Source organism: Zonotrichia leucophrys, chromosome 6, assembly GCF_028769735.1.
Source record: "Zonotrichia leucophrys gambelii isolate GWCS_2022_RI chromosome 6, RI_Zleu_2.0, whole genome shotgun sequence".
Taxonomy (NCBI): Eukaryota; Metazoa; Chordata; class Aves; order Passeriformes; family Passerellidae; genus Zonotrichia; species Zonotrichia leucophrys.
In genome coordinates this window covers 5,317,735-5,440,470 of record NC_088176.1, presented here as the reverse complement: position 1 = coordinate 5,440,470, position 122,736 = coordinate 5,317,735, and the positions used below count along the sequence as shown (strand labels likewise).

At 42.9% G+C, this 122,736-nt stretch overlaps 4 protein-coding genes across 6 annotated transcripts; 3 read left to right on the top strand and 1 right to left on the bottom strand.

The window, feature by feature from the left end:
* The first annotated feature begins 5,765 nt into the window (after positions 1–5,765).
* On the top strand, positions 5,766–22,284 carry BAG3 (BAG cochaperone 3). The gene is made up of 4 exons (XM_064716759.1): positions 5,766–6,195; positions 17,026–17,343; positions 19,004–19,384; positions 20,956–22,284. Exons 1-4 carry the CDS (start codon positions 6,025–6,027, stop codon positions 21,727–21,729), a joined length of 1,644 nt encoding a protein of 547 aa, XP_064572829.1. The 5' UTR covers positions 5,766–6,024; the 3' UTR covers positions 21,730–22,284.
* A 19,941-nt stretch (positions 22,285–42,225) lies between these two features.
* INPP5F (inositol polyphosphate-5-phosphatase F) lies at positions 42,226–80,288 on the top strand. Its single transcript, XM_064717167.1, has 20 exons — positions 42,226–42,569; positions 54,967–55,047; positions 62,101–62,237; positions 62,922–63,050; positions 63,626–63,793; positions 64,165–64,221; positions 65,483–65,681; positions 66,255–66,434; positions 66,804–66,871; positions 67,314–67,438; positions 68,725–68,802; positions 69,543–69,663; positions 71,931–72,059; positions 74,266–74,383; positions 74,879–75,077; positions 75,941–76,012; positions 76,104–76,177; positions 77,384–77,512; positions 78,243–78,330; positions 78,777–80,288. The coding sequence occupies exons 1-20, from the start codon at positions 42,473–42,475 to the stop codon at positions 79,879–79,881; spliced, it is 3,354 nt and encodes a 1,117-aa protein (XP_064573237.1). The 5' UTR covers positions 42,226–42,472; the 3' UTR covers positions 79,882–80,288.
* A 2,205-nt stretch (positions 80,289–82,493) lies between these two features.
* Positions 82,494–98,325, bottom strand: MCMBP (minichromosome maintenance complex binding protein). 3 transcript variants are annotated; one of them, XM_064717170.1, is made up of 16 exons: positions 98,139–98,325; positions 97,445–97,530; positions 95,792–95,932; positions 95,455–95,496; positions 94,897–94,998; positions 94,342–94,465; positions 93,602–93,753; positions 92,770–92,870; positions 90,900–91,069; positions 89,966–90,089; positions 88,775–88,892; positions 86,816–86,981; positions 84,918–85,066; positions 84,326–84,490; positions 83,871–83,959; positions 82,494–82,871 (listed from the first exon to the last, which is right to left on the bottom strand). In XM_064717170.1, exons 1-16 carry the CDS (start codon positions 98,194–98,196, stop codon positions 82,745–82,747), a joined length of 1,914 nt encoding a protein of 637 aa, XP_064573240.1. In that variant the 5' UTR covers positions 98,197–98,325; the 3' UTR covers positions 82,494–82,744. The 3 variants fall into 3 exon arrangements, with proteins under 3 accessions (XP_064573240.1, XP_064573239.1, XP_064573241.1); XM_064717169.1 differs by having other exon boundaries at positions 94,342–94,471; positions 98,139–98,324; XM_064717171.1 differs by having other exon boundaries at positions 84,933–85,066; positions 94,342–94,471; positions 98,139–98,320.
* Positions 98,326–98,386: 61 nt separating this feature from the next.
* SEC23IP (SEC23 interacting protein) lies at positions 98,387–120,450 on the top strand. Its single transcript, XM_064717168.1, has 19 exons — positions 98,387–98,617; positions 102,176–102,702; positions 104,111–104,306; positions 105,035–105,228; positions 105,547–105,636; positions 106,773–106,893; positions 107,195–107,284; positions 107,903–108,044; positions 109,243–109,451; positions 110,037–110,155; positions 110,715–110,885; positions 111,234–111,329; positions 111,508–111,708; positions 111,862–112,017; positions 112,590–112,692; positions 113,354–113,539; positions 113,956–114,118; positions 116,030–116,130; positions 118,256–120,450. Exons 1-18 carry the CDS (start codon positions 98,434–98,436, stop codon positions 116,109–116,111), a joined length of 3,030 nt encoding a protein of 1,009 aa, XP_064573238.1. The 5' UTR covers positions 98,387–98,433; the 3' UTR covers positions 116,112–116,130; positions 118,256–120,450.
* The last annotated feature ends 2,286 nt before the right edge of the window (positions 120,451–122,736 follow it).

Genomic DNA, 122,736 nt, shown 5'->3' with positions numbered 1-122,736 from the left:
ATACTTTAGAAAGATATGAGGAAATTTGCAATATGCCCTTAGAAACAAAAATCTAGTTTTCCAGTGCCCTGGACTATTTAGAAATATAAACAGTAGGAAAGGAGAACAGCTTTGTTCTGGGGAAAATCAGCCAAAGATTGAAAAAAATCCTTTTAGGTACTACAGACCAAAATTGCAGTTCTGTAAACACAGATAAGCATCACCTAATCTTCTGTTTCAGAAAATTGATTAAATTTGGAAAGTATTTCCCTGCAGCTGCTCTGAACTCCAGGTTTTATGCATTACCCAGGTTTGTCTTTCTGTGAATCTGTGGAGATGCAGTCACAACTCAGCCCCTGGAGCAGAAGTGGAGTCCCCAATTTCCTGCCCCTCTGCCCTATCAGGTGACCCTGCAGCAAGGATGGCAGAAAATAAAATGTGCTCAGGAGCTGCAGATTGCAGTTTTCAGTTCTAATTTAAGAAGGGAGCTAGTGGCAGCTCAGTTTGACCTGCAGGTTTTCCCTCTGTGGCCCTGCTGCAGGACCCCTGGGCCATCCAATCCAACATAAACCATGCCCTGAACACCAGACAGAGCCACTGCCAGAGATGGGGTTTTTACTCAACTCTGTTAGCAAGGAAATTAGTGGAAAATTATTATAATAAAGAGTCTTTTATAAATGCCTCCTCTGGCTGTTGTTTTGTTTTTATCAGGAGTTTGCAGACTAGGATTTTCCACTTGGATTTCTTTCCTGCTGAAGACTGTATTAAAATTCACCATGGCAAAAGTCACTTTTGCATGAGGATACCTGCAAGCATGGTTTTGTTTATAACTCCATCTCCTGAAGGTTGTTGTGCCAGGAGAAGATTTGTGCTGACTTCTTGGCTGGTTCAAATTTCAGCAGAGGCACAGTGATATTCCCCATTGAAGGAATGTGTGGGTTCTGTGCCACCAAAGGGTTTAAGTTTTCAGGTTTTACTTTTAGTTTTTAGTTTTTGTGACTGGTTTGCGGCATTGAGTGGATGGGTAAATGCCTCCATGGATCAGATAGCTGGAGATCAGGAGTAACACTGTCCAGAAATCCTCCCCTCACCTCTGCCCATCCTGCTGTCCTGTGTGATGGATTTCCTAGGTAGGCAAACAGCAATTATGGCACTGCAGCTGTGGGATATCTTTGGAGGGGGCCTGGGGTGAGAGCTCAGCAGGAAAGAGCTCCAGGAGAAAGGAGGGGAGGCACTAATGCTCCTTCCAGCCCCTGGCACTGCTCTTATCAGCCAGGCAGCCCTGAGCAGCCAAGCACACTCCTGAGAAGTGGAGGGGTTGCATTCCTGGCACAAATTGAGGAGCTCTTTGTATGGCTAGGAAATGCTAGCACTTCCAAAGCTGAATTCCCAGGCAGAGGCTGCTCCAAGGAGAGCCAGAAGGAGCAGAGACTAAAGGACATGCATTTGTTTCTTTCTTTTCAGTCTGTTGCCTCCTTTGAGACTCCACTGTGCCAGGGAGAGAGCCAGAGATGCTATCAGCTCTGCATCTGCTTCTTCAATTCAAGGGAATAAAAATATTTGGAAGGGATGATTGGGGACAGAGCACCAATATAATTAAATCAGCTGCAGTACCCACAGAAACTGGAGAAATACTTCTGCCTTTACATGTGCAACATTCTGCTCATAAAAGGATCGATTTGCTCATGAAAGAGGCTTTTTGAACTCCCTTTCCAGTTGTTTTTTCCAAACTCCGTACTGTGTCTGCTATTGGGCACCCTCAGGTCTGGAAATGATTCTGTTTTGGACCAGGATTTGCCAGTAAACTTTGGAGAAATGACTCAGACGTTCCCGAGCACATTGGGACCGCGGCAGCCCGGAGCAGAGCAGGGCAGATCCTCCACTAGGTGGGAGCCTCTCAATTCTAATGGGCGCTGGCCACCGTGGCAATGAAACCCCGGCTCAGACCGACGCTCCTTCATCCTCCTGATGTCTGACAGAGACAAAGTTCTGCTCCCTGTTAGACCCAGACTCTCCTAAACCAAAGAGCTGCCTCCTCAGGCTTCTCTCTGACTGACACTGGAAGAACAGGGAATGGGCAGCCAATAATGCCTATCCTGGAAACATTAACTCATTTTACATGTGCCATATCATGACATATTAAGAAAGTGTGTAGCTCTAAATTCAAGTTGTCTTCTGCTGCCTATGCTTGGAATTGAATTTTGCTTTTGCTGCATTCAGGTCATAGAAATTAAAGCTGGTTTTGCAGCATTCACAGCCAGATTTGCTCCCTGATTTATGACAAATAAAAATGGAAAAAGAAAGTAAAAATTGTGCTGGAATTAGCCACTCAATCTTTATCCAAAAATCTGAAAGTTTGAAATCGGAGTAGGTTCTTTGTGAATGCCCAGCTTTAGTGTAGTTGCAGTATGATTGCAACATAAACACTTTAAAAGCTTTTCTCCATTTAAACAGTACAATTAGCACTCTAACTTCTTATTAATATTTTGAATTTTTAATTAAAGTTCATAGGAAATATATTTATCTATCAAATGACTTGCCAATTACTGTGACTCCAACAAGCAGATGGCATGATCAAGCTCTAAGAGCCAAGCAATGTCTGCAGCATGCAGCAGTCAGAGTGAGATCAGACATTTGTGGATGGCTTCATCCACCTACCTCTGCTCTCCACTTCACCACCAGTTACACTAAATCATGTACCAAACACTGGAAATCAAGTCTGAAGTGGTCTGTAGCAGAAGTGGCAGGTTAGTACAAGATTAGCAATCACTTTGCATCTTTAATTTTCTTAAAGGCAGGCTCCAGTTGTATCAGTGGCCCAACAAACAGCTCCATGATTGTAAACAAACCATGAAGGCAAACATCTGTACAGCTGTGGTCACAGTAATTCATAAGTGGCACCTTTTTGTTTTTAGCTGAAATGGTTCACACACCTGGAGCAGGATATTCAAAGTACAATCAGTGAACACCTGGGCTATTCAGTGATACTCTGGATGAAACAACAAGTGATGGAGATCAAGCAGGTCAAATTCATCATGTCTTTTGAATCTGAGGATTGAGAAAGTCAGTGTTTGTTGCATTTATTAGGAGTATTTAAATGACTCAAATGCATCCAGCAGAGGATTTGGACTGGAGCCTGCTTCACCACACAGCACTCGACACGTGCCAGGCATGACACTCACCCAGGTTCAGCACTGACAGCTCTGCAATACTCATCCACAACAAACATCTGAGCTCCCAGTCCTGGTTAGCAGAGCCCTTCCTGCTCAGGTCACCTGGGAAAGTACTCAGGAGGTAGAAAACTGATTTAGATCTCACTGCAAGATGTGTTGTTTCCTGACACACCAGAGATACCTGCTTGATTAATACAGTACTGTATATTGAATAACAATAATAATTGAATTGTGAATAACAATTCTATGACAGCAGTGCTGTGCTGTACAGCCTGAGCTGGGGCTGCTGTGCAGCTGGGAGGGAGCTCTCTGCAGCCCATGTTCAAGTCAAACAGACATGGAAAACCCTGTAGAGTAAATCAGCTCTGGGTAACTACAATTACATGGTTTCAATTGTAGTGGAACACCCTGGAGCAAATGTTTAGTTTGGTACTCCTGGGTGTGTGAAGCACTGTGCAGAGAGGAACCTGGGCAAGTCAGGACTGCTGTGTTTGCACTTACGTGAAAAACACAAAAAGTAGAAAATGCTTCTTGAGTGTTTCCCCTTCAGAAATAGAGCACATAGACCTTGAGCCTGGAGTCTCATCTGAGATTAGCCAGACACTATAGAGACTCACTTATCTTAATAACAGATTTTCCTGAAGCCAAGAGTTTTGCTTGGCAGTATTCCCTACATGGACATTTTCATAAATCATTCTGATCTGAAGGATGGCTAATGACAACATGAACTAGAAGCCACATCGCCTCAGGGTCAGAGCTATGTGACACCCCAGTGACACCCCAGCACCAGAGAGCAAACAGTGAGTCCCTGTACAGATATCCTGTGTAACCTGCCTCACTGGCAGTGCTTTCACCTGCACAGGAAACCAGGCTAAATCCTACCTGTCAGGAAAGACAATTTCATTAACAGAAAAAGCATGATGTCTTGCCAACCAAATTCAATCACTAAAAGGCTTTTCCCTGTCAGCTCAGACTGTTCTCTTTCCAGCTGGATGCTTGTCGACCCTGCAGCAGCTCAAATGAATCTTGAATCACTAGCCCATGATAATTTCTGTGAAATGCAGCCCCCTCTGTTTCTTAGCAGGGTAAGCCCCCACAAAAATGTCTAACTTAAATTAGATATGCCTTTGAAATTTCCTTTCATTAATTTTTCACCTGCTTGTGACCTTATTCATTAGCTCTGCTGAGTATATGGTTGGCTGCCAGCTGCAGCAAAATAAAAGACCCCCCATTCCTCGTGCCTTTGTTTACATTCCCTCAGCTACAAACCCCATCTGTATCACTTCCTCAACTTACAAAAGTGATTTTCCTGCAGGACCTTTTTAACATCTGTGTCCCCTGTGTCTGAATCAGCTGCTTTTGTTGATTTGGAAGAGACTCTGGCATATGCTACAGGGAACATATGGTCTAAGTGTGCCTTTCTGTTGCAAAACTGAGTGAAATTCCTCTGCAGATTGGGAGCAGAATAAATCACTGATATTACTCCTTTTGAGGCTACTGCTGATATTGGTGAGGCTGAGCAGAGGTTTTATACCAGAGATAATGAGAGGCAGCAGAGGTAGGGCACATGGCCAGGGACAGGCACCATAGTCAAGGACTGTGAGATGAGAAAATTTTGGGATTTGTAGCTTAGAAAATAGGTGAGTCAGAAAAGGTGGTGGCGATACAGATATCTGGAAATAAATGCTCTGGGAAAAAATGATCCATTTATAATACTTAGGAGTCAAAGGCACACAACAGTGGGGACAGAAAATGGGTCTGCGATGGAACAGTGTGGTTCTGACAGCAAGGATGGAAGAGCTGCAGGAGTAAAGGAGCAAATGTCAGCAATTATGTGGTTTGTCAGTGTGATAAACAAAACCTCCTGTCAAAAGATGAATGACCGTCAGTGGGAAGCAGCATCAGGAGATCTTTGATCCTGCCTCGAGCAGGAGGAGATCCAGGCTGTGCTCAGGGCTGTGAAGAGGCAGGGGTCCTTTTGAAATAAGAGATACTTCAGTAATAAGAATTTATCTCCGAGGGATTCACACTTGGAATTCTAAGCAAATAGCTTTTAGAAGGCAACTTCTGTGTTTGAGGGACACCGTGCATTCACTCCTCTACTTAGAGTAACTATCGACAGGCATCTGCGGCTGCTCCTGTGACTGTCAGATGACTGCAAGTGGTGTGGTTGTGAAGCACAGTTACCTCAAACCAAACCCACCGAGTCCATGAGAAAGCCACTGCTTTAAACCTCACACACACACTCTTTGCCTTCAGGTGTATTTCTAAGTGAAACTCAGAATTGAGACACGCATTTGCAAAGCGCTGAGAAAGTTCAATCCAGTTGGATCCGACGAACAACGCCTGCCCACACCCTCACTTGAGAAGCATTATTTTTGTTGTTTATCTGCCACAACCTCGAATTATCAGTCACGGGGCAGGGCGTTTTGGGGAGGAGCTTTGATCTTTCGCTCAGGGCGCGGGGCAGTCGGTCGGAGCCGCCCTGCCGGAGGGCTGCGGGCTGCCCCGGGACGGGCTCGGGGCGCGGCAGGGACCGGCCGGGGCAGGAGGGCAGCCCGGGCTGGCGCACTCACTCCGCGGTGCCGGTGCCGAGCAGCCCTGCTGAGAGCCGGCTGTGTCACGCCGGGGCCGCGGCGGCTCCCGGGGCGTTCCCCGCCAGCCCTCCCCGGTACCCCGGGGGTCTGCCCAGCCGCGCTGGACACAGCCAGAAGTTTCCAGCCAGCGACTCCTCCGCCCTCCTCCTCCTCCGCGTCCCGCCCCTGGTCCCTCCCCCGCCGTCGCCGTTTCCAGACAGTTCCAGCCCCGCGCCCCCGCCCCCCGGCCCGCGGCGGATAAAGCGGCCGGCGCGGCCCCCGGGCTCTGCCCCGCCATGAGTGCCGCCGCTCAGAGCCCGCCGCCGCCGCAGATGGAGGGCAGCGCCGAGCCGCTGCCCCCCGGCTGGGAGATCAAGATCGACCCGCAGACTGGCTGGCCCTTCTTCGTGGATCACAACAGCCGCACCACGACCTGGAGCGACCCGCGCCTGCGGGCAGCGCCGCAGGTGGGGCGGGAGGGAGGACGGGGGTGGCCGGGCCGGGTGTCCCGGCGGGGCGAGGGGGGTCGGGGGCCGCGCTCCCCCCGCGCGTGGCGATGCCGTGAGGGCAGGAGCTGCCTTTTGTCTCTGACGCACTGCAGTCCCTTTTTTGTGCATTCAATCATTTGATACCTCGGCCCTGTAATGTTTATTTAAAGTTGGTTAAGTCCGCCCGGCCTGCCAGGGGAGAGGCGAACCTGATTTATTTTTCAGCTGTGAACGCTGGCTGCCTTTAAAAAAGGAGCGATCCGGCTCGGAGTCCAACTTCTTTTTTCTTTCCCCGTTTGCTTTTCCCTGGTCCCAAACTCTGCCGGCAGCTGCCGCTCCGGTTTTGTCGCGAAGCACGCTCGGGGAAAAGCCGCATCTCAGTCCAAATATGTCCATGGAAGGAGCGGCGCTGAGGGGAGAGCGGCCGGGGCCCTGCGGGGTGACCCTTTCGGGTCAGCTCCTGCGGCTTTTGGGGAATCCAGCCCGGCCCTTGGGGGATCGCAGCCCTCTGACCCAACAGCGCGGTGACTGTGCTGGGCAGAAAGTGCTGGAAACTTGAGCCGGGTTGGATTTGCCTGCTGGGAAAGCGATTCCCCGGGGTCTCGGCGCGGAGCATCGCGTAACCCCGAGCGCGCCGGGCTCCCGGGGCGTCCCTCCCGGCCGGGGGCTCGGGCACGGAGATCCGCGGGGCTGGATCGGAGCCCGGGGCTGGCGGCTGCCGGAGAGGGGCCGCGCCGGGGAGCGGCGGCTGCTGCGGGGCCAGCGGGGACAGGGCCGGGACACGGCGGGGCCGCGGGAGCCCCGGTGAGCCCCGTGAGGGACACGGCGGGGCCGGGGTCCGCGCAGCAGCAAGGAAGGGGATGCGGCTGCACCGGAGCTTTCTTGAAAGTTTTTTTTCCCCTTCCGTGCGACGCGCTGGAGAAGTGTTAATTATTTTATGAACTTACCGTTTCTTAAAATAGTAATTGCCCGGTTTCCGAGAGCAGACCGTGACTGAAAGCTCGGTGTGAGAGCAGCTGGCCTTGGAAAGGAAGGGACGTACTTCTCTATGGCAGATTAACCCCCTTTGCAGGTCTCTAAGTGCTGGTTCGTTTGGTCTATAAATAAATCCTAGTAATAATACACAGAGGTCTTAGAAAAATGTAATTTGATAATAAGAATATTAGAATAGCATAGGAAAAAGTGTTTTCTCTCCTTTTTGGAGGCACCTGCTAACACTTGCTGTTATGGTAGTAAAAATAAAAATAATGTGTTTTTTATAACCATAGAATGTACTTGAGAAGAAAAGTGTGCTGTTTACTGAAAGAGTTTTGTTCCAGGAATACCACTTGAGCCTACCCCATTTAACAGAATAGTCAGATTCAAGCTGCTTTCAATAATTGTGTGAAGAGAGTTGGAAGCTGTCTGATGGATCAGCCCTCTGCTTGAGTGGGTGCCTGAAACAAAACAAATTTTCATCCCTATCTAGTGTGAAATCTGTGGTGATGAGAATTGCCTCTGTGCCTCTTCTGCCAATTGCAAGGGCAGTCACAGGTACAAAAAGCTGTATCTGCTTTTCAACAGCTTTTGTGGGATACACTGTTTTCCTGTCAGGAAAATCTGTTACTCCTGGCTGTGAGCAGGAACGTGTGCTTTGGGTTTGTTCACTGGGAACAGAGAAATGCCTCTAGAGTTGAGCTGTTGATTTTTGGGAGTTCCTAGCTTTAAAAAGTCCTCCAGTTTGTGGCAGTAGAAGTTGTCTGTAGCTGCTCTCACAGAACCATTTATCAGCCTCGAATTAAATGTGTTTGCTGGAATTCATGGACAGCTGCTGAAATCATCAGTTTTTTGAATACCAGTGTATTTCACAGGGACAGGTACTAGTTAGCAAAAGAATCTTAGAGTCAGGCCCAAGGAAAATATATATTTTTCTAAATATTGTCTTAGCTGGACAATGCCAAGGAAGGCAAATTACCCACTGACATTGAATTTCAAATCCAGCCAGGATTTTTGAAGATGCCAGACTTCTGTTAATACCTAAACAGGGTAGGAAGGACATAAGAGATGAAAGCAAAAAATGAGATTTGATGGAGAGAGCTTTCTGATTTCCTTCATTCTCAGCCTAGCTCAGATGAGAACTTGGGGCTGTTGGAAGTGATCTGACAATCACAGAAGCTGACTGCATGTGTCAGACTTGATGCACCTTTTCAAGAACAATTATTCTGAGATCAAACTTGTGCTGACTCCATCACTGCATTGTTTTCACTGAAATCTGACAGCGAAATTAGCAAATTTTTGCCACCTTTGAGGTGGTCTTACACTGTATCCACCAATATTCTGTCTGTGAATGTTTGTTCCCTTTCTGAAGAGATTAGGCAATGAAATGAGGTATTGCGGTTTAAGTGGGCAATGACTGGAGCACAGATCTAGGGCTGGCTGAGCTTTTCTAGCTGGGTAAGAATATAGCTGAGGCAGTGTTGTAACAAAGTCCTGTTGTTCCCAAGTGCTTGATCTTGCTCTTCTCACTTACCCTGGGCTTAACATCAGTGTAGCCTTGCTGGCTGCAGGAATCTGTGCCAGACACATAATCGGGTAAAAGTTGAAGTGGCTCTTCTGAAATTTTAACCCATGACAAAAGCATTTTAAAGCAACAAAACCAGACCTTGGTTTTGCATTTAGCTCTGTATTTGAGGTGCATTTGTGAATTCAGGCTCTCATTCAGTCTGACCTTTTTTATTTTTTACTGACATGAAGGATGGGTGTTCTTCTGCATATTTGTTTCTGTTATGTGTAAGAAATCACTGCAGCATAGGGATGGATTGGGGAGCCCTTAATTAGAAAGAGGGAAAAATCTCATGTTGTTTCAGTGAGAAATAAGGAATGAGTTTGCAAATGACAGAAAAATATTTATTAATGAAGCTTCTTGGTAGACTGATTTTTTTTTTTTCAAGTATCTGATTAGCTAACAGCAAGACATTTAAGGAGTAAGGTGAAATTAATACTGTGAAGATGTATAAAAATCTAGTTAAAAATGTGTTTACTAGTGATGCCACTCTTCCTTTTTTTTGGTAGAATTACTCATTTCCTATGCTTACTTGTTGTAGTTATTTTCTGTGCTAACTTAGAGTATCACAGGTCTGCATACTTCCTGCAGGATTGTCTCATGGCTTTAAATTGTTCACTTGGTGTTCCCCAAAGTGTCAATAAAAATAGATTGCACTTAAAGAAGAAAACAAAGGTTTGTATAGGTATTTATCAATACCCCTTCTCTGTGTTGTTTCCACATGCAGTAAACCCCCTGGGAAATAATGCAGCTAAAAATAATCCAGAGGAATTGACTGTGCTGAGCTTCACTAACGGATATTGGAGTGATCAATAGCTCAGTGGTGCCTTGGGTCTGAGATAAAAGCTGCAGCAGCAGCCAGGCACGAGTCAGGGAGCAGCCATAAAAGTGATCTATGATAAGTTCTGGCTGCAGCAATCGCTGCACAGGAACAGAGCAAGGAGAAGCCATCTCGCCCTGCTGCTGATGCTTCGCTGGGGAACAACTGACTGCACCTCAGTTTCCATCCTCTCCCTTCATGGATGTTGCATCTCTGTTCTCTCTGCTTCCCCAAATAAGTCTGAAGTCACTCAATTCACATCTCTTTAGCAGTGGGCTTATTTTTGAGCACTGACTTCTCGTGGTCAAGTTGACTGAAAAATCCTTGGTAGACCGAATTAGAACTTGCATGGAGAGGTCAGAACAGCCTCTCTGGAGCTGTACCTCTCACAGTGGTTCTCCTCAGGGGAGGGGAGTGTGAGGTCAGCTTAGTAACATTTAAGGTCTCTTCCACCTGCAGTGTTTTTACTTTCCTAATGCTGGTGTGCATTCTGTCCGGCTAATAAATTAGTCACTGGATTAAAAAGGTGCTGCACAGAAAAGGCTCAGGAGGTAGGAGTGGTGAAATTATCAGAAGGGGATTTTTGGGAGGGTTGTGTCCTGGCTTTGCCAGATTCCCTGCAGCTGCTTGGTGTAGTTATTTAAAGCCCCTCCTGACAGAGCATGGTGAGCAGGGAGTTAACTTATGGACATATCAATTAACCTGAAAACAAGGGGTGGGGCTAATCGGAAATAAGAGACAGGAACACCAGGAAATGATGCTGGAGATAATGCAAGAGGAAAAGCAGAGAAGGTGGTGTGGGGTTCTGTGTAACTCCTGGCACTGTGTGCCCCTTATCTAAAGGACAAAGGAAGAGTGCTTGTGCCAGGTGGCAGCATTCTTACCTAGGAACTGTATTTTTAACACTTGTATGCACAGGCAGAACTTTTCCATGACTACGTGGCAAAAATAGAATTGTTCCCACTTGAGCCATGATAAGGCAGGTAACAATCCATTATACTTTGGGGAGTGCAGACAGTATCACTGTAGGTGAGCTGTGGTCTCCCTTCATGCCAAGGTGAAGGTAAATGTAAGTTAGAAGCAGTGGCTTGTTCACACAGATCACATTACTTAATTACAGGCAGAAAGAAAAATCCTGGATCTTAAATATGTTGCAGAAGCTGTTGGTTTGATTATTTTTATTTTTCCTTTTTGGTTTTATAGACAGGAAAATCAGGCATGGAATGGGGAAGAGACTGGTCTGACAATACCCAGTAGGCCGGGTAGCACAAAAGTGTGTTTTTTATGGTAATTAATAAAAGGGGTGCAATGTAGCAAGTGCTTTTATAGTGTTGGAAAATTGCCCTTTAAGGAAGAGAAGTCAGAAAGCTGCTGTGTACAAAATGAAATTTTAGATGGAAATTTGAAGCCTGACTATAAACTGAAGTTCATGGCCCACTCTTCAAGCATTATCTGCTTATTCTCCTGTTTGTTTTTGTTTTTTTTTAATGAGGCATTGTTTTGCTAATTTTTGAGGGTTCTGCTTTCTGATGTATTTCAGATTCCTGGGTCATAACTAATAGGAAAGCAACAGTTTGACCACCTGCTTGTTAGGTAATGAGGCAGTGAACAGAAATAACTGAATAGAGAGTCATTCTCATCCCCCTTGGCAAGGGTATTTGTTAGCACTCTGAGGGGCTTTTCTCTGACTCCATCCACCAAAGCTGCAGGGTGGGTGGTGATCCCAGCTCTCTAAGAGCACTCATTGTTTCTGTCTCAGACATGTTCAGTTTGGCCCATGGGCTGCTCTCAGTGCCAGCTTCCACATGGGCACCCTGGGCAGGTGTTGTCATGTCCTCAGCAAGGCATTTTAGCTGAAGAAAGAATCCTCCTAGTGATTAAAACAGGACAGGTTTTGTTCTTAGTACAAGATTGATCTGCAAGATAGCCAATATATTTGCTCCAGTAAGGCTCTGTGTTCTGAAAAGCTGAGGATCAGTTTTCTCCTTCAGTTTTCTCCTTCAGTTTTGAATGGTGTTTATTTATTTCTAATGGCATCGGTTAGAGCGAATGTTAATGTCATTCTTGTATAATACAACTTGATAATTACAAGAGAGAACAAAAGGCCTGTTTGCCTACACATGTGTATGTTGGGAAATAAAACTCAGCATTCAGCAAGTGGAACATCAAAAGCAGCTTAGCCTGTAATTGGGTTACATGATGCCACTGACACCAAGTCCTACTGAGACAGCTCATGCAGCTAAGCTTATTCATGGTTTCCTTCAGTCATTAGCTAATGATATCTTGCCCAAATGTCTATGTGCTCAGTCTATATATTTAAGCACAAATTGTGAGTAAAAGGGTGAGAATGCAAATGTGTGCAGCAGCTGAGGCAGGGCTGTACGAAGTTTGGAGTCAGCACTGAGAGTAAATCACTGGGTACCTTGGAACCCGTGTAGTTCTCTGGGAATGTTAGTAAAGCCCAGCTCATGCTGAGGGTGTGCTATTTATATGTTCAAACACACAGCAGACACGAGGAACTTCTCAGAAATACTTGGGATATGTTGATTTCTGTTGGTAGCAAAGGTAGTGTGGTACTTTTGTAGTTCATGCAACAGAGAAGGAAAGGAGGTCTGGCCAGAAGTAAAGTCTGAGTGGCTGTGGAATCTAATTCCAATCGTTAAAATTTTACATTTCTATGACAAAAATGGTATTTCCTTTAATAAATAGAATAGTTACTTCATTCTTAATTTGAATACTGGGTTCCACTGGCTTTTTTGTTATTCATGGCAATTTCTGATAAAATACAGGTTTGAGCAAGTGTATGAACAAAACTTGGTTGTTATGTCACTCATTTTGGTTATTGCTGTATTTGATTGTGAAAGAACAGAATCGTGCTGTTTCCTTCTTCCTAAATAAATAGGATTTGGGCTTCAAGTTGTAAAAGGTGAGTTGTCAAGTAAGATTTTGTCAAGTACTGGTGTTTTCTCATTTGAGCGAACAGAATAATTGTTTGTGTAGTACTCTATAGCAGCAGCTTACAAGTTCAGAACGACACTGGAGTCATGGTCCATCTGTTTGCATACAGAGAAGTTGTTTAATCTCTTGGCAGTGCTGGTAAATTTTGTTTTCCCCTTACTAGATAATATTTACAGAACAGGTACAATTTAAATACTTGCACTGCTGCTCTGCAGGAGTGCTACATGTGTGAATAACATCTGCTTTAGAGACTGAATTGACTGCTGCAAATAACATCAGTAAGGTTAAGAAAAATGCAGGAATGCAATGGCAGCAAAGGAGGTTTTTAGACTTTATTCTGTAGACCATTTCAGTATTGGAGGAATGACAAATGTATTATGTAATGAGTCTCAAAAGGGAGATTCTGAATTTGACACAACTATTCAAGTCATTTAGCATGAATAGAGAATATTTTGACAAATTTATTTCAAACAGTAGAGCTGTCTTGGAAAACTCCAGTGGCAATTTGCTGGCATCAGCAGTGGCTGAATTTGCAGGTTTGGGTCTGGAATATCACTTGAGCAGACTTGGGGCACACTGGGAGTTATCCATTATTCCGATGGTACAGCTGTGCTGGGAGCCCTGGTGCAAGGCTGTGCTTTTGCTCTTGCTGTCCCTCTTTTTATTCCAGTGCCTCTTGGCTTCAACTCTCTTGTAAATGGGAGCAAGTTGGAGGATTTTAGTGTCAGTCCTGACAGTGCCCTTCCCACGGGAAGGCAGCAGTAGGATGTGGGGGTATGAAGTGTTTTTTCCAGTTGCACAACTCGTGCTGGCTGCACCTTTATTTATCCTGGTGATGGCCTCACAACAGAAACGCTTGTCCCGAGAGCTGAGAGCCCTGTCCCTGCTCTGAGCAGCTCTCCAGGCACAGCTCCACTGTCCCTCCTGGGCCAAACCTCTCATTTGCCTGGATGTGATGGCTTACCTCAGCACCTCCTGAAGTGCTGCATCAGGTTGGAGTCCCTGTGGGTATTTCAGGCTACCTGAAATGTCATCTAAAACTGTTGGGAACATTTCTGAGCTGCTTAAGGCAGTTTTTGCATTTTTGTGCTCCCTCCTTTTGGGGGATTCTCTCTCTTCAAGGTAAATTAAGTGTATGAGCACAGCTGGGATTGCTGATAGTCAGTCCTGGTACTTACTGAAAATTAGTTGATACTCTGCTGTTTGTAGCTACTCAGCTTTAAGGAACTTCTTGTTTCCTTAGATGAGGGCAGGAGAAATTTGCTTCAATTAGTTTCAATGCAGGAACCTGAGTTGGGTTCCTGGTTTTTTGGTTTTTTTTTAATACTTAAACCAGAAGGATGGTGGACTAAGACTTGTCATTCATTTGTTGGTCATTCTCTTTGTGCAGATTTGAATTAAATGTGAGCTCTGGACTTTTTCTAGGTAACAGGTTTGTTAATGCAACAAGCAGGAACTGTATGAGATAGAAGGCAAAACAAAAAAATGGCTACTTTTTGTTGTGCTGGCTGTTCTGTGGAATTAAAGCATTAGGAGGGAATCTGTGAATTTCTTTAATGTAGTGTGAAGATGAGTGTTTTTCGTAGCTTGATTCCATTCCTCCCCATTGGCACAGTGTCCCCAGGCACAGCTGAGCTTTTCCTGAAGTCTTCCAGAACCTGTTTGCCCAGGCTGGAAACACAGGCTCTCCTGCACAGAACAGAACTGCTTTGGCCAGGATTTTGGCGACAGGGACATTGGGATGTGCACGCACTCCCTGCCGTGTCAGTCTCACTAAATACAGACCAGAACCCAGGGCCTGCTCAGTGGTGTCATTCCCCAGAGATGGGAATTTCAGAATACCTGGATTGTCCCTGTTTGTGATTGTACCACGGTGGGAGGCAAAGAAACAGGGAAGAAGGAATGTTAAAGATGTGGTGATACAAACTGGCTAATGTAGGCAGCTGTTTGTAGAGTTAAGTATTAATTAAGTGTCGAAGGGGACAGTGTAGAGCAGGAAGTGCTTTGTGATGAGAGCACCTTTCCTAAACCTGATCTGTGCCTCGGGGCCACTGATGGTGGGAAAAACAAGGACGCTGCCTTTGCTCTTTTACCAAGGGCTGCTCAGTGTGACTGCAACTGAGGCCTCTGTGGTTAGACCTGACTACAGGGGAAAAAAGCCTACAACAAAGGACCAGCTTGAAATACTAACTTTCCACAGGAGCAGCACAGGTTGTCTGAAGCTGTAAGAATACATGAGAAATTGTGGGAGTATGTCTATTAAAAAAAATAGAGAACAACAAAACAAAACCACCTTAAGTATTGACAGGAGCTTTACTTAATTTATAAACTGGATGCTTTGAAGAAGCAGTCCAACCTGCTTTTTGCTTTGGTTTTGGGCTGCCTCTTTTGTGTTTCCTAGCAGGGCTTAAGTTGCAGAGGCAGATTTCTCAGATTGCTGAGAAGGTTCAAAACAAGGGCAGCCCACGGGTCTGAGCATGAAAACAAGGGAGGGGAAGGCCATGGCTGGGCTCTTTGGGAGGGGCTCATGGAGGGGAGTGGGACACTGTCCATGTGGAATGATTTATCATTGTGGGGCACTCCAGAAAACTGGAAGTCTTGTCCCCAGATCAGAGACAATGCAGACCCCAAAGCAGCTTCTCTCTGGGCAGCTCGGTACCCCAGGTGGGGCAGAGCAGCTTTGGCTGACAAAACCTTCTCATGCCACATCACCTGTGGGTGCTGCAGGCCCACCCAGCTCCCAAGCCCTTCCCTTAGAGCCTCTGGAAGTGAGGGAATCTCCTTTTTATAGCGGTGGGAGCCGTGGTAGGTGGGGTGGCTGCTCGGGTTACGGGCAGGGACGCTGGGGCAGCTGGCGCTCGCAGAATGCCCTCAGTCAGCGCTGCTCCAAGGTGAGGTGCTGCTTCCCGCTGGGATCCGTGTGGGATCCATGGCCTCCCCTCCAGCCCAGCCTCTGACACACGCTTGGCTCCAGCACGGCCTCGCATTGTTGTCAGCTGAGCACACCTCAGGTTTATTTTTTATTTTCCAACAAATGCTGTTTGCTGACGTAAGGGCGCGCGTCCCTGCGGATCCCGGCAGAGCTGTGGGGTCAGGGCTGTGCTGGTGGAAGGTGAAAGAGCGAGTGGGTGTTGGTGTGAGGGGTTCTGGGAGCCCCTGAGAGCCTGTGTGGAGCACAGGAATGTGGTTTCCTGGTAGGGTGAATTTAAAATGACTCATCCGTGGATCCTGGTGCAGACGTTGGCATGAGATCATCCTCGTTGTGCAGCTGGGAAAGCCAACTTCAGATTGCTTCTCTCTGCGAACTTTCTAGGCCTGGCTCTCCTCTGTGTCTCTTCTAGAATCCTTCCTTTGTGGAGGATTTTTTTTTTTAATGAGTAAAAGGAAATGGAACAGTAGGGCTCAGACTTTCAGACTTTGAACTTGTTCCTTTCAGTGTTTTTTGTCTTCGTTAGTTTACAGCCTCTATTCTCTGTGGTTTTACTGCTAAGAAGAATTCTCAGAAATCACTTTTTAAGATGATACTATCATATAGTAAGAACACTGATAGTCTGGTTGGTAAAACAGTGAATTCCTGATGAATTAGTATGTCAGTGTGTACAGGAGCAACATGAAATATTTTTGCAGCTTAAACACCCCTTTAAAAATAGGGTTTCCAACACTTGCACCATATGTCCCCTTATTAAATTCTCCTCTTACTGAATAATGACATTACCCTCTGAATGACAGAGGTGCTTGTTACATGATCTGACTTAGAGATACATCTGGAACTTGGCCCTCACAGGGTCTCAAAATAGAATGACCGATGCAGGAAGAACTTACTAGAGGACTTGTGAGGGCTCTTAGCACAAACCACTTCCACCCTTGCCAGAGCTTTGACATTGTCCAGTGAGTGTGCTCAGACAACACAGGGATTTTCAAATCTTGCTTTTCAGTGTTTTCCTCTTTGTCAAGCTATCCTGTCTTCCCCTTCCCTCTCCCTCAATATTTACTGAACCAGATCCTCCTTAGCTGGAAGCGAATACATTTTCAGTGTGCTGTGTCAGTATCTCTTCAAATAGCCAGTGGGAAGAACGATACCAACAAAATCTGTGCTTCTGTTGGGATTATTCTTCTTTGCAAGTGTCTTTTCAGATGTAGCATTGAGAGGTGCTGAGGAGATGTCTTTGGTCCCATTGGTACTTGTTTGAATTGGATGAGGAGGCTGGGCTGGTGGCTAAGTGCATGATAAAGGAGAAATCCAGGTGGATTTGAAATACCAGGTGGCAGGTATTTCAAAGAACAAGGGAATGCTTATGAGAAGTGGGGGTGAAAGCCCCACACACAAGCAGATATTTTTATCTTCCCCCCCTTGCTGCAGTGTTGGCTGTGCTGTGCAGGCCTGACAGGCTCTGAGCTCCTCTCACCCATCTGATGCTGCTTTAGGGCAGCTTTCTCTCACCACATTTACTGAGCTACCAACACCTCTGTGTGCTGTTTTCCCTTGCAGGAAGGCCAGTCCTCAGCCAATGGCCCATCTCGAGAGAGCCCCAAGCAGCCGGCGGCCCGAGAAGGACACGTGGGCTACCCCAAGCTGCGCGCGGGCTACATCCCCATCCCCGTCATCCACGAGGGCCTCGACGGCCGGCAGCAGCACCCCTGCTTCTCCTCCCCGCAGCCTGGCCTGCAGAGGTACAAGACAGAGGCTGTGCCAGCACCAGGGCAGGCCCAGGCACCCCTCAGGGCGGGCTATGGTGGCCCCGAGTCGCCGGCGGCCGATAAACAATGTGGACAGACACCGGCAGCTGCGGCCACGCACGGAGCCGAGGTGAGCGGCAGCGCTGCTGGGCTCTGCTCGCAGTGGTCTTTGCAGCATTTGTGGCCTCAATGTCACACAGGGGGAGCTTAGGAAGCACAGCTCGCCACAGGATTGTGTTTTTTCCCAGTGCTTGCAGAGTACTGAAAGTGCACAGTCATGGCAGCATGAATATGGATGGGTTTTTTTTCTGGCGTCACCCACTTCTGTTCTGGAATGATTCTGCAGAGATAAATGCAGAGCTGAGCAGGCCCTGTGGCAGGGGAGGGTTTTTTAGGGTTTGTGCAGGTTCTCCTACAAGTGGAGAATGCAGACAAGCCTCTTGTGTTCTGCACCATGAGTCAAAGTGGGAGAGACAAGTGTCCAGTCAGCTAACAACCCAGGCCACTTCAGAAGAGCTTTGCTTCCTAATTGCAAATTTCAGTTGTATGAAATGGATTTACATATACACACATTTAGAAGTGAGTTGTAAAGTATTTTTGTCCTTCAGTGGCATGTGAAAAAAATTTCAGACTATGGACTTCTTTGAAAAAAATGTCACCCTGCTTGTTTTGTGTTTCAGAAGATGGGATTTTTGGCCTGCTCTCTGCAGAAAATTAGCAAATTGGTGTTCTTGTAATATATGGAAATATAAGCCTCATTTTTATTCAAAGTAAGATGAGCAGGAAATTCAGCCTTTACCAAGCTGAAAACATATCAGGTCTGTAATTCAGCAGTGGTGGCATCTTCTCTGAAAGCCATTTGGAGTTTGAAGAATGTAATTAAAATCCTGCTGGCAGGTTTCTCAGCTATTTTGACTAACCATGCCTGTCTAAGACAACAAGCTCAGCTTTTCCTTCTCCCAGCTGTGTACAGCTTTGCCCTGTATGCAGAGTGCCTTTAGGAATGTCTTCTGTGCCACTTAAAGGAGATAACCAGGGAGGGAGGGCCTCAGAACTTGCTGTTGCATGTTCAGGCAGTGCAGTGTGGGTGCCAAGTGACCAGAGCCTGTGCTGGGGACCCTGCCCTGCACATCAGCAGTGCCACTGCTGGTGCTGTAATGCAAGCCATCATTTATTTATCCAAGGTTCCTGCTGTTCCATGGGCAGCTGAGCAGCACCAGAAGAGGGGTTTTTTTCCCTTTCTCTCCTGCAATGCCTGTTCTCTCCTCTCACAGCTCAGTCTGGCCTTTCACAGGAGAGGGGGCAAAGGGCAATTAGCCATATCTGCATCACCAAATTAATGACATGCTCTTAAAATAAACCCAACAAAACACACAACATCTGTTTGTGTGGCGAGGATCAGAAGTCAGTGCTGTGTGCTCTTAGGGGTTTGGGTTTGTCTCCAGCTCATAATTTGTTTGCTTAGCTTTAGTTTACCTCAAATTTAACAGGTTTAGGCAGGAACAGCCGTGCAAAAGCAGCAAACATTCTGACTGAGCATCCACTCCCTGTTCATTTCAGGGCTGGGAATGCTGTAGCTCAGGTTCCTGCTTGTTATAATGATGCTCTCACAACTTATGTGGTTTCTCTAGTGAGGCTCTTGGCCAAAAAACCAGGGAAATGGAGTCCTTGCACGCTAGGAACACAAGTTCAGTTTCTATCATGATTGCCCCCTTTTCTCTTTAGAAATGAAAAGTATTGTGAACACACAGTGATTAACATTTAATAATGGATTTTTGTTTTCATGGCAGCCTCAACCTCCTGGAGCATCTGACCCTGCAGCAGCTTCCCCCCAGCCCTCTGGCAGAGCCAACGCGGGGAGCCACGCGCTCCCTCGCGGTTACATCCCGATCCCCGTGATCCATGAGAACATGCCCCGGCAGCCAGCCCAGGCCTACCACCAGGCTCAGAAGACCCACTACCCTGCCCAGCAGAGCGAGTTCCAGGCCCACCAGCCCGTGTTCCACAAGATCCAGCCCGAGGAGCGGGAGCCCAAGGCGGCGCGGGCGCAGTCTCCGTTCCGGGTGGCTCCGAGAGGCTCCTCCAGTCGGGAGAGCTCCCCGGCCAGGGTGGGCACCCAGGTGCAGCCCCCAGCTCCCATCCGAGTGCAGACAGTGGTAGACAGACCCCAGGTATGTGCAATGGGGAAGTGATTCACCTGCCAGGGGCCTGAGCGTGGCTAGAGCTGTAAAATGAGCTTGTACTAACACATACATGAAAGCACCTAAAGCAGTCTCCACTGCTAGGTTTAAACAGACTGGGAGATCCTGAGATAAGCTGCAAGTTGCCTTTCCACCTGTCAAGACTGTGGTAGATCACTGAAATATCATTTAATCTGCTCTTGTCAGAGTATAATTTGGTGTAATTACACTGAGGTCACTGATGTTGCATTATGTTTATGAGACAAAAACCAGGTCTGTGGGATTTGTGACATCTATGTAAATATACTTGACTGATGTCTCAGAACCATTTAGGGGATAGCATCAGATGCACAAAGGAGTTTTTGCTATGAAGAAAGGGGATAAGCAAAATCCAGAGCTTTTTATTCTTCTGACTTGAAGCGTGTTCTTGGTCATAGAACCTGCTGCTCATGGAACATTTTTTCCATGTTAGAATTCTTACTAAAACTACAATTCAAAGGCTACTGGGAATTAGACAGCTGTGAGTGTGTGGAAGGGGCTGTGTACAGAAACAACCCTTGATTTCCTCTCTGGAGATTTTTCACATTAAAAATGACAGAAGCAAACTTAGGTTAGTAGTTTGAAAACCCAGGCTAGGACAAAACAAGGAAGACTCAAGATTTAATGTCATATTCTAGATCAGGGCTAATTTATTTATCTTTGTGGGTGAGAATTTGCTCTCCCTAATAAAATTTTATGTTTATCAGGTAAAGCAGTAACAGATTTCTAGTGTAGGCCATTTACATACTTGGTTGGAATAAAGTACAGATATTTTACTATTTAAATTCATGAGAGCTGGATTTAGAATCTTTCAAAATCACTGTTTATGTGCCCAAGTAACTAAAGTGCGTGTCAGGGGGAGGAAAATGCAGATCTCCTACATTTCTGCTTTCTGCTAAGACTTCAGAACTAATCTCAATTTCAAGAGATTTCTGATTTGATGATTTAAAAGTGGAGTAATCCCAAGGATAGTCTCTAATCACTACAGTGTAATAAGATTGACACAGTAACCTCTGCATGTAAATAGGTTAAAGATTAAAAATAAGCACTAACCAGAAAAGCAATGTCCTGAAAACAGGAATAGGATGAGAATATCCCAAAGTGTGATTAAAACTCACCAAAGTAGTTGGCTTTTCAAGAAAGATGAGCCCTTAATTAGTGAAACAGGATGAAATCTTTCTTCAGCAAGAAGTCTCACTGACTTAAGCTAGGTGAAGGCTTTGCTCAAAGGTCCTGTCTTTTAAACCTGCTTCTGGGGCTGATTTTATTGAGCATGGGCAGGATTTGGTGGGTTAAATTTCATGTTTGAGAGAGTTGATTGGTGGCTATAATAACTGTTCAGCACAGTGCTATTGTTTTCAGTTTAAAACAGTGAAATTCAGCAACGCTCAGGGAAGATGAAACATCTCGTGTGTGTGAAATTGCACTGCTAGGAGTACAGAAAATTAGAAGTTAGATTACTTGTTCTTTAGAGGGAAATAAGGAGCTTTGTGTCTCAACACAAAACTTGCCTTGCTCACCAGGTTTCTCAGCAACAAGTCCCAGCTCAGGAGCCACCAAGACCAGCCCCTCCTCCTGAAGCCAAGCCTGACAACAAGGCAGCCCCGCCGCCCGAAACAGAGGCACCCTCCACATATATCCCAATCCAGGTCACCCACCAAGAGCCAGATGCTAAAGCACAGCCCCAGAAGCCTCCAGCCATGGCAGAGAAAGCTGATAAAAAGGCTCCTGCCCCTGCCAAGGCTGCTCCCCCCCAGGAAAGGCCTCCTCCCGAAGAAGCGGCGCCGCCGAAGACGATGGAAACAGGAGAACCTCAGAAGCATCCTGGTGTTTTGAAAGTGGAAGCAATTCTGGAGAAAGTACAAATGCTTGAGCAGGCAGTCGACTCCTTTGAAGGCAAGAAAACTGACAAAAAGTACTTGATGATTGAAGAGTATTTGACCAAAGAGTTGCTGGCCCTAGACTCAGTGGACCCTGAGGGTCGCGCGGATGTGCGCCAGGCCAGGAGAGATGGGGTAAGGAAGGTCCAGACCATTTTGGAAAAACTTGAACAGAAAGCAGAAGATGTCCCAGAACCTGTTCAAGTTGATGGACTTCAGCCAAATTTTCCAGAGCCTAAACCACCACAGGAAATCATGGAGATTGAACCTGTGGAAGTCAAGAGCAAGGGAGATACCAGTAATAAAAATGCTCAAGAGGAAACCAAAATGGAAAGACACCAGCCTGAAACCAAGGAAGAAGTGTTTACCAATCTTGCCACCACAACAAACACATCCAATAACCCAACTGAACCATAGCCACGTGCTGAAATCAAAATCTCTCAGACTTTATAACTTAAAGTGTGTTTAAGTGAATTTTAAGTTGCATGCATTTCCGGAGCTCTTTTCAACTGGTTTTAATCAACATAGCAGCTTGGGACACAGTAAACACTTTGTGGGGAAAGGAGGGAGCTAGAAAGAAAATGATGCATTTATCCTTTATTCTTACACTATGTAAAAGACATGTTTCAAAAAGAAACCCTGTACATTAATTGCTTTTAGATAAGCTGAATGGAAAAGAAAAATGACTTCAGGGTTAATATTGATGCGTGTTGTTTAAGGTGTATTCTTTTGCAGGTGATTTTTGTAAAATCAGTGGCCTGCATTGTCAGAATACCAGTCCTCCTACAAGTATAGCCACTCTTAACAGTAATGTTTTTACTTTTAATGTTCACAGTTGGGCACTTTAAGTAATGATGGATAGAAAGTGTGCAAGAAACTGTAGGGATATTTATATGTGTGCAGGACTTCAATGCTATATTTTAAGAGGGAAATAAAATAATATGGAAGCCTAATTTAGTCTTGTGATTTTATAAGCTGGAGCTGTAAAGGCAGTAATTGGTTTTAAATGCACTATTCTGAAAACAGACTTTTTATTGCAGCATTATAGTTGAAGTCTGACAGCTGTTTTCTCATCAAGGCAAAAACATTTCTCTATTCATGTCCTCCCTTCTGATGTTGTTGCTGTGTCACATCTATGGATTGAGAGGAATTTGGCTGAGCATTTCTTCTCCCTTACCCTGGAAGTCACCATTTAACTGAAATGTCTATAACATTAAGATCTGTGGTTGTCTTACAGAAATTTCCAGATCTTAACTTCCTCTGCAAAGTCACTATTGTTTTATTAACAGTTATGAAATTTTGTATGCAGAAGTACAATTTTTTTTTGTATTTAGAAATACATTTTGTATTCATAGAGTCAGTAAGATTCCTCTCACTTTGTGAACAGTTTTAAGCAATGCTTTGTTCAGAGAGATTAACAATTTGTACTTGAGCAAGAGAGAGAAACCATTTTTCTGCTACAGCCATGTGAAAAGAAAGCAGCAGAGTCAGTGCAGGGGAGGAAGGGGTCCTAACTGAAATCCAGAAGTTACACTTGACTTGTTAACTTTACAAATGCAAATTTTCTTTCAGCTGATAGCATGTTTGCAGCATAGAGCCCCAAATTCATGAATGCCAAAACAAATCTGCTCAAGGCAATTATCACTTACTGACCTACACTTAGAATCATGAGAGCCCATTTGAAATAAGGTTTAAGCCCATCTGAAAATCTCTTCTTTTTAAGAGGCAGGTTGAGAGTGGTCATTGAGAACTGTCACTCTTTATTTTCAAGTAACAATACAGCATGTGAATTATACTGCAGTATGTGTAGCATTTGGGCTGTGAACTCTCTGCTTGGTTGTAAGTGGAAGGTTGATGCTGCTTCTTGTTTCATTTTCATCATCAGCAGCACTGTGTGAGAATACACAATGTCTTGTAACCTTTTGGCTGCTCCAGCTTTGGGAGCAGCATTGAGGCGTTCTAGAAGAAGAGGTGTGAAAGTTCAGCTGCCTGCATAATTCCTGCATGAACTCACTTCGGTGGCTCATTGCTCACGCAGGGTTACATTTCAGCTGAGGACACAAACCTGACATCATGTAACAAAAATACCTAAATTGAGGAAAATCAACTGTGGGTTTTTAGAACTGAGCTCTCTAAGCCAAGTCTGTGGGAGGTATAAGGCCCTGTCTTTTAATGGTTTCTCTTAGTAGACCACTAAAATGATCCAAATCAAAACCAGCTCGTTAACTGAGGTGGCACAGTGGAAATTAGGGTTATTTACAGTATTTACAGGCAGCTAAACAGGTGCTAGATTTCTAATCCATGTCATCTGCTGCTAATGGGGCCTGATTCATGTTACATTAGTCAGTGTTGGTCAGAGTAGGTGGAGCCAAACTGAATCTCAGCTGATGGGCTTCTTTCAAGAGGCAGAGCTGGAGGTGGAGCTGCGCTCTGCCAAGTGCTGCTTTAGAAGCTGATTCTTGAAGTCGGTGCTACTACTGCAGAGTTAGGTACAACTCAAAACAGTGAGCTTTCATGCTGTGGCCTAATAAGGGAAAGCACATTTGGCTGCCCTGGAGCTGCCTAGCAGAGACTGGTGCTCTGAGTCATAGCTCTCTTTGTTTCCTCTCTTGCTCAAGCCTCAGCTGCGCCCAGGCCAGTTTATATGTCTGGACACATCAGCATAGCTACAAATCCTGCAGGAGGGCTGGGAGGAGGGAGTGGCCAAGGAGGAAGCAGCTGAAGATTCCCACCCATTCCCTGGGAGCTCCTGGCCAGCTCTGTGCAGAGCCTGCTTGCTGCCTTGGTCCCAAGGGTGTGTGGAGCTGGCAGGGGGCAGGAAGGGGATTCCTCCTCCTCTGCCTTTGCTGGATGGTGGTGCCTGCTCTGCTTTGAGCCTGGGTGGCAGCTGCAAACTTGGCTTTGAAACTCAGGTAAAAGCACTTAGGAGTTTAAAGCCATAAGAATTATGGTACATAAATTCTCAAATACAGCTGTGCACAACAAACAGCAGCTGTGCTGTTGAATGCAAGGTTTTGAAATACACAGTGCATTTGCAGTAGCCGTTTCAAAAAATTGAACAAACATTAAGAAATGCAATTTATTCAAAAGCAAACGATCCCCTGTCAGTAAAAGGCACTGATTCAGCTCATTTGAAAGTAGCAGGAAGGATTTGAAAAGCCTGTACATGGAACCACAGTAAAAGCTTAGGCTATTTTCTGATTGCACTATCTTGTCCAGCTAGTGCTATTTTAAATGCCAGTAGTGGCCTGTTCTCTATATTTAAACCCTCACAGCAGCAAGGCATTGTGTTTCCTGTAAATATAGCACTTTGACTATTTATTTACAGGCTGCCAAACCATGCCATGCCCCGAGGAAGGGGCAGCAGCTCCATTGCCCCCAGGAGCAGGGTGAGACAGGAATTGGTGTCTGATTCCTCTCCAGAGGGAGGGACAAGCCCTTTATCTGGGGTCTGTTGGCTCAGCTGTGTTTGCAGGCAAGGTGGGGAAGGAGAGGTGGACAAACCACACTCCACCCAGGAGGCAGGAAAGCAGCACAGCAGTTTGTAGAGGCAGATCCTGCACCTCAGGTCAAGGTAAGTCAAGGAAAGCCCTGATCCAGTGTCCTCAGGGAGGGTATCTCTTTAAAAAATAATTATAATAAAAAAATAGCTTCTGCTGGCTGGCACACAGCTGCTGAAGAGGACAAATCTCAGTCAAGGTATGTTGATGAGAAGGTTTTAATTTGCTATATTTTCAGTCTCCTTAAATGTGCACATCTTGATCTTTTTAAATATGCAAGGAATCAAATGGAAGGCACCATATCATGAACTCAAATAAAACATGCACAAACATGGGGGGAAATTGGCTTAGACTAAGGGCTTAGTAATGGGCAATAATTTCTGTGCTTTTGGTCCTGTTGTGTCCAAGAAGTAAAATGCAGATGTCCTAGGAACAAATCTTTGTGCTGTAAAAGTTGAGTATCATAAAATTTTGGGTTTGTTACAAAATCCAGCAGTAAAACAGCTTTTCTGACAGAAACAAATCCAGCTTTTCTGGGCCACTTGGGTAAAGGAGGCCTTCGGGAAAAACTAATCTGAGCTCAGCACTCACTGTGGAATACAGATTGAAGCCAGAAGTTAACCATACAAAATACCATTTCCTGAGCCTTACTGTAAATATTAAAGCTCCAAAGCCAAACTTCTCTGGGTAGATCTAGTACTGCCATTAATGAAATATGAACACAATCATTTTAGCATTTAGCAAGCAGTGGTTTTATTGGCACTGTCACCTATTTATGTGCAATGGTACAGGAGAGCCAAATACAAGTGTGTTTATTCTTTCTTGAGATAAATCTTTTGCTTAAAGATAAATGGGTGACACTGAGCTCCACTGGCCTTAAGAGTGGATAATTTGGGTTCCTGAGCTCTGCCCGAAGCACACATCCATGGGATTGTGCAGGGGATCAGTCCCTGTGCCTGTGAACCACGAAGGCACCGTGGATGGTCTGTAACACTAGAGACCAGTGTAACTGAACGCCAGCCCCTCTAATCCAGAGCAAGAGTTATTTTAAGATGGGCAAGAGGCTGCTTACAAAGCAGGGGAACACACCAATTCTCACTCAAACACCTTTCCAGGATCTATAAATATGCAGCTTGAAAAGAATAAAGAGGCTAGTTCAGTTGTTCCTGCTGGAATTTCCACTCCAGAAGCTGGAAACCTGCGTGAGAGGAAGGAACAGGCCCAGCCAGCCTCTACCTTCCACATGTCCCTGCACCAGCAAATTGCAGGGCAAGCAGAAGTGCAGGATCTTACATTAAATTTCAGACTGTAAGAAGAAAAGCACATTTGCCACACATATTTCAGAAAACAATTCCAAAGGGCATTAATCTGTGAGGACACACTTCATGTTTCAGAATTAAAAATGTAATCTGGAGTTCTTCATCCCTGGTTCTTTACATTTGACATCTATTCAAGGACTGTGCAATGTTCTCTGACGTGTGCCACAACAAACACAGAAATCCCTGATAGGGTTTGCACTAAAGATAACGTTGTTGGAAGTCTTGGGAAAAAGGCTGGAGATAGAACAGAGATGAAAATAATTAACTATTTCTAGTTAATGATTTCATTTCTAATATGGTGCCTATGTTAGGAATGAGGTGAGCAGGCAAGAAAATGTAACAAACTTTGAAATATTACTACTTACATCTATTCAGTGGATATATGATTAATCTGACTTCACAAATATAATTTTTAAAAATGGGGGATTAGCTGAGTTTTAAAACAGTAAAAGAAATACCCTGAATTTAGCAATAACAGGGTTATGGAATTTAGCCTGTTTTTTACTGCATTTATTCAGCCCCTGACAGTGAACAGATGAGTTTTGCAAAATCATCCACATGGGTTACTTGGAGCCCTGATTTATTGCTTTTCATCATTTTGTGAACTTTGAGTTCTCATCCATTTCTGTCTTGTCAGGAAAGCTCTGTTCCTTCCATTTGCAGAAATGAGCAGCGTCTGGAATAATTCCCTTGTGCGTTTCCCACAGGGCTGGCAGGCAGATAATGTGGTTTTTTTCTGCAGCCCATACTGATCTGTGGCACAGAATAGGAGTTGTCAGCACTCTGGCTTGCCACTCCAAGTGCACAGCTCAGACTGTAAAATCTGTTAGTGAGAGCCATAATGTTTAACCCAGTGTGAGCTTGCCTATTTTATTGAAATCAGGATGAGATGAAAGCAAGGAAAACATAAAGCAGTTTTGCCCAGCAGCCACACATGCAGCAATTTTTGCTTCCAAAGGACTGATGAAATGATAACACACATTCCCAGGTGGGCATTTCAGGTGTTGGTGAGTACTTGGTGCCCAGGACCTTCCCTCGTGTCACAATTGATGAGCTCCTGTCTCATCTCCATTCCTGCCTTTCCACAACCATGAAATGTTTCTTTCCCTTGACCTATTACCACTTAGAAAAAAGGGCAAGACAGAGCATGTGAAGATTTCTCTTAAAAATTTAGAGAGTTTGGTCAAAAAAAGTGCTGGGAGTTTAACTCCAACTTCTCTCATCAATTAAGAGTGATCTTGACCTTGAGGCAATAACCTCAAACATTTATCAAAGTTTCTGCATGACTGCATACCCAGTATAAAGCCAGCTCTTAAGATGGAACATGCCTGGAAGAATGAAAACAAGGATCAAGGTAACTATAAATCAATCCAAATTGGCCTTCTCTCCACCCAAGAGTGAAATCATCCAAATTGCTTTAAAACTTTGGAAATTTGCACTATGGCAGATGGAAGCATCTGCTAGTGCTGAAAGTGCACTGAAGCACTACCAAATTTAAAATGGCCTTATTTGTTTCATTTAGTTCCTAGGATTGTTAACTAGAAATCTTGTGCATCAGAGGTATCTTTTCATTCTAAAGAGTAGTTACTTCAATACTCTGTGACAAATAAAAGTATCAGGACTGAAGTTTAGCTGTATGGATGTATTAGATTACACTGAATAAAGGATATAAGGTAGGGTTGGATAACAATATCATAAACAAATAGTGCTGCCTAGAAACAGCAGGCATAGACACATTAAAATATTTAAGGTACCTTTAATATTAACTACCTAGCAACAAGTTCCTGATTACTTCCAGGAGAATAGGCACTACTGGAGAAGGCAGGAATTACAGCAATTATTATTGTTATACCTTCTTCCCCTCAGTAACAATTAGACACATAACTCCTGTTATATAATGTACAATTACCTGCGTAGGGAATCCCTGCCTTAAATAGTTTGTGCTTGACTATGCTAAGAAAGAGACTTGGTTGTGAAATTGGAGGATGGGATTTGATAGAGCTGCATGAGAAGCTGCGTGGCTGAGCTCTGGTTCCTCCCACAGATTTACAGTGTGAGCCCAGCAGCCCCTCTGTGTGCACATCCCTGGTTTGGGATTGCACTCAGAGTCTAATATATCCAGCTGAGAACTGGGGCAGGGCGTGGGTCTTGATGCTTCAGGTTTTAGCATTTCTATTTTTCACATTCTGTGCTGCTTTAATGTGTGGGTCTGGTCTTCATGTTAGGGCATGGTGAGCTCTGTGCACAGAGCAGGGAGACAAAACAATTCCTGCTCCAGCTGGGCACCAAGGACAAATGATCCAAATCCCAGCCCAGGAGCACAAACCCCGTGGGCTGGAGAGAGAAAAACAAGCAGGGTGGGACTGCCTGGGCTAAAGCTGGGATGGGACAATGAACTGCAAGGTGCAAATGGAGCAGAACTGATCCCAGGGACAGAGCCCGTGCCCGGCCGTGCATTTTGGGGCCATTTTGGTTCATCTTGGGTGCAGCCCTGGCTGGGCTCTGGTGCTGCCCAAGGTGTGTCCATTGAGGCTTTCTAATAAATCCCTGCTTTATTCTTTAGCTCTGTCCAGCCTCTGTTCTGGGTCAGCCCTCACAAGGCATCAGTGTTGCCTCCTGGGATGCTGCTGATGTCACCTCACCCGCCTGAGTGTCCCCATGAGGGTCCCAGGGTGGCACTGCCACCTCCCTGCAGCACCACTGCCCCTGCCAGGCACCAGCCTTTCCTCTGCTGGGCTGGAAAAGCAGCAGGACCACGATGGAAAATGATTTCCTGTAATAGTGAAGGGAACTGTCCCACCTTGCCTGTGCCCACCGTGCTGGCAGGGCGCTCCCAGCAGTGTGGGCAGGCTCTGGGGGATGCCTGCATTCACAGGGTTTCTTTCCAAAGCCTATAAAAGGTGTCAGGTTTGCATTGGAGGCCTTGGGGTCCTGCAGTTTTAACAAACAACATGGACATAGCCAGCATTTTAACAAACACTTTCAGATTTGACTTCCAAGCTGGGTTTTGTAGAACACTGATTGCACGTGACACTCTTGATCTTCACATAAAACCAATAAATATTTCCAGTCTGGATCTACATGAACATAATTACCCCAACACAGGCATTAGAGTTTGTATCAGTTTATAAACCCCCAAAAAAGACATTGGCTCATTTCTGCACCTCTTTATTCCATAACCACAACTCTAATCCTCATTCCAAACCTCAAAATCACCCACAATCCCAATCCATCAATCTCAAAAGAAATACAAGCCTGCAGATTCAGAAAGAACAAACCCAGAATTTTTCAGCAGCTCTTCTGGAGTGAACACAAGCAGCAGCTCTTAATTAAAAAAGCACAACCCAACTGAGGGAGAGGATGGTAAACTGAAGTGAAAAAGCACTGGGGGAAGGTGTGGTTTCCAAAACCTTGCTCTCAGTGACACCTGCTTTTGATTAGTGAGCAGGTCAGTGTTGCTGTGACAGGCCTGGCTTTTCCACAGGAGAGAATGAATCAGCCAGCTGCAAAACCAGGCCCTGTATCAGTGCTCACCCAGAAAAAGCTTGCAAATTTTACTCACTCACTTGAATTTGTGTTTTTTATCAAATGAGGAATGTAGAATTGACACATATCTGTATTATTTGTGAGTGTGTATTGTACTTTCCTCTGATAAATCTGATAAAAGTTATTTCTTTAGCATAAGTGATGCTTTTTTGGTTTAATTAAAATTAAACATGCGTTCTCAGATTTTTACAGAGAGGTTTAAAGCATTTATCTTTATAATTTATTCACATTTTGTACCATCCAAGCTACACTACCAAGAGGGTGAAATTCTCTCAGTGTCACATGGTGATATTTTTACTTTTTGTCCCTCAGTTTTCCATTGGGAGCTCTGCATGAGTCCCCAGTATTTGTTGATGAAGCCTGATCCATCGGAGTAATCCCCTCCTGCTGCTCCTTTTCCTGTAACTCTCCTCTCAGGGGCAGGAGATTTAAGGAGCTTTTTGTGCTTACAATTTCCCCTGTCCTCCCTGGTGGATTTTCTGTCTCAAGGACTGGACAGCCAAAGCTGTTCAGAAATTGGAACAGAGCCTGAGCACATTTATGTAAATGACAGAGCAAGAAAAGACTCAATTTTTGTATTAGCTCAAATGGACATTTCCAGTGTGAGTCAAGCAGGTTATCTGCAGAAGGCACAAAAAACCAAAACCCCAAGAGTCTGTCAAATTTAAAATCTTGGCAAAAGACTGGCAGAACAAAACCCCAATAGTCTCAAATTTAAAATCTCAACTCCTGAAGTTCCTTGGGCTTGATCTGAGACACTTGTTCCTAACTAAGGTGTTTTGTTACATGATGCTCTGCTAAAGGCAAAACCCACTCGGTGGAAGGACACAACAGTGCCAGTGAGTGATAATTAAACATTCATCATACAGATTTTGAGATGGGGACATTCAGGTTAGATATTACAAGAATTTTTTTTTTTCATTCTCTGGGTTCTCAGGCATTGGGAATTGGTTGCTCACAAAGATGGTGGAGTCACCATCCCTGGAGGTGTTCAAGAGGAGCTGGGTGATGTGCTTTGGGGTTTAGGGGTGGACAGCAGGGCTGGATGATCCTGCAGGTCTGTCCCAGCCTTGACAATTCAGAGATTCTGTGGCTGTGACAATTCAGAGATTCTGTGGCTGTAACAATTCAATGATACTGTGACAATTCAGAGATTCTGTGGCTGTGACAATTCAATGATTCTGCGGCTGTGACAATTCAGAGATTTTGTGACTCTGACAATTCCGAAATTGTGTGGCTGTGACAATTCCGAGATTCTGTGACTCTGACAATTCAGAGATTCTGTGACTATGACAATTCAATGATTCTGCGGCTGTGACAATTCAGTGATTTTGTGACTCTGACAATTCAGTGATTCTGTGACTGACAACTCAGAGATTCTGTGACTCTGACAATTCAGAGATTCTGTGGCTGTGACAATTCAGTGATTTTGTGGCTGTGACAATTCAGAGATTCTGTGGCTGTGACAATTCAGTGATTCTGTGACTGACAACTCAGTGATTTTGTGACTGTGACAATTCAGTGATTCTGTGACTGACAACTCAGAGATTCTGTGACTCTGCACCAATAGATGGTCCATGAGAGCTCCATGAGCATTAACCCGGAGGTGACAGAGCCACCTTGTCCCGGTGCCCCGAGGTTCGGCGCTGTGCGGGGACACTCCCAGCCCCCCGCTCATCGCAGCCCCTCGCTATGACGTCACAGCCCCGCAGTGACGTAGGCGGCGGCGGCCGGCAGGGGGCAGCAGCGCCCCGCGGATGGCGGCGCACCCGAACCCGGCGGGTTTACACCAAAACCGGGGCTGTGACGTCACCGCCGCACCGGGACAGGGACCCGCACCGGGGCACCGAGCTCCGCACGGCGGGACAGAGACGGGAGCGCTTGTGCCGCTCTTAGGGCACATCAACATCATTATGGCTCAGGTGTTGCTCTTAGAACCCTCCAAAACCTCAAAACTGCAAAATAAGAGCACGATTTAAGTACTCCCAGTGCTTTGTATCAGTTATTTTTACTTATACAGACTGGGAAGATGTACTGTGAGGAGCAGCAAATATAAAATTTCAGCCCTGCTTTTAAAAGTCTCTCCCAGATATGGATTCAGCTGAAGATTTGAAATTGACAGTACTGAAGAGTGCATGAATTTGGCTCTAAAGATGGTGTAGGAATTTATTTTAATTGAACATGCAAAAGATAACTGGAGTTTTTTCAAAGTAGAAGTAACAAAAAAATGAAAAAGTAAGTATCTTTGAACTCAAATGGATGAACAACTCTCTCCTAACAATACTTACTAACTAAAACATCTAAGGGGTAATCTGTTTAGGTGAAACCTGGCATCTGAGACAGGATAGAAGGGTAAAATATGTGCTATCCATTAAAAAACATTAGCTCATACTTGAAGTTATCCTAAGGAATGTTGATTTTTTTTTTGTTGTTTTTTTGAGTTTCAGGAAGTAACATGAAATTCAAGTGCTGCCTGAAGTGAAAGGTTAGGCTAACAATCTCCAGAGGTCCTGCTGACCAGCATTGGAACACTTTGATTTCTGAAAAACCCATTTTGAAAGGGCAAGATATTAAAATCCCAGTCAATCTATTCAGTAAATGTTTCTTTTGGTGAGGGTGTTCTTGGTCAAAGCCAGGCTGGGTCAGAATTCACACGAGCCACTGTTCCCTGAGAGGAATTGCACATCCCTTCAGAGGGACTTGTGTCCCCAAGAACAGCTGCCAAGGAGCCACAAACCTCTGACCCTAAGGATTGCTCCAGTTTTTATGTTTTGAGAGCTGAGACAGCCTTCCCTTGAACAAATTGGGCTGTAAGAAGAGGACATGTAAAGCACAGAGCAAAAATTGGTCTTTGCATGAAGGGATAGTGACCACATAAATTAATCCTATTATCACAATTGTTGGGGATTATTTTTCACCTGGTTTCCATCTCAGGGAACTTTGCATGCTCCTGTTTGTTCCTATGTAGTCTTTTAATTACCTGATTCCAAAGTGCTTTCCAGTCATGAAATGCTCCATGGCATAGGTCATGTGCCCATTATTCCAGTTTACAATAGCACAGGGAATTATTTGAGTGTCAGTTATATAACCCAGTGGTGTTGATTCCCAGTGCTCCCCAAATCCTTTCCCCACAGGCATCATGAAACTGTGGCAGGACAAAAATTTTTCATTTTATCTTTCTTAAACTGAATCAAAAATATGAAACAAAACTGATATTTAAAATTACACACTCTGACTGAGAATCTATCCTATTACCACGGTTGATTTTGTTAGTATTAAATTGTGTTTGGTTTTGGATGCTGTGTTTGATTAAGAGTAGGACAGGAGCTCCTATTTTTAGGATTGTTAGCAAATTTAACTGGAATTTATGTTTATTTTTTTCACTGTAATTAACATTGCAGCTTGAGGCAAATCAAATCAGCCAAACAGAACAATTGCTTGTGTGCTGCACCAGCTGGTCTCAGAAACCTCATTTCAAACTGATTTAGTTGAGCAGGAAAGTTATTTGGGGACTTGCTCATTTTGCTTTCTCATTTTTTGGGGTGGGTTTTTTGCCCATTCAGGGCTGTTTTTTCTGTAAAGAGGTAAATATGTCTGAGGGGGGAGAAATGGAATGTCAGCCTTTTTTCTCTTTTTTTCTCTTTTTCCTTCCACAGTTTACAACAGCTGCCTAGGAAAAAATTAAAAGAAAACATTGACAAATGCCACAGAAAGAAACAAAACTCTTATGGAGAAGGCTTTCTTTTCTTAATTAAAACAATAAATTGAGAAGCTGTGGCCCAAACCTTCTGGTGAAGTACCTGCAGCCTCAGGGAAGTGCTGGAATCCACTGAAATGTGACAATTCTACCATTTCTCAGGTGGCTCTGGATGCCCAAGCTCAATTTGCACAATATTTCTAACAAGGCAGTGACCTCCCAAGAGCTGCACACAGGACATGGCACGAAGCCCATTGTTCAGAAGGCTCAGAACCCAGCAGGAAGAGGCACAGAAAGCAAAGAGGGTTGAGTAGGATGGATGTTGCAATTTCTTGTAGCTGGCAAGTATTTGCAGTTCTGTGGGATTGCTACAGAAACTTCTACTGCTGCTGGACAGATCCATGCATGAGACAAGAAAGACAGGGAATGGGTGAAAAGAAGGTTAAAGAAATGTGGAAATGGGCAAAGAGACTGAGATTCATCAAAATTAAGGGTGCAGCAAATCCTTGTAGGTTGTGACTAGGAAGAGATCACATTACCTCGTTCCTGTCTTGCCTAACCTGTTCTTAAACAACAGCAGCAGGGGTCAGTGCCCAGATAATGTCACTGAGCTGTCTATTCCCAGGCCTGTTTAGCCAAATGCTTTGTTTCTAACTCATTCTTTGTTTGTCTAACTCATTCTTCCCGTGGTTATGCTCAGTACTTGCATTTTCTGGAATAAGACTTGGGATTGTTTAGCCTCAGAATGAAAAGACTCAGGGGAAACCTCTTCAATGTGTGTAAATGCCTGAAGGGGGGAGGAAAGAAGACAGAGCTAGACTCCTCTCATGGATTTCCTGTGAAGGGACAAGAGGAAGTGGCTGCAAACTGAAATACAGGAAATTTCACTTAGAGTTAAGAATTTTTATTTTTCTGTGAGGGTGGTCAAACAGTGGCACAGATTGCCCAGAGTGGGGTGGAGTCGCTGTCTTTGGAGATACCCAAACCCCTCTGAACATGAGCCTGGACAGCCTTCCCTGGCTGATCCTGCTGGGAGCACAGGGCTTGGACCACAGGTACCTTTCAGCCTCCACCGTTCTATGGTTCAGCAGCACTGGGCAAAGAAACCAGTTATTCTTGTCCTCTTTCCAGCAATTCTTGTGTGTTTCAAGACTGATTTTCTGTTTCCAATGAGAAACCAGTCCAAAAAATCCGTCTTCTTGAAATAATAAATCACAGCTTTGAAAGTTCAGATTACCCTTGATTTCCTTTGGCCTGTTTTCTATAGATAATTCTTAAAATGGTTGTATCAAAGTGAACATAGGATTCCCACTGAGGTCTGACTCAGAGCAGAGTAAAAGGATTACTGCATAGGTCTTCTGCATAGTGCTCCTGTGTATTCATTGTAGTATAAATGGATTTTTTTCACTTTTTTGTTACTGGTTCCTCCATCAATTTATGATCTAGGATTACCCCAGAACTCCTGATTAACCAACTGTTCCTGAGCTTGTATTTATATGGATGGTTATTACTCTTGAAAATTTTTCCTCTTGCCAGGCATTTCATTCATTTCAGCTTGCCACAATGACCTCCTGATGCAATCCTGACACACAGCAGGATTTCTGACCCTTCTAGCCTGATGAGTTTCCTAAGTACACTTGTTATTCCATTATCTGGGCCATGGGCAAAGGTCCAGGATAGCACCAAACTGGAGTGTGAACCATTAGTAACCACTGTCCAGGAGAAAATTCCCAAATGTTAGTACTGTGCAGGTGCCAGAAGTGGACCATATTTCCTTAAGTAGTTACAGGGAAATCACAAGGAACAGAATCAAAAGTTGAATAAAATGCAGGCACAACTATTGCCCAGGCCTGCCAAACTTTCATAAGAAGAAAGGATGTTGATTCAATCTCATGTTTATTATCTTAACTGTTCACACTTTGTTGTCTTGCAGGTATTTGAAAGTACATATTTTGGGTTTTTTCTGTTCTTTCTTTTCATTTAAGAAAAGATCTAAAGTTCTGTGACTCTTCCTACTTTCCCTTTGTTAGGATCAGGATGGTGGCACAGAATCCTCAATACATAGGAACTTATAATCACCCAGTGGTTTCACAGACATTGGGAAACAATAGGAAATTAGAAACCTGAATACTTTTCCTACTTTCTGGGGCCTCATCCTCTGTCAGGTTTCAAAGGTCAGCACTTACCTCTCCAAGCTGATCATTTCTCCAGCTGGCCCTACCGGGCTGATGACCTAGTGTAACAACAACACATGCTTGGCATTTTCCCTTCAGCAATCACTCAGGGATGGTTCTATTCCCTCCTACATCCTGTACGGTGCAATGGTGTATATGGCCTTCATAAATAAAAGGATGCCTTGCAATTCTTCATGTTCTCTTCCCCCAAAGAGGTAATGGATCATTTATTTGCAGTTTCTAGGTTATTTTAAAATTTTGTTTAGGAATGCCTTTGGCCTTATCTCAGGAACATCAGGTGAAGCTGAGTCATTTGTGTAGCTCCATACCTGTCAAAGTGTTACAGCCCTCTGATTTATCACACATAGCCATAGAGCCAGGGTAAAAACCTATTACAGAAATGCAGTATATAAATTGTTCAGATAGATAGATGTTGTAATATAATTAAAATATCCAAGTGAAAAGCACATTGCCAAGGGTTTCACATGGCTTTTATTCCACCTTGCTCCATACCAATCTTGCTTCTCATTGGTAGTCCCCTCTGTAAATGCAGAACCTGACTGACTCCAACAAAAATACAGAACATCCCTGATTTGTTTGAGGTGTGACCATACATAAATTCTATTTTATTATTATTACCATAAAAGACAGACCTTGCTTTCATTTATCTGCATATAAATACAAATGTAAACTGCTGCCATGGCAATTTAAAACATTTTACACATATCAATATAGTCAGGCTGTAAGACTTTTGCATAGTAGGGAACCAATGTTACCTTTAGTTATAAATGTAAAAGTGTGGTGCAAAGAACCTGCTGTGTGTTCAAGGACAAGGACTCACACTTTCTGATTTTCAATCCTCTTTTTCCCTCTCATGTCCGTCTTCTTTCCCTAGGTTTGACAATGACCTACATAGCATTGCACAAGGAAAGCAAAGCCAGCAATAAACACTTTTAGCCTGTATATAGCAATGATCATCTCTCCCAGTCACTCAAGTACAGAACATATAATCTCACAGGAAAATAAAGTTCTTTTAATCTTCTGGTTTTGTCCTTTGAGAGCCATAAGAATTCTAATTACCGGCACAGTACTTAACTGAGCATCAAGAGCTTGAGGATTGCCAGATCTACACAGGACTTTTTTTATCCACATGCCACAGATGAAGGAAAAGCTGATAAGTGTTTTTTGACCTAAATTGTTGCCTGGCAGCTAGAGTTTCTGCTCTTGGGAGGAGAGGGTTGAGTGTCCCTTTCTGAACTTCACACATCCCTACTCCTCTTAAACACTGAGGTGTATCTGCAGTGTAAATGCAGCATTATGTAGAGGCTGAGCTTCTGTAAATATGAGTTCTCTTGGAGACCCATGGATATGTGTGTCAGTGAGGTTTTTTATGGCTCCAAATTTCTTCCTGAGTAATTTCACTTACAGTGTTAAAAGCAATCACCTCATCTGTGTTGGTGAATCTGTCTGAGATACAGCAAGGCTTCCAGAAGAGCACTCTTACTGTTCCACCTCATGACATTTGGGAAAGGTGGTGGAGCTGAAAAAGCTCCTTTGGATGACACCTTCTGAGGCTCATCCCAGGGCTCTGCTGTTCCATATGTGAGTACTTGAATTTTGTTCCTTAAGAGCTGTAACAGAAAACAGGAGATGAATTTTGTTCCTTAAGAGATGTAACAGAAAACAGGAGATGAATTTTGTTCCTTAAGAGTTGTAACAGAAAACAGGAGATGAATTTTGTTCCTTAAGAGTTGTAACAGAAAACAGGAGATGTACTTCAGAACTGCCTCTGACAGGCTCCAGCTGCTGAGGGTCTGTAGGACAAAACCAGATCTAATGTTCAATGAAGCCTCTGGAGTGTGCATAGTTCAGAAGCTGGATCCTCAGCAGCAGCTGTCCAGCTCTCCAAACCCTCTCCAGTTCTATGGCACTGCCTGCTGACATAGGCATGGTTGGCATTGACACATCCATACCATGGGCATGATCTGATTCAGCTCAGTGGGACACTGGCACTGAGTGACACTAAGGTAAGTGACCCCACAAAATGAGGCTCCTTCTGCTCAATAAGGCCAGGTAAGTTTGTTCTAACCTCAGTCACTGTGATACCCAGTTTCATAAATAGTAATTAACAGGCTATTGTGCATCTGCAAACCCAGTTACAATGTGCTGCACAAATGCTTGTGGCTATCCAGCACAGGCAGGGGACAGGAATAGAAACACACAGCTGGGAAGGAGGCAAGGATTATTTAAGCTGGCTTTAGCAGCATCCAGTGTTGGTGCTGAATGTCACAGCGTGTCAGACCTTACCCTGCCAAGTTCCCTCTGGAACAACATCAGGGTGAGGAAAGGAGAGTTTGACCCCAAGTTAATTTGTGGCACAGGCTTTTGCTGCAGCTGTACAGGTGCTATTTTGAAAGCATGTTATTCTCAATATAGAGAATGGAGTGATATAAATATTTATGTTAAAACTTTATTAATTGAATGGAGTAATAAAGCAATTTTCCATCACAACTCAGTAATGCTTAAATCCTGGGATGCTGAGACCACTGCCTTCCAAGCTGATGAAAAATGCCTCATCATCTTATCCCTAAAACACCTCATTCTGTTATTGACCTTGCCTTTTGTAATGGCTTAAATCCCTGGAATGTGAGCAGGCATTGCTGGCTCTGCACAGCCCCTCGCCCAGTGGGGATCCTTATCACAACTGCAGCTCCTGGGCACGACATGAATGTAAACAGAGCATAATAATTCATAAATATTGTATAAATAATGAGTGCCAGGAGACCAGGGAGCAAGAGGAATGTGATTCAACCCCTCCCTCCCACTTTTCCTGCATTTATTTCCATCACAAATGACTGACAGATTTTTGCACTGAATAGCTAATACATATCCTTTTCCTGGGGCAGCCAAACCCGGGGAAAAGTGACAAAAAGACATCTCTAACACTTCAGCACTTGGCAACTACTGTGTTCTTCAGGTGGCATTTGCTGCTTGGCCTCCACAGTATTCACAGTCATGCAAAAATAAAAGTAATGCAAAAATATAAAGTTAGTGATGCACAAATTTGAATATATATTTATATTCAATTGAATATATATCTATATATCTATATCTCTATATATCTCTATATCTCTATATCGCTATATCTCTATATCTATATATCTATGTATCTATATCTATATCTCTATATCTCTATATTCCTATATCTCTATACCTCTATATCCCTATATCTCTATATATCTATATCTATATAGTTACTTTTGATGTTTTACTGTCTAATTTACTGATACATCCTGAGGAAGAAGCTAGATTCAGTAGACAGCAGTAACATTTCAAAGATGATGATTTTTTTTTGTTTCTATAATATTAAAATGGGAAAAAAAAACCCTAGGGAAATTAAAGCAACTTCCAAGAAAGCTAATTGCAAAATGAATTCAAATAGGCTAAATGGTATCAGAAAAAAACTTTTTAAAAATATTTTTTTTCTAAAAGACAAATTCCAGTGATCCTGAAATTTTACTTTTTACCCTTTCTAAAGGTAGAATTTTTCTTTTTGTAATGTGAGCTATTTTGCTCTTTAGAAAAAAAACCAGCACAAATTAAAAGTAAAGAAAGGGAGATAAATTCTTCCAAAGGGTAATAAAACCATTAACTTCTTCAGACTGAGGAAAAGCGAGTAGAATCTGTTTTAAATGAGATGCAAATTTGATTACAATGGCTGTGAAGAACAGCCTGCTGTTTACTTTGGAGAAATTATGAATGAAATGTGGCCTTGGTACAGTATAAACCATATTTTAACTGAGGAAGGCAGCCCAACAACACTGTAAGGAATCTTCTTGTGTGCACCAGCTTGGTAGTTGGCAAAGTGCAATTTGCAATTCCAGAATAAAAGAATCGTAGGCAATCAAAACATTCTCATTTATTTTTGAAAATGGTCCCATTGATTTGCTCTTAAGAGCCAGTGCAACAGAGGGAAATCAATGCACTGTCCATAAGCCACAGAGTGAATTGCAGATATTAACCACAGACACATTGCTTTGGAGGGAGAAGGTTGTTCTCTTCCTAGTGCTCACTGAAATAGAAATATTCCCATTGCAAGTAAGAGATTTTCATGGCGAAGGAGGAAATACCAGAGTTCCTCTTCCTTTAGATATAACTACAGCTGCCACAAAAAGCTTCTTCAGTGCAAAGAAAGCTAAAAATAAATTCAGGCAAAAATTCTTATGCAGAGCTGCTTTCCCTGGGTTTTGAGAGTTTTCATTTTCTTGCCAAAAAACTAATGTTCATGCCAGTAGTTTTGTATTTTTCTGTTATAAAACACAACACACAACTATTTCTCAGTAGTACATTTACAGGCACTTCAGAAAATGTTCTAGTCCCAATCAAATCTCTTTTATCCACTATATTGTCTGCCAGGAGACCCTCTTGTGTTACTCTTGTTTTGAGGAGGTTCCTTCTCAAAACAGACTCTTCAGTCTCTGTTTAATGCAGAGCAGACCCTCTCTGAAAAGCACACAAAAGCTTTCTCAAAAACATATTTCAGAAGAGGAAAGAAACCTCCCTAAGAGAACCTCCAAAGGAACACAGAAGCACATGGAAGTGGGTAGGGAATGCCAGGGAGGAATATAGAGGTGTTGCCTTGGACACACAGGGATGAAAATAGAAAGGACAAAGCACTGTTGGATTAAAAACTGGCAAGGAGCATGAAGGGTAACAAGAAAGGTTTCTGTAGTTACTTTGGCATCAAAAAAGATGACCCAGGATTTTACTAATGTTTGTCTGGAAGCTGCCAGGAGCATTGAGGCCAAACAAACAAAAAAAAATTGTTGCATGACTTTTTAATGGCCAACATTTAGAAATAAAGTTCCTCTCACTGTCTACAGTGCCATTTCTAAATCCGGTACCCTTCACCTCAGGAAGAGTGGTGTATTTGTCCAATCTATCCAGCCATTTGTACTTCCAAGTGTGGAGTTACTGAATCACATCCCTTTCTGTTAACCAACATTTAAACTTGAACTCAAGCTGCTGGCAATCAGGTAATACTGAGAGTGCATGACTAATTGCCAGCCTACGCATTTCCTTACCGTCATCCAGTGACAATGAATTGCAAAAATGCAAAATTAATCTTTCAGGTTTTTTTTCCCCTATGCTAACTCAAGTGGAAGGCTCATAAAAACAGCACCCAGCTGTGAATCTATGGAAAACACGCTGAATGCAAACAGAAAACTACCCACAGGGAGGAAAAACAAAAAAGCTCTGATCAAAGCGTGAAAAAGGGCAAAACAAAAGTCTGTCCTTGAAATCCCTGCAAGCATTTTAATGGTGACCCTATGCATTGTGCTACAGCACTGAACTGCCTGGGAAACACAAGTAGAATAGAGATGATATTGCAAGAGAGATATATTTAGTGAATGATAGTGCAGACTAAAGACATGGGAGCAAAAATGATGCTTGGACCCACTGAGAAGCTCAGCTCCTAGTCCCAAAGCAGAAAACTTCTGTAGTGCATGCTTCTCTTAAAAGATGTTAATGTTCAGTTAAAGCTATATAAATTATACATCTAAAGTCATGCCTGCACTTAAATGCATTTTTAGACTGGCTCTTCAGTACCTCCCAAAAATCAAGCTCTTCCCTGGCTCTTGAATGCTCACATTTAATAATGAGATTTCTCATTTCTTAATGTCCTTTAGTCACTTAGTGTTTTGTAGCATCACTAATATATATCAATGGAGAAATGTAGTATGAGAGAAACCCATCCTTTCAAAGTGTGGTTTGAAAGTAGTGTTTTTCTCCTACTGTAGGTGGTTTAATGATAATGGGTAAATGTTTTAATTTGTGCATTGAAGAACGCAGCTTCACTGGGACGCCAGGTGCCCACCAGAGCTGCTCCATCACTACCCTGGCTGTATGCAGGACAGGATGCTTTCTGTCTGTGTCCATCTCTTCCTCAATTTCACAAGCGGGACTTCAGCTTTTGTGATCAAACAAAAGCTTTGGAAGCTTGTGGACAAGCCCTCAGTAAGGCTGGGAAGGGTCTGTAGCAGTTTGCAGGCACATTTTCCACTGCTGCCTACAGAAGAGACAGAGGGAACGATTTGCCTTTTCATCAGATGCCGCCTTCTGGATAAATACTTAACATAACGCTGAGGCCTGTGCTGTGGTCCTGAGATTTCCTTTCACCACGAGTTATACCGTGTATCACCTTCTGAGGGCTGAGGGGAGCGGGACTGAGGGGAGAGGGGATGAGAAGATCCGGACTGAGGGGAGCGGGGATGAGGGGAGGGGGGCTGAGGGGAGAGTGAATAAAGGGAAAGGGGCTGAGGGGAGCGGGTATGAGGCGAGCGGGCTGAGGGGAGCTGATCTGAAGGGAGCCGGGCTGAGGGAAGGAGCTGAGGGGAGACGAGCTGAGGGGAGCTGATCTAAGGGGAGCGGGCTGACGAGAGCTGATCTAAGGGAGCCGAGGTGAGGGGACTCCAGCTGAGGGGAAGCGGCTGAGGGAAAAGGACTGAACGACCTCCGGGGGCCGCCGGGCGGGGTCGCGCAAACCCCGCCTCCACCCCAGGCCCCGCCCCCTCAGGCCCCGCCCCCTGCTCTGCCCCTTTAAGCGCGCGCGGGGCGGGGCCGGGCGCTGTCACGTGCGGCGGCGGGAGCGGAACCCCAGCTCGCGCCCGCTCCGCCCGCTCGCGTCCCGGCTCCGGGGCAGCGCCCGCGTGCGCGCGCGCGCGCGGCTGCTCGGGAGCGCGCGTCCCCGCGCCGGCCATTCCCCCTTCCGCCCCGGGGCCGCGCGCGGCGGCGGCGGGAGCGGCGGGAGCGCCCCTTCCTCCCGTGCCGCCCTCCGTCCCTCTCCGCCCGCGGCTCCCGGAGCGCCCCTTCCTCCCGTGCCGCCCTCCGTCCCTCTCCGCCCGCGGCTCCCGGCGCGCCAGCATGGAGCTGTTCCAAGCCAAGGACCACTACATCCTGCAGAGCGGGGAGCGGGCGCTCTGGTGCAGCCGGAGGGACGGCAGCCTGCAGCTGCGAGCCGGTGAGGAGACCCCCGCGGCCGCGCCCGCCGCCTGCGCGGGGAAGGGCGGGCTGGGAGCCGGCCGAGCGCCGGGGTCGGGCGGGGCCGGTCCCCGGAGGGTCGGTAGCGCTGCCCATCGCCCCGCAGGTCGCAGGAGCAGCCCCGGTTCCCCCGGGCCGCGGGAGGTCCCGGTGTCCCGGCTGCCGCGCCTCTCCGTGCGGTTCTTTCCCCGCTGATAAAGCAGCGCTGCCCCCGCGCTGTGACCGGAGCGGTGCCGGTGGCCGGAGGCAGCCGGGGATCCCCGGGGAGCAGCGCTGGGGCCGTGAGGGGCCGGTGTCCGCCTTACATAAGGGATGCTCCGGGCATTGCGTCTGTGGGCAGATGGGTCCCAGAACAGGTGGATCCAGCGGGGTCAGCTGTAAGGTCCATTCCAACCCTTTGACGTTCTGTGATTCTGTGCCTTCTAAAGTGCTTCTGAATTTTTCAGTGATTACAGGCTGTGTGACAATTGCACTGTGTGTTAGTACAAGACTGAAGGGAAGGCAGCGCGAACAAAAATTGAGCTGGAGTTGTGTAAAAGGGAATTTTGAAACCATGGTGATTATCCTGTCCTACCTAGGGGTAAAGGTGTCTCCAAAATAAAATGCCACCCTTGCTTTGTGCCATGTGTGCTCCCTGCCCGTGGCAGGAGGTTGGAACCAGATGGTCTTTAAGGTCCCTTCCAAGCCAAACCATTCTGTGAGTTTTTGTCATTCTCTGTGATTCTGATATGTACTTTGATGTAGAGGACCACGCTGACTCTGCTTGTATGAGAAAGAAATTCTAAATATCTGTGTGTTTCACCAAACGTGTGGCAGGCTGCAGGGATGTTACTTACAGCTTTCTAAAACTGGGATCTGTGTTGTGCCAGAAAAGGTGGCTAAATGTGTATATGACCAGGCTGGCTATCCAAGTAGAGTAGACTTTATGAGCTTCTGTGAAAGGCTGGACAAACTTTAAACATAACCATCAAATACCGTTGTTATCTGTGTTTTTTCAAAGAACTGTTTTTCATACTGCACTTTCTTGTGTTATGTTTTGATCCTTGAGTTGTGTCTTCTCAGAGCAGTTTGTTTATGTCTCTTAGATAAAATTGCAATCTGTGTCAAGTTAGCATGACTGATTCCTGTCCATCAGCGTCACTAATCTAGCAATACTTTGATTTGCAAGTGACCTTACAAAATAATTTGTTTTAAGCTAGCAGACAGTACTGCTGTTCAGTGAAATGTGTGCTTTCACAGGGGAGAAAACCCCTCGGGTTGAGGTTTGTGATGGTTACAGCCATCTGCACGGGCTGAAAGCTCTTCCTTGGCCCACAGTAATTAAAACAACTAATGGTCTGTAGTTCTGGAGATGAATGTTTGATACCCTCAACTTTTAAAAGCATCAGCGCCTTGCTTTCACGCAGCCATTGCTGGGTTTTATTTTTTCTTGGTGTGCTTTAACCTGCTGGAGGCTTTGCCAGTGCCCAGCAGTTTGTCAGCCAGTGTTTTGTCCTGTGCCTGCCTCTGCATTTTCAGGCAGTTTCCATGTGATCCCTATTGTGTGTGACCTGCAGATTAACTAAAGGTAATGTGATATTGAAGTCCCCTGGCCTGCTTGGAAACTCTCAATTGTTAGCAGTGCTTTCCCATTTCCATGTGTTTGCAGCTTGGTTTTTCCAGCCCTCTCTGTGGATCATCTTCTTGACAGTGGACTCCAGGTCTGTGAAATAAAATATCTTAGCAGGTTGAAAGTAAGCCCAAGAAAGAAACATTTCTCTCACAGGAAGTGTTTCTTGGATCAATAGCTCTTTCTTGTATTAAGACAAAACTTCATATCCTCAAGTTTGCAATTTTATTCCATTTGACCATTTATTATTGAGGCCAATTTCATGCCCGGAAATGAGTAAATGAATTTCTGTGTGATGAGTCACTGCTGTGTTAAAAAAAACAACAAAGTCATAACTTGTGTTCATTGACATGTTTAATAATCTGCCAAAAGGTGATCTAGCTCTGTGTCTCTGCTTGGTTTCAGAGGCCTTGGTTTTAAAAATTCTGTCTCACAGAGGCTGCTCTGAATTAATCTTTGCACATTCATGGGTTGAAATAGATAATACTGGTAAACCTTGGAAATCATTGCTTGAGAGAGTAGGTCTGAATCTAAAGCTAAGCTTGAAAGTACTCTCCTCCCTCAGCTATAAAGGCATGTTCAGAAATTTGCCAATATTGAAAGCTGTATTTCTGACCTCTTTGAATCATGGAGATAACAGTTTGAATTAAAAAAGAAAAAAGGCAAATAATCTTGGTAAATATTTGCCATAAGCAAAGTCTGAGGTTGGCCCTCCTTTGAAGGATGTCAGCCTGTGTTTACAAGATGTTTCTGGGTTTTTTTTATTCTCTAAAGTGAAAGCACTAATGAGTCACCTGCAGGAAATCCATGAATCACTTTGGCATCATAGACTTTTTTTTTTTTTTTCTTTTTAAATAATTTGGCTGCTGAGAGTGTGCATTTTTCAGTGTAGTGAAAAAACATGAGCTGTTCAACCATGCCTTAAATGCCTTACATGAGGTCTTGGTCAGGATTTCACTCTTGGATTACTCTGTTTATGCTCTGGGTGGCTGCTCCTGACTGGTTCTACACAGATGAGAAATATTTTTTATTGATGATGTTTATATTTGCATATATGTACACATATATGTGTGTGTAAAGGATAAAAAGTGTTGAAGACACTGAATTTTTCTCACTATTTTTTAAGTGCAGTAGAAGGAGTGAGACTGTTACGGTGTGAAGCTTCTATTATCATTGTGCTGGCCTTGATAATACTCCAGGCACTAATGTCAAATAAGTTCTACTAAAACTGTTTCTTCTAACTGTGCTGATTCCCATTGCAGAGAAAAAATCTACCAAGTATTTTGAGGGATACTCAGATTGGAATTTAACTCAGCTTTTGGGGATGTCATGCTCAAAGACTTGATTGCCTCTGCCTGAAAGAGAAAGATGGGTTAACCTGTGTTTTACCTCTGGAACTGTAAACTAGAGGCAGACGGGCATTTGTTTGTTTCAAACAAACACTTCAGGAATTTATTGTCGCAGAATTCATTTTCATCTGTTGAAAATGGTTGTGAGTCAGCAACTGAAGCAATGCACTTCAAATACTTGCAGTGAGGGGTGTGTTACCAAACAGAATTTTCAGAGCAGCAGGGGACACATTTCAGGTGAGGTGTCTCAGTCTGATCGTGTGAAGTCATCTCTGAATCACAGATCATAAGGCCATCTAATATTCCAGCTGTGTGCTTTCCTCCCCCTGCAGGGCATTGCAGGAGCCATGGAGAGGTGGCTGGTCAGGATTGCTGAGCTGCTCCTCGTGCTGCAGCCTGGAGGAGCAAGAGCAGCTCCTTTGTGGGAGCCTGGGAGTGCCCAGTGAAGGCCTTGAGCTCATGAATGGTGTAAGGAGTGATGGCTCTGCCACCAAAGCATTTATTGCTAAGTTTTATTCTGCAGAGCACTCCTAGACATGGCTCTGAGGGGTGACAGCCTGAGTGTGAAGTCATGCTGCTGAATTATTTCATACAAAAGTGCCTTCCTGAATTTCACTAGTATGTCTTGGAAGCTGCCTATCTATTCTGGGCAATGAATTCCACAGGAGGCTGGAGCTTTAGTATTTCAAGTCACTTCAGAAGGAACCTCAAGCTGTTTTTTGACACCTTTTTAGCTGCAGTGGTACTGCACTGTTTCTCACCCTTGCTTGCTCATTCTGTTCCTGTGTTCCCTCCCCTCTCTGGGTTGTCAGCACCACGTCCTTGTGGCGTCTGTGACAAACCAGATGTCAGAGCTGATCTGCTTTAGCTGCAGAATGTAGGCTGAAAAAATCTGCAGCACTTGGGTCCCTGGTGCTGCTTTTGCCTTCCTGTGATGGAACAGAGGGGAGCAGGGGAGTGGGCTGGGCTGCTGTCTCCTTCCTGATTAAATATTGCATACATTAGTCACTGGTGTAGTTTCTGACTCTGAGGCGAGATCCTCCTATGTATTTATAAGAGGGAAATGATTTTATACCTTTTATAAATAAAACCTACTTTGTAGTTCCACCTGCAGTTCTTTTTGTAGAACATAGTAAAACTAAAACTGAGGCTTAAAGTGGGTTGGTAGTGTGTTAAAGCCTAGCCTGGTGAGAATTGAATACACCTTGAGGTGAAGTGTTTCTTTACTTACCTGTAGTCTTAGTAGGGTGAATATGACAAGGTGTTCAGTATGAGTTGAATATGACAAGGGTGTTCCCCTCTCTTTTTGTTTTCTCCTTTTCCTTCTCTGAAGAGTTCTGAAAATGCCAAACTTGTCCTAACTCAGATGTGTAGATTTCTTGGAATTCTTGTCCATGCTGAAATGACCTGAGGTTTTAAATACAGGAAAAACTCCTAATGCTTCATATCTTGATATTCTGGTGTTGCTGGTTCTTTTTTTTTTTTTTTTTTTTTTTTGCCTTCCCCCAGAGTTAAAATTAATCAAATTCAAGTGGATTTCTTGTATTTTGCTGGCAGAAGTGACTCATCTTTGATCTCATCAGTTAGTATTAACTAAATATTGAGTAGGAAATTGCAGACTAACTGCAGCTAAAATATTTAGATAGAGGACACTGCTTTCAATTAAGAAAGGTCTGCATCTGTACCAAAGGCTTGTGGTTTTTTCATGAGAACACTGCTCTTCTTGTTAGGTTGTTTCACACTTTAATGGTGTGGGTGATATTTCATGTGTATGTGTAAGGAAACATGAAAACTTTTGTGATTTTAAGGTTTAAACTCTGAACTGCAGGATAAGGCAGCCACTTGTTTGATGTGCTGCTTGTGTTCTTTGAAAACAACTGTTGCAGATTGGAATGGGATAGAAAATAAAGTAATGGGAGTGGAGTATCAGAAGAGAAATTATTAGTTGTGTATCTAGAGGGAGAATTTGGAAATAGTGCAGAAACTGTTTTTTATTAAAGCTTGGCTTTAGTAAACAGGAATATTAATACTTAATCATAAGTTGTATTTTCTTGCTCCCAACATCTTCCCCAATAAAAACTGGGAGGGGACTTTTTTCCTGAAAAGCTGAACCCAAATGAATGAAATAGCACTTGAACACTGAGCTTCTCCTTTTAAGGCAGAAACCTTACTTGAATAGAGCCCTGGGGCAGTGTTTGCTGAGTCTCTGAATACTGAAAACACGGCCCTTGAACATGCTTTGAACTGGAAAACAAAATTCTGAGCCAAATTTAAAAGTAAATAACCTTGGTTGCAAGATGTAAATGGCAAATATGCTGGTCTGTCATTAATTGTTATCTTTCAGTTTTTTTCTTTGTCTGTTTCTCAGTTAAGGAAAAACAGCAATTTTTGCACATGGGGTGATGGTTAAGTTTTCCCCTTTATTTGCATGCCTTCCAGCAACACTTAAATAATATATTGCTGCTTGTTATCTGAGTAGTCAAATTTTCCCCAACAATTAAAAGAAAATAGAAATAAAGGCAGGAATATGGGGGGTGGTAGTGGCTTGAAATCCTCTCAGTTCCTGAAACACATGCCAAATTTTTGAGTACAGCTCCCATATTTAGTGTTAGAAATGGTTGTTTCCAATCCATAACTCTTCTTGTGCTTTGAGACTGAGGAGTTGGACAATCAGAGGAAATTTAATTATGGCATCAGAAGAACAGGTGACAGTGAGGGAAAACTTTACCTTGCTTCAACTTGGCTCACGCTGTAATTCTCCCATGGCTCTTAAGGAGCATTAGCATAAGTCAGCTCAGTGATTAGTAAAACAAACTAATTTCCATGATTGTGAAATCCTTCTGCTCAGTAAATGTTTATATTTTAATTTTTTGAGTATAGAATAGCTTTCTTGTGTTGTTCTTTCAGTATGGCTGCAGCTGAGCAAACTTTTAATAGACAGTCTTCAGAATGAGTGAACATGGTGTTTAAGCTGTCAGGCTTGTAAGTAGGTTTGAATAAAATCTTTCTCCTGCCTGATTGATAGTTTCCTTCTTGCAGAGTAAATAGGATTTTAGAAAATGCAGACAACCTACTGCTTTCTTAGCTTTAAGGGTATATCCTCAAACAACTTGAGCTTTGTTGAAATACCAGCTAAAAATGGGAGTGAATGTGTGTTGGTGTGGAATAATATTAATTAGTGCAGAGTTGTTGCTTTTGGAAGGATACAAGATATTTTTTCCATTTCTGTTTTACTTCTGAGAAAATGTGTTTGCTAACAGAGTTCAGCGATGTGAAGAATAAAAAGAAGCTCTAAAGTTAAAAAGAAAAACAAAAAAAAATAAATGCCAGACCAACCAAGCAAAAAACCAACCCTCTGAGCTCCAGTGGCTTGGCACTTATTTGCATTTGAAGAGTCCCTGCTGGGTGATTTTCTGAGTGGTATTTACAGGTTTGTGGAAGGGATGTGAGGAGCTGATTCTTATCTCAAAGGGTTGGGGTGCACATCAGAGCTTGTTGAATGTATTTACCCATCAGGGGTCTCTGAAGTGGGGTGCTCAAGGCAGTCCCCTGCGGGTGTGGGAAGAAAATACTTTGTACCATTAATAAAAATAAACACTGTTTGAAAATAATGCTCATTTCACCCATTAAAAACCTCTTATCTTTTGAATGTTTTATAACACATGCAATAAAAGTTATTTGCATGTTTTGCTGGACAAATAAACATACATATTTGGGATGTGTGCTAATTTTGTTTTCCTTGGTGTGGCATTTGATAAAAAAGTTGGAAGCCGGTGCTGCACAGGGTCAGGCTGTGTTGGGGGCCAGCAGTTTGTTTGCAATTCTGCACAGGGGCTCCTTGTGCAATTCCCTGTGGCCCTGGACACTCTCCACACAACTGAACATTTCCCATATGTTTTCCAGTTTCCCAAGCAATGCCTGGTGACTCAAGGGATTTTCTGGCTGCCCCAGAATACAAAGAAGTATTTCTTTATCAGGATGAGTAGTAGGATTCATTTTTGTTAGTTGCTTTTTGCTGCTTTGGCAGCAGCACTATGAATGTCTGTTATTGTGTGCTGCCATCCCCGCTGCTTTAAATCTGTCACTGAATTGTACTTGGCCTGTTTGTGTTCATCTTTTAAAGCTGAGATATTGAAGGGAAGTGTCCCAATAAAGCAGGTGATTTGCTGAAGGGATAACTTGTTTAAAGTTTGGAGGAGAACAAGCCAGTAAATAAATTTAACACTTCATAACAATGAAGAGCTTGTAATGCTCAATGTATTAATGCTTCATCTTTCTGCAAGTAGCTTAAAGACAGTTTTAAAACTCTGTGTTGAAAAGAAAACTCAATTAGCCTAAGTTTTATTTGCATAAGTAGTACTTTATTTCCTCCAAGAGAAAGAAGTTCAACTTTATATTCTTAAGTCTTCCCAGTTAGTTTGTAATCTCTTAATCCTGGCTAAAATGCCAGAACACCATTCAAAGATGAACTGGAATTGAAAGCAGACTTTCTTTTGAGAAGCCACAGGAGGTTATAAAGGTCAAATAATGCTAATAATAAAATTCTGCAGTTGTTTTTGATCTAAGGCAGACACAATTTAAAGGAAAAAAAAAAGCAACCCTGAAATCTATTTTAAAATATTGAAGCTTCTTCCTGAAAATTAACACTTCTGGTGTTAAAATTTACATTAGCAGAGCTGCATGATTTATTTTGGCTGTACATAGTGAGTCATTCTGCTTTTATTTTTATTTTTTTCTATATAAATATCTCTGGCTTGTGTTGAATGGTGAAAATGATGGAGAATCAGTGCTTTGTCAGACCCCAGGAAGACTTTTTGAGAACTGCCACATGAATGTCCATGCTCATTCACTTGGGTGTAACCTGAAGGAAATCCAGTGATGTTTAATATTGAACACAGTGTCAGGAAACACTTCCTAGCTGAGGTTCATTCCCAGTGCCAGCAAGGGAGATGAGAGGTGTGTGTGACCTCTGAACTACAGCAGGGTTGGAAAATACAATTACAGCTACTCCATGGATTGAACCAGGCAGTATGGGCTGGATTCAAATGATAACTAATTAAATCTTCTTTTCTTCTGCCTTCTCCAGAGGAAGCTGCCAGCCTTGCCTCCAGCCATTCTGTGTTGAGCAAGTGGTTTATCCCAAAGCAGTGGTTTGTTTTCTAATCAGAGTTTGTGCCTGACCTTGCATCAGCTCAGCTGGTGGTAGACTGCAGACAGAGCCAGAAAGCAGTTTTGGGTTTTGATGCTCTTCCAAGTTGCTTTTGTATCACCTTTATCAGGGTTATGTGTGTGTAAACACAAAGAATTAAGGAGACTTTATCTGGTGCTGCTGGTGAGCTCTGAGGGCGGTGGTGGTGGAAGACAATCACATCAAAGCTGGTTTTGTTCTGAATTTGTGACAGAACTTCTGTTGTGCTGCAACTGAATGCTGATACCATCACTGTGAATGGTAAATGCACTGCAGTGGTCATTTATCTCTGACAGGAATCAGCACAAATCCCCAACATTTGTTTCAGAAGCTTGAATTTATTTAATAGGATGAGGGAAAGAAAGAATGAGCAATTTTGTACTCCAGGATGGAAGTTTGGTGAGCAAGTGTATCCATCAGTGTTAAGACCTGTCAAACACTGGCAGTTCTCTCAAATTTAAACACATTGAGGGCAGCAGAGGATTCCTCAAGGCAGGGAAGATCTTCCCTGGGACTCATCTCGCTGCTCACAGTGATTCTTTCTGGACTTTGTGCTTTCATTGACAACGACTGTTTTGGCACTGCTCTTTTATCATCAGCACAATTCTGCAAGATGTCTGTTTCAGCATCCCTGTGTTGTGGTTTAAAGTTGATAAGTCTTTATTCCTGGCTCTGTGAGGTTTAAAGGAGGACTGGTATGACATTTATAGGAAGTGAAGTTTGTGTGGGGAAACAAGAGTGACTATTGATAAGTTGATTTCACATTATATCTCAAAACATTGTCTGTTTTGTCTGTAAGGAAAGTTCAGAGTTTCCTTTGACAGAGCCTTGTGGTGGTTACTTCATACTGACAGGCATTTCTTTAAAAAAGAAAAAAGAATCAAACTTGTCATGAGTTCTTCCAGCAGTCAAATGTGGCCAGGTCTCATGTATACTGTCTGAAAACTTTGAACATTTTCAGTTTTGTTTTGTATGGTTATTTATATGACTTTAAAAGGATGTGCATACCTTCTGTAGCCTGTACCACTGTCTGCCATCATAGGCTGCCTCTTAAACTCTGTAAAATATAATACAGTTCAATACTTATATCCTGCAGGCTTGCAGTTAACATTTTTGGATCTCTGAATCTTTGCTTATGTAATGATTTTAAATATAGAGTGGTTATAATTTCAAAGATAGAAGATAGTGACTGGAGATTGCTGCTGCCAGTTTTACCAAATGGCTGCAATGAAAGAGTTTGCTCAATTTTAGTGTTAGACAAAAGTTGAAGGCAACTTTTTCCTATACAGAGTGAACAGGAGTGCACTCAGCATGAAAGCCCATCTTTGGGGATGAGTGGGGAAATTATATTTAAACCTTTATTTTCTTTGGTTCATCCATCTCTTATTTCCAGAGTGCACTTATCAGGATCTAGAGGTTCATATTGGTATTTTCTGTAGTGATATTTATTCAGCATGGTTGGGTGTTGGCTCTGAGCTGAGATAGGGTTGTCCCACAGGAAACTGAATTCTAACCAATAACAAAGTTCTAATCAGGTTGGAACTAGATATGCTTTATTTAGTTAAAAAAAACCCAAAACAACTGCCTTGCCTCTGTGCTGTCACACATACTTTCCTATAAAATATTATCTAGAAACAGTGTAAGAAAACCAAATTTAGGGATGCTGTCACCAAAAGGAAGTCAATGTGATTCCACAATTGGTATTTTTTCGCAACCTACAAGCATTTCTCCTGTAAGGCTTCTTTGCATCTAGGTTTTCTTGGACCCTGAGAAAAACATGGTAATCCTCTTTTATACTGCTAAATATGTCTTGTTTTCCTCTATGCCCTGCCTTCCCCATGGAAAATTTTCTTCAGGCAGTCAGCCTTTACCATGAGTAGCTTGATAATCACGCTGACCTGAGAGCCAGTGCTGCTGGGTCTGTATTTGCTGCCTTTAAACTCTGAAAGTGGAATATTTCCATTCCAGATATTCCAAAGTGGAATATTTGATTCCAAAAGCATTCTCTTCTTTTCCAAAGCTTGTCTGTACCTAAAGTTTAGAGCTGTTTCTCATTGTGTCTCTGATGCTGGCGTAGGAGAATTCCTGTAGAAGGCTTGGATTTTTTGGTGCTGCCTCTGTCAGAGGAGCCCACAAGAGTAATAAAACATCTGTGTAAGATGTTCTATTTTCTTATGTCCTTTTACAGGCAGTTCTAAAACTTTGTTTCCTTATTCCTGTAATTAAAACAAAATCTTGTTTCCTCATTATTTTCTCTTTTGTAAACTCCTAGAGGAAGGCTGTGGATAGCAAGTGAGGATTTCTTGCTAATACTTTATCCCAGCAGGAAATCAGAGTACATAGAATGTGTTCTAGATTACCAAGCTTATGGTAACCATGGTAAACCTTCACTGATTTGGTTCTTTAAATTCCTCCTGTGTCTGGCTTTGTTTGCTGCTGATACCACTGGCAGGTGGAAGTATGAATTTAAAGCTAATTACAAAGAGAGCAGTAAGTAGATGAGGTGTGAGACAGTGCAGCTGTAGAAGAGTCCCAGGGTTCAGACAAAACTGGGAATGAAGGTGGAAGGTTTGGGAGTGAGGAAAGCTGCCTGCATTCCTCTCTGCTGCCAGTGCAGGTTTCCCACTCAGCACAGATTCTCCTGTGGGTTATTTGGAGTGGAGCTGAGCTCAGGCTGTTCTGGACTCGTTTTGTACGAGCACCAATGTGCCAGGAGGACACAAGATGTGTTCAGGTGCTCCAGCAGGGACTGAGGGCACATCAAACCTGTCACACCCACTGCCACTGATTTCCTGATGCTCAGCTGTGTCAGTCTCCCTGGGAAGCTCATTTTGTTCTGCCATGAGGTTCTGTGCTGCTCAAGTCTCCAGGGAAAGGAAGAAACAGGAATTTGCTCCAGTGTGGTTATTGCACACATTAATTGCAGCCCTGCATGCTGCTGCAAACATTGCTTTAAATTCTGCTGCTGTGGGCTTTTAGTTCTTGCTTGTCTGTGTCCAGGCACGTGTGATCCATCCCATTTAATGAGTTTATTCCATATCTACCCCTGGCTGCAACCATTTCTGCTGCAGCTCATGGAAATGCTTGTATTTAATGAGGAAATTAGCTGAATCTTGTACTATTAAATGTTATGCTGGAAGCTGGGAAAACAGTGTGTGTTAGTGGAATATCAAGGCCTCAATTACAAATGTTTTAAGGAGGATTCAGTGTTCTAAAATGACTATGTAAAAAAAATAATCATACTGTCAGTTGTCACCTGCAAATCTCAGATTTACAAGAAGAAATGAAGGTGTTGTAGATAAAGTATTTATGTAGATGATTTGCACTCTTTTGTGAGTTTGTTCTTTCAAATATTCATCTACTTACACCAATAGCTAAGATATTCAGTTTGTCTGGATGTTAAAACTGGAGAAGTTCTTTTACCTTGGAACAAGCGTGTTTTGGTAAATAATAACAAGCTTGTCCTTCATAGTATGGAAAAACTTCTTCTCCTTTGAGATTTTTCTCTCCTACACAGATATTTGCTTTGAAGTATTTGTTTTCACTTTAAATATTTGAATTAGGAATTTCCTTCTTTCCCCCACTCTCAAATCCTTGAACAGGTACTGCACCAGAGTTAGAAACTCATTTTCTTCCTGCTTTCTCTTCTACTTCCTATGTGGTTCTTTGGAATTTGTTAAGAGTTGGAGAACTAGAAACCTAAACCTTGACTTTGTGTGCTTTGATATTCCATGTGCTTGTGGAGAGTGTTTTCACAGAAGGGGAAGTGTCTGTGTGTGTGTGTTTATAGAAAGAGGATGTGAAAGTCGTAGTAATTGGATACAAATGGGAGTGAGCTGGGGGTGAAAGTCAACATCTGCTGGGTTTTGAGGCTGTGCTGGTAACTCAGTGACCTCTATTCAGTTTCACTACAGCCAGTAAAATTTTGCTTATGTTAAAAATTCTAGTGGATATGAGAAGAATTAAGCCTCCATTAAATTTAATCACTGCTGCCTAAAGCTACTTTCTCCCTTCAAAAATGTGGAAAATATCTGTGGTAGGGCTTTATGTTGAAAACTTTGTCATTTTTTCATAGCAAGCAAAAATGGACATGTACATCATCTCATTATTGCTGGAATTATTTTACATTTTCTACCCTCTAAGGTGGGGAAAGTGGAGAGGGGGACTGTTCAGTTAAATTGTCCTGTTTGGTTTACTGTTTAAAAACAGGAGCTTTGTTCTTTTTTTGTAGCCACTGATCTTCTTTTGGCTTGGAACCCCATTTGTCTGGGCCTGGTGGAGGGAGTCATTGGGAAAGTCCAGCTTCATACAGGTATGTTCTCTTCTGATGGGGTTTTTATTTGTTTACTGCTGAAGCTCTGGGATATTACAAGTGATACTGCATAGCTCCAGTGGAGCAGTGGAGTGTTTTTTGCTGTGGAGGAGTATTCTCAAATGGACTTGTCAAAATGATTCTGTTATAGCTGCACGTGCAAATTCACTCTGCTCTCCAGAGAAAGAATTGTGGTTTGGCACTGTCTTGTAAAAATGGAGACCTGCATTCACAAATAGTAGAAACTTGTATTTGAAATTCTGTCTGAATCTCCATGTGAGATTTATAAAATTCTTAAATCTTTTGGAATAATCCTTTCAAGGAGATTCCTGTTGTTCTCCTGTGGTACAGTGCAAAAACTAATGAAGGAAACTTTCACAAAAGTGTAAGGCTTGAATTCTCAATGCTGTATAAAAACCTGAAGAATAATTGCTGCCTTGGTAGAGGAATATTTGAAAGCAAGAGGAACACTTAAACTTGCTTGCAGTTAAATGACAGAGCTATAAAACTCAAGCAGGTGTAGAATTCATTGTTATTTTAATGATAAGCTTGTCTCTAACTGATAGTAGTAATGTTTTCCTGTAAAATAAACTCACTACTCCTTTTGCTTTATCAGCTGCAAATTCCAGTAGCCATAACAAGTATTAATTTTGATTTATACCAGCTTTGTCCAGCAAGGTAGCTGTGCCAGCAGAGCTCTGGCAGGTAGGAAAGGTGGTCACAAACCCTTGCTGTGTGCCATTGCTTTTGTGAGTGCCTACACCTGCATTTAAAGTAGTGCCTGGCAATATGATCAATACAGGTAAAGTTTCAAGAGTGTTCCAGGAGGGCAGGATGGATTAAGTGCTGAAATGGATCAGATGTTTGTGGTGCCTTGAATAGAAACAGATTGCTCAGGGTGGCAATGATGGGATGGAGAGCAGGGACTGGGACACCCTGGCATGGGTGTAGGGCACATAAATCCAAGGAGTTATTGGGGCTGGCTCCACAGATACTGTGAGCCCTGCTCCTGTTTCTGGGAGTAATAGCTCAGAGCCCACCTCTCCATGAAGTTGATGATCATGTCTTCTTTCTAGTCACATCACTTCATCTTCTTTGAGTTCACCTGATATTTCTGTCTGTGCTCATTCTCCAGATTTATTCCGCCACCCTTTTTCAGATCTGGTGCCATGAAGTGGTTCAGACTCTGCCATCTCACTTTCTCTTCTTCATCCAGGTTGTCTGTGCTGGTCAGCATGTGCTGTCCATGATGAATGATGGCTAAACTCCAGTAATGACCTTTTTCTGCTGTGGGAAAGTGCTCAGTGATTGCTTTTGACACATGTTTTTGTGTTTGTGTGGGGTGTGGTTTTTTAAAGCCAGGCCCTTGGGTACACAAAAGCCTTCCCCCCTTCTCTCCTGGGAGTCTAGTTATAAAAGCCTTTGAAAAGGGAGACTTCAAATGCTTTCTGGAAGGTTTTTTAGTGTGTTGTGGCAACTGAAGATCTTTGCATGTGTGTTTATTGTAAGCTGCTTCCTCTGCTTATGAAATCTGAGGTGAAACTTTCCCCAGAGTGTGATACTTCAACAGGTGTCATCTTGCTGTTGTCAGGTAAATTAAGATTATCAGGTAATAAGCCTGATATCTCTTCTTTCCATGTGTCCTATAGAGCTCCTGAATCAATTAAGCTCATCCAGGCATTCCACTCAGCTGCTGCTTAGGTCAGTGGAAGTGTTTCCTTTTGTCTCTGCCTTGTTCAGCTGCCACCATCACAAACTGTTCATCCTTTTTGTTGTAGATACTCTGGAATTTAGTGATGCAACTCTCCTATAAGTGGTGTCTTGTTTTCTACTATTAAATGGCTAAAGAAAGAAAGCCTCCAGCTATTTATCCTTTTATTTTGAGAGCTCCTGGAATTTGCTGCCATTTCCTGATGAGTGTCATCCATCAGGCTGCAGTGACAAGGAGAGGGCTGACTGAGGTGTCTCACACAGCTCTCCTCAAACCTGCTATTTTCAATGAACTTGGTCATATTCCAGCGTAGCTTGATGTTATCCTCAGGCTGAATCATCTAGCAGTCTGTAACAGAAACCTGTCTTCATTACTTATTCTTGTATCAATCTTTGTCACCTGGAAACTTTATCAGCAGAAGTTGTATAAATATTTAACATTGCTGGATGGTTCTGTCCAGGCTCAGCAGGAGAGCTCTGCTGCAGGAGCAGGGTGAAATGCCTGACCTGCAACAGGAGGACTTGCTGCTCTGATTTCTTCTCCTCTGCCCCCAGGTTATCAGGATCAGAAAAATTAATTTGAAGCTCATTTGGTGAATTTGGGCTTGTCCTGCTCAGAGCTTTGTTACCAGCTATTGTTGAAAAGAGGTTTTAAAAATCCTTGGAACACAAAAAAAGACTTAAGAACTTCAAATGCCTTTTAAAGTATTGGAGTTGCTACCAGTGCACTCTAGAGCTGTAGCAAAGCCTGTATGCACTTGAATGTCTTGGACATAGATCCTCGTGTGTTCTTGAAGGATTTGTTTATTGCAGGAATGCTGGAATTGTCTGAGGTGACCTTGAAATGTCCCTGTAATCAGTCATGGGCTGTCTGTAATTTAGCATTGGAATAGCCTTACCAATGAGCTGTAACTAGGGATGGGTTTTAATTTACTCTTAATCTTGCTGGCTTTATTGCTTGCCTCATACAGGAGAATTTGTAGGAAAGCTGCTGTGACAGGGAAGCTGTCTCATGGAAACCAGCTAGCCAATATTACATGGTTTATTTTTTAATTCTCCAAAGAATTTTTGACATGAGGGGCCAGTTGTACCTCTGAAGATAATGGTACACTTATATTTGAGATTCAAATCTATTTAAAGCAATATTTTGTTCTTCCCCAAAGTGAATTTTCTTAAACATTCAGATACTTTATTTTTTTGGGTGTGGAGGGAGCTCAAACCCAAACAATAAAACGTTGGTTGAATATCAGAATGTAAGAATAGAATTGCTTACCATTATCTGGCCCATCCCAAAAGAACTTATAAGAAAATGCAGAGTATCAATGGGAATAAAAGGAAAAGGGTTTTAGGATGTTTTGTGGAGATGTTACTGCAACAGATCATTGCTCATTTTCTTGGTAAGATGCACAGTTAAAATTGTCTTTGCATAATCTTCCCATATAGAGGCAAACACATCTCTTGCATAAAGGATCTCCTTTATAGAATTTAAGTTTGTTGTCCAGTATATCTGACTATAACCAAAGCTGGATTTCCTAACCAGTTCCAGCAATTACCAATTAACACATTCATTTCTGCCACAGGTTCTTGTGTTTCTTGGTCAAAGCACACCCCTGTCTTTACTTGGATTCATTTGGAGTGTTCCAGTGCTGGTTAATTAAGACCCAGGTTAAATGCTGCTGGCAAGAGTCCACAGGCTCTGTAAACAGGGAGTTCTTCCTTCCTTATCCCCAGCTTGTTTTTTGTTTGCATGCCTCTGAATCTTGATAGAAACTACAGGCTGTTCTGAAATCTCCTCCCTGAGATATAACTGAATTTCATACAGTCAACAACCCAAAGCATTCTTTTTGCATGCAGCCATTTTTGAAGTTGTTCGAGTAACAAAAAGTATGAAATTGGTGGCATAGAATTTCTTGGCTAAAATCAAAATCCTTGCAGAAAGCAGCATTTGTAATAAACTCATGTACAGTTTATGAAAAGTTACTGCAAAAGCATTTGGGGGAAAGTAAATGCTAGATTGTTAGGGAAGTGTTAGAGAAAAACAGCAGAGTTGTGCTGACAGTGTTGGAACAACAGAGGAGTAAATTTCCATTTTAGTGAGGAATGAGAGGTAATAGCTTCCTTTGGATGCAATACTTCAAACTAGTTGTCACCATCTGCTCTGCCTTAGTTCATAAAACACTGAAAATGAACATTATATCTCGAGAGATGACTTGAAAAGTGCACTTTTCTGGGGTGGCATGCAGCTGTCCTGTTGTGCAGGGCACACCACTCCTCACACATTGAGCAGGCAGTCACTAATCTGTGGAACTGCTTTTTTCCTCCTGACTGCCGAAGCACATTCTCTGTATTTAGGAATTCAGTTATTTAGGTGTTGCTGGCTATTATAATGTGCTGCTTTTATGGTTATTGTTGAAGCTTTTACTTCAGGGCATACTTTATCTACATAATTACTTCCTGACTGTTTACTTTTGATCTGCTGGGGAATTCCTGTTTTCTTTCAATGTTCTGTGGCTCTGGCTGTAATACAGAGAGTTTTACAGTGTACACCAAGATGACATTTCAGTGCCTTTTTAAAAATGACAAAAGGATACTCGACTCACTTGTCTGTATAAAGCTCTTAAGTTCTTGTTTACAGCTACCAGGTAGGGGGAAGACTGGGCAGAGATTTTTGCTTTTCCAGTGTTTTACTGTGGTATATCTGCTTAGAAATGCCTAATGTCCAGTAGAACCCTACTGATTAATTCACTGGAGCTCTAGATGGATGCCTTTGTTAGAAGAATATCTGTTTTGTTTGTTGGCATGCGCTGGTGAGCTCCAAGGAGTAAATAAATAGTGTGGCCAGCCTTCTGCAGGTGGGAATAGATGAGATTACAGGACTGCCCAGCAGGAATACCTGCCTGGATGCCTTGGGAAAGCTTGGATTGCCCTGGCTTTCAGACATTGCTGGGTTTTCCTACTGGAAATCAGCACAGAAAGGGTAGATCTTTTCAGATGAACTGATAGGCATCTTTATGTGCTGCTGGTGGGTTTGGCAGCATTTCAGTTTCTCCTTTGCAAAAGGATTTTTTTAATCTGTTCATTGGTCTTCTTGCTGTTAGATGAAATCTGTCATTTTCCTCAGCTTCCTTTTCCCCATGGCTGCTGGGGCAAGGGCAGGAGTTCTCCAAGGCATGTTCCCATAATTGCACAGAGGAGCTGCTCCAGCCCTGCTGGGCACTGGGGGTCACTGAGTGGCATTTGTGTCACTCTCCTCTCCTGGTCTGGTATTGGAATATGAACCCCAATATTACCAGTTAGATTGTGCCTGGGCCAGTCTGACCCTCGCTGCTGAGCCAGAGGCAGCTTCTGTGGCGCTTCACCCCAGAGACACCTTCAGCTTGCTGGTGGTTTCAGCTGGGCACCAAACCAGTCCAGGCTTGTCAGGAACTCTGTTTACCTCAGGAAGAGGCTTCAGGCGAAGGTGAAAAGAAAAAAGGAGGGATTCTGCCGGAGGGTTATATGCAGTGGTTTATTCCATGGTTACAGAGATCTGAATCTTGGGGAGACCTCCAACAGAATGGCGAGTACATGGCTGGACTCACCTTTTAAGCTCAGGGGGTGGGGAGGGGAGGGGACAGGCGAGCCACCAATCAGGTGGAGGGGGCGGGGTCTCAGGGGAGAATGACAGCTAGACAGGCCAATGACCTCTGGGCCTGAGGGGCATCCTTTGAACCTGACCAACCACACGACGCCTTTGCTGGAATGTTAAGCCTGATTGACAGGACTCACTCAGCAAGGGGCGAGGGGGAAGGGGAAGAGAGGGTTTTGGCACACCTGGGAAGGGACCTGAAAGTTTGAAACACACCACAACAGTCTGGTGTCCTTTGGGCAGCTTTAGGAGGTTGTGCTTGTGTGACAGCTTGGATTGTTCCTGTCCCTGCTCCAGCCTCGGGGCTGACTCTGCTCCATCAGGGTGGCGCCCTGAGCTCCCTCCTGCCCTCAGGTGTCTCTGATCCTGCAGGGATTTGGGTTCTGCTGCAGGGCTCAGGAGCAGCACAGGGCTCCCTTTGCAGAACCATGCACATTAAAGAAGCGCTGCCTGTCTTCATTCCCCTTCCCCTCCTGCCTTTTGGAGAAGCACCCTCTGGCTCTCACAACCTGTCTGTAGTTATGAAATTTTTAAAGGCTTCTTAATACCTAACACAAACATATCTCTTTTTTAAAGCAGTAATGCAGAATCCAAGGGGGTAGTGCAGTGTCACAGCACACAGTTGGCAGTGACTATTCCTGTTCTTTAGATAAAAAGAACTGCTGGGGTTTTCTGTGTTTTTCTTAAGCATTCAGAGGATAAAATACTGTTTAGAATTTACTGAGCAAGGAGAACAGGGTTTGTATTTGCTATAGAGCTGCTAAATAGATTTTTCAAAGGCTGTGTATGGTATTCAGAGGCACAATACATGACACATTCTGCCATCACAAGTGTGGGAGCATATTTAAGTCTATCACAGCAGGCTTTTTATGTCTTTATGTCACCTTTTCAGCTGAACTCAGTTGGCTGCTTCTCAGCTGGGAGAAGTAATGAGTGTCTGTGTTTGTCTCTAGGACTTTCTCTGCCTTTTCCATCTCCCTTGACAGAACTTTTGCTGTTGGCTGCTAAAAGCCCATCACACAACTCCTGCTTTAGCCAAGGGATTGAAATCTGGGAATGTCCAGGCACTCCTCAGCAGTCAGTGGGAATGTTTGCTGTGTTTCCCTGGCTTATTAAATTGTGGATGCTATAGCTGCAAGTGCTGGAGGCTGGATGTGTGCATGGAATGCACCTGTCACAAATATCTTCATTAATTTTTACCTCACTAATTTCTCCACCACTTTATGCTCTTCAGGAATGATATCATGAGCCTTTAAACATGTGTAAACTGCTTTATGTGGTGCAGTCCATGTTTACTCATCAGATTTCTTCACTCATGAATCTTGCAATCAGGTGTTACCCGTGTCTGTCTTGTTTGCTACATGACAGGAGGTACAAAGGGAAATTCTTAATTTGCTGTTTGATTTCCAGCTGTCCAGAAATTGTGCTGCCATCAGTGGGAATGTGCATCAGCCTAGAGATTCTTAATTCCTATAGGTGAAGCAGGGGTTACTTTAATGTAAGTCTGTGAAATAGTTAATCTCCTTATTATCTTAGAGACTGAATAAATACTTTAAAGTATGTTTAAAATTTTATTGCAATGCTAATAACAAAACACAACAATAACAAATCATCATTCACTGGGTTCTTCTAGTCAAATGATTTCTGGCACACTAATCAGAATAAATTCCTGACAAAACAAATAAAAGCATCTACTGATCTCTTTTTTTTCCCAGATTTACCATGGTGGCTGCTTTTAATTCGTCAGAAAGCATTGATTGGCAAACTTCCAGGAGATCACGAGGTGTGCAAAATAACCAAGATTGCAGTGATTCCACTGTCTGAGACAGAGCCTCAGGATCTGGAGCTGGAGGTATGGCCACCCTCAAGGAACTCTGACTGTCCTCCTCCTGCTTCAGGGAAATGAAAGTCAAATGCCTCTTGTCACTTTGTCCTGGTATAAGCAAACATCTTGAATATTTTGTGCTTTTTAAAATACTATTTCTCTTATTAAAAATATTTTTTTAAACAGAAATCGCAAGTTCTGCTGGCAAGGGAAATTGCAAAAACATAATACCTAAATTTCATAAAGATCATTGGCAATACCACACAAGAATAAGATAAACTGAGCCAGGAGCAAGTATATTTTTAATGGATTCTCTTGCTTTCATCCCATTTTGGAATCTTAATTCCATAACTTAGCTTGAAGGGAAACCCTTACTTAAAATGTTGCATTTTTTCCCCCAAAGAGAATGGATAAAGGAACAAAAATAAAAATAAAACTGAGTAGTGCTAATTTAATTTGAGTGGGAAGTTGGGGTGTGTCTGGGTACACAAGTCATGTCAAATTGAGGCAGTCTCACAATCATAGGAGAAAATGCCTTTTATAAAAGAGTGAGAATTAGGCTGTAGATGGAAACCTGCATGTTCCCCCTCTATTTCTGTGTCTCCCCTAGGTCTGTGGACATCAAAACCTTGCCTTTGTAGACTTTCAGTTTTCTTTGACCTTTCTAAAGAGTATTTAAATGTTGGCTTTAATTCAATGTCATTATTTTAGCTTTGTAAAAAGCACCATTTTGGGATAAACAAGCCAGAGAAGATAACACAGTCCCCAGATGATACAAAATTCCTGCTGAAGACTCTTACTCAAATTAAATCTAATGTGTCTGCTCCAAATAAAAAGAAGGTAAAGTTTTCTATTGTTTCATTCTTTGTTCCAAAATGTTGAGTTTATAGTTCAAAAGTTTTGATGGATGATCAAATGGAATACAAAGACTTTTAAAAATTGCAGAATGTGGAGCTACTCTCTTGATGCCCAGTTTAATTTTTTTGATTACTTAGCTGTGTCTCTTCTGTGATTTTTTTTCATTTTGTAATTACTTAATTTTGGCAGAATTGCTAATAGAGTTCTTTTTTACTAGGATTAGCTTCTAGTGAGGTTCTAAACTTCTAGAAATTTCTTTGCATAAGTATCTCTTATAGTAGAGAATTGGACCCAGAATTTGGTGCCTGGTTCCTCAGAACACCAAACAATCTCATCTAACTGCTTTAAACCAAGAATGGCTTGGATTAGGAGGTCAAAACAATAGTTATTAAAATTATGTTTCTCAGGCTGCTGTCCCTTGTGTTTTTCTTTGCTGGGAATTTTAAGGTCCTGCTCATCACTGGGAAAGTGTTTGTCCTCCAAGGTTAGAAATGGAAAATAGACTGGAATCTTTTTCACTCACAGAGAAAGACAAGAGAGCCATTGTTTTCTTTCAGATTAGAGAAAGCAAAGAGAAAGAGAGACTGGAGAAGAGATTATTGGAGGAGTTGTTCAAGATGTTCATGGATTCAGACTCCTTTTACTACAGCCTGAGCTATGACCTGACAAATTCTGTGCAGAGGCAGAGCGCGTGTGAGAAAACCAACCTGCCCCTGTGGCGGAAAGTGAGTGCTTGGGTTTGTGTTATTTGTGTTGTTTGTGTTTGTTTGTGTGCATTTGTTTGTGTTATTTGTATTTGTTTGTGTTTTTTTGTGTTGTTTCTTCCACCTGGAGCATGAGCTTCCAATAATGGTCATGCTCCAAACCTGGCTGGTCACATTTTACAGCAGCTGAACACCGTGTCCTGTAACCAGCTCAGGTGCAAAGAAACAAAAGTCTGCAGCAGCATGACCTGAACTGAAGTGTTTTATTTAAAGCTCTGAATTGTCTGTGCAGGTGTGGTGAATAAACTGCTGGCCTCTGGTGTCCTTCCCACAGATATTGCCAAACCTAACTTGTAATGCTGCAAAAACTGCCCATTTTCTCTTCTGAACAGGTGGATGACAGATTCTTTTGGAACAAGCACATGATTGAAGATCTCATCAGCATTGATGTGAGTTGTTTCTGAGATGAATTAAGAGAACCATTCTTTAGTTCTTTTTAGTTGAGATGTTTGCTTAAGGGCTCGTAGGGGTTTGGTTCCAAACCTGCTTGGCAGACAGGTCAGGATCAGGGCTGTGCCTTCTGTAGCTGAGCAGCTGGTGCTGCCTTCTGCCCCCAGCCAGCCTGTGGTCATTGCTAAGGAGGGAACTTCAGCTGAAATAAAACATTACAACGATAAAGCAGTGTAGAATAACTTGGAGTGATGTGTTTGTGCTGATTTCTAGAGGTAAAGTTGAGTTGTGTTTTTATGTGAAATGGATTATCCCTGAACAGAGCTGGACTTGATAATGAGGAGGAGCCAGGAAAGAAATAACTGAATTCCAGAGTTTCCCTGAGATAAGATTTTGGCCCTCCACAGTGGAGGGTGGTGTTTTGTCTCCTTTAGCACAGTAGCTGATCAGTGGAAAAACAGTGTAGAACAAGTTGTTCTGAACATCTGTCCAGAGTAAATAAAACATTTTCCTGGCCAATGAGCACATAAAGAAACAGCAAACCACCACTCTTTCTTCATTATATGACCTTCCATAATTTTAAATTAACCTCCTAGACCAAGGACTAAGTTGCTAACTTCTGTGTGCCAGTTTAGGGCAAGTCTGATTTTCCTTAGGGGTAACAGCAGGCATCTTGCCTTATGCCCTGCTCCTCTTTCATGGGTAATTATACATAAACAAATGGTTATGGAGTCACAGCAGGGTAAACCTATGTCCTCTGTGGAAAGTTGTGTGTAATGCAGGAGTTTAATGAGTTGTATTTTTCATATTATAAATGGATAACCTTGAGTTATTGAGGAATTTGGATCTCGATTCTGTTTAAGAAATCAATGTTTTAGGGTGCAGAACCATGAACCAATTGTCTTGAGGACTAAATTAGCCCATATGAAGGGCCTAATTGTTATACTGTTATGTGTTGCTGAAAACAGACTAACATCTCTACCTTCCTGTATAAATGTGGTACAGTATGTGTCCACACAGAGGTTTTAAAACTGCCTTAAAGCAGAAACTAGGTCAAAAAAATTGCTTTCTTTCTTCTGATTTAAAAGCCCTGTGACTGATGGAGGAAAAGTGCTGCTATCTCTTACAGAAATAAGGATATGGCAAAAATTAAAGCATGAAAAGCATGTGAGGCAATGCTTTATTAACCTGAGAAATGGCAGAAACAATTGTAGCTAATGTTGGACCAACAGGAGAGTAAATGCTTTTTGTACCCTTCAGAATCCTGAAGTGGACTTCTGGATCATCCCCATCATTCAAGGATTTGTGCAAATTGAAGAACTGGTAGTAAACTACAATGAATCTTCTGATGATGATAAGAGCAGCCCTGAAACTCCTCCTCAGGAATCCTCGTGTGTGGATGACATCCACCCCACGTTCCTGGTGGCGCTCATCTCCCGCCGGAGTCGGCACAGAGCTGGTGGGCAAACTCACCCCAGGCTGCTGGGGTGCTCCTGGCACTGCTGGGGCATGCAGCTGGTGAAAATGGACAGTGCTGAGCTGTTCAGTCTTTGCTGCTTTTTTCTGCCACGCTCAGGATTGAATGTGGGAGATGGTATTTCTTGTTCAGACTCAGATGTTTGTTAGCGCTGGTCTCTTGTGGGATCTCTGTGAGAAGTGGAGCCTCTGCCAGTAAAAGTGGCCTTTAGGTTCATGGAAAATACTGAGCACTAAAGGAAAACTTTGTGCTAAATGTGATAGAACAGGAAGAAATGTGTCTTTTAAGATGGACCAGAGGTATTTGTGACTTTAAACAGCCCTGTCCTGTCAGCTTACATTCTGCTGCTCATAGTGTATCAGTAAATAAACTTTATCCATACAGTCAAAATAACTGTAGAAGAATAACCTAGGATAGGACTGACTTCTACCATTGATCATGGATTTGGGCTAGAACTCTTGGTTTGGGTTAGCATTGTCAAAACCAGCAACATAAATCCTTAATGTTTAAGACAAATGCTTTAATGTGACTTGACCATTCTCATTATTCCCCCAGGAATGCGGTATAAGCGGAGAGGTGTTGATAAAAATGGAAACGTGGCAAATTATGTTGAGACAGAGCAGCTGATCCATGTCCACAATCACACCCTTTCCTACATCCAAACACGAGGCTCTGTGCCTGTTTTCTGGAGCCAGGTTGGATACAGGTACAACCCACGGCCCCGGCTGGACAAGAGTAAGTGTTTGGGTGAAAAACCTTAAAATCAGGGCCCCCTGGAACTCTTCTTTTGGAGGAGATGTTTATGTGGGTGTGGTGCATATGTAGAAGGATGAAGCAGGCTTATTAAAAGTTAAATTTTTGTCCTATCTCCTCTGCACAAAAAGCAAAATGCAGCAAAATTCAAGAATGTGTTTGCTTAAACAGCAATGTTGAAGCTGAGCAAATTAATGAAAGACCTTTAAAAGTAATTCTGTACTATGTGTTATTATCTTTAAGCTAAGGTATCTTGGTTTTTTAGAGTACAAATTTGGGCATGATTTAATACATCAAACAGGATTTATTGCTGAGCAGGCTGCTTCTGTCTAACACTGCTCTGCCTTGTAGGTGAAAATGAAACCGTGTCCTGTTTTCGTGCACACTTTGAAGAGCAGCTGAAACATTACAAAAAGCAGGTGAGTGCTACATGACAGAAGAGTAATCTCATGAAAATGCAGGGGTTGAAAGTTAATGCTTTTAGGTTGTTTTTCTTGGTGATGTGTTGTGGGTTTTTTAGAAGTTTGTTGATAATCGGAAGGTTGGTACATAAATAGAATTTTACTTAAGGTTTTTCAAATAGCCTTGTAAATAACCAGTAAAACCCAGGAATAACTTTTGGCAGTGTTTAAAACTTATTTCTGTATACCTGTCATATGCATTCAGAGCTTCTCTGTATTTAAATTTGTGTAGGCAGGGAACTGTTGGAGCTTATTTGTCTTAGGTACAATCTATCAAAGGTTGTAACTTAGCAAGATTCATAGCAATCTTTAACTCTGGAGCTATTTGTTATTGCATGATGTAAATCTAAGCAAGTTATGTAGCAGATGATGAATGTTAAATAATTAAACTTTTGAACAGGTTATTATTAACTTGGTGGACCAGACAGGCAGAGAGAAGATTATTGGAGATGCTTACCTTAAACAAGTTCTTCTCTACAACAATGCAAATCTGACTTATGTTTCATTTGACTTCCATGAGCACTGGTAAGAAACCTTTTGGAAATGTCACTTTGCATCTTTTTTATTGCCATGAAAGGCGAGTATAAATGAGGAGAAGACTCATTATTTCTACTTCTGCATGAAACACTGTTTTTTTTAGACAAGAATACAGTTTTTAAACTAAAGCACTATAAAATTTAAAAACTTGGGTAACCAAGCACTGCTGTTTGTGATGTTGTGTCCCTGACCTGTTAAAAATGGGTAAATACTTATTGGGCAAAGCTTAATTGTCCCACATTTTAAGTGTTTCCTTAAACATGCCACGAGTGTAAAGCTGTGGCTGACCTGCTTTTTCAAGCTATGTAGCATTTGCTTTTATTTCTCTATTTCTCTTGTTTGTTTCCATAAAAACATGATGGGTTCTTCCAGGACCCTGATGCTGTTATTTCAATATAAAATACAGGGATTTTTTTCTTAATCCACTGTGAGTAGTTGCTGTTTTCATGACTGCCCTCTGAGGCTCACATGCCCAAGCATGTCATCTGTCACAAGCATGTATTTCTCCTGCAGGCTGCATTTGTGTGGGGTCTAAAGTGGTTTAATGTTCACTTCCAAACCTAATCTAGGGATTGCAGCTGGTTGGGAGAGCATTACTGGCTGGCTGAGTGTGGCATTAGTAGCTGCTGTCAGAGGGGGTGGTGGCAGGGGAAACCCCTCTCAGCAGTGTTGGCCTTTGAGAGTTCTGTGGGACTGTTGGCACCCTGGATTGATTTGATAATCAATCTTTCGTTTAGAGGAATTTTCATTTTCCCTCATTTTTTCCTACAAACAGCTGCAGTGACCAGGACTGTTCCTGCACTGTGAGCAGGAGAGAATTAAGAACAATCCTGAAAAATAACCAGATGGGGTAGGGGGAGGAGGAGGGATGTGTCTCTAGGTGTTTTTTTCTGTACAATCACTGGCAAAGCAGGACTCACCATCCCAGTTCCAAATCTACTGTAGTTACTTTTCTTGAGACTAAAATGAGAACAGAATGTTGCACATGCCTGAATAGCTGCACACTTGCTCTTCCTAATGGAAGCAGCATTAAAAAATGCAAAGTCCTGAGAATTTAATGATCTTTTAACCTCTTGCCTTGGATTTGGACATTGAACTGTACTGCAAAATAGCTCTGAATCTTGGCTCCTGATTAAAGCTCATTGCAGGAGGGAATGCTTGTCTCTCTCGTTTAGCCAAAACACCATATTTGTTAACAGTACAAATAAGATAAAATTGTTCAGTAAAGTCACTGCTCTAGTTCAAACTAACTTCTGTGAAATTTTGTGTTTCAGCCGAGGAATGAAATTTGAAAATGTTCAAACACTGACTGATGCCATTCACGATATTATTCTTGACATGAAGTGGTGCTGGTAGGTACTTAACTGTTTTTAGACTAGTAGGGGACATCTGTAGAGGAAAACACCAACAAAGAGTAGATATTCAGAGGCCTAAATTTTGTCCAAACCAATATGGTTTATATATTTCTCTTTTGGTGTCCAGCTTGTTTGTCAGAGTTTCTGTCTTCTGAGGTGTTGGTGTTCTACCCATGTGACAGCAGAAATTCTCAGGTGCTGTTTCCTGCCTGAGGTTTATTGCATGTATGCATTTCACACTTTTAGGGTCACTCACATTTAGTGTGAAACACTGTGTATTTGACCCAGAAGCCCTAGGATGGCAGCCTGACTGTTGACAGCAAGCAGAGATTAGTTTGGACTGATTAAAGTTCATACATTTGGGTAACAAGTGTGGCTGCAGCCTCAATCAGTTGCTCTGTATTGTTCTGTGTTGCTGTCATTATCATTGGCTTCTCTGTTCTTGAAATTAAATCCCTTTGCTTTTGAAAGTTTGTATTATGTATGCATGAGTTGAATTCAGCATCTGATTGCACCTAAAGTTTGTGGCCTCAGTAGGATTTATGTCTGATATCCATGCTAGATTAAGGAGGAGGATAAGTGGGAACAAGAGTTAATTCAGTGTGGGGTGTGGCTGGGGTGTGAGTGCAGCCAGAAACAATGCTCCAGGTGTAAAATGTTCTACTGTTTGTAGGAGCTGCTGAATTACACTGGATTTTCAGTGTCTCAGTGTGCCTTTGTTCTCTCCCTGTTGGCAGGGTTGACCAGGCTGGGGTGATCTGCAAGCAGGAGGGGATTTTCCGGGTGAACTGCATGGACTGCCTGGATCGCACCAACGTGGTGCAGGCTGCCATTGCCAGAGTGGTCATGGAGCAGCAGGCACGTACACCTGAGGGGCCCTGCCAGGGGCTGAGGGCCTCCCACCTTCATTGCTGCTCACAGAGAAATCTGTGGGTTTGGAAAATGCCAAACTGACCTCTGCGAAAAAATCTGTGCAAGATACTTGAAGAGCCGTTGTGGAAGTTTGCAGGCAGCCCCGACATGGGAAGAGATGAGGATCTGGCTCCATGTTTCAGAAAGCTGATTTATTATTTTATGATATTTATATTATATTAAAACTATACTAAAATAATAGAAGAAAGGATTTCATCAGAAGGCTAGAAAGGAATGGAATGATAACAAAAGCTTGTGACTCTCAGAGAGTCTAAGCCAGCTCACTGTGATTGGCCATTAATTAGAAACAACCAATATGACACCAATCCCAGATGCACCTGTTGCATTCCACAGCAGCAGATAATCATTGTTTACATTTTGTTCCTGAGGCCTCTCAGCTTATCAGGAGAAAAAATCCTAAGGAAAGGATTTTTCAGAGAATACCATGGCTACAAGCTATGAAGCCAAGAGGAATAATATATACAAATGCAAAACTTGCAATAATTACAGAACAGTGATGCCTCCTTCTGTCCTCTTTCAAAAAGGACTGACTGTCCACAACTTGGAGAGGATTGTCTTGTTTAGATTTAGTAATTCCAGTTTAAGTTATGTAGGAATACAGAGTTTAGAAACATGACGCCTTCTCCCCCAAGTGCCTCACTGAAATGATGTTGAAGGACTAAAATCTAACAAATTGGGTGCTATTTTAGGAACTTTGAAGTGAAATACTGTGATGCAGCAAGTAGGGAAATTAGTTGTCCCTTCTGTGTGTAGAGGAACAATTAATTCATGATGTAAATAGCCCTGATGGCTGTGACTGTTGTGCTGTGGAATAGTTCTCCCTGTGCAGAGGAGGGATTTCCAAGGAGCCTGAGAGTACTTTCCTTTAGTTTTCCTCTTTGCTCTGGCCCTCCCTTGTTTTCTAGAAGCTCAGTGGTGGCTCTGTTCCCTGACACAGAACTGCTACAGACCTAATGCAGACTTAATGTCCTGTAACTGGAACACCAAAGCCCCAGTCACAGCCCAAAATGAGCAAACCTGATTATGGTTAAAGTGAAGAAGGGATGATGGGTCCTTCATTAGGGTGAAAAGTGACTGGATCTGGCCATTGTACCTGGCAGTTCCTCTTTGTGATCTGCTGTTGTGAGCTCCTGACATAGGAGTGCTGAGGGCAGGGGAGGGATCAGCAGTCCCACAGTCATTATTTTAAAACAGGATTTCTATTCAGGGTAACTCTCGAGTTCCAATGTGATTCTTTGAAAAATAAGTGTTTTACAGATTGTTGTGAAGAGGCTAAATCATTGCTGGAGTGTGAGCTTGGGATGTGCTGCATCTTTCTCATCCTGGAGCTGAAGTGCTTGGGAATCATTAATGACTGAGAAATGCCCTGAGCACTGCAGGGTCAGTGCCATGGAGTGAAGGACTGAGGGCTCATGTACCCCACACTTCTCTTCCTTGCAACCACTGCTTTCTCTCATCTGGGAACTTGAAGGGCTTTCAGAGTTAATGAGCAGCTCTGTGTTAATTTTCATCTAACTTGCAAAGAGTGCTTGAGCAGCTGTAAATGGAAGTTTTCCTATGATTTATTCCAAGTTATCCCTGTCATTTATTGACTGCATTGCAGTTGTATGTGCTGCTCTGCCCACTCAGTGTGTGTACAAAGCCTGATGTTGGTGTTGTACCCAAGGCTTATCTGGGGAAAACTGAAGGACTGGGTGTTCTAAGAGGGAGAGATCTTACTCTGGTATCAGTGACAAACATTAACTGTCCAAAATGTGCAGGCACTCATAATAAACCAACATAAGAAGTTACTTTTGTTTTCAGACCCTTGAGGTCATGAATGCCTTTGCAATAGAAGACATATTAACTTGTTTATTTTTAAATTGTGAGGCCTGGTTTTTGATGATTCTCTATTGAAAAATTTCCTGTATCTTGAGAATCTACAGTAACTTGTTTTCCTTCAGCTAATTTTTTTGATGATTGACTTAACATCCATAATTAATGTTACTGCTGCCTCCAGTGATGTGATGTTAAGCAATAAACCACCAATTCATTAATTTAATCTGACAAATCAGCACAATGCCTTCCTCCCCCCATCATACAAAATCTAACAATTGAACACTTGGCAAACGCTTCAATTTACTTCACCGAGCTCTGACACTGAGAGTGACTTTTACCTTGGGCACTGAATTAACCCATGTGTCAAATTCCAGCTCAAAAAACTGGGTGTGATGCCACCAGAGCAGCCTCTGCCAGTGAAGTGCAACAGGATCTACCAGATCATGTGGGCCAACAACGGCGATGCCATCAGCCGCCAGTACGCGGGCACGGCGGCCCTGAAGGTAAGGGGGGAACCTCAGTGCCCCAGCAGTGCCTCCCTGGGCTTACAGGGCTCCTGTGCACTGCAGAACCCTGGGGTGTTGTCTGGGCTTGAGAGGGTTTCCAGCTAAAGAAGGCAGGAGCCTCCCCTGAAATGGAAAATTAAAACTCCCTCCCTCTGAATTGTTATGATTTTGAAATTAAGGGGCTCTCAGGCAAAGATACAGGAATAGAAATAACAGAATAACAGTTCTTTACTAGGAAAATTAAAAATACAAATGCAAGAGTACAAAAAAACCACTGAGTGAGTCAGAATAGATGTGACCCCCTGTGTGTCAGGGGGTGTCCCAGCCCCATCCATGGGGGCTCAGCCCTCCTGCAGTGCCAGCTGTGGCTCTGCTGCAGCAGGGATCCTGCACAAGGGGGGAGTTTTCCTCTGCAGCTCCAGGGCTGCTGCAGATGGGCCTGGGCTCCCTCTGGCCATGCAGGGCAGCAGAAAGCTGCTCCTCTGGCAATGCAGGGGGCAGAGGCTGCTGGGGTGTCCCAAAGCTCAGATTGGATCCAGGGAGGAATGCTTGGCTCCTCCCCTGGACGGGGCATCTCCCCATGGGATGCTGGGATTGGATCAGCCCTGCAGGGACACTCAGTGGCCATGGACAGCAGATAATTAATAATTAATGACCCATGAACAGAAGAGATCTCCTGGAGGGCGGATTTGCTGTGGGAGAGATAAAGAAAACTGCCCAATGAACAGAGATACCTCCCCACCTCTGACAGATGGCAATAAAATATACACCCCCAGCCATATCCTGCATCTCCAACCAAAGACAGATATTTAAAAGTTCACCAAGTTCTCTTTGTGGTTTTGTTCTGGAGAGAAGAGACTGCAATGGAAGAAGGTTTTGTGTTGTGCTTGGTGTGAGTCAGAGAAGAGCTGAGTGCTCCCTGCACTTCACCTGCATTCTGTTCTCTTCAGCAAAAACCACAGCAGGGATAAGAGTTTGAGAGAGATATTAATTATTACATCCATTTATATTTTATCATGGTTATAGTACTTCTAAGCATTTACAATACTTAAAGAACACTCTAAAGTTCTGGAGATCAGGCTATGTAGGTAAATGGGTGATATTAATTAGCTATATTTTCTAAAGACTCTTCTTAATTAGCTGTAATGCACTCTGTGTACCAAGATCAAGCAGGAAACTCCATGCTCTGTACTTCTGCTGCTTTGAGAAGTCATGGAATTTGAGGTATTTGCTGTGTGTAACTGGTGGAACAAATTTTAGTAGTATTTGCATTTGGCATAAGAAAAATCATTATAGTGGAAACTCTTAACACTTAAATCTGTCTTTAAATATGTCTGCTGAGCTTTGATTAGTTGATTGCACTAATATTTAAAGGAAAAGCTTAACATGCTTGTTTTCATTGAGTATATTAAACTTTAAATCTGAAGTGCAGACCTCAATTTATAGATCTAAATTTTCAGCCCTTCTGCTGGAAGATTTCTCCACTCACTGTTGAGGTTCATGGATTAAATTAATTATTTTTAATTGTGGTACTTCTTTTAATTTGAAAGTGAAACACACTTGGAATATTCTTCATAAGAGTTGATGTTGCTTTTAGAAATGCTCTGTGCCAGCATGTCTCTGAAAATAGAATCCTCTAATGAACTGTAACTACAAAAACAACTTTTTATTCAAATTCTAAGCCTTCTGTGGCCTAGAAACTTTCTTTTGTTTCTGAGGTTGTGAGGATATGTGCTGCTTTCCCCCAGTATGTTATGTTTGTCTTGTTTTGGTAGCAAAAGCAGTGAGATGAAAACCATTTTTAAGTAAGCTTCAGTCTTCTCTACTGTTCCAGTTGTGTTCCTTTTACATTAAAGGCCAAAAAATAAAGGCCTTTAATGTAAAGGCCAAAAAAGGGATTTTTTCTTTTGGAGGTATTGAAGCATCACAATGATTGATGTATTGAAAGTCCTGCTTCAGTGTTAGCTGGCTTGTATGTCCAGATTTGTCTTCTGTTGGAATTTCCTACTGAAATTGTAAGTCTGTCATAACCAGAGTGCCAGAAGATGCTCTTTGAAAAAAATCAATTTTTCAACTTCTGTATGAAATAGTTACTCAAAGATAATTCCTGAGTTTCCATCTATTCAGTTCTGAATTTCAGAGTGCCAAATCATTTCAGCTGCTCCAGAGTTTGATGTAAAGATTTGCATGTTGTGTGTGACAGGGTGACTTCACAAGGACTGGTGAAAGGAAGCTGGCAGGGGTGATGAAGGATGGAGTGAACTCTGCAAACAGATATTACCTGAATCGTTTCAGGGATGCTTACAGGCAAGCAGTCATAGGTAAGAGCACAATTTCAACCTAGCTGAGTGTGGTATTTAGAAAAGATTATGAAATCATTTTGGTTTCATCTTTCTGACTGATTTGTTTTTTCTCCTGTTGCTTAAAAGCATTGTGAGTGGGTACATGTCTGTGGTGGACTCTGGAAGGAACAATCTCATTTTGGAATTTAAGCAACACTCAATTCAGAGGGATTGCATGCAGTGTGACTCATTGGAGGCTTTGCCCCAGCTTCATTTTAGTATTAAATGTCTTGTAGCATCTCTTCTTAAGACAAAGTTAAATTTATGTAGCAAGTATCTCTTAAAATTGTGAGGAACTCTTGTTTTCCACTGAAAGTAGAATTACACCTTCTGAGTTTTCAGTTAAGGAAATATTCTCTTCAGAAAGCCTACCAAGAGCATTGTTAAAATGCAGCATTTGGAAGGAATTTACAAACTCTTGCCATGTATCACATTTAACTGTGTCTTGCTTGATATTTCCTGGGGCTTATTTAGATTTGATGCAGGGCATCCCTGTGACAGAGGACCTGTACTCCATATTTACAAAAGAGAAGGAGCACGAAGCCCTGCACAAGGAGAACCTGAGGAGCCACCAGGAGCTGATCAGCCAGCTGCTGCAGAGCTACATGAAACTGCTCTTGCCAGATGATGAAAAATTCCATGGAGGTTGGGCACTCATTGACTGTGACCCAAGGTTTGTTGAATTTAAGTTAAAGTTGATCAGCTGCTACTCTGACACCTCTGTTAATTACTTCTGATGTTAAAAGGTTTTAACTGTGTGGACAGTTCTGTAGAAGGACAAGAGTGCTTGAAGGGTTTGAATAGTTGTAAAGGGAAAAATCCTCTAAACATGTGCTTTCCCCAAAGTGCCATAAAATGGTGCATGCTGGAATGACCTTAGAGAGATCATCTGGAAATGGATGGATGTGGTTGATATTGCCAAAATGTGGCAGGTAGCATGAAGAGAACTTGTGGAACTAAGGGTGGGTAAAAGGGAGTGCTTGAGGAGCTGTTCCTTGTTGCTTTACAGGGAAAGTGTAACTGGATTGATCAGATTGCATCCTTGGGGAATGAGTCAGCAGTTGGACAGTCTGGATTTCTGTTCATGGAAATTAATGAGCATAAACTCTGAACTTCACTCCTTATCAAGGTCATAGTTCAGGAGCTTGCAAGAGAAAAATAGTGGTTAGATCTCCTGCAGGTTAAACTTCAGCATCTAAAAATAGCAGAGCAGGTTGTTATGACAGCTCTTCAATTCAGGGCACAGGCTCATCACCCTCACTGAGGCTGAGGTATTTTTCCATTTCTCTGGTAGCATTTTTAATAGCTTGTGGGCTTTCTGTTTATTTTTGGACCTTCTGCTGATGTTTTTGAGCTGTTAGATAACTTCAGGTTTAGAGAGAGACTGTTGCTTACATGGATTTGATAACACACCATGATTGAACCTTCTTGTAACTTGTGTTCAGCTCCTAAAGAGTGTCCCCAGAACACACTGGGCACAGGTTACAGCTCTGCAAATAAAACCTGCTACCCTGTATTTATTTTCCTTCCCTTCAGTCTCATCGATGCCACTCATAAGGATGTGGATGTGCTGCTTTTACTTTCAAACTCTGCCTATTATGTGGCCTAGTAAGTTACCACTTTCCCTTACTATGTGTAGTTTATTTTAGTAGCTCTGCTTTAGATTAGTAAAGCACTAAATTCTGTTTCTTTCTTCTAGCTACGATGATGAAATCGACAAAGTGAATCAGTACCAAAGGTTAAGTCTTGAAGCTCTGGAAAAAATAGAAATAGGTAAGAAAACAGTCACTCTGTCTTTTTTTGAATGCTCTTAACAATGGCTTGAGCACCTATCAAAGCATCCTACAAATGTATTGAAGCAGCACTGCTTGAAGTGTGGCTCATGCCCTGGGCACCCTCCCCAGAAATGGCCCCTCTGGCTGAGAACAGCTGCCAGGCTCTTCCTGCTGCTGGAAATGGAAGCTTTGATCACTGGAAGGTTCTAAAATCTTCCCTCTTTCAGACTCCTAAAAGAGCCACAGAGTCATCCAAACAGATTTCATTATTTATCAAATGGCAGTAACAATTTTGCCAACTTCTGTAATGAGTCACAGGTTTGTGCATTCAGGGCTCTCTTCCTTTGATCCAAACACAGCCAGGGGCTCAGAATTGTGCTTCAGATCTGCTTACAGCTTTGTAAAACTTCTCTTTCTCAAGGGCTCGTAACAAACATGCTGTTTCAAATTGCTGTTTCTATTTTATTTGCTATAGAATGTAACATCTGCTGGCTAAATCCAGCACTTTCTGCTGGAAGCATTAAAGATGTGATCTCTTTAAATCATGAGAAAGGTGATCCAGTTGGGGAGAAGGGAGTGTGTGGCCTCCTGATGGAGTTTAATCCTCCATTGCACAACCCACAGTGATTTCATCATCTCCTGACTGACTTTCACTGTGTCTGTGCCATTTCTGGGCACTCAGGGGAAAGGTCTCCCTCAGTGTGTGTTGTGGAGATTTGTGTCCTGAGGCACAGAGCAGAGTCCAACATCTGCATCCACACCTCATTTAATGCTGTAGGTTGTGCAGGGCACTGAAGAGTTGAAGTACTGGTCTGAATGTTGAAATTTCAATTACATCCCCCTGATAAAAATACTTGCTTTTGCTTTAATCCTTGCAGGAGCATTCCCTAAAAACCACACAGGATGTAAAAAGTGTAAAGCTCTTTTTTTTCCCCTTCTATTTGAAAGAGTGATCTGCAATAAACAATCAGGCTGGGTTGTAACAGACATACAGAGAGTGTAATTACTTTTTGTAAGTTATTGATTGTTTAGTTAATGTGAAAATCTTTCTTTTAAAGTATCAGTCCTGCTCTTATGAAAACATGAAGCATTTTAGGCTGAAAAACACTGTCAGCACTTACATAGCCTTAGGTGCAGGCTCTGCAGTATCTCTTTCAGTGTTTGGTTAAAGATTTCTAAAGATTTCTCCTGGTTTCTCTCTCAGGGCCTGAGCCTACTCTCTTTGGCAAACCCAAGTTCTCTTGCATGAGGCTGCATTACAAATACAAAGAAATGAGTGGATATTTTCACACCCTCAGGGCTGTGGCTCGCAGCCCAGAAGAAGATGGAAAAGGTTTGTGTCCTGTGTAGAGGTTTTAGACATAGAAGTGTATCCAGTGTGTTGGTGTTTCTCTAAAAAACACTTGTTCTATTGCTCTTAAAATTTATCCTTCTTCAGAAATCACTCCAGTAAAATCCTGTTGTGATGTTGGAAAGCAGTTTAAAAAAATCACTCAGTTACTGTTCTAATAGAAAAAAAAAACAAAACAGATACAGCTTTAAAGTAAAACATCTCTCTAGAACTAGAATAATTTCCCTGTTCAGGTCTTTACTGCTTCAAAAACTTAGAAAATGAAGTTAAAATGAACTCCTAAAGAGGGAAAGAAATTGATTTCTTTAGTGAAATCAGTGTCTGGAAATGTTCTTGCTTGTTGTTTAACTAGATTAAACAAACACTAACAAGGGAAAAAATATCACTTCATACCTGGAGCACTGAGTTTTGTCAGCAAGGTTTAGAATAAATAAAATTGCTTCTTTCCTTCCCCAAATGAGGCAGTGTGGCAGTGATTTGCTTAATGCTGAGCATTTAGGGCTGAAGGAGAGTTTATTCTTTAGGTTTGTTTTGTAAGCTTTAAATTAGAATTGCCACTTGAAGGGCACAACTGCTCTGCAGGGTGAAAGAAAAGAAAAGCAGTAAAACCAAACAAAATTACATTAAAATTAGACCTATTTCTTTGTAGATTGTGGAATGTGGGCTTTTAAGGGTGTGTTTAAGGGTCTGACAGGTTCTGCTTGGATTTCAGACACCCTTCAGTGCATTGCAGAAATGCTGAGAATCACAAAGCAAGCAATGGGAATGGATGTGCCCATTATTGAGAAGAAGCTGGAGAGGTGAGTACCTCAGTGATGTGATCCTTCTGTACCCACCTTTGCTCTCAACTCTGCTGCTTCTCCCAGCTGAGTAGAAAGTGCAGCCAAAAAACCTTGTTCTTTTTCCAGCTATTGCAAACTGAGTATTTGCTAAATCTGGCTACTGGCTATACACAAAGTTAGGGTTAAAAAAATGGAGAATTCAAATCCTTTTTAATCAAAAACTAAAGTGCCTGCAGGAACTGCCTGTTCCCCTTCTTTGGCTACTGTTCTGTATCAACCCTCCTTTGTTGGTTTCAGCTTGATTAGCTTATATGGGTACAATATTATTATGTATAAAATTTATTATTTATGTAAGAAAAGGGTAACTTAGGAACTGAAATGTCCATTTGTGTTACAGAAATAGGCTGGAGACAGAGTACACTTGGTGCTTTGATTGTAAAATAAAGATCTTTTTCCTCTTCTAGGAGGAGCAGCAAACCTCATGAAGACATCATTGGCATTCGGTCTCAGAACAGAGGGTCCCTGGCCCAAGGCAAGAATTATTTACTGAGCAAGTTCTCCTCCCTCAATCAAAAGGTGAAACAAACCAAATCCAACGTCAACATCAGCAACCTTCGGAAGCTGGGCAGCTTTGCCAAACCTGAAGTGAAAGTCAATTTCTTAAAGCCAAACTTGAAAGTGAATCTTTGGAAGTCGGACAGCAGCCTGGAAACCCTGGAGAACCCCGGCGTGGATGCGAAAGCCGCCAGCGAATCCGACACAGAAGGCTCGGACAATGACTCCTTCCACTCGGATGACTTCCTGAGCAACTCCAAGTCGGACGAGGAGGGCCAGCTGGGGGGCTCCCTGGAGAGCATGGGCCCCACGGACTACGTGCTGCCCAGCTGCGGCATCATCGCCTCGGCGCCGCGCCTGGGCAGCCGCTCGCAGTCGCTGAGCAGCACCGACCTCAGCCTCAGCGTGGCCGTGCCCGCCGAGGGCCAGGGCGCTGCCCCGCCCGCCTCTGAGGGCGCAGGGCTGGAGCTGGCCAAGCCCGTGGATGTGTACTGCCAGAGGTTCGTGCAGGACGCCCAGAGCCAGGGCTGCCATGTGCTGGAGCCCGAGGCTGCTCCTGCAGAGCCCCACCACGCACCCGCCCAAAGCAGCAGCAGCGCCGCCAGGAAGGCAGAGCCCAAGGCTGAAGCTGCTGCAGACGTTCCTGCCAGGCCATCAAAGCTGGATGTTCACTCTTCTGAGCCAAACCCTCAGCTCCTGGCCGTGGGGGGGCCTGACTGGAGCAAATCCCAGCGGAGCCCGGGCTCTGTGTCTGGGAACCAGGAGCCAGGACTCCAGGGCTCTCCTTCCCCCGCCGACGGCAGCGGCAGCAGGGCCGTGTCTCCCTTCGCTAAAATCCGCAGCTCCATGGTCCAGGTTGCCAACATCACCCAGGCAGGATTGACTCAAGGGATTAATTTTGCTGTGGCAAAAGTCCAAAAGAGCCCTGCAGAACCGGAAACTTTAAATGAAATCAAACAAAAAGAACTGAGAGAAATGTTTACGCAATGCCAGACGCGAATAATTCAGATCTAGTTGCTCATTTGGGAAGTGTTCTTCTAGCTGTGGCTTCTAATAAAATAACCCGATGACATCAGGACTATTGTGGCATGAACTGCTGCTGGATACTGGGATTGATAATAGGTAATTTGTTTACAAGCAGTGAGAGATGCAAATGAATTTGGTTCTGACCAAGCTTCAGAATTCCCTCAGGCAGGTGAGACAGAACCTGTATAAACCATATTTAAACAGGTAGCTTAGACACTGGGATTCAATAAGCATGCTGTCTATCTTAGATGTGTTGCACAGTTATTTTTTTGAGACTAATTTTGTAGCTCTTCTGAATTATGTAGAAAGTATTTATACTCAAAGGATGATACTGCACTTCTCTGACCTTACTTACCTTGCACTACACCAGCAAAATAAAGTACCGGTAAATTACATTTTATTTATTTTTGGACTAGTATTTTTACTTGTTTTCAATGAAGTTCTAGATGCAGCTCTCTGAATTGTGCCTCTACAATGGGAACCGATGTGTTTTTGTTGAATTTAAGTATGTTAACCAGAAAGTAAGATTTCTTTCTATCCTTTTCTTTCCAGACATCCTGGGACACTTTCATTATAGATGAAGCTTAGAAACCCAATCTGAAATACCCACAATCCTGCAGTGCAAATTTCTTCTGTAGATTGGTTTTTTCCTCACTTGTTTTGATGTGAGGGGAAATGAAGCAAGTGTCTTTGAATTGTCTTGCCCATGTTAGTTATTTTTTTTTAAATTCCAAACTCTGCCCATTTGCTCTGTTTTTGTCTCTGTAAAGCAGGACGAGCCAGATACCTGCCCCTCAGGCACTGTGTCCCTCTGTGCTAGGGTTCTCTCTAAGTGTGAAAAATGATGCAAAATCCCAACTACCATCTGGAGCAGGAGGCCAGTGCACTGCTTTGTAAGATCAGGGTTGCATTAGAGCATCGCTGTCAGCATCTGTCCAAGACCAAATTCCTGACCAGCTCCAGGGTGGAGCATCTGCTCCTGCTGGGAACTGGATCAAAAATCCCCTTGCTCTGTGTGCCCAAGGATTCCAGCTATGAAATCCTCCTTCCCAGGAATGCCTTGCCATGCCATTCCAGTGTAGGACCTTGTCCAGAAGCTGCTGTGAAGCAGGACCTTGCTGTGCTGTGGTTTGTGACTGTGGCACCCTGACAGACCCAGTGCCTGTGTCCTCGTCCCTGTACTGTAGATAGGCTGCACGTGGTGTCCCCACAACGCCCTGGCCTGCCCTAGGGTAGCTCTGTGTCTTAGGACTTGTACTGTGTCTGAAACCATTTATCACCTGAAACTTTGATCAACAAATTTGGTTTATTTATTTTATTAAAGTGATGTGGGTTTGGGTTTTTGTTCTTTTTTTTGAGTGTCTATACTTGTGGTTATATTTAAAATTAAACTACTGCTGTATTTTAATGTGAGCAATATACATGAGATATTTTAATAAAAAAAGTGGAATCAAAAGCAGGGTTTGGTATGTGATGTTAAGGCATGTGGGACTGTTTCTTTCAGAATTACAGACACAATTCTCCTGGTAGTCAAGGGACACAGCCATGACTTCACTTCTTTATCCTCTTAGAATGGTGCTGCTTTTCTGGGCAGCTTGTGCCAGGGCCTCACCACCCTCACAGGGAAGAACTTCTTCATATTTTATCTAAATCTATCCTCTGTTAGTTTGAAGTCATCACCCCTTGTCCTGTCCCTCTCCTGCAGTTCAATGTCCTTCCAGCTGTGAAATGCTGGAGATGGCAATGGGCACAAAAACAGCCCCTGAGGCAATCTCAGAACCCAACCCTGCATTCCAGCCCAGCTGCCTTTTGAAAAGTGTTCATTTCCTTCCTCATGTGTTCAGTTGCTTCACTTCACAGTAATGCAGCACAAGTCAGACAAAACCATGAATATTCATTTTTAGTGCTCAAAAAAAAAAAAAAAAAGAGAAAAGAAATAAGCTCTAAGTGATTTGAAACAGCACCAAGCTTGGCTCAAATTTAGGATACACAAAAAATGTTTCTCATAATAAGTACTCATTATTAGTGTGAAGAGACAAAATATCCAGATTGGCTGTACAGCAAAAGCCCTCATGTTTAGAACAGGAAAATACCATAAAAAGGGGGTTCCTGTCCCTTTCAATCAGCAGAAAGCACTAAGTAACCCATTTCAACACCCAGTACTGCCCAGGCAGAAAGTAAAGATGTTTTGTGTGAGCACAGGAGTATCACCCAGTGTCCAGTCAATGTGGGTTTTTTTAAGAAGCTGTACCAGGACAAAGCTCATTGGAGAAATGTGAGAAATCACGGTCTGCTCTAAGCACAAGGCAAATATTTTTTATACCTGAGTTGGTCAAATCACTGCTTGGTACCACACTGTGATACCATCACACTGCTGCTGCTGCTCTGAGTGTGACCTGCCCCAGCTCACAGAACAGCACAGAGTGAAGTCAGCACCTCCTCCACTGCAGCTGCAGGCCAGCTGAGAGCTCTGATCCTCACAATTCAGCCAAGCAGAAATGAGAGCACAAATGTCCTCCAGAACAGAGCATACCACTGCTATCTATGAAGGGCTCTGGCTTGAATTCTCTTACTATTAAAGGGAGTAAGTTTACACAACCTCAGTATTAAAGTTTAATATCAAACAATTTGCTCAATGTTACCAATTTTCAATTACAAAACAGGGTCCAAAAAAATTCCATAAAATATGTTTAGGTGGCTGAACAGAGTTAAGCGCGTTCAGACCGCAAGGGTAAATATCCATAACTTTTTGGTATAAATTATCTACAAAAACCGGTATAAACAATATTCCAATCTTAGTATGGGTTCCACCTAGGATTAGAGACATGTTCAGGGTGACATCCAGCAGGTGTTAAAGTTCATTGCCATTGACACATTGCTGCTGCTGCAGCCTGGCCTTGCGCAGCGCCTCCAGCTGCTTGGCTCGCAGCCACCGCTCCCTGGACAGCGTCGTCTGCCCCGCGCTGAGCGACAGGAACCTGGGGAGCACAGAGAGCCAGTCAGGAACTGCTCCTGCAGCTGCTGCAACCCAGAACAGCTCAGACCCGGCCCAGAACAGCTCCGACCCGGCCCAGAACAGCTCAGACCCGGCCCAGAACAGCTCAGACCCGGCCCAGCTCTGACCCGGCCCAGAACGGCTCAGACTCGGCCCAGCTCAGACCCAGAACAGCTCAGACCCAGCCCAGAACAGCTCAAAGACGGCCCAGCTCCAGCTCAGCCCCAGCTCACTCAGCCCCAGCCCAGCTCGCTCAGACCCAGCCCCAGCCCAGCTCAGCCCCAGCCCCAGCTCGCTCAGACCCAGCCCCAGCTCGCACAGACCCAGCCCAGCTCACTCAAACCCAGCCCAGCTCGCTCAGCCCAGCCACGCTCCCTACAGCGTCGTCATGCCCAGCCTGACGCAGAACCTAGCACAGGCCAGTCAAACCGCTCCTCAGCTGCTCAACCCAGCCAGCTCAAACAGCCAGAATGGCTCAGCCCGCCGCCCAGAACGGCCCACCCGCCCAGAACCGCTCGACCCAGCCCAGACACGCTCGACCCGCCCACGCTCCGACCCGCCCAGACGCTCCGACCCGGCCCAGCGCTCCGACCCGGCCCAGTCGCTCCGACCCGCCCAGTCGCTCCGACCCGCCCAGACTGCTCCGACCCAGCCCAGAACGCTCAAACCCAGCCCAGACAGCTCAGACCCAGCCCAGCTCGCTCAGACCCAGCCCCAGCTCGCTCAGACCCAGCCCCAGCTCACTCAGACCCAGCCCCAGCTCGCACAGACCCAGCCCAGCTCGCTCAGACCCAGCCCAGCTCCGACCCAGCCGGCCTTCAGGAGTAAGAAAGCAAGGGATGAAAGCAGGAAGCAAATACTTGGCCTAACTAAGAATCTCCTCTGCCTGGCTGGTCTGACACAACTGAGCTGCAGAGCAAGGGCTGGCTGAAGCTGCAGCTGGCTGGGGAGCCCAGAGGGGTGACAGGAGCACCGCACCCACCTGGCCACCAGCAGCATTTTGTGCAGGTCATCGGCCGTGACGCTCTCGGGGTTGTTCTTGCGCATTTCCACAAAGTCTTCTTCCACTGCCTGCAACAACGCAGCGTGGGATTATGGAGCAGAACACATCTCCAGGAGGAGATAAGAACACTGTAACAACCTTTAGATTTCAACCTTTCAACTCATTGCTGCTGAGAAAAACCAGGCTACTTCTCATCTTTGTAAAGAATCCATTTTCAAAATGAGTGTTAGAAAGCAGGTTACATGCACTGTTCCTTATCTAATAAATTCAGTATATACTTTACAAACCCTTGAAGGCACAGTCAGGATGTGAAAATGCTTCTATTTGGGTTTTGTAAAACTTAAAGGAGAATCACTGACAAGTACAGTAACTGTCTACTCAGGTGGTTTCTATCCAAACACACAGCTGAAAACAAGTGAGGGAGGTGTCCCTACCTTGGTCACCTCATCAGATATACTGTAGTCCAGCAGCCTCAACAAACTCAGGTAAATTCGGAATTTGTTCAGCACGGAGGGCAGCACTGCAGTGAGGAGGCTGCTCATGTACTCTTCCATGTTTGGGGGAATTATCTGTGGCTGTAAGTGGACTTGGCAATCTGACTGAAAGAGAAAAATCACATTTCATCTCTTTCCATGTCCCACTATTTTCTATTCCAAGACTAATTTACTCTCAGAAGGAGCAGAAATCAGTATTTCCCAGAACCAAGGTAAGATAATTCTTGAAATACTCTCCAGCTCACGTTTTGAACAGCTCCTGCTCCAAGCAGGAGAGCCAAGGCTGGCATGTCAGAGAGCAAGCTCAGGGTACTGCAGGGGCAGTGCCACATCTGTGCCATCACCTCAGAACCCCCCGTGCCCGAGGGAGGCTGGAGAGCAGCACATCTCTGCAGCTTTACCCACCCTGGCTCCTTCACCACCTCAGAAAGGAGGAACGGAGCTCCATCCCTGTTTTCTGGCCAGAGGGAGCAGGCAGCAGCTGCTGCCAGTGTCACACCCTCCCTGGTCACAGGACATTTCCTGTCCCCACCTGTCCCTCCCATACCGGCAGCAGCGAGCGGCCCTCGGAAGTGATCAGCACATTAATGTTGCATGGGAATTCCATCCGGTGGTAATTGAAGTCATAATCCACCTTCTGCCAGGTGATCAGGTTCCCCAGGGCTGTCACATTATGGACACCTGCAAGAGCCACAGCAAACTCCCTGAGCACTGAGCACAACAAATGTCAGCCTGAGTGCTGTGTCCCATCAGGGAGCATTAAGGAGCAGCAAGCAGAAGGATTCTGCAATCACCCTGTTCCTCCTTGTGTCTGAGGTGTCTTCCTCAGACAATCACTTCTTAATCTGAATCTAAATTAAGAATTCTTAATTCCAGGCCCAAACCCTGTCTGGCTTAGTACATGAGTTCATATCTCATGTCTTCACTGGCCCTACAAAGCCAGGTATCTATTCAGAGAGAAAAACCAAAAAAGAAATCTCTCCTCAAAAGCAGAAAAACATCAGCAATTTAATTTTGCCATTTTTTAAATGGTACTCACTCACCTTACCTGGAATTAAGTTATTTAAAATATAAAATGTTAAAATTGACAAATGAACTGGTTGACCCTTGGGATGCTCTCTTTGAAATACCAACATGTACCTGACAAACTGAATTTCTCTTCAGCAGTTACTGCATCAAATGACAAAACTACTGTTATGGTTTTGCCTTTAAATACTTAGTAATAATTTAGTATATTGTAAATAAAGGCAAAGTTAGCAAATAAAGACAAATTTAATATTGGGGTTGACTTCTGGGACATTTTTCCATTTGAAATTTCCAAGCTGTAGCTTCCAAGAGCTCCAAACCAACTGCCACATCTGAAGACACTCTAGGATTAAATTTTGTTCCCAACGCTGCTGTAAGAAATGAATAATTTGTACTTCTTTACTCTAAATTCAGTAGAAAACAATATCACATCAGCAAAAAAGAAATAAAATTACCAAGCCCTTTTATCTGCAACTTTTAATATCTAAAATATTATTTTTTCACTAAATGCTGAGTATTTTTAAACATTACAGACAAACACTTTAGAAAACTTGTAAACCAGCACAGCAAGAATTCTCTATAATGGGAGTTTATCATATTTTAACTAATTTTTTTTTTAAACAGTCAATGCAGAGCTTGTTAGTCGTTTTACTATTTTCTTTAGCAAAATTTTGTAGCTTTACTAAAGATGAGTAGCAAAAAATACTGAAAACTCAAAACTGAGTAATTTCAATTTGCAACTTTTAAGAGCAGTAATTGAAAAAACCAAAGCAGCTTTCTCCAGACAGCATTTTGATTTTTTAGACTATTTAGGTTCATGTCCTGAGTTGGAAGGAACCCACAAGGATCATTGGGCTCCAGCTGCTGGCCTTGCACAGGACAGCCCCAGGACTCAAAGATACACATGTACTGTGCATTCTGCAGGTACTGAGCTTTTAATGCAACTCAGCTCTTTTAAGGGAGTTATAATTAAATTAATTTCTAAAGCTTTGCTGAAAGCACACTACACAGTGCTACATCAGCTTGTAAGACAGAATCCCCACTATTTTTAACACAGCAATAGCAATCTTTTTTCTCCAGTTCTCAGGGATGGTTTCCAGATATACAGTAAAAATACAGAGCATAAGGCATCAGCATATGCTTTGCCCACTTCATGCACTACCACAGGAAACTGAAAGGCCACTCCAGTGAATCAGAGTTATTTTGGTAATGAAGAATTCTCCCAGTTTGTCTTAAGTTGGCTGAGAAGGCTGCAGGAAGCTGCTTCAAAGCAGTGCAATAGGATGTAGAAACCACAGAGTTTTGCACTAGACCCCTTATCAGCGGGACACGATTATCACCACTGCCTAAAAACACAGCAGCTTTTAAGCTCCCAAAGGGGCTTGCAGACACCAGAGTGTGTACCTGCAGTGTCCAGCTGTCCCTGCTCCAGCTGGGTCTCGTCGATGACCAGGGAGGTGTGGCTGGCCAGCTGCAGCAGCCCGCTGACCAGGCGGTTGGCTGTGTAGTCCTTGTGGGGGATGAAGCGCGAGTGGTTCATGCTCTCGATGCTCATGCGCAGGTGGTAGGACTGCAAGGAGCAACAAACATCAGCAGCCAGGCAGGGCTGCTCCTGCAGCTGCAGCTGGCCTGGCAGCCTGCACAGCAAAGCAGAACTTGGCACTGCAGTGCTTTGTCCCAAATATCCAAATGCTGTGTATTTCAAAATTTCCCAAAGGAAAATATTGCTGTCAGGAATTCCTATCCTGGATTCTGAACATCTAAGATGAGCTCAATAAAAAATGATTTATTGCAGCAATACTGTTGTGTATGACCCCAAATTGAATTACTGTGGCTTTTCTGCAGATCAGTATCCACAAACTTGAGTAAACCCTAATGACACCACTGTAGCCATGATATTTTCTGAAAAATCCTTTCCTTAGGATTTTTCCTTCTGAGAAGCTGAGAGGCCTCGGGAACAAAATGTAAACATTGATTATCTGCTGCTGTGGAATGCAACAGGTGCATCTGGGATTGGTCTCATGTGGTTGTTTCTAATTAATGGCCAATCACAGTCAGCTGGCTCGGACTGTTTCGATCAGTCACAAGCCTTTGTTATTCATTCATTCTTATTCTATTCTTAGCCAGCCTTTTGATGAAATCCTTTCTTCTATTCTTTTAGTATAGTTTTAATGTAATATATATCATAAAAAAACAAATCAAGCCTTCTGAAACATGGAGTCACCATTCTCATCTCCCCCCTCATCCTAAGACCCCTGTGAAGACCATCACACCATAATTTAATAACCCAAATGTCTAAACACATCAATCCAGAAAGACCAAATAAAGCATGCAGCATCTGCCTATCAGCTCAATACCTTTGAGGAGAGGATTTTATTGCATACTCATCCTCGATGATGAGGCACACAGACTTCAACACACAGGCCAGCCCCATCTCTATTGTTACCTGCTCTGTATGTGGGGAGCAGGAGAAAATACATTCTAGGCCAAGTGTTGGAACATTTTAGCCTGCCTTGACCAGGCTGTACCAGTGAGAACACATTCCCCAGCCCTGCCCAGGCACAGCCCCATCTCTTTTGTTATCTGCTCTCTAAATGGGGAGCAGGAGAGCACTCCAGCCTGCCCTGGCCAGGCTGTACCAGTGAGAACACATCCCCCAGCCTTACCCCATCTCTATTGTTACCTGCTCTCTACAGGGGAGCAGGAGAGCACTCCAGCCTGCCCTGGCCAGGCTGTACCAGTGAGAACACTGGTACATCCCCCAGCCTTACCCCATCTCTATTGTTACCTGCCCTCTACAGGGGAGCAGGAGAGCACTCCAGCCTGCCTGGACCAGGCTGTAGCAGTGAGAACACATCCCCCAGCCTTACCCCATCTCTATTGTTACCTGCTCTCTACAGGGGAGCAGGAGAGCATATCAGGCTGTACCAGTAAGAACAGGTCCCCCAGCCCTGCCCAGGCACAGCCCCATCTCTATTGCTGCCTGCTCTCTACAGGGGAGCAGGAGAGCACTCCAGCCTGCCCTGGCCAGGCTGTAGCAGTGAGAACACACCCCCCAGCCTTACCCCATGTCTATTGTTACCTGCCCTCTACAGGGGAGCAGGAGAGCACTCCAGCCTGCCCTGGCCAGGCTGTAGCAGTGAGAACACACCCCCCAGCCTTACCCCATGTCTATTGCTGCCAGCTCTCTACAGGGGAGCAGGAGAGCGTATCAGGCTGTACCAGTGAGAACAGGTCCCCCAGCCCTGCCCCATCTCTGTTGTTACCTGCCCTCTACAGGGGAGCAGGAGAGCACTCCAGCCTGCCCTGGCCAGGCTGTAGCCATGAGAACACACCCCCCAGCCCTGCCCAGGCCATGCTCACTGCTGGCACCAGCTGCTGGATGAGGCGGTACAGGTGCTCGCTGAAGGCGCTGCTCCGGGGACAGCCGCTCAGGTTGACGGTGAATTTTCCCAGAGGAAGCACATCCCGTCTGCCATAGCTGCAGCAAAAGCAGCACAGGTTAGGCAAACACCTGGCTAACACTGGGTACAGGTGTGAGCAGCTGGAGCATTGTGGGGTCTCTGACAGCCAGCAGGATTTCAGAACATACACACCAAAATCAGCTCCTCTGCCTTCCTCCTGCAGGAGGCTGAAGCTGCTCCTCCCAGCACCACACAGCAGCAGTGATTTACAGGGCCTGGCACCTGCAGTGCCTTCCAGACATTCTGTTCTCCCTGTACTCTGCTGTTACTCACTGAGCACACTGCATTCTTTTCCCTTGTGCTGCCCAATCTCAACTTCCCTCCTTATCACTCTTGTTCATCTCCTTTACCTGCCCTCAGCTTTCCTCTCCCTCTTCTCACTGTGTGTCACATCCCCAGTCTTGAGAACTCTCAACCTTTTTGTGATACCAGCTAAGAGAGAAAAGGTATCCTATTCTAAGTGTTGGGACTAAAAAGAATGAAAACAACCCATTTTGACTTTGAAGACTAAAATGACTAACATTAAATTTGGGCCTGACAAAGAATTTCTGAAGTTTCACACTTAAGATTTTAATCAGTCCAAGGATGCTTCTCTTTCACCCATAGTTTAAATCAACTAAAAATAAATTTCTATCACATGCTAAATAGATCACTTGAACTTACCAATAAACAGGCTTACATTTAATTAAACAAATTCCCACAATGTACCTTGTAGTTCCTAAGCAATAATTCCTGCAGTCAGGAAATGCTGGCTTTGGGAAGTCACTGGCATGTCCTACTCATTAGAAGAAGCCAGAGGCAGAAAGATGTTTTCAAACCTCTGTTTAAAGGTGTCTTGGAGATTTTGTCAGCTCTCAAAGCAGCACTGAAAGTATACACTGCCATAAAGCTGCTCTTTTATCAATATTTACTGTTATTTCAGACACTGAAATCTGCCTTTGTGTGTACTGTGACAGGACAACTACCTGCACAAACTACCACTGAAATAAGTATTATTTAAGCTATTTCTGCCATATATTTGCAGACTGGTGAAGGAGATTTCTTCTGAAAGCTCAATACATAAATTGTCAGCACACATGTAAATACTCACACTGTAGAAATGAGATGCAGTATCAGGTATTCAGCAGCCAAACTGTCTCCCAAGAGGGCATGGGTGAGGAACCCCAGCAACTCTGCTCTCACTGGTGACAGCTCAGACATGAAATTAGAAACAACTGGCAAAAGAGCAGAGGACAAATGTCAGGAAATGTTCTTGTTTCTCACCCTCTTCCCTCTAAAAAAATTTGACTTTCTGTCACAGTTGGATGAAGAAAAATGTTTATTCCAAAGCAGTCTAGGAAAAAAAACCAAACACTCATTTGTTTTTTCAACTGGATTTGGACAACCTGAATCACTCAACACTTCCTTGGAAATTACTTTTATAAAAGATTAGATATTGTGTAATGCATTTGCAGCAGGGTATAAAGTGTAGAGCCAAATTTATAAAATCCATAGCTGCTCTGTTTTATATTAAAGGCTGAAAAAACTTCTTACACATTGCTCAGAACAAGCAATATAAGGCACTCAAAGAAGAAAGTCATAAATACCAGAGGTCTGCATGCAATAATTCAGTGAAAAAAATAACAGTCAAACAAGAAATAGCACAGTAGCTTAAAAGCAGAATTGCCTTATTTTGTGCACAGTATTAGGAGTCTCTATATTAGCAGTATGTTTCTTATTTCCAATATCACACTAAACTGGAAATCTAATTTTCCAGCAATTCACAACTCTGTGTGAAAACAAATCAAATCCTATGGCTGAACAACTTGGTAAAATCCTTGGGCACGTAGAATGCAAAACCCAACTCCACATAAATCACTTTTATTTCAGCCAAATAAAATGTAAACATCACATAAACAAAAACATCTGCATCCTGGGAAATCTTCCATTTCCCAAGATTTAAATTCAAACCCTGCTGTTGAGACATTTGCCTCTGAGCAAAGCAGAGTTTGTTCAGATGTGCTGGAAAGTGCCCAGACACTCACAGGTTTTGCTCTCCTCTTCGTTAAGGCAGGCAGGCAGCAAGGGGTTAATGTGCTGCAGCTTCTGGGCCACAATGACGTGGATCCTGGGCACCAGGGAGGCTGGGGGGCTGTGCACCCTCTGCTCCTCCATGGTGTCCATGCACTCCATGGGATCCAGGCTGGAGCTGTCCCTGTGGAGAGGACACAGCACAGCTGGACTCAAACATCCCAGGGAATTTCTGTCCCTGTGAGCCACAACAGCTGGAAGCAGGCCAGGGACAGAGGGACAAACAACATCCACTCCCAGCTCCTGCTGACTCCTGCCACACTCAAAGCACCTTCTTCAGGATCTTTATAAACACCACAAATACTGAATTACAATTATATCATGGCATATTAACACCAAAGCAGGCTTGACCCAAAATATCTGGATTCTATTATTTTCAAGCCATAAAAACACATTTATTATTTGCTGCATACAGGCTGTGGCTTCAAGTAAAATATCACACACTGTTCTGTCCAGCCTGTACTGAAGTCTAAACAGTAGCTTTTAAAAAATAAGGTCATTTATTACATTTGTGTCTGTAAGCACATGTGGGATTCTGACATCCCACCAGGTTCTGCAGCCTGACAAGATCTTCTAGACAGTCCCATCACATCTCTGTGACTGGCTGAGTAAAAGAGCTGTGAATAAATAAACCCCAATGTACCTCTGCTGGAACCTGGAGGTATTACCTCTTAATTTAAGAGTTCAGATACACAAGCTTTGCTCTCCCTGAAGATGTCTCACAAAATTTCTCCAAGGTTTTCATTTTCATTTTTAGAAAGTAAAATCCCTAAAGTGACTCTGTCAGATGACAGTAAAGCTTAGAACAAATTTCATCTTCTTGTACTGGTTTTAAAAACTGTCAGGCTTTATTACTTCAAAGCCACTTCAGTTCATCCACACACTATCCACTCTTTCCATTAAAAGAGATTTGTTTTGTTTGTATTCAAAATGTTGCTAAATGCCACCATTTTGTCTTCTTGTTACAGAATGACACAGGGAAAAAGCCACAAGCACCTGTGAGAGAGCAACTGAGCTGTCAGTGTGGGATCAGCTGTCACACAGATGATAACAAAAAGCAGCTGAGCAGGCTGAGGGAATTTTTAAGAAGTTGGCACTATAAAGGATTCACATTGCACTCTGGGTGTCCTACTTGCCAGAGATGAACAAACTCACCAACAGAAATGATTCAGAGTGCAATGGTTCACGACATCAGCAGTATTTGTGTTAGATTTTGGTCAAGAGTTTTATTTTCAAACTTGACTTCATGCATCCTAAATGATTTTGTATTTTGTCAGGCAAGGAACTGCAGAACAGCAGGTGAAATGGGCAGTTTCTATCAGTGGATTAAGAAGATGAGATACCTTAATTAATGAAAAATCAACCCATTTTTTACTCATTTTGGTCATTATCACTCTGCATGCAGACATGCAAACTTTGTTTTTTATATTCTTCAGAAACGTTTACATTTCTGGTAACAACTTCCAGGGACTTAAAACTACATCAAAAGCACATTTATAATTTTAAAACTTCCTTGAAAGCTTTGTTCACTATTCACTCATTCACTGAAAGTTCAGTACACATGGAAGAGTACAAACATTTAACTGTACAGCATTTTCTGCTTTGCAGACTGTACAGCAGCCTAAAAAAAGATGCACTGGGTATCCAAGGATATGGATGTACCAGAGCACATGGGACTTCAGTTTCCAGGATGCTGGATGTAACACTTTCCTCATCAAGCTATTTTAAAGCAACAAAATTCACTTCTCAAGCATAATTATCATGTACTTACACATTTCCCTGTCTGCTCACTGCAATAAAAACTGCATTTCAGGGCAGCCTTACCTCTCTTCACTGTTCACTATGCTCAGCACTGGGTCCACAGACAGAACACCAAACACCTCCAGCACATCATTGACTTTGAAGCTCTCCCAGCTCTCATAGATCTGCCCCAAAGAGAAAAGAAAAAAACAAAATGCTGAGGCAGATGGGCCAGATGCAGGCCAGCAGAAAAATTGTCAGATAAATGAAACTCAGGAGAGTCAGCTGTGGCCTGAGAACAGTCTGAGTGGAGTTCTCCCCTCGCCCTCAGTGTCACTAAGCTTACACTGGAAAAGGGATTTATCAGGGTGCTCACAGTTGTTTTATGATTCCATGCTTTTTCTATTGGCATTCTTTGCCACATGAGTGTAAACAACTGCATTCTACTCTGATTCATCAAGATTTGTTGAATTACAGAGAAGTCAATACAGCAACAGCAGAGAAATTTTGTGTAAAGCTTCACAGCAATACAACAAAGCAGTGAATCAAGGACTATTTCAAATTCAATACACAAATGTGCAGTTTATTGGATTTTCAGCTTGGTTTTTCACAGCTGTTTTTCAATTAGAGGAAATACCCTAAAAGAAAAACACCAGGGCTAAATACCAGCTGCACCCTCAAGCATCTAATACTGGAATCTTTTTTTAACTAAATGGGGTGAGAAGGTGCAAGCTCTAATAAATGCTGCTGAAGGATTCCAGCAATTCAAATGCAGCACTCAAGAAGAGAAACACTGTGTTAGTGAAGAGAAAGAATGTAATTATCTCTGGAAACAAAATTCTGGACTTGAGACACATTTCTGTGCCTACAAACCACGGCAAGGCTGATTCTGAGAGCACAGCCCTGCATCTCTCACCTTTACAAGACATGCTGGTCCCTTCTCTCCTGGCAAGGGAAAATTTAGGTCAAGTGGAGGGGAGCAGTTGGGAGAAATGACATGATGGCCTGCAGAAGCTTCTGTTTCTAATCTCTTTGGCTCCACACATCCATGGATATCACCTCCACTGCCTGAAAAGCAGGATTTGCAGGCTTTTTAAAAAGAAATGCAGAACTGAGCAACACAGAATAAAACTCATTTAACAAGACATCTGAGACAAGAATATTTAATAATGCAATATACCTGACAGAACATACTCTTAGTATGAGAAGTCTCACAAGTGCATATTGTATGTAATCAAGTGAAGTGTGAGAGAGAGTTCTGGCAAAGATCTATGTGTCTTGGAAATCCAAACATGGCCAGAAATCTGATTTTCAAAATGCAAAGTTTAAACCAGAGGAATGATTTTTTTTCCTATAGTCCATAGGACTGCAAAAATAGTATTTTTCTGATGTTTAAAAAAAAAGGTTAGAATATGCATAAAACCCAGTTTACATTAAAAATTTCTGTATATTGTCAGCAAGTCATACAACACACATATAACACTATAGGCTCTCCCACACTCCTTCAAATCAAACCACTGACAACAAAGCCTCCAAATCCCAAAGGCTGCAACAACAACAATAATAATGAAACCAATTGCCAATATTTCACTTTTTAGCGATGAATTTTTGCCAAATCCTGGGAAGACAGCAGAACAACCATTGAGCAGCTCTTACCCATGTGCTGCTCCTTCTGTTTGGAGGGATGCAGGTCCATGTCCTCATCCTCCTCGTAGCTCCTCTTGTGGCGGCTGGGGGTGTAGGAGGTGGAGGGGCTCACCCGGGCCTGGCTGGCACTGATGTAGGCCTGGCCCAAGGGTTAAGGAAGAGCAGGGAAAACTCACCCACACTAAGGTAAATTGTTGTTTTTTTTAAACAAAATCCTCACCTTAACATGCTCAGCTACAGGTGTTTTATAAGAGACTCTCACTGTGTAAGGGTTCTGCTGTAGAAAATGCCAGTGGTTCAAGTGAAGTTTCTTTGCAACTAGAAATTAACAGAAAAAATGTCTACTAAATCAAAACAAATGCTCCTAAACTCATTTGCATCCTCCTCATCCTCCTTTTTGTGCATATTACACGCCATCACCTTTTTTTCTCTTTCTACACCTATCACTTCTCCAGATTCACTTAAAAAAAAAGAAATCTTAAATGAACTTATTCCTTAAACCTAATTAATTAGTTGGTGACCACTGATTGTCTAACAAAACACTGGCTCAGTCCAAAAAGATATTTCCTTCACCCATGCAGATTCACCAGGCACTGGAACACAGTAGAAAGTCTGTCTCTCCGAGGTGACTGTTTGTGAGGAGTTCAAATCAATTTCCTGCTGAGGCTGCAATCCCAAGAGAAATTTTGTCAAAAACCTGATTACAGTTTGTTTTCTTTTTTTAAGCTAACCCCACAGATTCACTCAGCTAGAAGTTACAATTAGCATGCAAGACTACATAACTCAGGAAAAAGTGAATATATAATGTTTTGATTCAAATTGCACTGCACTACCAAAAGTAACTATTTTGCATAGCAGACAGATTCAAGGTCATGGGCACTCCCCCCTCCACTCAACCAAAACAGATTTTAAATACAAGAGAAACAGCTGGAAGCCTGCAGAAATTAGAATGCCAGTGAGCAGTTATGAATACTCTGCTTTCCAAACCAAAGATTGACTTTGCATTTAGAGCAGTATCTTCAGGAATCCATTGCCAAGGACCAAAGAAACTCTGTCACACATAAAACTACAATTTTGCATCCAATATTTCTTCTCTAAGTTCATATAGTTTATAGAACTTACCCCACATTCTGCCACATCTCTGTATTTACCAAAATGCAAAACCTGTCAAGAGGGAAAAGGCAATGCAATCATTCTGTTTCTGACAGCATCCTGAACATGAATCACACCAAAATCACTGAAGCCCAAAGCCCCTCACAGACATCCTGCCAAACATTTCATCATTTTAACATTTTCTACTCCTCAACAGAAATGTAACAGGTTATGTTTCACTGATGCCACTTGAGCTGAACACAGTTACTATCAGTGTCCACACTCCACAGGTTTAATTCACAAACTAGAGAAATTCAAGGATCAGAATGAGTAAAATGACAAAACAGTAACTCAGTATTTCACTTACCCGTGCATTTGTGTTTGGGTCAACTGTTTCATAGACTCCCATGTAAAACTCAGGATCAAACATATCTTGAACCATGCAGCGAAATTTCACTAAGCTGTTGGGTTTCAGGTAATGTACAGGAACATCATTCAGTGATGGGACCTGTGAAAAAAGAGATTGTTCTATACTACTGGTATATATTGAGCAGTGCTCTGAAGTGAGCCAAAACCAGCACAAAAATTTAATTTTCTGACCATCCAGTATATCCTCCTTATCAAACCCCTACATTTATCCCAATTTAAGCAGTAACAAAGTGTATCTATCCCAACACCTTCCTGCAATGCCTGTTACAGATAATTGTTACAATTCTTAACAGCTCCCAAATTCTTCCAGTCCCAAACTGGACAATGAAGGAAGTGCTTATAGGTCACTGGAACTGTATGAAAACTGTACAATATTTGAAATCAACTTTTAAATTAGAATTATTGCAGCTGCAGGATTAAACAGAATTTATTACTTATTTCTACTTAACAGCACTTCCACCATGTGCTATGTACCAGCAGTACTAGAGCAATTTGAATGCACAATTTCTTATAACAAAGGATCCTGGAAAACCTGTATGTTAATTTCCAAGTCCATATTGGGGAATTCTTTTTCACACAGTTTTACATGACAATGGGAAAATAGAAAGAAAAAAAATCAATGCCTAAACACATGGTATAACTTCAACGAACTTGCAATATGAATAGGGTTTTCTAAATCTGAATATAAAATATTTGTTGAAAAAGCCCACATCCAACATTAAAATGCAACAAAAACTGTAAGTGGCACTATAGGAAGTGGCATTTTAACAAAACTGTCGCCCCTCATTTTTTTGAGCAAGAAAATATGAATTAAATTCCTTCTGATGTTGTAAATTTTACTCAAATTTTGCCATTAATGCTTTGATTTAGGCAACCATTTAATACTAAACACAGAATACTTTCCCAGAGAAAGAAAAATTATTTTCACCTGGTTTTAGTGACAGGTAGAACAGATTTGATCTCAAATTTTCTCATCCCCTTATCAGTCCCATTATGTCATTTCTGCTACAGCCTTTTAGAAAAGTATCAGCTTTTGAACTCAACTGTGCACACTTTATTTTTAAAACCTAAAGCACAGTTTCCTTGCTAAACTGCACAAACCAGGCCTGACCCAGCACAATAAAGCATAGTTTTAGCAGGAAAAGTGTTTTTTTCCTTAAAACCTGAAGGTCCAGGCAAGTATTTATTCAACCCACACAAGTTTTGCATTGTGATAAAAGCTCCTGAGAGAAAGGGTTTATGACCAGCAGCCTGTGGTGCACAGTGAGGACTCACGCTTCCCCAAAAATGACAATATTTGTCATCTCCTGCCATCTACTGACGGTGCTACAGAGTGGCAGCGATGGCCTGGGGGAAGGAGGGTGCTGAAGGCAGGGGATGGACGGGCTGGGATTTCACAGCCCGGCTTTGCACTCAGGTTAAGGCAGGCGAGGTGCAAATTCCACATCCCAAAGGCTGGGCCTGAAATTCAGCTGCATGCTTATCGTGAAATTGCAGGACTTTATCAAAAGCAAGCCACTGCAATAAAGTGTAAAAAACAACAAAGCTTAAGCAAAAGCATAACTCGAAAAGAAAAAAAAAACACTCTTACCCAGTTAGTAGCATTATTTTCTTTTAATTTCTCCTTGAAGTATTCGGTTACCTTCTTCTCCCAGTCAGAGTTTGGAGCATTTTGGGCTACAAAAAACAACATATCAACGTGCCCGTTATCACCACGTCAGAGACTTTTACCCAGCATTCTCCCAGCACACCAAACAAACCCAACTTTCACTTCTATCTTAGGGAAGTGAGTGCATCTCGGACTAATTTATTCCCCTTGCAATTCACTGAGTTCCCATTTCAAACCACTCAGGAAGCACAGAGCCATTGCTGGGAGCGAGGGAAACAACACCGCAGCGGGGACAGGCAGGAACCGAGGCACCGCAAAATTTAATGTCGGTATTTTTTAGTGAAGATTAAACCCAGATTTAATTTTCAGCGTCTGAAATAACTGTAAATAACATTAAAAAAAGATTAAGCTGCGGCTGATAGCGCTGGTAGCACCAGCACCGCTCGGCAGCGCGGGCAGCCAGCACGCGTTGCTGCCGGAACCCAGAGACACACGAGATACACAAAACACACGCTGTATTCGAGACATATAAGATATAAAACACATACATAAGACACAACAGACACATAAGACACAGAACCGGCCCCGCCACCACCCCACGAGGGAAAGCGCCGTCCGGTTCCGGGCGCCCGCGGGGCGCTCCCGCCGCCGCCCGGGGACGCGGGCCCCGCCTCACCGAAGATGCCCTGCACGATGCTCAGGGGGCTGTTCAGCCAGTCCCCCACGCACGGCATGGCGGGGTCGCGCCTCGCCGCGGGGCTGCCGGCACCCTGCGGCCGCCGAGTCCCGCTCGCCAGCCCAGCGCGGGGATCACCGCCGCTTCCTCCTCCTCCTCTTTGCCCTCCTCCTCCTCTTCCTGCGGGAATGGCGGCCGGGCCCGCCTCCCGCCCCTCACGGCTGCGCGCGGCCGCCGCCGCCATCTTGGGTGAGGGCGGAAGGGGCCGGGGCAGGGACGTGGCCGGGGCGCGGCTATGGCGGCGGCGAAGCCTGGGGGAGGCACCGGCAGCGGCAGCAGCAGCGGCACCGGCAGCAGCACCGGCAGCAGCACCAACCTGCTCTTCTCCTCCTCGGCCACCGAGTTCAGCTTCAACGTGCCCTTCATCCCCGTCAGCCAAACGCCGGTCGCGCCGCCCGGCCCCGCGTTGCTGCCCCCCGGTAGGGAGAGAGGGAGGGCAGCCGGGAGCGCTGGGGATGTGCGGGGTCCCGCCGGGTGCCGCCACCGCCGGGAAGGAGCGGTGGGGCCGGGGGAGTCCCCAGAGCCGAACCGGGGTTCCAGGGATGGCCGCGGGTTCAGAGGGCCCGGTCCGTGTGGGCTGGAACCGGCGCTGGGGCTCCCCGAGCCGGGTGTCCCTGGCGGTGCCTCAGCAGAGACACTGCTCGGGATTTCATTTTCCGCTTCCAGAACATAATTTCTGCTACTTCCCTCTGCTTTGTGCCTCTGTGTGTGTGTGAGGGTTTTAGCGCTGTGTATGAGCACGGGCACTGATCATCCGCTTGCAGCTCACCGACGCGTCAGTGCTTCCATTCAGTGCTTCCATTCAGTGCTTCCATTCAGTGCGTACTGAATGTTTTCGTGGTTTTTAAACCTCTCTCTCATGGTTTTTAAACCCTTCTCTTCTGTTTTCCCCGCTTGAAAATAGCACGTTAAGCAGTCACCTTAAATATCCTTGCTAATTTAATCCTGCTTCTAATATCCTTCTCTCCTAAAGCTTTAATGGTGTTCCCAGCACATGCGTGTGTAACTTAAAATCTGGTATTCAGGCAGTTTCAGATAAAAGAATGGATTTTTTGGGAATGTGTTCAGTCAGAGATTAAAGCTTGAAACATTAGAATTGCATCTAGAAACCAGATATTTCAAATTGTACTGTGTTGTGCATGTTGAGATTGGACTAATGACCTTTGAAGGTCCCTTTTAACTCAAACTGTTTTATGCTGAGTCTTCAAGACTTCATTTCAGCTCTGCTGTATCTTAGCTAAAATAAGTATTAATATAGCTGGAAATCAGTGCAGCACTTCTCTGTAGATTTAATAAAATATTTGCCAAGTATGGCTTTGGAATAGTTTTTTAGATCAACTACATTTTTTGGATAGGAGGGATAAAACTATTATAAATATATTACTTCTTACAAAATATTACAGAATATTACTTCTACTTACTTTAGGTATCTATGTAGTTGATACATTCACTAATTCCTTTGTGCAATCCTCATAGTTTTTCTTTCATGCAAATATACATTAATTTTTTCATTAAGAAAATAAAACCATTTTTAAGTGCTGATCTGGCCAATAACTTTACACAAATGGCTGTCCTGGCAATTTCCTGAACATTTTGAAGCTGGAGATAAAATCTGATGGAATTTGGTTAATGTGGTGAATCTTATTTTCTCCATGTGACTTAAAATTTGATCAGGTGAGAATTCATGGTGTTGTACATGGAGAGAATTTCAGTGTTAGACGTTGTGCCCCATTCTGTGTCAGTCCAAGTAAGGCCCATGTCCTGTTAAATGTTCTGTTTTCACAGTCAAGTGTACTCACCATCTCTCCAGCCAGGTGCTGTTGGGATCTTCTTGCTGAGTGGAATATTTTGCCTTTTTAATCATAACTTTAAATTGTATAAAATGTGATAAGAATCAGTCCAGGGATTAGTTTGACACCTGACAGCTACCATTAGGGAGCTGTGTGCAGTCATTCATTTGTTTATCTCCAAGAGTGGTTAGAGCTGTGCAGTTTGACAATAAGGTGAATTCCCTGGCTCAGGTAACCAATATATTTACTGTAAGATGGGAGGAGTGTTCCCAGTGAGAACGTGGACTGATGTCACTTGTGGTTGTGTGGTGACACTCTGTGAATGACAAAGCTCTGCCTCCTGTGGGGAGGGATGTGCAGGAGCTTTGCACAGTCACAGGTGAAGAAAGACTGTTCTGTGCACAAGGAGAACACATCAAAGCTGTACACTCATTTCTTTACATTTGTATGATGTGCTTGTTTGTACAACATAGTTTGTGCAAAATTAGGAAAAGTCAAGATAAACAACAACATTTTGTATTAGAAAACTGCACATGTGTACATTTATACCTATAGGGTTTTTTTAGGCAGAACTTTTGTCACCCTCATTTTGCAAGGAAAGCTGCACTTGGGCTAAATCTCTAAAACCTGTTTGAAACTGGAGAATAGTAGGTGCTTTGTGAGCATTCCTTTGCTGAGAGCTCTTGGGCACACTGCTGCATGTTTATGGTGGCCTGACACTGTGAGGTGAAGGGCCTTCTGCTGCCAGCTGTTTGGGGAAGCTGAGAGCTGACAGTGTGGTTTGCAGTGTGCAAACTCTGTCCCACACTGTTTATGAAATGGGAAAGGAAAGTGGATTTTATTGTTTAAAAGCTAAGACCTTTTATTTAGTATAAATGGCTACTGCTTACAGCTGGGAGATGATCCCCTGGCCTGACTTTAGAGTGGTCACTGGGTCTAAGTGATTTCAGCATTCTCCACACAGAGATTTGGGTTTTGTTCCTCAAAGTGGGATCAAGTGCTGGAAGGGAAAGCAAGAGGAATTTAAGGCAGATGACACCATCCGCACAGACTAAATAAAAGATGGTTAAAATAGTACTTTTTAATCTTGGCAGCTGCCTCTTTTATGATTAATTAATTAGAACAGCAGCTTCCTAAGGCTATTTCTCAGTGGATTCCCCTGTAGTCCCTTGGTGCTCCCTGTCACAGTTGTGTTGGCTGTGCATGAAGCGTTTGGTGTTGGCTGCTCACAGCTGCAGCCTCTCGGTCTCTCTGCCTGGGGACTGAGCAGCAGAGATGCTCTGTGGTGTCTGCCCCACAGCCTGGGCTCATTTCATTGCCAGGCAGGTGAAACACTGAAAACATCTGCTGGTTTCTGTAGATGGGACTGGCTCTGTTCCCTCAGGAGCTGCTCAGCCATCACAGCCTGAGGTGAGCTTGCTGTGAGACCCCAAATCATGACAAACCTCCTTTGTTCCACTTGTTCCTAGGTCGCTGCAAAGTAGAAAACTGTGGTTGTTCAGGACTTTTTATTTATTTTCTCCATGTTAAAGGACATTGATGGCCTTGCATCTTTTTAAATCCTCTCCTGTAATTATGCAGAATGATTTTTCTGCACCAGAGATACAGCTTTTATGCAAGTCTAGAGTAGGATTTCTACAGAGAACTGGACTAAGTCCTGCTCATTAAGTGGCTTAGGATCATGAGTTATAACCTTCAGAGGGCTCTGCTGAAGAAGCAGGCAAGAATGGATGGTTTAACCTGTAAGTTTGGCCTATTTAGGAATGTTTTTCAACTCTATCCTAAAAAAAGGAGCATAAAGTCCTATGCTTATAGTCCTGGCTGTTTTCATGGTGAAAGGATATGAACCAAGGTTGTTCTTGCTTTTGAGGGATGAATGAAGTTGGAAGGGATTTTAGTGTCTGCCACATTACCCTGGGAAGGTCCTGACTCCAGTTATATTTTGGTTTCTTGTTTAATATTTGTTGCTTTTTCTGTGTACACTGAGTGACTTTCTTGGTCCATTTTAAATGTTCTTGAAGACTTGGTATCTTTTGTTTCATTTTATGGTGTGCTGAAACAAGGATGTGTTAGCTTTATGGGGACTGACAGTTTTGGCCATGGTATGATGGTATTACAGAAGATTGTGACCCCATGCAGTGATTTGAAGCTCTCACAAGATCTCTGGTGATCCTTTTGTTTTTGCAGAAGATTCTGGAGACGTTGGGGAGGAGGACAGCTTCTTGGGTCAGACATCAGCCAGCCCCACCCCACCACAGACCTTCAGCTACTTCTCTCAAGTTCCCAGCAGCAGCGGTGACCCCTTTGGGAGCATTGGGCAGCCACCCTTGACAACTGTTTCAACCCCTGTGGGAGCACCAGCCTTCTCCAGACCTCCCCCTTCACTTCCACTCGTGTCTGGCTCCCAGGATGGGCAAAATGCCTTTTCACCACATATTCCCAAATCGCAGGCTTACAGTGCCCCAGCCACGTCCCAGGTGGGCGTGTCCCCGTACCAGCCCCCTCAGCAGAGCTGTCCCCCTCCTGCCAGCACTGCCCTGCCCGTGGGCACCCCCCAGCAGCAGGGCTACAACCCCTACAGGCACACCACCCTGAGCAGCAGGGCCAACCCCTACCTCACCCCTCCCCAGCTGCAGCAGAGCCACCCCCCTGCCACAGCGTCCCCTGTGCCACCCGTGCAGATGTACCAGACACCCCCGGGGCCGCTGACACAGGTATGTGACACCTCCTGCCTGCCACTAAACGCCTCACTTTCCTCTCCCAGCTCTCTGCTTTATCTTCTGGAGATTTTTGTTCTCTGTAAAAAACCCCAGAAGTAGTCTTGAACTGTTTATAACAGCAAAAGCTTTTCACTAGGAGTAGCTTAGAACTCGTGTTCCAGGAAGTCTTCCTGATCTTTGAAGTGAGTGTGCCCTGAGGCTGTAGCTCTGTGAGCTCTGGGCATCAGAAACAAAATCAGGTTGTGAAGTTCTGTTGCTCTTTTCTGTGGGTTTCTGAGTTTGCTGAGTTTCAGCTGTGCTGCTGCATTTTTTGTGCCTCAGTTTTAAATCAGGTCACTCAGCCACTTCAAAGGTATTGGCTAAAATCTCTTTCTAAGCTGGTTTTGTTGGTGAAGCAAGAATTTTTATTTAAACTAAGTCACATAAAATTGTCAGCACATTCTTTGAAACAAATTGGTTGAGGATTTTGTGTGATATAAAGCAATAATCTTCATTATTTTTCTACCTGCACAAAAGCACTATTAAAGTAATGCCAGAAGGTTAATAAAACCTGGCATGTTTGCCTTGAAAATAGCAAAAACTGTTTTTATTTTTGCCTGAGCTATTGTTATATTTCTGTTATCAGGAATAAAGAATGTGAAGGTTATGTAATGACAAAACATAACAAAGGCAGTAGAGCCTAGACAGTCTGGAGTTTTAGACTATATCATTTCACAACTTCTGTTTATTGGATTTTATATGTTGTACAATATTTTGGTGCCCCTTTTTTCCCTTTAAATGTATCATCAACCAAGGCAGTTGCTACTGCTGACATCAGCTGCTTTTAGTTATATTGACTGGGATTTTTGTAAAATTTGTATGAAATCATCTTTATATAGGCTGTAGTCCCTTTCAGAATCAGTTCCTTTTCTTGTGCCACTGATGCTGCATTTGGGTTTGGAATGTGCCTGTTCTGGTCACTTTGCAGGAAGAGAGCTGTAGCTGAAGTGGCCACTTGTTAAAATGGGGAGTCTTTATGCAGAAGCATAATTATATGTAAATGAACAATGAGAAAAAAGTGTTTTTATTTTCATGTCAAATTTTGTCATTGTAAGAAAAAAGTTCAGCTCAAGTTTTGAAAATTTGAGAGAATATTTGAAATCTCAGTGATTTTAGATAATCATGATGCTAAACCATGGCATTTTTAACAGTGTTTGTGTAATGAAATTCACATTCTTTCTCAGTTTGAGAAGGTGTAGGTTCTCTAATACATGATGAATTGGACAATATTTTTAGAATGGAAAGTTATATTCTTGGGGAGGAAAGCATGTTAGAAATAAAGGTTCAGGGTATTTCCTATAGCAAAATATAGAGTTCTGTAAAAACCCTGTGAGACTGAGGTGCTGAGCCCATCTCTTTTCAGTTCCCACCATCCCAGTGCCAGCTCCAGCCTGCCAGGCCTGCAGGGCCCCTGGTGCCAGCCCCTCCTGTGCTGCTGCAGAACCAGTACGAGCCAGTTCAGCCCCACTGGTTCTACTGTAAGGAGGTGGAGGACAAGCAGATATGGATGCCATTCAGCATTCTGGATTCTGCAAAACTGGAGGAGGTCTATAATTCTGGTAAGTCCTGCCTTACCCAGAGGTGAGCAGAAAGACTAAAGGAAAATATTGGGGTAATGCTACTCAGTAATGTGCCACACACTTTTGCCACTTAATTTATTTCACTGACATCATCACTGCTTGATGCTGTCAGTGTTGAGATGATTTGGTTTTTTTATATACATATATATATAAATATAAAAATAATATATAATAATATATATAATATATATAAATATATATAAATATATATATAAATACATATATATATATGTGTGTGCATGTTTTATATATATATATAAAATACGCACACACATATATATATATATGTATTTTATATATATATAATATATAAATGTAATATACCCAAATAGATCTCAGATTTTCATATAGAACTCCTCATTACTTGTGTCTTGGGTTGCCTTTTTTTTTTTAACTGTGAGTTCTGGAATCAGTGTTGGTATTTGGAAGTTTTTCCAAGCGTTTTGTTGTGTACAGAGCATACAGAAGCATTCTAGAAGCATCTCAGTGTAGCAAAGCTTCCCTGCCATGCTGTGACTGTCAGTGCTGATGGCCTGATATTGGTCACAGGAGTGCCTGGGGCTGGGCTGAGAGAGCAGAGATGTGTCAGTGTGGTGAGCACGTGTGTCTGTCTGTCCAGTCCAGCAGTGTCAGTGTGGTGAGCAGGTGTGTCTGTGTGTCCAGTCCAGCAGTGTCAGTGTGTTAACCCCACGTGTCTGTGTGTCCAGTCCAGCCCGACCCCGAGAGCGTGGTGCTGAGCACGGACGGCGGCCGCTATGACGTGTTCCTGTACGAGCGGCTGAGGAAAGCCGTGTACTGGGACGAGGAGCCCTCGGAGGTGCGGCGCTGCCTGTGGTTCTACAAGGGGGACAAGGACAGCCGCTTCATCCCTTACACTGAGGACTTCAGTGACAAGCTGGAGGTTAGTAAGTCACAGACACCTTGTTTTAATTAGTTCATTGTGTTAATCACCTTAGAAACAGTTCTGTCTGTTTCATGAAGGTGATTTTCAGAGTGCATTTCCTGGAACATAAGCAAATCCTGAAAAGAGGAGTTTCTAGAAGGCCACGTTGCTGTATCAGTCCTGCACTGCTGTGATCTAAAATCTGCTTGTGTAGTTCTACATGTGACATTTTTATATAAAGAAAGCTTTGTAAATTTTAACTGTAGCATTGCCTAAGGCAACAAAATACTGAGAAGGTTGCCATGCTGATTTTGTGTAACTCATTTTCTGTTTCAGGCAGAATATAAAAGGGCTGTAACTACAAATCAATGGCATCGGCGACTTGAATTTCCAAATGGGGAGACAATTGTTATGCATAATCCCAAGGTAATAGATTTTGGCAATTGTGTCTTACAGGATTCATTAAGGGTGAGCAAGCAAATGGATGGAAACAAATTGAATGTGGTTTTAATCTGGCATGAAACATACCAGTTGGTTGTTCTAGGTGTGTGTGCATTAAAGATGATCAAGTTTACAGAACACTGAACTTGTGCTTGCTTCAGTGTTCTGTCATGTGGTTAAAAGACAGTTCTTTCTGAAACCTGAAGAGAATAAGGATTTGCATAGTAAATGTTTTGGCTAAGCACAACTGGCAGCAAATGGTTAGCAATTTGAATTAGTTTAACCTTGGTGTGTACCAAATTAAAATGAAGAGCTTTCATGTGGAGAAGAGCATTAATGTAGCTATAAGGTAAATAGTTTCTTTAAGGCCTGAGAAGGTTTCTTCTTGTTTTCAGGCCATAAGAAAGTATAGCAAGACAAGTTTTAAAAGTTATTCTAAATACTCTGTGAACAGTCTCATGTGATTAAAACATGGACTTCAGCCATATTGATCAATACTCTTAACTGTTCACTTATCACAAATGCAGTAATTAATACACAGAACTATCCAAGGGACAGAATCATGGTTGCTCCTACCTAAAGTGTTTAATAATCCTGGTTAGGGAATTCTGTCCAGTAAAATCTAGAGAAGGAACATTTAAATCACTTGGTGTCATAAATATGAGTTCAGACTGAAGTCCTATAAACAACTGTACTATTGAATTACTCACTTTTCAGATGCTGTTGTCCTTCCCTGAAAAGCACTGCACTTATTTTTTTCCACCTTCTCCTTGTGATAGTTATTGTAAATCAGGTAGCATTCCATTTCCTCACATTAGCAGTAATCTGCTAAGGAACAGTGGATACTGGAGACTAGGAAGGAGGAGCTTGAATAATGCTTGGCTGGGGAGTTAAAATGGTGATTCTGAACCATGAGCAGGCCCAGCTTCTTCACCTAGTGGTTACTTTGAGTCATCAGTTTGCTTTTCACACTAATGAGGATTTTGTGAAAGAAAACATTTGATTTTCAGATGAAAGGTAAAACAATCAAAGAGTATGTTGAACTATGCAGTGCTTTCACACTACCAGTATGAGTCATGAGGCTTTTCTGTGGTTGGGATTGGACACTGTATTTGTTACAGGTCATAGTTCAGTTCCAGCCTTCTACCTCATCAGATGAATGGGGCACCTCTCAAGATGGGCAGGCGAGGCCGAGGGTGGTGAAACGTGGAATTGATGATGACCATGATGAGATTCCTGATGGTAGGTGATGAGACTCCTGGAGCACTTGGGGCTGCTCTGGGAGCACTTTGGATCTCTGCAGAAGCTGGACAATGGTGGGTGGAGTGGAGTCTAAAGATTAAAGTTATTCCTTCATCTCAGCTGTTTGCTGAGGGTATCTGGTTTTGGAGTGTTTTAATCCTGTGGGCTCTGTTATGTCCTGAACCATGTTATGTAACAGGCTTTATTAAACAAGTGTGTATTACACTTTAGATAGACTCTGAGCTTCACTCCTGCTGTACATATTGGTACTCTGAATGTTTTCCTTTTGTTTTTTCTACAGGAGAAATGTCCCAAATTGACCATCTGGTATTTATGGTCCATGGCATAGGTCCTGTATGTGACTTGAGGTTTAGAAGCATTGTTGAGTGTGGTAAGTTTGGGCTTGTATAATGAGCAGTTGTATTCTTGCTGTTTAAATGTGGCTCTCTCTAGCTCATATAAGCATGTCTTTATGAGGTTTTTTTTAAAGAAAAGTCTCAAATGTTAAGAAATTCAATTTTTTCATTATTATTTTCCGAAGGCAGAATCTGTGTTCTGTCAAACTTGAAGCTTTAGCTGTAATTAGTAGTTCTCAATACCACACTTGCAGGGTGATTGGGGTTTTTGGATGTGTGGTGTGGGGGGTTTTTTGGTTGATTGTTTTTTTCTTTTTGTGGTGTGAGTGGATGTGTTTGCTTTGTGTGGCTTGGTTTTTTTGCCTTTTTTTAAAATACATTCTGGTACAACTGAGTAAATTAAGAAAGCCCTCTCTGGTTACAGAGTGAACAGGCAATCATTGTGAGATAAATAGAAGCTTGCTAAAAATCCACTCTAACAAAAATGAGTACTTTCTTATTGTTAGAATGGTAATACTTGAAAAGATTTTTCCAGTTTTCAATTTCCATCACTTGTATTCTGACTATCTGTAAAATTAAGGGGAAGGAGGGACTATTTGTGTGTTACTTGAGTACTGCAGCTATCAGATTTTCATGATTCTTTTTCTTCACAGTTGATGATTTTAGGACTGTTTCTCTGAAGCTGTTGCAGACTCACTTTAAGAAGTATTTGGAGGAAGGCCAAGTGAGCAGGGTGGAATTCCTTCCAGTTCACTGGCACAGTTCTCTGCATGGGGATGCAACAGGTGTAGACAGGTGAGGTGAGGGTGTTGTTTAATGTTGAAAATATCTTAAAAGCTGCTGTTTAATGGGTTATGGAAAGTGGAGAAAAAGAGCAGTTCATATGCATATGACTGGATTAGAGAATTGCAGATTTTTAAAAATTAACATTTTGATGAGGAGTATTTGGAAAGCTGGAAGGGCTTGAGAAATATCTCTCTTGTTTATTTTCATGCACACAACTTTTCAGTACAGGATTTACATGAGAGTGGCCAGTGCATGATCCTTGATGAGCGAGTGTGTAGAGTTGTGATCACAAGGATGAGGTGGTGAGCCTGGAGATGTTTTGTCCATGAGGTGTGCACAATTTAGAGAGTTTTCTATTCTTTACTTTCCTGCAGTCTGATTGAGTTTCACCCTTTCTGAGGAAGGCATTGAGCCCTCTGAGCAGTCCCAGAGAAGTGCCTGAATTATGATTAGGCATTTCAGCTAAGGGGTTCTTTTTTGAACCAAAGTATCTATATTTGGGTAAGAATGTTACAGCATTTAAAAATCTGTTTTAAAATCCCTTCTCTGTGCCTACCCCTTTGCTTTGAACTTCAGAGTTCAAGCTGTTTCCCTTGCTCAAATCTGGGAAAGTAAAAATTGTGAGGATGGCAACCTGTGGCACTTAAAGCAATGCTGATGTTCTCCAGACTGTTGTAGCTCAGTGAAATCACACTGCTTTCCTCCAGCCTTGCTGTTTTATTTGCATTTGAGCGCTGCATGAGGAGGAATCCTTATTCTGTTCATCAAACCAGGCAGTCACAAGTCTATAGCAATTCCAGTGCAGCTGTCCTGACTCCAGGCAGGCAGATGGTGATGCCAAGCTTCTTCTTCAAAAAGAGAGTATTACCATTCTCTGAGTCTAATTTTATATGCAAGTTCCTTTTTCTCTTCCACTTCAGTCTGCTCACCAAACTTCCCTGGTGCTTCATGAGAGTGGGGTTGGAATAGAGAAGAGGTTATTTCAGGCTGGAGAGAATAAAAGAGCTGTATCTTTCTGAAATATTACAATCAGCAGGTAGCATTAATGTGTGAATGTGCAACAAGGCCAGAAGGCTGTATGGGTTTTTAAAATCTCTTTAGAGACCCTTTCTGTAGCATTTACATTGCATTAATTTCAAAAGCTAACAAATTTCTCACCAGCGTTTCTTAAAAGCCTTTCATGCTTTTAACGATTCTGTGTTACCAGGAACATAAAGAAAATCACTTTGCCGAGCATTGGTCGCCTGAGGCACTTCACCAACGAGACGCTGCTCGACATCCTGTTCTACAACAGCCCCACCTACTGCCAGACCATCGTGGATAAAGTGGGCATGGAAATGAACCGCCTGTACGCGCTCTTCATGAGCCGCAACCCCGACTTCAAAGGGGGCGTCTCTGTGGCTGGGCACAGCTTAGGTGATTGTCTGAGGAATGCTGCTTTTGTCACAAATCAGTTCCCCTTTGTTATGCATAAAAGTCAAATTAGCTGTTAGGGCACGGCTGTCTTTCAGAAAACAGCCAACAAGCTCCTCTCAACTGCTGAGTTTATCAGGCTTTGAGAGAAAGTCAGTACTTCCCTTCAGGAAAACTTAGTGTCTAATCTGTGTTTAGAAGATTATCTGGTGACGTGTTAGATGTGTGATGTCTGTGGCTCAGAACCCCCACTTAGTAAAAGTACAATCATTTTTTGGAATATAGAATAAGTGTTAGAGCAGAATATTGACATACTGGTTTGGACTGGAACTTTTCCTCCAGTTCACCAAGCAGTCTCAGGGGTTAAGGAAAAATAGTTTAGTCATGGCAACTACATAAAGCATGAACAGGAAAGAAAAGGGGCTGCTTTTAGCTTTTTAAGTTCAAGTTAACATAGGAGTATTTTCCTTCAGCCATGTCTTGATCAAACTGTACTGTGACATTACTGTTGCATATAAATCTTGCTGAAGATTTAGGGACAGGAAAACCTGATATTTCCCCCAAATCAACTCTAATTCCTGTTTGCAGGTTCCTTAATTCTGTTTGACATACTGTCTAACCAGAAGGACTTGGCTTCATCAGTAAATTCTGGACCATTCTCTGGTGTTAATGGCAATGTGAAGGATGTGGCTGTTCATGATAAACAGGTAATTTGCATGCTGGTTTTTCCAGGCCTATAAATTGATATTTTCCATTTTTTTCTTAACTTTTCAGAATTTATTAGCTGAATCAAGTCTGTAAGTTTTGATAGTACATTTAAACATGATAATGGAAAGATACTGTTTTGTAAATATTGTAATTTTTCAAATTAATTACCTCTCTCTTAAGTTTCAAGTAGGCCAATAATGAGATTTGGTGGTGAGCATCAGCTTTGACCCTTGTGAACATGTAACTTGGTCTAACAGTAAATGTTGGGGCAGATGTATAAAAGAGAGAGAATTTGTGCTTAGACTAGAAATGGTGACCAGTTGTTTGAGGAATAAAAGGAAGCATTTTTGAGTGTTTTGTCTCTCACAGTAATTTTTAAATATTTATTTTGCAGTTCTATTTTAGTGGAAAACATGTGTCCTGCTTCACTAAAAATGGATATATATTTACAGAGCTTGCTTGATCATGTTTTTAAGAGAAAATAGTCAAACTTGGTTTTGCTAAACTGGTTTTCCACTATTAGAGGGTGTGATTGTGTTTGTGTGCTGTTTCATTGAGATGACTGAAGATACCAGTTCCTTGGGCTCCTCCATTGCTACTTCTGCTGATGAGCTTTGTGAGGCTGAAGCAGAGGAAGATGTTCCCACCCTGCAGAAGAGCCTGGAGATGCTCAGTTTGTCAGAGTACGTGAGCACCTTCGAGAAGGAGCGCATCGACATGGAGTCCCTGGTACTGAACCCCTCTCTGGGCTCCTGGGTCATGCTTGGGTTTTCTTCTTGTTTTCTTTTCCCTCTCAGTGCCCATGAGAGCAGTTGCAAAGATGAGATAATCAATGCATGACTTGAAGAGTCAGTGTTCTGCAGCTCTTGTTTTTTCTTGATGTGATGCAGCCACCCAGTTGTTAGGGCACTCTGTGTCTTTTTAATCTTTTGTATTTTCTGTAGCTTTATAAATTGACTCAACAAATTCATAAGTCATCGCCAGTATAAAATGATTCATTTTACTAGAAAAGTTATAAGTACTTTCTCTACTAGAAAAATCAATTTCCATGTGTGTGTTTGGTGTTTGTTTCTTTAGCTCATGTGTACAATTGATGACCTGAAGGAGATGGGGATACCTCTTGGACCAAGAAAGAAAATAGCTAATTTTGTAAAAGACAGAGCAGCCAAGCAGGTAAATACATCTTTCAGGATGGAAATGAAGAGTTGTTAAGCAAATGTAGCTGACTTCCTTGCTGTGGACAAGCTTCTATTCTTGAACACTCTTGTTAGCATCCTGAATGTATTAAAGAAATTTTGACAGCTGTGAAATTAACCTTTTCTCTCCCTAACTTTAAAACTTCTCTCAAAAGGAGCAGAAGAAAGCAGCAGCAGAAAAGAAAGCAGTGCTGGCTGCCACACTCCAGACTCAAGAAGACACCCAGAAATCAAAAGAGGCAATTTCTCCTGTCTCATCTTCAGAGTCTGGGCACTCAAAGAGGAAGCTCCCAGTTGGTGCATCTGTGTCTTCTGTGAACATTGACTATGAGTATTTTGAAATTGGAACTGGCCAGGTGAGACTGTGTGGATCTAAATGATTAGAACAGTTTAAAGGATTTGATCAATCCTCTCTTTTCACTATAGTTTTTTTAATCTTGATGACCTTTTGGTAGTTCCTTTGAAGCTGACAGTTCTGAGAGATGATGTGTCTGATTTCTGCCTGGTAGGTTTCTGTGGTTTACAGCGCACTGGACTTTGAACCAGACATTTTCTTTGCTCTTGGTTCCCCTATTGGTGTGTTCCTTACTGTGAGGGGTGTGGAGAAGATTGATGAAAACTACAGACTCCCTACCTGCAAGGGCTTCTTCAATATCTATCACCCAGTGAGTAGCAGTGCTTTTGACATTTGATTTCAGTTGATGTAGATGACAAAAAAAGGCAGAATATGAAGTTCTACCTTCTGAGCATTACACCTCTTGTTCCCCTGTGTACATTTCTAAAACACTTCCAGGCATGGGTTGTTTTCATAATATTTGCCTTGTTTCTTGTTTCTTTTCAGAATTAAGGAATTTTTTTTGGGGGGGAGGGAGTTGTTTAGGTTTTTTCATTAATTTGAGGCCACTCTTGTAGATTTTTATGGAATGTTTGTATTTTTCCATGCAGTGTTTGTTCTCCTCTGTCTCATTTTGTTTAACAGTTTAATGGTGATAGAGATTGAGTGCAAGGAAATCTTGCTGTTGTGTTTCCTCATTAGAATCCCCTTCTGTAGGGAGAACAAAACCAAAGTAATTAATGAACCTGCTTAATGTCATGAACTGAATTTCTGTAAATTCAAATAGTGCAGAAATGAAAAATGGCTGTCTATAATCCATAAATAGGGATTTTTTTTTCACTGACATGTGATAATTAGAATTATTTAAAGATAACTAAATGTCAATATGTTGTCTCTTAACAGCTTGATCCAGTAGCTTACAGGTTAGAACCAATGATCATTGAAGACCTGGATTTAAAACCAGTTCTCATTCCACATCATAAAGGCAGAAAAAGACTTCATCTGGGTAAAAAGAAAACTTACTTCATATGGATCCTATTCATTATTTCACATTTGATGCATCACAATATTGTAAGATTTTAAGAGAATAATGAATATCCCTGGATATCTGACTCCATATTTTTCCAAACATCAGAGTCAATTGTGTATTAATTGCATTTCACCTAATCTTTTAAAATGGACTGGAGAAGCAAGAAACATGCATTAATTTTTATGTGTATTAATTGCATTTCACCTAATCTTTTAAAATGGACTGGAGAAGCAAGAAACATGCATTAATTTTTATGTGTATTAATTGCATTTCACCTAATCTTTTAAAATGGACTGGAGAAGCAAGAAACATGGATTAATTTTTATGTGTATTAATTGCATTTCACCTAATCTTTTAAAATGGAATGGAGAAGCAAGAAACAGGCATTAATTTTTATGTGTATTAATTGCATTTCACCTAATCTTTTAAAATGGAATGGAGAAGCAAGAAACATGCTTTTATGACATAGCAGGCCTGTTTCTGCTGGTAATTGGGATGTTTATTGAACAGAACTTTATCATTCTGCTTTTAGTTGGTAATTTTAAATCCTCCTGAATTAAATATTAGTTAGTAATTTTAGTTAGTAATTTTAAATCCTTCTGAATGAAATTTTTGGTGTTTTTTTTTTCTTTCTCAGAGCTGAAAGACTCTCTGTCTCGTATGGGATCTGACCTGAAGCAGGGCTTCATCAGCTCTCTGAAGAGTGCATGGCAGACCCTCAATGAGTTTGCACGTGCTCATACATCTTCAACCCAGCTGCAAGCAGAGCTGGAGAAAGTAGCTAACCAAATTCAAGAGGAGGAAGAAAAGCAAGTGGTGGAAGGTACATGGACACATTATTGGTTTTTCTGTAACTTCCTTGTCTCAAATCAGTTGACACTTGAGTATCCCAGGGAGTGTTTGCTGTTGATTTCCCTGACCCTGTTCAGGAGATCTCTGCTAAATGCCAGGTTCCCACCAAAGCTGCTCTGTCATTCTCCTGCTCAGCTGGGTGTGGGAGAGAAATTACAGTGAAAGCTTTGTGGGTTGGAGTGAGTTCAGGGAGAGATCACTCAGCAGTTACTTCTTTAGAAAACTGTTTGAGCTGTTAGGAAAGAAATAAGCCTATAGTTCAGTAACTTTCTAAACCATGCTGGGCAGTTCAGGTTGTTATTTTCTTATCACAAATACTTGGAAATTAATTATAGTCAAGCAGGCTGTGCTTGAAAATAGTTTAAATGTGAAACTCTTTGATTTTAGCTGAGAAGATCACTGAAAGTGCAGAGCCTCCAAAGGATGAGGATGTTTCAGTGAAGGTTGGGATGCTGAACGGAGGGCGTCGCATTGATTACGTTCTGCAGGAGAAGCCAATAGAGAGCTTCAACGAGTACCTGTTTGCTTTGCAGAGCCACCTGTGCTACTGGTAAGGGGACATACCTGTGGTCAGAAATTCTGCTGAAGGGACACAGTGTGTGTGATTGTCCAGCAGTGTCAGGCTCAGTGCTTGGATGTCACTGTTTGATAATCCTATTTCAAAGTAAAATTCTGTGTTAGAAATCTGTTTGCAATGGAGACATTGCACACTCTTCTCTTGACCTTTGACTCTCCAAACACACATTTTTAGCTACTGTCATTTTCAAAACAAGGAGAACTCTGGAAGCATTTTCACAACTGTAGCTTTTCAAACAAAACTGTTCATGAGGGATTTTTATTAGACTACAATAAGTGGCAAAACTTTATTGCTTCTTCTGGCAAAGGATGTGTGAACTATTTAACAACACACCTTGGTATGTAATAGCCAACCTTGGGTGTCAGCTGTGAGCTGTGCACAGTGATGTTGGTGAGGAGGAGTGACTGGTGGCTCATTCTGAGTTCAGCAGGTGTGAGTGCTCTACACTCTTTCTGAAGGTTTGATTTTCAGTAGGTCATTTTAGCAGCAGGCATTTTTTCCAGAGGTTAAAGCACAGCTCTGAAGGCATTACCTGGAGGGTCTCATTGGAGGCATCATCTCTGGGACGCTGGAGCTCAGCCCCTGCCAGAGGAGGATTCCCGGGCTGCGTGACCCGCTGGTGGCAGTGCCGTTCCACGGGCAGGGCTGAAGGCACCCAAATTCCTTCCACACGGTGGCAGCCGATCACTGCCAGCATTTTACATGCTCGGTACCTGTGCCTGTTTTGTCATTCGAGTGAGGAAGATAAGCACAGTGATTAATGACCCGAATAGGAGAGCGTTTCTTCCTGAGGAATGGTGGGAAGAGCTTTAAATGAAATGCTCTGAGTGTTGGAGAGATTGGAGCTTCTGTGTTGAACTTTCTGCTTGCTTGTTTGCTGCTCATTTAATGCAGAGACCATCAAGGAATGTCTGCTGAATTGTGGAATATACATGCATTCCCTTAGCTTGTGTGTTGAATTCTGTACTGGTGTTCTGCAGATTTTGTTCCACACGTTTGGAGGATCACAGTTCTGACCATCTAAATCTCCTTCACTGCTTCCTATATGATTTGTTTTAAAAAGCACAGGAAGCTGCCCTCATCTAACAAATCCTGCAGCTCTGGAACTTTGTTAAAATTTGCCTGTTTAACATTGTTTTTTTTTTATGTTTGCATTATTTATGTATGTCTAAATAGCATTTTATAGATGAAGAAGAAAATTAAGTCTGTTGATGTTAACTTTAGATTCAGACAGGCTGAAGCTTTGATTTTTGAAAAGATGGGGGAAAACAGCCACTTGGAAACATGGCACTTGAATGATACTAATCTTTAAATTATTGGAGATCTATCTAGCATTTTAGTGGTAAGCAAGAGAGGAAGACTCTGGGTGTTTAACATACTCTGTTTACTATTAAGGGCCTGCCAGTTAGAGAAGAATTAGAATATTGCTGCTAGAGCTGAGCTAATTGATGGAGTAGAACAAAATGAGAATGAAGTGTGGAATATACTCAGGACAAAAAGTGATAGATTATTTGAGGAGATTGAGATGAGGAAGTAACACCAAAGAAGAGGATAGAGGAGGGGATTTGGAGTTGCAGCATAGGAAGTTAGGGAGGGCAGGAGGAGGAAATGCACTAGGAAAAAGGTAAATGCATAGGCTGGGGTTGATAGCAGAACTAATTCCAGCCTTGTGTAGAATTATAGCTTGAAGGAAGCTGGTAGGGGTAAGACCATGTTCATGAAAAATAAATACTGGGCCAAGAGGTTGTGCACACTCTTTGGAGAGCTGAAATAGGCTGGAATGTGACTTGGGAGAATTAGAAGATGGACTACACTGAACTAACCTTTTCCTCTTTTTTTCCCTTCCCTTTTTCTCTTTTGTTTTATTTATTTCATTCCTCAAAGGGGATCTGAAGACACTGCCTTGCTGTTTCTCAAAGAGATATACAGGACCATGGATATCAATCCTGAGCAGCCACAGCATTGATGTATAAAAACATGAATTTGTAAGTTTGCTCTAATGTAACTTCTGTGCTCGTATCAAATTCAGCCACAGCTTAGATGTCTTTACTTTCCCTTTCTCCTCTGAAGTTTAAATTATGGAGCAGACAGCCATTAAATGTCATTTTGATTGCAAAAACAATTTCTAAACTTGAATGCAGAGAAAGTCTTTTTCTTCCTCCTTTCATTTCCAGAAGATATTTGATGTTAGTGCTTTTGGTACTGGATAATAATTGCTGCTACAAATACAACCAAAGTATGATCTCTTTCTTCTGCTTCTCCCTCAGTTCTTTTGTTCAGTGAATGTTCAAGAATAGGAAAATTTGGTGAAATTGGATAAGATGAAACTTTATTTACAGTGCAGTAGATTAAAGAACCCCAAAAGTGTTTCACTGGTGAATGTAAATACTGGATTGTTTCACCAGTGGTGCACATTTGTCAGCACAAAGCTGTTTGTCCCCTAAGAAGGTGTTAAACATTCCTATTGATAAATTAATGAGACCCTTATATAGATCAGTATTTTATTATCTTTGTATAGATTAAGACTTTCAGTAGAACAAGTGAAATGACACAGCATGGAAATTTGCTTTGAAAAGAAATTAAATACATGTTACAGTTGAGTATCTTAGATCTGAAATATTCTTGCAGGTATTTTTATTTTAAGATGTAGGTTTCCAGACTAAGGATCTGTATTGTACCAGTTTGCATCACTGGTTGTTACAGAAAAGAAAATACTTTCTTTTGAGAGGCAGGGAAGAAATAATCTGCACCTTGCCTTTTTGGAATCATACAAGATAGTTTCTGATGTATTTCTCCATTTTCAGAAGAGCTGATAATGTCAAGGTACATAAATACCCAGCATGAAGAGAAATGCTTGACATTTCAGAGGAATATTTTAGGTATCTTTCATTGCTATCATACAGTTTTAGTACTCTTCTGTAACAGAATGCTTCTGATGGTCAGTTGATAGCAGCTTTTTTTAAATAACATGTCAAGGCTGATCAAATGCATTTTTTTAAAGCATGGAGAGGTAAAAGGAAAAAGGCAGCAGCTGGCTGCTCAGCTCTGACAGTGCTGGATCAGCCATCACAATGGCTTATGCACAGGCTCCAGTCACAGCTGCAGAATTTTTTCTCTGCTATTTCTTTATGCTGGCTCTGGTTGAAACATTGGGATCTGATTGCAGAGGGAATGCCTGTCAGCCTCATGGCAGGGATGGGCTGTGAGGATTTATCAGTGCAGAGCTCACAGGAGTTTGCTGCTCAGCTGCAGCAGACACTGCATGACTGTGGGTGCTTCACTGAGACCTCCACACAGCAAAGCACACTCAGGGAAATCTGTAATTCCATCAGGAACTGCTCAGAATGTTCTGCACTGGTTTGACTGGACAGTGTTTGAGACTGGGATTCAGATAGCAGAGGCTTAAATGGGAGGGCAGATTGCACTGAAGTGGTGTCTTGGGAAGGCTGCACACCACAAGAGCAGGAATCTTTTCCACATGACAAGAAATGTCTTCACATGTGCTGAGTTAAATATTATCACATCACAAGGAATTACTGAAGTGGAAAATTCTCCCTCAGTGTTATCAGTCTTGTGGGTTTTTCTCTTTTTTTCTTCAAATGTGAAAGGTGGCAGTGTGAAGGTAATTATTACCAGTGGTGCCTCTGACAGCAACATCCATTTTATTTTGTGTGAGTGGCTTGATTTAGCTCTTCTAGAAGCTGCTCTCTGTGAAACAGTAGTGTAAGGTTTCATAAAAACAATGGAAAGAAGTGCACCAGCAGATTAAACCTTGGACATCTAAACTGTCACCATCCTCATTAGGATAATTTATTACCAAAAGCTAAAGAATCTAACAGCTGGTTAAAATGCATAATTAATGACACCCTATTAGCAGTTGAGTTTTTTCTGTTTGCAGTTGTAATTGCCAATTTGTGTCCACAGAAAGTAGATTTCAGAGGCTTGTTGTATGAAAAGTTTGATTAAAAACATGTGTGGATTTTTAGATCTTTTTGAGCCCTCTTGAAACTGAATGGGGGCATGTTTAATTTGTTCAGTACTACTGCAGGAATAGAAAACCTGATGGATTTCCTGTTTCCAATATATCCATGTTCTGTTCTCTCTGCACAGCCATACCCATTCCTCCTGCAGACCTGGTGAAAGCCCCTCTGAAGAACATCTGGTATTTTCAGAGTTGCATATGAGAGGATAAACATCAAAGGTTTTTTTTTCCTGCCATTCCAGAACTTACTTGGATTCTACCTTCTTGTGTCACTTCAAGCAAACTTAAGTTATGAGATGATCAGGACTGTCATTCAGGAGATGGATGGAATGACAGTTTTGATCTTAAATCAGCTCAGTTGTACCATTGCCAAATATAAGGTGATTGAAGAAGGTTTTTTTGGCATGCAAATCAAAACTTCTGTCCTTCAGCTCTCCTGTCCCAGCTGGCTGCCAGACATGCTTTGCCTACCAAGGCAGCACGTCCTCAGTGAAAAGGACTTGATGAGAAACAGCAATAATCTACTGGTCTTGACACATTTGTTCATGTCCCTTTAAGAAATGAAATGTGAACTGAAGTTATAACCATCTTTAATACAAATTCCACAAACCAGTTCATATTTACTACAAACTAGCAACCAGAATAATTTTCTTACTATTGTAAGTGTGATGGAGATTATTTTATAAAGACCTTTTTAAGCCTCTGTTAAGAGTTTTATTGTGGCTTTTTTTAAAGTAAAAATGAACTTTTGACTTTGAAAATATTAGAAGTTTGTTACAGCTAGTTCAGTGTTCACATATCCTGAAATGAGGAACGATTTAAAATGCCATTTTGATCTGGTAATTATAGAATCACAGACTGTTCTAAGTTAATTAAGGCAATTTTAGTGAAACTAGGCTGCAGTTATGAGAGCTAAAACACTTACCTTGACCTTGCAGTTTAACATCTCAGAACTGTTACTGTAAATAGGAACTGAAGCTTATGGGTGCTAGATAATAATCTAGATCCAGCCCTGCAATCCAGACTCCATTTTCATGTAATGAGGTTGAGGTGAGTTAGGTGTTGTGATTTGGAATTAATGTCTCTGACTACTGAGCTTCTGTAGCTTCAATTTACACACACATTGTGGCTTTCCTTAATATTAGTGGCTTAACCTTATTCCTGACTATTTGCCTCTGTTATTGCAGTAAACAAAGTTTGAAATGCAGTATGGTTTTTTTTTTCCTTGATATATGTAAAATACACATTATTGTGTATACAAATTGATGGCTGTAATTAAAATTACCTTACTTCCAGTGGGTCTTTTCAACAAGGTTTTGTATTTAATCACAAAAAATAGCTTGGGAGGTTGCTTAGTCCAACTTCCCTGCTTAGGGCCTTGTTCAGGGCTGGAGATGCTTTGCCTCTCTGGCCCTGTGGTGTAATGTTTGACTGCTGGGATTGCAGGATTTTTTGTTGAAATTTTCTGGGTAGGGCTCATATGTGTGGCCTTTTGTCCTTTCTCTGCATCTTCAAGAATAACATCTCTGTCTTCTCTTGTACTCTGACATTTGACAGCTGAGGACAACAAGGAGATTTTCCTGTTTGGCTTCTCAAGACCCAACACTTCCCTTGGCATCTCCTTGTCTGCCTTGGGCTGTGACCCTCTAGTGAGTGTTGGGCTTTCCAAAATCCTTCTTGCTCTGGGGAGAAAGTTTGCCAAAGGAAACTCTGTATCCAAAACAAACAAATGTTTTTGCATCTTTATAAATTACCCTGACAGACAGAAATTTCTAAGCTTTACAATGTCCTTTGTTTAATATATATACATACAACACAAACACCATGACCACTGCCCTCATTTCCATGTTAAATATCAGGGTGGAGGGTTATATATATATATATATATATATATATATATATATTTATCAACTCTGCCACAGGAGCAATCTGAGTTTGCTTAAATAGCCTTTTTAAGCAGGTGCTGGGCTGTGCCACATCCCCAGGGAGGGGACAGCAGCACCAAGGAACAGTCAGATTTTATGGGTGTGTGTGAGAGGAATTGCTGCAGGGGGAGCTGCAAGGAGCTGCCTTGCCATGGAAGGGGAGCAGGAGGATGCTGCAGGAATGAGGAGCATCTGGAGTGCAGAAATTGGTTGGGGAATATGGCATAAAAATTAGCTCTAGTTAAAGAAATAAAAAATGGCCTGCAACTTCAGTAATGAGCCATTCTTACATCTTAAAAGCAAATGGAAGTTTGGACATAAAGGATGGAAAAATGAGTGTAACCTATGGTTATATAAAAGAAAAATAAAATAAATTGAGTTTTTAGAGTGATTTTAAATCTGTTACAAATTAATACTTTGCTTCCTCAGCAGAAATCTTCTGTGTGCTGCAACACACACCATACACAGCACAGCTTCCAGTATTTCCAGTAAATTTTGATTTATTTTTGTATGCACTATAATGCATAATTAAACAGGTAAGGCTAATTACACTTTAATTAGTCAATCCACATACAAAAATTTAAAGTTTTCCCTGCTATATTTTCATCTGTGCTGAAGTGATTGTAAGCATTAAAAAAAAAAACCAAGATTGTCTAAAAGATTTTTTTTAAACTATCAAAATATCTATGGAACAGGGCATAGAAAGGAGGTAGAAATTTTTATGAATTAATTCCAAGCAAAAAAATCAGAGCCTCTGTAAGAAATCCAAAAATTCTCATGTGGACAGAAGTGAATTTTTTATTGAAAACTTTTTCTCTTGGAAAACTTTTTATCCAGTGCTTCTCTCCCTGTGTTCCAGGACTCCCTGCTTGTGCCAGTAGGAATGTTCCTGTCCCTTGGGAACACCTCCTCTCACAGCTGTTCATAAAGCAGCACAGTCAAATAATTCCTGCTTCTGCTGGGAGGTGCCTTGCATGGCACAGAAAATTTCCAGTATCTGTGCTGGAGTTGTCCTGCTCCTTTCCCAAGGAATGTTATAAATATTAATTTAACTTTGTGTCTGCAATATGACAAATGTTTTACAAACTCTGTCTAAAATGCTATTTCCATAATAATATTCTCCCTGATTCCTCCCTGCATGTGATTAATAATTTTGTAAAAAACATAGGAGGAATAAAATCTAACATTTCATATTTCCTACAAAGTGAGCAGTGCCAGGGTGCTGCTGGTGGAGACTGGATGTCCAAATAGGAGCAGGGGCTGGGGCAGAGCTGCATTAATGAACTATTATTTTTAATCATCCCTTTGAATTAGGGTGTGTTCCCCAGAGCTGAAATAAAAAGTCCCATTAATTTCTGTTTAATATGGGAAATATTGCTTCACATGCCTGTTTCCATTTCAGTGCTCTTGGCAAACCTGTGCTTGATCCAAATGGTGGAGCCACTGGCAGCTACTTGGATTTAATAGTAGTCTGGGTTTTTTTTTTTCACACTGTTCTAGCAGCAGCTTTTGAACTCTGAGCTTGGCTCTAGACTCAATTTTCAAATCTGTAAATCAGAGTTAACTTCCCAAAGGCTGAAGGAAGCACTCCAGTGTAAATATGATTACAGGCAGCCTGCAGGGCATCTGCACAGAGCCACTGAGGGGGTTTGTTTGCTCCAGGTGCAGATTTAGCAGGGATGTCCTCTAAGAGTTCCCATTTTCCCATTTCAGGGGCAGGAATGGGGTGGGGGGAGCAGGAGATGGGCTCTGGGTACCCCACAGCTCCTGGGGCTCTGCCAGGGGGGAGGCTGAGGGAAAATGGCCATGGCAGCAGTGAGCTGGGACTGCTGCATCCACACAGGTCCTGGGGGCATCCTTGGGGTGTCACCACAAAACTTGGGAATTTGGGAGCCCTGTGTTTCCATATAAACAGGGGGAGGAAAAGCAGGGATGTGATGTGAGCCAGGGCTGGCCCTGCAGAGCTGCTTTCCTGCTGGACAGCCCCCATTTCCCCAGCCTGCTGAGTGGCACAGACATATTTTATGAAAAATCCTTTCCTTAGGATTTTTTTCTCCTGAGAAGCCTCAGGAACAAAATGCAAACAATGGTTATCTGCTGCTGTGGAATGCAACAGGTGCATCTGTGATTGGGCTCATGTGGTTGTTTCTAATTAATGGCCAATCACCATCAGCTGGCTCAGACTCTCTGGTCAGTCACAAGATTTTCTTATCATTCCATTCTTTTCCTATCAAGCCTTCTGATGAAATCCTTTCTTCTATTCTTTTAGTATAGTTTTAATATAATATATATCATAAAATAATGAATCAGCCATCTGAAACATGGAGTCAGGATTCTTGTCTCTTCCCTGCTCCTGGGACCCCTGTGAACGCCACCACAAGCTGAGGTGCCCCTGACCTGTGTGACAGCACAACCATCACCCAGCACTTCCTTGAGGGGTTTATTCCTAACTGCAAAGCCACCTATGGACAGAAAACCAGAAACTGCTCTGCCCTCTGCTGCAGATCCCAAAGTATTTATCATTTTTCCACAGTGGAAATTTTCAGTGACCTGAGCAGAGGTGTCCATGAATACAGGGCTTGCTCCTGGCACTCAGCTGAGCTGTTTGGAGAGCACAGAACCCCACCTAATGCACCCTTGAAGGTGAAATGCAGTTCCCCATAGTGCAGGAGTGCTGCTCTCAG

Coding starts and splice junctions, on each gene's coding strand:
- SEC23IP (XM_064717168.1), top strand. CDS start 98,434: ATGGCGGCGGCGAAGCCTGGGGGAGGCACCGGCAGCGGCAGCAGCAGC. Junction 107,285..107,902: donor TAGAAGCATTGTTGAGTGTG/GTAAGTTTGGGC, acceptor TTTTCTTCACAG/TTGATGATTTTAGGACTGTT. Junction 110,886..111,233: donor GCATCGACATGGAGTCCCTG/GTACTGAACCCC, acceptor TTGTTTCTTTAG/CTCATGTGTACAATTGATGA.
- BAG3 (XM_064716759.1), top strand. CDS start 6,025: ATGAGTGCCGCCGCTCAGAGCCCGCCGCCGCCGCAGATGGAGGGCAGC. Junction 17,344..19,003: donor CGGCCACGCACGGAGCCGAG/GTGAGCGGCAGC, acceptor TTTTCATGGCAG/CCTCAACCTCCTGGAGCATC. Junction 19,385..20,955: donor CAGTGGTAGACAGACCCCAG/GTATGTGCAATG, acceptor CTTGCTCACCAG/GTTTCTCAGCAACAAGTCCC.
- MCMBP (XM_064717169.1), bottom strand. CDS start 98,196: ATGCCGTGCGTGGGGGACTGGCTGAACAGCCCCCTGAGCATCGTGCAG. Junction 86,982..88,774: donor TCCAGCAGCTGGTGCCAGCA/GTGAGCATGGCC, acceptor TGCTCCTTGCAG/TCCTACCACCTGCGCATGAG. Junction 84,491..84,917: donor TGCCGGTATGGGAGGGACAG/GTGGGGACAGGA, acceptor TTTCTCTTTCAG/TCAGATTGCCAAGTCCACTT.
- INPP5F (XM_064717167.1), top strand. CDS start 42,473: ATGGAGCTGTTCCAAGCCAAGGACCACTACATCCTGCAGAGCGGGGAG. Junction 68,803..69,542: donor CTTGACATGAAGTGGTGCTG/GTAGGTACTTAA, acceptor CCCTGTTGGCAG/GGTTGACCAGGCTGGGGTGA. Junction 76,013..76,103: donor TCTGCCTATTATGTGGCCTA/GTAAGTTACCAC, acceptor TCTTTCTTCTAG/CTACGATGATGAAATCGACA.